The sequence below is a fragment of the Lycorma delicatula genome, chromosome 4 (genome assembly GCF_047948215.1).
Source record: "Lycorma delicatula isolate Av1 chromosome 4, ASM4794821v1, whole genome shotgun sequence".
Lineage (NCBI taxonomy): Eukaryota > Metazoa > Arthropoda > Insecta > Hemiptera > Fulgoridae > Lycorma > Lycorma delicatula.
Genome location: NC_134458.1, coordinates 189,975,944 through 190,100,397, shown reverse-complemented (window position 1 = coordinate 190,100,397; position 124,454 = coordinate 189,975,944). Strand labels below are relative to the sequence as shown.

The 124,454-nt window shown below is 29.8% G+C and overlaps 1 protein-coding gene and 1 long non-coding RNA gene across 4 annotated transcripts; one reads left to right on the top strand and one right to left on the bottom strand.

Moving 5' to 3' along the window:
• Positions 1-30,803: 30,803 nt before the first annotated feature.
• On the bottom strand, positions 30,804-101,511 carry LOC142324157 (uncharacterized). Of its 3 annotated transcripts, XM_075364870.1 has the most exons (6): positions 101,389-101,511; positions 96,555-96,756; positions 83,688-83,852; positions 70,824-70,961; positions 34,768-34,905; positions 30,804-30,986 (listed from the first exon to the last, which is right to left on the bottom strand). In XM_075364870.1, the coding sequence occupies exons 3-6, from the start codon at positions 83,724-83,726 to the stop codon at positions 30,957-30,959; spliced, it is 345 nt and encodes a 114-aa protein (XP_075220985.1). In that variant the 5' UTR covers positions 83,727-83,852; positions 96,555-96,756; positions 101,389-101,511; the 3' UTR covers positions 30,804-30,956. The 3 variants fall into 3 exon arrangements, with proteins under 3 accessions (XP_075220985.1, XP_075220984.1, XP_075220986.1); XM_075364869.1 differs by lacking the exon at positions 30,804-30,986 and having other exon boundaries at positions 34,221-34,905; XM_075364871.1 differs by lacking the exons at positions 30,804-30,986; positions 34,768-34,905 and adding an exon at positions 69,591-69,864.
• On the top strand, positions 50,156-51,744 carry LOC142322998 (uncharacterized). Its single transcript, XR_012755991.1, has 2 exons — positions 50,156-50,449; positions 51,662-51,744. It is a non-coding gene; the product is annotated as an uncharacterized LOC142322998 (long non-coding RNA).
• Positions 101,512-124,454: the final 22,943 nt, after the last annotated feature.

Sequence of the window (124,454 nt, the reverse complement as noted above, 5' to 3'; positions counted from 1 at the left end):
CATGCAAACAGCAAAGAAAAAACTTAAGAAAGAGATATGGAAAACTCAAAAAAATGACTATGGCTAAAAAAATTTACCAAAAAGACAGAATTCATAACCATCCAAGATTCCCTAAAGTTGCAAAATAACAAAATATGGGAAAATCAATAAATTCAACAAATTTAAATATATGGGAGAAATAACCCAAATTAATGGTTTAGATAAATAAAGCCAATCAAGCGCGAATGAGAATATTAAAATAAGCCTATCAACTAACAAAAGATATCTTCAACAAAAAGAATATTTCAGAAGATGCCTAAATCAGATATTAAAATAATCAAGTAGTAAAAAGTAGAGATGCACCTGTTTACATCAGATGCATAATCAGTTTAAAAACAGACAACTTAGTCCAACAGAATAAAAGAAGGTAAAGACTTGAGAAAAGTCCTAATCTCATTACACCACCGACAATGTGGTGAAGGAAGCTGTGACCACTTGGATTCGAGAAAGACCGCCATAATTTTTCACATGAATTTGTCACACGTTGGGATAAGTGTACCAGTATAAATGGGGATTATATTGAAAAATAAATACAGCATTTTGTAGGTAAGGTATTATACTTTTATCCATTTTTATTTCATCCCAATATCTATTTTCATTCCCATGCTATGTATATATGTACAAAATTTATCAGCCAAGCCTCATATATAGACCAGTAAAACAAGATAAGTTTTGTGGCTAGAGACATTGTTTTAACAAATTTGCTCCAGTCTAAAAAAAGTATTTTTGTCAGATAGATTTTTTTCTGCATATATACATACGCATACATGTTGTTCTGTTTTTTGTCTAATAACTCTGGAGATTCCATAAACCAATTTTCTTCAAACATGGTACTAGGTCCCTTCAAAGGAAAACAATGTATTAAAAAATTTGCAAAAATTTGAAAAAAGGGTGGGGATATTTTGTCCTTAACAAAATTTAAAATCTTTAATCAGGCACTTTAACAAACAATTTTTTTTATAAGCGTTGAAGTTTTTTAATCAAGATCACAAATTACCAAAACTTTTTAATTAATATTCAACTCCTCTTCAAAAAATTACTTAAATATATTTTCCTTTTTTAGCTATATATTGCTTCAGAACAATAGTTTGTAGGTGTTTTTTGAATCTATATTTTCTATATCAGTAAGCGCTCAAACCACTAAACATTTTTCCCCTCCCACTCTCTCCAATGGTCTGTGAAAACAAAAAATATTATTTTAATTAAAATGATTTTTTTTAAATTTAAATCCATCTTGTAAACTACCCCCATTCCATTAAAAATGTAGAATTCTTAATTTTTTGATAGTATTAATTCTTTAGTATTTTTTGAAAAAAAAATTAGCTAAATTTTAAACCCCCTTTCTAGAAAATTACAACTTTGTTTATTTAGAATAATGGCTGTATTATTGTACTTTTTAAACCACTTTTAAAGTTTCTTTTTTATATTTATCACCATTCAGAGAGGGACAATTTTATTAAAAATTAATTTTACCTGAATGCTTTCCCTTGAGTATGGGAGCCCCCAAAATGAAAAAAAAAATTTTTCATTTATCAAGAAACAAAAAAATAGTCCCACCGTAAAACTTTCATTAATTCCTCCACAAATATAGAAATAATCACACACTTTTTCAATTTTCTTATTACCTATGTATTATATAATTATAAATAAATATTTTTATGTAAAGATGTGAAAAAAAATGAATTCACAATTTCGGTTATTGTTTTTCAATAAAAAGTAATTATTCATCATTCATCAAATCATTTATCATAAAGATGCAAACTGAGCTTAAAATGATTGAATTGAAAAATGGATTACATAACTTGACCGACTAGGAAAGTTATGGAATTCACTGCTGGCTTTTTTAAACTGTTATAAATGCGTTAATTTCATTTAGGTGCGTTTCATAATTTTATACAGAGTAAGTCAAGAGAAATACTCCTACCATTCGTGCCATTTATTGATTATTTGCATAACTTAATTTTTTAAATACCACACAGCTGTCCTCCACCATGTTTTAGTCTGTCCCACAGATTTTGCATTGCTGCTTTCATCCTTTTTTCTGAGATCGCTCCTATTTCTTCTTGTATGGAGATATTGAGTTCATTAATTCTATTAGATCTGCTAATGAAACACTTTAGACTTCAGGTATCCCAGAGAAAATAGTCGCATACTGATTGCAGGCCTTTAGAACATGTTGGCCATACATCTCCTCTTCTGGAAATCACATGACCTGAAATATCTCACAAATCATCATCGTGGATGCTCTGGCAATACGATCAATTGCTTCACACTGCATTCATGTCGATCATACAACAAGGCAGTTCAAGAGCAAGAAGATCTTGCAACATCACTAGATATCCGTTAGAATAGACTATCACCACTTGTAGTTCCTCTTTACAGAAATAATTCTCTATGATTCCAAAAGCTTACCAGAGATCACCAGATGGTTACACATGGGCTGTTCAGAGGATGTATACGAAACTGTTAAGATTTTTATCAGACCGATAATGAAAATTTTGTTTGTTCACTCTGCCCGATAAATGAAAATGCACTTCATCACCCATCAGCAGGGCCATTTCACTGGTAAGCAAGTTAATAAATTTTGCACAATATGTCACCCAATTTTCTCATTTTTATCATACTCTATTAGATTTTGCACCATTATCATTTTATAAGGATAAAATTTCAAATCCTAGTGTAAAACAGTTTTATCAATGCTGTAGGATAAACGAAGGGCTACAGCATGCTTTCTGATTAGAAACATATTTGTTTATGAGTATGTATATATTCACAAACAACATACTAGCTTACAAAATAATACACAAACATCAATATGCTGACACAATCTTACTGTATGAAGTGAATGCAAAACATTAATAAAAATATAGCCAAAATATCCCGATAAAAAAACTCTTCGGTAACAAAAAATACAACATAAAATAAATAAAAATAAAAACAAACATAAACATTAAAAAATCACATTAACAAAGACTACGAGGAAATAGTTCATAAGTTTAAAAAAATTGGAATACAATATGGTTTTCAGAAGAAAAAGACAAATACAAACACCAATCACAGCATCCCTGCTATACATATACATATACATATACATATATATATATATATATTGAAAGTTCTGAAATGGTCAAATAGGACACAGTTTCAAACTAGGATACAATGAACAGTTAAAAGCCATCTATAGTAAACCCAGTCACTGTACTCACTACCTCAAACTCAACAATATTAATAAGAGCAGTAAGCTCTTATTAATGTGTATATAGCTATATTACACATACATAAAGATGAACAATATCTTAAATACATTGACACTGAATCACAAGGATCTCTATGGTAGCTATACTAGCCTCTGTACTAGATCATACAGATCCATATGATGGGCTAACATCAAACAGCGAGTTGGTGTTCTTTTTAAAACTTTAGGTTCTTAATAAGGCTGTATAGTGCATTGTACAATGATTAGTTTGTACTTTCTGCACTTAGTTTTTTCTACAATTTTTTTTTATTTTTTAAAGATTTCACATCATTTATGAGAAACTTAAATAAGGTTTTTTCTCCATATTTCATTTATTCTAGATATTTTAACATCGCATTAAAACAAAGTCATTTATTTTTCTATTTTCTGCACTGGTTTCTTATGAAATGTTGACATTTTTTTTAAAGTACATTTATTTATTAAATTTAATTTCCCTATTTCTCCCTCTTACACTTTCGCTGCCATCAGATCCTTTTATTATATTTACTTTTGCAATTACTTCTGGATTGTACATTCAATATAATATACTTTAAAATCATCATTGTAATTAACAATCTTTTGCAAAAATCTTCTACAGATTTATTTAACTACATTGATAATAATTCCATTTTTTCAATATAAATTCTTTATATAATTTTGTTTTTGATTCAGTTTCTATCTTATTGTCAAGTCTCCCCATTTTTTACGAACAGAAAAAAACAAAATTCCATAAGAAAAATATTTTCCAACAAACATAATGTAAATGTTACTAGATGTTAACGATTACTTGAACAAATGGTGGAAAAAAACACATTTCTTAAACATAAATGAAGGTATTTGAATATCATCAATGGCCACACAGATGAGGCAAGATCCAGACTTACAGAAAGGACAAACTACACAGGTTGTTATGAGAAAATGATCACACATTATTACATTTTTAATGAGTTCTGACCATTAAGAAATATAAAGATGTTTTGTATTAGACCCTCGTTAATGAGATCCTTGAAAAAATTATTCAGGTTAATGAGTTAAATAAATGGGAAAACCATTGCACCAAATATTTTAACACGCTTTAACATAATAAAATATTCCATAACAAAAAACAATGTTGTATTAAATAAATAGAAAATTTGAATCTAGCATACTTTCAAATTACAACTTAAAAATGTCTGTCTAATTAAAAACATCTACCCATAATACATAATAAATGCCAAGAGAAAGAACAGCAACACCAGTCACTGAAGATGGTTGCAAGAATAATTGAAAGCATTAAGTTTTACAAACTAAGTAATTATTAAATTTGGAGTGGTTTATCATTTAACAGTTGATAATTAACATAAATGTGTATACAAATCATATTCATCATGAGACTGATTGCAAAGTAAACAAATATAGATAATAATGCCAAAATATGATTTTCTAAACAAATAATACTACTTCTGAGTTAAGCAGTCCGGTGAATAGCGTACATTCATTTTACAAAAAAAAGGAGTAATTAATTAGTTTCTTTATTATCTATCCCAGTTTTTCTTTTAAGTGAGACATATATAAACGACCTGATGTAAAAGATGCACCATTAGCAATATTTTGTACTCTGAGAGTACAATATTCACTGTAGTAAGTTCCTTAATGAACAGAATGAAAGTGTCATTTGTATGGCTTAATACTGCCTGCATTTTAGTAGACCTGGCATGCCTTTAAGCAATCACACATTTGGTTCAGAAAAATCATTGGGAAACAACTACCCTCCTCACTTTCCCAAGTTATACCTGAAGATGGCAACATGAATTTAAAGAAAAAATTAAAATTCAAGTCAAGTCACCTACAACCATTATGGATATATCACTTAACATAACAGACATACAAATAACTTACATGATAAATCCCCTGCAACAATGTAATATATCCAACAATATCAATGTGATATCCAACAGATCACACATAACATATAATGTAAGTAGCACAATTCACCTGGCAACAAGTCTCAAAACTCTTTGCTGCAATACGATGTAATTAAATCTAAAGTAACAAAAAATTAGTAGTTTTTAATCCTCACTTACTTTTCCCCACAGAAACCATAAATCTTGGTAATTAGAATGTAAGTTCACTACGTTATTTTTATCTGTAATATGTTGTTTTATGTTAATTCTACAATCCCTGGAACCCTGATTTTGATTTTCTTTTCTAAATTCATGATTTCTGATTTTACATAGAACCTAACTTGAAGAAATATTATAAACTCTTTTTGATTATATAGAACAATATAAACTTTTCTTATATTGATTGATTCAAATTTTTTTTATATAAAATTTTTAGAAAACTCACAGAAAAAAACACAATCCACATCCTAGAAAAGATTATAATTCTATAGCAACCAGAAAAAAACAACCGATCCTTAATAACGAAGGGAATTCATTAAACTAGTTTTTTTAAGAAAAACATGAGTTACATTTCAATACTTCAAAAATAATTGTCATCGGTTTCAGCATCAGGAATTTATTTTGTACGTTAAATAGCACATTTTATCTTTTTTGTATGTTTGCTTAGTATGTTATTTTGATTTGTTTGTAAATTTCATCTCCTACAAGCGAATTGGGTTCACGATTTTCAATGCTATTTGTGTGTTACGGGAAATATCTGTATATCTGCTCAGTTTCAAAGGACTGATTATCAAAAACCGATTCTGTTGCATGATGTTTTCATTATCCGTTAATGATGTTTTCATTATCAATAAACTGAATAAAGGAATTGAATATGCCAAAAATACTGCTAAGACTATTAAATTTCTGTAAAGCTAAGCCTTGGTCAGTTAAAAACATAACCCTACTTCTTTTTTTAACTAAGAAAGTGAATTAAATTAAAAGATAAATTATCCAGATGTCAATGTTTAAATAAGTATTACAAAAGATAAAACAAACTTAATAGTTAAAATTTTTAGAACAGATTAAACAATAAACTGCGTATATAGAAAATATAAAATCAAAATGCTAAAGAATAAGGGTATGACAGATTAGCAGAGATAGTTATGAATCACCTAGTGAATTTTTTATTAGAGTTGGCAATAAAATAGATATACACTGAATGCAATATTGACATTGCTAATTAAGCGACAGAAATAATCCTTTATAGATAATTAGATAAAACAATAAACTGTGAGCACACAAGTAGGCGCAATATAAAAAGTATTATTTTTCCTTAAAAGATCATAGAGTTGGTTGTTGATGTGGGGAAAGCAATATAGCTTTGGTAAATATCTTTTATTTAAATAGCGATTTATCAATTTTAATACTATTCAATAACACAACAACTCACTTTAAAATGTAATTAGCGCTTATCGTACCAGGATAATGTGTTCTTAGCCAAATATTATAAAATGTATAGTTAAGAATAAAACATTAGTAACTTGTTATAACATCAGTACTATTTAATGAAGATGATTTGAGAACTGAAATACTTCCTGTGTTGTAGAGGGCTCTATTTGCTTTCTCATGGCTCCAATTTAACAGTCTTGTGTTAATTACCATCTGGTGGTTCATAAGGTTGTGGTTGTCACTACTATTATAGACCCATTCATGATATGCACAAGGCTGATACAGGAAGATGGACTACCCCACTGTTCAATTGCGCCTTGGAATTCGCAATGAGGAGTGGTATGAAATAAATACCAAGCAAGACAAAAGAAAACATAAAACTAAACTGCCTAGGCCTTACTGACGATCTAGTCCTCCTGGCAAATAGCATCCAAGAAGCCAAAACATAAATAAGTTCACCACTGGAGATACCACACAGAATAAGCTTAAAAATCTCTTTTTAAAAGAACAAAACTGATGTTAACTAACTTTCCACTTACAAACAAAATATCAGTAAATAATCAAGAGATTAAAAAAGTAGAAAAATTCATATACCTTGGAAAAATAGTCACATACAACTTAAACAAGAAAACCACATGCAGAAATAGAATCGACAAACTGTCAACAGCACAAAACCTCACTAACAACACACACAACAAAAAATGCCTCTCATAGCCACCAAACTCAAACATTACCGGTCGTCGTCCAACTGTAATAATATAAAGTAGTGAAACTATATTCCAAACAAGCCACACAGCATTCTAAAACTCGAAAGAATAGCAATGACCTGCATAAACAAAAACTACTACACAGAAGGGCACTGAAGGGTAATATAGAACAAGGCAGCTTATAAGGAAATGGAACCTGTAACGATCACAATATGAAAACCGAAAAAAGAATTCCATATGTTAAAAAAATAATTTTATCTCTAAGCCAATTTTTAAGTTAGATCTGGAGTAAGGCAAGCTACACATCTGTTCTCCACGTTTCCTAGTTTTTATAAATTACATTAGTTTAATTTAGTTATATGTTACATATACACGATTGAAGAGCTTAGTTAAAAACCACACCATATGGCAGAGTATTTCTTCACTAAAAGAGGATGAATATATTCTGGGCCCATCAAAGAATTAATTCGGCAAATGGCCTCTTCAACACCACTGTCAGTTAAAATAACATTTGCTACATACACAGCAGATGTATATTCACATATTTCAGTCAACATCACGTCCAGTTAGTTAATTATATAATTTTCGTCATTAAACTGAATAATAATAAAAGTACTTAAATTAGTTTTTGTGGAATTTCATAATTTCAAACCAAAATGTGAACTAAAAAATAAATGGGTGAAATAACAAAGGTTTAGTGAAAAATAAAGGGCATAATAACATGGTTTTGCACTAAAATAAAGAACAAAAAGGGATTAAAAACCATAATTAAAAAAATAAAATCAAAGAATTAAGACAGAAATATGCCAGGAAATGAAAAATCTTGTTCAATATTTTTTTATACGAATTTACTATCTATGGAATTTACAAAAACTATTACAAATATGAGTTTTATTTTCTTAATGAGTGCGTTGTAATAAAATTAACAACAAAGTAACGTCACCATGGTCCAATTGGATCAGCATGATACGTAAACAATGTGTAATTATGTACTCAGGCCTACCATTCCTGAGAAATAAGGTGCCACCAAAGCATATCAGTATGCATGGTTTAGTTTTTAAATCCGTATAAAAGCAACTAACGTTTAGTAGGTTTGAACCTGATCTCTCTAAGAGAGAGATAACCTCTCTGTCAGAGAGAGAGAGAGAGAGAGAAAGAGTGACACAAAAAAAAATCAAAATCTCCAGGAGCTTAAAGAAGTTAAGATAAAGATTTTTGGCCCTTCTATGATGGTCTTTCATTCAGTTATGCAGAAAAAGAGGAGCGCAATAGAACATGTTAAGGTAAAAAGAAATTTAAAAGAAATTTTAAAAAAATTTGAAGACAGGTGTCAACAAATTAATATTTTTAATAAAATAATATTATACTGTAAATTTATGTAAAACTATAATGTATAGAACTGTTACTTTAAACTTTTAAGAGCGTTTTTATATTTTCACAATATACTAATGAAGCAACAGTTATTCATTAGTTTTATTTTTAGTTAGCAAACCTTATTATAATAATTCAATACAAAGTTTAATTTTTTGTTTATAAAAGTCTGATTAGTTATAATACAAGTCAGTAGGATAAGAAACTAATTAAATATCTCTTGTAATGTTACTATATTTTTTTTTGTCATTAATTTTTAAGAATGTTTTTATATTTTCAGTGTACTAATGAAGCAATAGTTATTCATTAGTTTATTTTTAGTTTGTAAACCTAATGGTAATTAACCAATTAAATATCTCTTATAATGTATTTTTGTACTGTTATCTAAAAAAATGAAAGTGTTTTGTTGTAAGTAACGTCTTTACATTCTATCTCTACAATTATTTTGTTTCCTAGTAATTTCAATAATTCAGAAAAACATTTTATAATATAAACCTAATAATATCATGAACACTTGTATTAGGTTTCAGTTCAAGAAAAGAGCAGGCAAAATTAAGTTCCTAGGCAGACAGATGTTTTTCAAAGCATATTTTTCAACTATAACTAAAACATCCAAGTTCAAAAGGCCCTATGTAGCCGATCACCATTGTTTGACATAACCTACATGTTTTTTGAATTGTAAGAAATCTTCTAAGCAAGTAATAGATGAAAAAAATAATTTATCTTAAATACAGGTAATTAGAAATCTTAGATTAAATTTATGATATAACTGTTATATTACATTCTGTTAATTCAATTTCAAAGGTTTTTCTGCTCTCCTGAAAAAATTAGAATGAATGATGATATATATATATATATATAGTTATATAACTATACAATTAAATATCCATTTTAATTGCTCTCATTTAAAGTGTAACATTCAACTCAGAAATAGGATATGCCACGTTTAAAAACAATTGCAGTTGCTGTTTTTAAGAGAACTGCAATTATTATTTTTAACAGATGGTAAGTTTTAGGCTAGAAACGTTTTGATTCTCAATGTGGGTGGTGGGTGAAAAAGTTTAACAATCAATTGTTTAAAAGAATATTACATAAAAAAAAAAAACAAAAAACATGGTGAATATTTGGACTGTACAACTATGCTGGCCAGGAGTTTGACTGTGTGGTTTGTCAAGCTCTTCATCATTTGGCCATTAACATTTTACTTTACTTTATAATCCTCAATCTCAAACATATACAATAAAACAATAAATCTCAAACATTTTTAAGTGATCATAAAAACACAAGTATAAAACATAATTATGTATAAAATATAATTCTCAAGACTTATCTCTTCTATTAGAAGAGATACAATAATATGAATAATATCTGTATGACTAATAATTAAAATATAATAAAGCAGATCTTTAAATAATTACAGTTACGGCATTCGTGATTTGTACATTTTGACAATCTTAAAATCTTACACAGTATACAGAAAGTAAGGCAAATCAGTAAGAATTTCAAATTAAAGTTTTATAAATTCTTAAATTAACAGTTTCACTCCAGTAGCAGTTATTTTAAATAAATAATATTTAGTTTATATTAATTTTAACAATAGTTTCATAAAATAAATCAACAGCACTTATGTATTGAATAACGCTAATGTACTGTCTTTTTCTAATTAGTCTTTGGAATGTAACGTACTACTTCAGAGGATTATATGTATGAACGTAAATGAAATTTAGTCATGTACAATCTCAGGTCAACCATTCCTAAGTTGTCTGGTTATATTTGAAACTCAACCGCAAAAGGAAACAGTTATTAATGATCTAGTATTCAAATCTGTTTAAAAGAAAGTTCTAAGGTTCAAATTCTAGTAAAGGCAGTACAGATATGTACTTTTATACAGATTTGAATTTTACTAGATTAAGGATATTGGTATTGGGTTACAATTAACTGCCTATCTCAGGAATGGTCGACCTGAGACTGTACAAGACTAAACTCCATTTATATTCATATATATCATCATCTGAAGAAATATCTTGCAGCGATTCCAGAACCTAATCAGAAAAAGAGAGAATGGTAACGTACTAATTAATTTTTCAAAGTAATGCTTCTAAATAATTAAATTTTTTATAATGATTTAATAAATGTAATCTGATATTTTCATTGGCTTTTAATTATTGCTACTTAAAAATTATACCAAGAACATTCTAGTATCGAGTTAAATTTTAAAAGTGTTTATTTGGTTATTTGAAATACCAAATGAAGTTTTTCATTTGCCCAAGTAATTTCCTTTTCAGATAATGTGTATCTATGTCCAGAAACAGTTTACGGATTAACTTCTGTTAGTATTTCCTGTCGAGGTAATATTAGAATATCACTGTGTGCTGGAAAAACATAAAAAGGAGATGGACCTTGAAAGTGAGGAAAACTTACTTCCGCTTCTTCTGTTGATTCTTTTCTAGATAATACACAAACTAACCACAAAGCACCATTATAATGCACAAGACAAAACCTTTTATATCATAAATTTGAGGAAAACCAACTTCTCTTTCGTGCAAAACTTTAAGTTGTTCATATTCTTCATTTCTGGAAATAATTTTTGTTTTAAAATATCCTTTCCTGACTGGTAAAAAAGCACGCAACTTCTGAGTACCTTAGATTGCCATCGTTTTGCTAAATACTTTTCATTTGAAACAAATATGAAATTCATATTTTTAATATTTGACCAAGCCTAATAATAAAGCTGAGTGACTGTTGTTACTTGATCTTGCTATGGGCGTTGTAAACTTGCTTTTGATGTTAATCTTTTCTTTTAAGACTATCACCAAAACCAACAAATGCACTTTTTAATGTGATGTGGCAAACGAATGCCATTCTGCCCCTGGACCAAAGTCATCCTCATCATACATTAAATTCACAAAATTTTTACGATTTTTATATTGAGCTGCTGAGCCATCTGAGAAGTAAGTTTATTCACAATATTATACTATTCTTTTAAAAACTGAATTAGTTTTTACCTTTTTTAAGGTGACACTTTCATTTTCAACTTTAAAATTTTCTAATTTAACCAAGTTGGACTCTTCAATTGCTAAAGGATCTTTTTCAATATCACCATTAATAACATCTAGCGGTTCCTCTTTCAGTTGTACTAAATCCTGTAATACAAAACAAAATATGAATGCTACAAATTAAATATGTTTATGATTATTTGTATAATTTATAAAATAAAAATAAATTGCAACTCTAATTGACTTACAACACACATTAACAGATCAGCGACTGTTATATTATTATTATTATTATTATTATTAGACGACTTTAATGTGCAAGGTTTTACATGAGAAAATCACAAAAACCTTTCTTTTGTTAAATATTAACATCCAAATTTAAATGTTAAAAATGCTAAAGACAGCAACAAAATTCTAGCAAGAACTTTGAAAAACTATTAAACTACGACGAACCTAAGGTAGGATTTCAATTCCAAAATTCAGCAATATGAACTGACAAATCAAAAACACATAAGGAAATAAAAATAGACAAACTCATCAAGAAAATAAACAAGGTAACAGGTGATGGCTTGATTGCAGCAGAATTACAAAAGAATCATGCAAACAGCAAAGAAAAAACTTAAGAAAGAGATATGGAAAACTCAAAAAAATGACTATGGCTAAAAACATTTACAAAAAAGACAGAATTCATAACCATCCAAGATTCCCTAAAGTTGCAAAATAACAAAATATGGGAAAATCAATAAATTCAACAAATTTAAATATATGGGAGAAATAACCCAAATTAATGGTTTAGATAAATAAAGCCAATCAAGCGCGAATGAGAATATTAAAATAAGCCTATCAACTAACAAAAGATATCTTCAACAAAAAGAATATTTCAGAAGATGCCTAAATCAGATATTAAAATAATCAAGTAGTAAAAAGTAGAGATGCACCTGTTTACATCAGATGCATAATCAGTTTAAAAACAGACAACTTAGTCCAACAGAATAAAAGAAGGTAAAGACTTGAGAAAAGTCCTAATCTCATTACACCACCGACAATGTGGTGAAGGAAGCTGTGACCACTTGGATTCGAGAAAGACCGCCATAATTTTTCACATGAATTTGTCACACGTTGGGATAAGTGTACCAGTATAAATGGGGATTATATTGAAAAATAAATACAGCATTTTGTAGGTAAGGTATTACACTTTTATCCATTTTTATTTCATCCCAATATCTATTTTCATTCCCATGCTATGTATATATGTACAAAATTTATCAGCCAAGCCTCATATATAGACCAGTAAAACAAGATAAGTTTTGTGGCTTGAGACATTGTTTTAACAAATTTGCTCCAGTCTAAAAAAAGTATTTTTGTCAGATAGATTTTTTTCTGCATATATACATACGCATACATGTTGTTCTGTTTTTTGTCTAATAACTCTGGAGATTCCATAAACCAATTTTCTTCAAACATGGTACTAGGTCCCTTCAAAGGAAAACAATGTATTAAAAAATTTGCAAAAATTTGAAAAAAGGGTGGGGATATTTTGTCCTTAACAAAATTTAAAATCTTTAATCAGGCACTTTAACAAACAATTTTTTTTATAAGCGTTGAAGTTTTTTAATCAAGATCACAAATTACCAAAACTTTTTAATTAATATTCAACTCCTCTTCAAAAAATTACTTAAATATATTTTCCTTTTTTAGCTATATATTGCTTCAGAACAATAGTTTGTAGGTGTTTTTTGAATCTATATTTTCTATATCAGTAAGCGCTCAAACCACTAAACATTTTTCCCCTCCCACTCTCTCCAATGGTCTGTGAAAACAAAAAATATTATTTTAATTAAAATGATTTTTTTTAAATTTAAATCCATCTTGTAAACTACCCCCATTCCATTAAAAATGTAGAATTCTTAATTTTTTGATAGTATTAATTCTTTAGTATTTTTTGAAAAAAAAATTAGCTAAATTTTAAACCCCCTTTCTAGAAAATTACAACTTTGTTTATTTAGAATAATGGCTGTATTATTGTACTTTTTAAACCACTTTTAAAGTTTCTTTTTTATATTTATCACCATTCAGAGAGGGACAATTTTATTAAAAATTAATTTTACCTGAATGCTTTCCCTTGAGTATGGGAGCCCCCAAAATGAAAAAAAAAATTTTTCATTTATCAAGAAACAAAAAAATAGTCCCACCGTAAAACTTTCATTAATTCCTCCACAAATATAGAAATAATCACACACTTTTTCAATTTTCTTATTACCTATGTATTATATAATTATAAATAAATATTTTTATGTAAAGATGTGAAAAAAAATGAATTCACAATTTCGGTTATTGTTTTTCAATAAAAAGTAATTATTCATCATTCATCAAATCATTTATCATAAAGATGCAAACTGAGCTTAAAATGATTGAATTGAAAAATGGATTACATAACTTGACCGACTAGGAAAGTTATGGAATTCACTGCTGGCTTTTTTAAACTGTTATAAATGCGTTAATTTCATTTAGGTGCGTTTCATAATTTTATACAGAGTAAGTCAAGAGAAATACTCCTACCATTCGTGCCATTTATTGATTATTTGCATAACTTAATTTTTTAAATACCACACAGCTGTCCTCCACCATGTTTTAGTCTGTCCCACAGATTTTGCATTGCTGCTTTCATCCTTTTTTCTGAGATCGCTCCTATTTCTTCTTGTATGGAGATATTGAGTTCATTAATTCTATTAGATCTGCTAATGAAACACTTTAGACTTCAGGTATCCCAGAGAAAATAGTCGCATACTGATTGCAGGCCTTTAGAACATGTTGGCCATACATCTCCTCTTCTGGAAATCACATGACCTGAAATATCTCACAAATCATCATCGTGGATGCTCTGGCAATACGATCAATTGCTTCACACTGCATTCATGTCGATCATACAACAAGGCAGTTCAAGAGCAAGAAGATCTTGCAACATCACTAGATATCCGTTAGAATAGACTATCACCACTTGTAGTTCCTCTTTACAGAAATAATTCTCTATGATTCCAAAAGCTTACCAGAGATCACCAGATGGTTACACATGGGCTGTTCAGAGGATGTATACGAAACTGTTAAGATTTTTATCAGACCGATAATGAAAATTTTGTTTGTTCACTCTGCCCGATAAATGAAAATGCACTTCATCACCCATCAGTAGGGCCATTTCACTGGTAAGCAAGTTAATAAATTTTGCACAATATGTCACCCAATTTTCTCATTTTTATCATACTCTATTAGATTTTGCACCATTATCATTTTATAAGGATAAAATTTCAAATCCTAGTGTAAAACAGTTTTATCAATGCTGTAGGATAAACGAAGGGCTACAGCATGCTTTCTGATTAGAAACATATTTGTTTATGAGTATGTATATATTCACAAACAACATACTAGCTTACAAAATAATACACAAACATCAATATGCTGACACAATCTTACTGTATGAAGTGAATGCAAAACATTAATAAAAATATAGCCAAAATATCCCGATAAAAAAACTCTTCGGTAACAAAAAATACAACATAAAATAAATAAAAATAAAAACAAACATAAACATTAAAAAATCACATTAACAAAGACTACGAGGAAATAGTTCATAAGTTTAAAAAAATTGGAATACAATATGGTTTTCAGAAGAAAAAGACAAATACAAACACCAATCACAGCATCCCTGCTATACATATACATATACATATACATATATATATATATATATATTGAAAGTTCTGAAATGGTCAAATAGGACACAGTTTCAAACTAGGATACAATGAACAGTTAAAAGCCATCTATAGTAAACCCAGTCACTGTACTCACTACCTCAAACTCAACAATATTAATAAGAGCAGTAAGCTCTTATTAATGTGTATATAGCTATATTACACATACATAAAGATGAACAATATCTTAAATACATTGACACTGAATCACAAGGATCTCTATGGTAGCTATACTAGCCTCTGTACTAGATCATACAGATCCATATGATGGGCTAACATCAAACAGCGAGTTGGTGTTCTTTTTAAAACTTTAGGTTCTTAATAAGGCTGTATAGTGCATTGTACAATGATTAGTTTGTACTTTCTGCACTTAGTTTTTTCTACAATTTTTTTTTATTTTTTAAAGATTTCACATCATTTATGAGAAACTTAAATAAGGTTTTTTCTCCATATTTCATTTATTCTAGATATTTTAACATCGCATTAAAACAAAGTCATTTATTTTTCTATTTTCTGCACTGGTTTCTTATGAAATGTTGACATTTTTTTTAAAGTACATTTATTTATTAAATTTAATTTCCCTATTTCTCCCTCTTACACTTTCGCTGCCATCAGATCCTTTTATTATATTTACTTTTGCAATTACTTCTGGATTGTACATTCAATATAATATACTTTAAAATCATCATTGTAATTAACAATCTTTTGCAAAAATCTTCTACAGATTTATTTAACTACATTGATAATAATTCCATTTTTTCAATATAAATTCTTTATATAATTTTGTTTTTGATTCAGTTTCTATCTTATTGTCAAGTCTCCCCATTTTTTACGAACAGAAAAAAACAAAATTCCATAAGAAAAATATTTTCCAACAAACATAATGTAAATGTTACTAGATGTTAACGATTACTTGAACAAATGGTGGAAAAAAACACATTTCTTAAACATAAATGAAGGTATTTGAATATCATCAATGGCCACACAGATGAGGCAAGATCCAGACTTACAGAAAGGACAAACTACACAGGTTGTTATGAGAAAATGATCACACATTATTACATTTTTAATGAGTTCTGACCATTAAGAAATATAAAGATGTTTTGTATTAGACCCTCGTTAATGAGATCCTTGAAAAAATTATTCAGGTTAATGAGTTAAATAAATGGGAAAACCATTGCACCAAATATTTTAACACGCTTTAACATAATAAAATATTCCATAACAAAAAACAATGTTGTATTAAATAAATAGAAAATTTGAATCTAGCATACTTTCAAATTACAACTTAAAAATGTCTGTCTAATTAAAAACATCTACCCATAATACATAATAAATGCCAAGAGAAAGAACAGCAACACCAGTCACTGAAGATGGTTGCAAGAATAATTGAAAGCATTAAGTTTTACAAACTAAGTAATTATTAAATTTGGAGTGGTTTATCATTTAACAGTTGATAATTAACATAAATGTGTATACAAATCATATTCATCATGAGACTGATTGCAAAGTAAACAAATATAGATAATAATGCCAAAATATGATTTTCTAAACAAATAATACTACTTCTGAGTTAAGCAGTCCGGTGAATAGCGTACATTCATTTTACAAAAAAAAGGAGTAATTAATTAGTTTCTTTATTATCTATCCCAGTTTTTCTTTTAAGTGAGACATATATAAACGACCTGATGTAAAAGATGCACCATTAGCAATATTTTGTACTCTGAGAGTACAATATTCACTGTAGTAAGTTCCTTAATGAACAGAATGAAAGTGTCATTTGTATGGCTTAATACTGCCTGCATTTTAGTAGACCTGGCATGCCTTTAAGCAATCACACATTTGGTTCAGAAAAATCATTGGGAAACAACTACCCTCCTCACTTTCCCAAGTTATACCTGAAGATGGCAACATGAATTTAAAGAAAAAATTAAAATTCAAGTCAAGTCACCTACAACCATTATGGATATATCACTTAACATAACAGACATACAAATAACTTACATGATAAATCCCCTGCAACAATGTAATATATCCAACAATATCAATGTGATATCCAACAGATCACACATAACATATAATGTAAGTAGCACAATTCACCTGGCAACAAGTCTCAAAACTCTTTGCTGCAATACGATGTAATTAAATCTAAAGTAACAAAAAATTAGTAGTTTTTAATCCTCACTTACTTTTCCCCACAGAAACCATAAATCTTGGTAATTAGAATGTAAGTTCACTACGTTATTTTTATCTGTAATATGTTGTTTTATGTTAATTCTACAATCCCTGGAACCCTGATTTTGATTTTCTTTTCTAAATTCATGATTTCTGATTTTACACAGAACCTAACTTGAAGAAATATTATAAACTCTTTTTGATTATATAGAACAATATAAACTGTTCTTATATTGATTGATTCAAATTTTTTTTATATAAAATTTTTAGAAAACTCACAGAAAAAAACACAATCCACATCCTAGAAAAGATTATAATTCTATAGCAACCAGAAAAAAACAACCGATCCTTAATAACGAAGGGAATTCATTAAACTAGTTTTTTTAAGAAAAACATGAGTTACATTTCAATACTTCAAAAATAATTGTCATCGGTTTCAGCATCAGGAATTTATTTTGTACGTTAAATAGCACATTTTATCTTTTTTGTATGTTTGCTTAGTATGTTATTTTGATTTGTTTGTAAATTTCATCTCCTACAAGCGAATTGGGTTCACGATTTTCAATGCTATTTGTGTGTTACGGGAAATATCTGTATATCTGCTCAGTTTCAAAGGACTGATTATCAAAAACCGATTCTGTTGCATGATGTTTTCATTATCCGTTAATGATGTTTTCATTATCAATAAACTGAATAAAGGAATTGAATATGCCAAAAATACTGCTAAGACTATTAAATTTCTGTAAAGCTAAGCCTTGGTCAGTTAAAAACATAACCCTACTTCTTTTTTTAACTAAGAAAGTGAATTAAATTAAAAGATAAATTATCCAGATGTCAATGTTTAAATAAGTATTACAAAAGATAAAACAAACTTAATAGTTAAAATTTTTAGAACAGATTAAACAATAAACTGCGTATATAGAAAATATAAAATCAAAATGCTAAAGAATAAGGGTATGACAGATTAGCAGAGATAGTTATGAATCACCTAGTGAATTTTTTATTAGAGTTGGCAATAAAATAGATATACACTGAATGCAATATTGACATTGCTAATTAAGCGACAGAAATAATCCTTTATAGATAATTAGATAAAACAATAAACTGTGAGCACACAAGTAGGCGCAATATAAAAAGTATTATTTTTCCTTAAAAGATCATAGAGTTGGTTGTTGATGTGGGGAAAGCAATATAGCTTTGGTAAATATCTTTTATTTAAATAGCGATTTATCAATTTTAATACTATTCAATAACACAACAACTCACTTTAAAATGTAATTAGCGCTTATCGTACCAGGATAATGTGTTCTTAGCCAAATATTATAAAATGTATAGTTAAGAATAAAACATTAGTAACTTGTTATAACATCAGTACTATTTAATGAAGATGATTTGAGAACTGAAATACTTCCTGTGTTGTAGAGGGCTCTATTTGCTTTCTCATGGCTCCAATTTAACAGTCTTGTGTTAATTACCATCTGGTGGTTCATAAGGTTGTGGTTGTCACTACTATTATAGACCCATTCATGATATGCACAAGGCTGATACAGGAAGATGGACTACCCCACTGTTCAATTGCGCCTTGGAATTCGCAATGAGGAGTGGTATGAAATAAATACCAAGCAAGACAAAAGAAAACATAAAACTAAACTGCCTAGGCCTTACTGACGATCTAGTCCTCCTGGCAAATAGCATCCAAGAAGCCAAAACATAAATAAGTTCACCACTGGAGATACCACACAGAATAAGCTTAAAAATCTCTTTTTAAAAGAACAAAACTGATGTTAACTAACTTTCCACTTACAAACAAAATATCAGTAAATAATCAAGAGATTAAAAAAGTAGAAAAATTCATATACCTTGGAAAAATAGTCACATACAACTTAAACAAGAAAACCACATGCAGAAATAGAATCGACAAACTGTCAACAGCACAAAACCTCACTAACAACACACACAACAAAAAATGCCTCTCATAGCCACCAAACTCAAACATTACCGGTCGTCGTCCAACTGTAATAATATAAAGTAGTGAAACTATATTCCAAACAAGCCACACAGCATTCTAAAACTCGAAAGAATAGCAATGACCTGCATAAACAAAAACTACTACACAGAAGGGCACTGAAGGGTAATATAGAACAAGGCAGCTTATAAGGAAATGGAACCTGTAACGATCACAATATGAAAACCGAAAAAAGAATTCCATATGTTAAAAAAATAATTTTATCTCTAAGCCAATTTTTAAGTTAGATCTGGAGTAAGGCAAGCTACACATCTGTTCTCCACGTTTCCTAGTTTTTATAAATTACATTAGTTTAATTTAGTTATATGTTACATATACACGATTGAAGAGCTTAGTTAAAAACCACACCATATGGCAGAGTATTTCTTCACTAAAAGAGGATGAATATATTCTGGGCCCATCAAAGAATTAATTCGGCAAATGGCCTCTTCAACACCACTGTCAGTTAAAATAACATTTGCTACATACACAGCAGATGTATATTCACATATTTCAGTCAACATCACGTCCAGTTAGTTAATTATATAATTTTCGTCATTAAACTGAATAATAATAAAAGTACTTAAATTAGTTTTTGTGGAATTTCATAATTTCAAACCAAAATGTGAACTAAAAAATAAATGGGTGAAATAACAAAGGTTTAGTGAAAAATAAAGGGCATAATAACATGGTTTTGCACTAAAATAAAGAACAAAAAGGGATTAAAAACCATAATTAAAAAAATAAAATCAAAGAATTAAGACAGAAATATGCCAGGAAATGAAAAATCTTGTTCAATATTTTTTTATACGAATTTACTATCTATGGAATTTACAAAAACTATTACAAATATGAGTTTTATTTTCTTAATGAGTGCGTTGTAATAAAATTAACAACAAAGTAACGTCACCATGGTCCAATTGGATCAGCATGATACGTAAACAATGTGTAATTATGTACTCAGGCCTACCATTCCTGAGAAATAAGGTGCCACCAAAGCATATCAGTATGCATGGTTTAGTTTTTAAATCCGTATAAAAGCAACTAACGTTTAGTAGGTTTGAACCTGATCTCTCTAAGAGAGAGATAACCTCTCTGTCAGAGAGAGAGAGAGAGAGAGAAAGAGTGACACAAAAAAAAATCAAAATCTCCAGGAGCTTAAAGAAGTTAAGATAAAGATTTTTGGCCCTTCTATGATGGTCTTTCATTCAGTTATGCAGAAAAAGAGGAGCGCAATAGAACATGTTAAGGTAAAAAGAAATTTAAAAGAAATTTTAAAAAAATTTGAAGACAGGTGTCAACAAATTAATATTTTTAATAAAATAATATTATACTGTAAATTTATGTAAAACTATAATGTATAGAACTGTTACTTTAAACTTTTAAGAGCGTTTTTATATTTTCACAATATACTAATGAAGCAACAGTTATTCATTAGTTTTATTTTTAGTTAGCAAACCTTATTATAATAATTCAATACAAAGTTTAATTTTTTGTTTATAAAAGTCTGATTAGTTATAATACAAGTCAGTAGGATAAGAAACTAATTAAATATCTCTTGTAATGTTACTATATTTTTTTTTGTCATTAATTTTTAAGAATGTTTTTATATTTTCAGTGTACTAATGAAGCAATAGTTATTCATTAGTTTATTTTTAGTTTGTAAACCTAATGGTAATTAACCAATTAAATATCTCTTATAATGTATTTTTGTACTGTTATCTAAAAAAATGAAAGTGTTTTGTTGTAAGTAACGTCTTTACATTCTATCTCTACAATTATTTTGTTTCCTAGTAATTTCAATAATTCAGAAAAACATTTTATAATATAAACCTAATAATATCATGAACACTTGTATTAGGTTTCAGTTCAAGAAAAGAGCAGGCAAAATTAAGTTCCTAGGCAGACAGATGTTTTTCAAAGCATATTTTTCAACTATAACTAAAACATCCAAGTTCAAAAGGCCCTATGTAGCCGATCACCATTGTTTGACATAACCTACATGTTTTTTGAATTGTAAGAAATCTTCTAAGCAAGTAATAGATGAAAAAAATAATTTATCTTAAATACAGGTAATTAGAAATCTTAGATTAAATTTATGATATAACTGTTATATTACATTCTGTTAATTCAATTTCAAAGGTTTTTCTGCTCTCCTGAAAAAATTAGAATGAATGATGATATATATATATATATATATAGTTATATAACTATACAATTAAATATCCATTTTAATTGCTCTCATTTAAAGTGTAACATTCAACTCAGAAATAGGATATGCCACGTTTAAAAACAATTGCAGTTGCTGTTTTTAAGAGAACTGCAATTATTATTTTTAACAGATGGTAAGTTTTAGGCTAGAAACGTTTTGATTCTCAATGTGGGTGGTGGGTGAAAAAGTTTAACAATCAATTGTTTAAAAGAATATTACATAAAAAAAAAAAACAAAAAACATGGTGAATATTTGGACTGTACAACTATGCTGGCCAGGAGTTTGACTGTGTGGTTTGTCAAGCTCTTCATCATTTGGCCATTAACATTTTACTTTACTTTATAATCCTCAATCTCAAACATATACAATAAAACAATAAATCTCAAACATTTTTAAGTGATCATAAAAACACAAGTATAAAACATAATTATGTATAAAATATAATTCTCAAGACTTATCTCTTCTATTAGAAGAGATACAATAATATGAATAATATCTGTATGACTAATAATTAAAATATAATAAAGCAGATCTTTAAATAATTACAGTTACGGCATTCGTGATTTGTACATTTTGACAATCTTAAAATCTTACACAGTATACAGAAAGTAAGGCAAATCAGTAAGAATTTCAAATTAAAGTTTTATAAATTCTTAAATTAACAGTTTCACTCCAGTAGCAGTTATTTTAAATAAATAATATTTAGTTTATATTAATTTTAACAATAGTTTCATAAAATAAATCAACAGCACTTATGTATTGAATAACGCTAATGTACTGTCTTTTTCTAATTAGTCTTTGGAATGTAACGTACTACTTCAGAGGATTATATGTATGAACGTAAATGAAATTTAGTCATGTACAATCTCAGGTCAACCATTCCTAAGTTGTCTGGTTATATTTGAAACTCAACCGCAAAAGGAAACAGTTATTAATGATCTAGTATTCAAATCTGTTTAAAAGAAAGTTCTAAGGTTCAAATTCTAGTAAAGGCAGTACAGATATGTACTTTTATACAGATTTGAATTTTACTAGATTAAGGATATTGGTATTGGGTTACAATTAACTGCCTATCTCAGGAATGGTCGACCTGAGACTGTACAAGACTAAACTCCATTTATATTCATATATATCATCATCTGAAGAAATATCTTGCAGCGATTCCAGAACCTAATCAGAAAAAGAGAGAATGGTAACGTACTAATTAATTTTTCAAAGTAATGCTTCTAAATAATTAAATTTTTTATAATGATTTAATAAATGTAATCTGATATTTTCATTGGCTTTTAATTATTGCTACTTAAAAATTATACCAAGAACATTCTAGTATCGAGTTAAATTTTAAAAGTGTTTATTTGGTTATTTGAAATACCAAATGAAGTTTTTCATTTGCCCAAGTAATTTCCTTTTCAGATAATGTGTATCTATGTCCAGAAACAGTTTACGGATTAACTTCTGTTAGTATTTCCTGTCGAGGTAATATTAGAATATCACTGTGTGCTGGAAAAACATAAAAAGGAGATGGACCTTGAAAGTGAGGAAAACTTACTTCCGCTTCTTCTGTTGATTCTTTTCTAGATAATACACAAACTAACCACAAAGCACCATTATAATGCACAAGACAAAACCTTTTATATCATAAATTTGAGGAAAACCAACTTCTCTTTCGTGCAAAACTTTAAGTTGTTCATATTCTTCATTTCTGGAAATAATTTTTGTTTTAAAATATCCTTTCCTGACTGGTAAAAAAGCACGCAACTTCTGAGTACCTTAGATTGCCATCGTTTTGCTAAATACTTTTCATTTGAAACAAATATGAAATTCATATTTTTAATATTTGACCAAGCCTAATAATAAAGCTGAGTGACTGTTGTTACTTGATCTTGCTATGGGCGTTGTAAACTTGCTTTTGATGTTAATCTTTTCTTTTAAGACTATCACCAAAACCAACAAATGCACTTTTTAATGTGATGTGGCAAACGAATGCCATTCTGCCCCTGGACCAAAGTCATCCTCATCATACATTAAATTCACAAAATTTTTACGATTTTTATATTGAGCTGCTGAGCCATCTGAGAAGTAAGTTTATTCACAATATTATACTATTCTTTTAAAAACTGAATTAGTTTTTACCTTTTTTAAGGTGACACTTTCATTTTCAACTTTAAAATTTTCTAATTTAACCAAGTTGGACTCTTCAATTGCTAAAGGATCTTTTTCAATATCACCATTAATAACATCTAGCGGTTCCTCTTTCAGTTGTACTAAATCCTGTAATACAAAACAAAATATGAATGCTACAAATTAAATATGTTTATGATTATTTGTATAATTTATAAAATAAAAATAAATTGCAACTCTAATTGACTTACAACACACATTAACAGATCAGCGACTGTTATATTATTATTATTATTATTATTATTAGACGACTTTAATGTGCAAGGTTTTACATGAGAAAATCACAAAAACCTTTCTTTTGTTAAATATTAACATCCAAATTTAAATGTTAAAAATGCTAAAGACAGCAACAAAATTCTAGCAAGAACTTTGAAAAACTATTAAACTACGACGAACCTAAGGTAGGATTTCAATTCCAAAATTCAGCAATATGAACTGACAAATCAAAAACACATAAGGAAATAAAAATAGACAAACTCATCAAGAAAATAAACAAGGTAACAGGTGATGGCTTGATTGCAGCAGAATTACAAAAGAATCATGCAAACAGCAAAGAAAAAACTTAAGAAAGAGATATGGAAAACTCAAAAAAATGACTATGGCTAAAAACATTTACAAAAAAGACAGAATTCATAACCATCCAAGATTCCCTAAAGTTGCAAAATAACAAAATATGGGAAAATCAATAAATTCAACAAATTTAAATATATGGGAGAAATAACCCAAATTAATGGTTTAGATAAATAAAGCCAATCAAGCGCGAATGAGAATATTAAAATAAGCCTATCAACTAACAAAAGATATCTTCAACAAAAAGAATATTTCAGAAGATGCCTAAATCAGATATTAAAATAATCAAGTAGTAAAAAGTAGAGATGCACCTGTTTACATCAGATGCATAATCAGTTTAAAAACAGACAACTTAGTCCAACAGAATAAAAGAAGGTAAAGACTTGAGAAAAGTCCTAATCTCATTACACCACCGACAATGTGGTGAAGGAAGCTGTGACCACTTGGATTCGAGAAAGACCGCCATAATTTTTCACATGAATTTGTCACACGTTGGGATAAGTGTACCAGTATAAATGGGGATTATATTGAAAAATAAATACAGCATTTTGTAGGTAAGGTATTACACTTTTATCCATTTTTATTTCATCCCAATATCTATTTTCATTCCCATGCTATGTATATATGTACAAAATTTATCAGCCAAGCCTCATATATAGACCAGTAAAACAAGATAAGTTTTGTGGCTTGAGACATTGTTTTAACAAATTTGCTCCAGTCTAAAAAAAGTATTTTTGTCAGATAGATTTTTTTCTGCATATATACATACGCATACATGTTGTTCTGTTTTTTGTCTAATAACTCTGGAGATTCCATAAACCAATTTTCTTCAAACATGGTACTAGGTCCCTTCAAAGGAAAACAATGTATTAAAAAATTTGCAAAAATTTGAAAAAAGGGTGGGGATATTTTGTCCTTAACAAAATTTAAAATCTTTAATCAGGCACTTTAACAAACAATTTTTTTTATAAGCGTTGAAGTTTTTTAATCAAGATCACAAATTACCAAAACTTTTTAATTAATATTCAACTCCTCTTCAAAAAATTACTTAAATATATTTTCCTTTTTTAGCTATATATTGCTTCAGAACAATAGTTTGTAGGTGTTTTTTGAATCTATATTTTCTATATCAGTAAGCCATTTCACTGGTAAGCAAGTTAATAAATTTTGCACAATATGTCACCCAATTTTCTCATTTTTATCATACTCTATTAGATTTTGCACCATTATCATTTTATAAGGATAAAATTTCAAATCCTAGTGTAAAACAGTTTTATCAATGCTGTAGGATAAACGAAGGGCTACAGCATGCTTTCTGATTAGAAACATATTTGTTTATGAGTATGTATATATTCACAAACAACATACTAGCTTACAAAATAATACACAAACATCAATATGCTGACACAATCTTACTGTATGAAGTGAATGCAAAACATTAATAAAAATATAGCCAAAATATCCCGATAAAAAAACTCTTCGGTAACAAAAAATACAACATAAAATAAATAAAAATAAAAACAAACATAAACATTAAAAAATCACATTAACAAAGACTACGAGGAAATAGTTCATAAGTTTAAAAAAATTGGAATACAATATGGTTTTCAGAAGAAAAAGACAAATACAAACACCAATCACAGCATCCCTGCTATACATATACATATACATATACATATATATATATATATATTGAAAGTTCTGAAATGGTCAAATAGGACACAGTTTCAAACTAGGATACAATGAACAGTTAAAAGCCATCTATAGTAAACCCAGTCACTGTACTCACTACCTCAAACTCAACAATATTAATAAGAGCAGTAAGCTCTTATTAATGTGTATATAGCTATATTACACATACATAAAGATGAACAATATCTTAAATACATTGACACTGAATCACAAGGATCTCTATGGTAGCTATACTAGCCTCTGTACTAGATCATACAGATCCATATGATGGGCTAACATCAAACAGCGAGTTGGTGTTCTTTTTAAAACTTTAGGTTCTTAATAAGGCTGTATAGTGCATTGTACAATGATTAGTTTGTACTTTCTGCACTTAGTTTTTTCTACAATTTTTTTTTATTTTTTAAAGATTTCACATCATTTATGAGAAACTTAAATAAGGTTTTTTCTCCATATTTCATTTATTCTAGATATTTTAACATCGCATTAAAACAAAGTCATTTATTTTTCTATTTTCTGCACTGGTTTCTTATGAAATGTTGACATTTTTTTTAAAGTACATTTATTTATTAAATTTAATTTCCCTATTTCTCCCTCTTACACTTTCGCTGCCATCAGATCCTTTTATTATATTTACTTTTGCAATTACTTCTGGATTGTACATTCAATATAATATACTTTAAAATCATCATTGTAATTAACAATCTTTTGCAAAAATCTTCTACAGATTTATTTAACTACATTGATAATAATTCCATTTTTTCAATATAAATTCTTTATATAATTTTGTTTTTGATTCAGTTTCTATCTTATTGTCAAGTCTCCCCATTTTTTACGAACAGAAAAAAACAAAATTCCATAAGAAAAATATTTTCCAACAAACATAATGTAAATGTTACTAGATGTTAACGATTACTTGAACAAATGGTGGAAAAAAACACATTTCTTAAACATAAATGAAGGTATTTGAATATCATCAATGGCCACACAGATGAGGCAAGATCCAGACTTACAGAAAGGACAAACTACACAGGTTGTTATGAGAAAATGATCACACATTATTACATTTTTAATGAGTTCTGACCATTAAGAAATATAAAGATGTTTTGTATTAGACCCTCGTTAATGAGATCCTTGAAAAAATTATTCAGGTTAATGAGTTAAATAAATGGGAAAACCATTGCACCAAATATTTTAACACGCTTTAACATAATAAAATATTCCATAACAAAAAACAATGTTGTATTAAATAAATAGAAAATTTGAATCTAGCATACTTTCAAATTACAACTTAAAAATGTCTGTCTAATTAAAAACATCTACCCATAATACATAATAAATGCCAAGAGAAAGAACAGCAACACCAGTCACTGAAGATGGTTGCAAGAATAATTGAAAGCATTAAGTTTTACAAACTAAGTAATTATTAAATTTGGAGTGGTTTATCATTTAACAGTTGATAATTAACATAAATGTGTATACAAATCATATTCATCATGAGACTGATTGCAAAGTAAACAAATATAGATAATAATGCCAAAATATGATTTTCTAAACAAATAATACTACTTCTGAGTTAAGCAGTCCGGTGAATAGCGTACATTCATTTTACAAAAAAAAGGAGTAATTAATTAGTTTCTTTATTATCTATCCCAGTTTTTCTTTTAAGTGAGACATATATAAACGACCTGATGTAAAAGATGCACCATTAGCAATATTTTGTACTCTGAGAGTACAATATTCACTGTAGTAAGTTCCTTAATGAACAGAATGAAAGTGTCATTTGTATGGCTTAATACTGCCTGCATTTTAGTAGACCTGGCATGCCTTTAAGCAATCACACATTTGGTTCAGAAAAATCATTGGGAAACAACTACCCTCCTCACTTTCCCAAGTTATACCTGAAGATGGCAACATGAATTTAAAGAAAAAATTAAAATTCAAGTCAAGTCACCTACAACCATTATGGATATATCACTTAACATAACAGACATACAAATAACTTACATGATAAATCCCCTGCAACAATGTAATATATCCAACAATATCAATGTGATATCCAACAGATCACACATAACATATAATGTAAGTAGCACAATTCACCTGGCAACAAGTCTCAAAACTCTTTGCTGCAATACGATGTAATTAAATCTAAAGTAACAAAAAATTAGTAGTTTTTAATCCTCACTTACTTTTCCCCACAGAAACCATAAATCTTGGTAATTAGAATGTAAGTTCACTACGTTATTTTTATCTGTAATATGTTGTTTTATGTTAATTCTACAATCCCTGGAACCCTGATTTTGATTTTCTTTTCTAAATTCATGATTTCTGATTTTACATAGAACCTAACTTGAAGAAATATTATAAACTCTTTTTGATTATATAGAACAATATAAACTTTTCTTATATTGATTGATTCAAATTTTTTTTATATAAAATTTTTAGAAAACTCACAGAAAAAAACACAATCCACATCCTAGAAAATATTATAATTCTATAGCAACCAGAAAAAAACAACCGATCCTTAATAACGAAGGGAATTCATTAAACTAGTTTTTTTAAGAAAAACATGAGTTACATTTCAATACTTCAAAAATAATTGTCATCGGTTTCAGCATCAGGAATTTATTTTGTACGTTAAATAGCACATTTTATCTTTTTTGTATGTTTGCTTAGTATGTTATTTTGATTTGTTTGTAAATTTCATCTCCTACAAGCGAATTGGGTTCACGATTTTCAATGCTATTTGTGTGTTACGGGAAATATCTGTATATCTGCTCAGTTTCAAAGGACTGATTATCAAAAACCGATTCTGTTGCATGATGTTTTCATTATCCGTTAATGATGTTTTCATTATCAATAAACTGAATAAAGGAATTGAATATGCCAAAAATACTGCTAAGACTATTAAATTTCTGTAAAGCTAAGCCTTGGTCAGTTAAAAACATAACCCTACTTCTTTTTTTAACTAAGAAAGTGAATTAAATTAAAAGATAAATTATCCAGATGTCAATGTTTAAATAAGTATTACAAAAGATAAAACAAACTTAATAGTTAAAATTTTTAGAACAGATTAAACAATAAACTGCGTATATAGAAAATATAAAATCAAAATGCTAAAGAATAAGGGTATGACAGATTAGCAGAGATAGTTATGAATCACCTAGTGAATTTTTTATTAGAGTTGGCAATAAAATAGATATACACTGAATGCAATATTGACATTGCTAATTAAGCGACAGAAATAATCCTTTATAGATAATTAGATAAAACAATAAACTGTGAGCACACAAGTAGGCGCAATATAAAAAGTATTATTTTTCCTTAAAAGATCATAGAGTTGGTTGTTGATGTGGGGAAAGCAATATAGCTTTGGTAAATATCTTTTATTTAAATAGCGATTTATCAATTTTAATACTATTCAATAACACAACAACTCACTTTAAAATGTAATTAGCGCTTATCGTACCAGGATAATGTGTTCTTAGCCAAATATTATAAAATGTATAGTTAAGAATAAAACATTAGTAACTTGTTATAACATCAGTACTATTTAATGAAGATGATTTGAGAACTGAAATACTTCCTGTGTTGTAGAGGGCTCTATTTGCTTTCTCATGGCTCCAATTTAACAGTCTTGTGTTAATTACCATCTGGTGGTTCATAAGGTTGTGGTTGTCACTACTATTATAGACCCATTCATGATATGCACAAGGCTGATACAGGAAGATGGACTACCCCACTGTTCAATTGCGCCTTGGAATTCGCAATGAGGAGTGGTATGAAATAAATACCAAGCAAGACAAAAGAAAACATAAAACTAAACTGCCTAGGCCTTACTGACGATCTAGTCCTCCTGGCAAATAGCATCCAAGAAGCCAAAACATAAATAAGTTCACCACTGGAGATACCACACAGAATAAGCTTAAAAATCTCTTTTTAAAAGAACAAAACTGATGTTAACTAACTTTCCACTTACAAACAAAATATCAGTAAATAATCAAGAGATTAAAAAAGTAGAAAAATTCATATACCTTGGAAAAATAGTCACATACAACTTAAACAAGAAAACCACATGCAGAAATAGAATCGACAAACTGTCAACAGCACAAAACCTCACTAACAACACACACAACAAAAAATGCCTCTCATAGCCACCAAACTCAAACATTACCGGTCGTCGTCCAACTGTAATAATATACGGTAGTGAAACTATATTCCAAACAAGCCACACAGCATTCTAAAACTCGAAAGAATAGCAATGACCTGCATAAACAAAAACTACTACACAGAAGGGCACTGAAGGGTAATATAGAACAAGGCAGCTTATAAGGAAATGGAACCTGTAACGATCACAATATGAAAACCGAAAAAAGAATTCCATATGTTAAAAAAATAATTTTATCTCTAAGCCAATTTTTAAGTTAGATCTGGAGTAAGGCAAGCTACACATCTGTTCTCCACGTTTCCTAGTTTTTATAAATTACATTAGTTTAATTTAGTTATATGTTACATATACACGATTGAAGAGCTTAGTTAAAAACCACACCATATGGCAGAGTATTTCTTCACTAAAAGAGGATGAATATATTCTGGGCCCATCAAAGAATTAATTCGGCAAATGGCCTCTTCAACACCACTGTCAGTTAAAATAACATTTGCTACATACACAGCAGATGTATATTCACATATTTCAGTCAACATCACGTCCAGTTAGTTAATTATATAATTTTCGTCATTAAACTGAATAATAATAAAAGTACTTAAATTAGTTTTTGTGGAATTTCATAATTTCAAACCAAAATGTGAACTAAAAAATAAATGGGTGAAATAACAAAGGTTTAGTGAAAAATAAAGGGCATAATAACATGGTTTTGCACTAAAATAAAGAACAAAAGGGGATTAAAAACCATAATTAAAAAAATAAAATCAAAGAATTAAGACAGAAATATGCCAGGAAATGAAAAATCTTGTTCAATATTTTTTTATACGAATTTACTATCTATGGAATTTACAAAAACTATTACAAATATGAGTTTTATTTTCTTAATGAGTGCGTTGTAATAAAATTAACAACAAAGTAACGTCACCATGGTCCAATTGGATCAGCATGATACGTAAACAATGTGTAATTATGTACTCAGGCCTACCATTCCTGAGAAATAAGGTGCCACCAAAGCATATCAGTATGCATGGTTTAGTTTTTAAATCCGTATAAAAGCAACTAACGTTTAGTAGGTTTGAACCTGATCTCTCTAAGAGAGAGATAACCTCTCTGTCAGAGAGAGAGAGAGAGAGAGAAAGAGTGACACAAAAAAAAATCAAAATCTCCAGGAGCTTAAAGAAGTTAAGATAAAGATTTTTGGCCCTTCTATGATGGTCTTTCATTCAGTTATGCAGAAAAAGAGGAGCGCAATAGAACATGTTAAGGTAAAAAGAAATTTAAAAGAAATTTTAAAAAAATTTGAAGACAGGTGTCAACAAATTAATATTTTTAATAAAATAATATTATACTGTACATTTATGTAAAACTATAATGTATAGAACTGTTACTTTAAACTTTTAAGAGCGTTTTTATATTTTCACAATATACTAATGAAGCAACAGTTATTCATTAGTTTTATTTTTAGTTAGCAAACCTTATTATAATAATTCAATACAAAGTTTAATTTTTTGTTTATAAAAGTCTGATTAGTTATAATACAAGTCAGTAGGATAAGAAACTAATTAAATATCTCTTGTAATGTTACTATATTTTTTTTTGTCATTAATTTTTAAGAATGTTTTTATATTTTCAGTGTACTAATGAAGCAATAGTTATTCATTAGTTTATTTTTAGTTTGTAAACCTAATGGTAATTAACCAATTAAATATCTCTTATAATGTATTTTTGTACTGTTATCTAAAAAAATGAAAGTGTTTTGTTGTAAGTAACGTCTTTACATTCTATCTCTACAATTATTTTGTTTCCTAGTAATTTCAATAATTCAGAAAAAACATTTTATAATATAAACCTAATAATATCATGAACACTTGTATTAGGTTTCAGTTCAAGAAAAGAGCAGGCAAAATTAAGTTTCTAGGCAGACAGATGTTTTTCAAAGCATATTTTTCAACTATAACTAAAACATCCAAGTTCAAAAGGCCCTATGTAGCCGATCACCATTGTTTGACATAACCTACATGTTTTTTGAATTGTAAGAAATCTTCTAAGCAAATAATAGATGAAAAAAATAATTTATCTTAAATACAGGTAATTAGAAATCTTAGATTAAATTTATGATATAACTGTTATATTACATTCTGTTAATTCAATTTCAAAGGTTTTTCTGCTCTCCTGAAAAAATTAGAATGAATGATGATATATATATATATATATAGTTATATAACTATACAAGTAAATATCCATTTTAATTGCTCTCATTTAAAGTGTAACATTCAACTCAGAAATAGGATATGCCACGTTTAAAAACAATTGCAGTTGCTGTTTTTAAGAGAAATGCAATTATTATTTTTAACAGATGGTAAGTTTTAGGCTAGAAACGTTTTGATTCTCAATGTGGGTGGTGGGTGAAAAAGTTTAACAATCAATTGTTTAAAAGAATATTACATAAAAAAAAAAAACAAAAAACATGGTGAATATTTGGACTGTACAACTATGCTGGCCAGGAGTTTGACTGTGTGGTTTGTCAAGCTCTTCATCATTTGGCCATTAACATTTTACTTTACTTTATAATCCTCAATCTCAAACATATACAATAAAACAATAAATCTCAAACATTTTTAAGTGATCATAAAAACACAAGTATAAAACATAATTATGTATAAAATATAATTCTCAAGACTTATCTCTTCTATTAGAAGAGATACAATAATATGAATAATATCTGTATGACTAATAATTAAAATATAATAAAGCAGATCTTTAAATAATTACAGTTACGGCATTCGTGATTTGTACATTTTGACAATCTTAAAATCTTACACAGTATACAGAAAGTAAGGCAAATCAGTAAGAATTTCAAATTAAAGTTTTATAAATTCTTAAATTAACAGTTTCACTCCAGTAGCAGTTATTTTAAATAAATAATATTTAGTTTATATTAATTTTAACAATAGTTTCATAAAATAAATCAACAGCACTTATGTATTGAATAACGCTAATGTACTGTCTTTTTCTAATTAGTCTTTGGAATGTAACGTATTACTTCAGAGGATTATATGTATGAACGTAAATGAAATTTAGTCATGTACAATCTCAGGTCAACCATTCCTAAGATGTCTGGTTATATTTGAAACTCAACCGCAAAAGGAAACAGTTATTAATGATCTAGTATTCAAATCTGTTTAAAAGAAAGTTCTAAGGTTCAAATTCTAGTAAAGGCAGTACAGATATGTACTTTTATACAGATTTGAATTTTACTAGATTAAGGATATTGGTATTGGGTTACAATTAACTGCCTATCTCAGGAATGGTCGACCTGAGACTGTACAAGACTAAACTCCATTTATATTCATATATATCATCATCTGAAGAAATATCTTGCAGCGATTCCAGAACCTAATCAGAAAAAGAGAGAATGGTAACGTACTAATTAATTTTTCAAAGTAATGCTTCTAAATAATTAAATTTTTTATAATGATTTAATAAATGTAATCTGATATTTTCATTGGCTTTTAATTATTGCTACTTAAAAATTATACCAAGAACATTCTAGTATCGAGTTAAATTTTAAAAGTGTTTATTTGGTTATTTGAAATACCAAATGAAGTTTTTCATTTGCCCAAGTAATTTCCTTTTCAGATAATGTGTATCTATGTCCAGAAACAGTTTACGGATTAACTTCTGTTAGTATTTCCTGTCGAGGTAATATTAGAATATCACTGTGTGCTGGAAAAACATAAAAAGGAGATGGACCTTGAAAGTGAGGAAAACTTACTTCCGCTTCTTCTGTTGATTCTTTTCTAGGTAATACACAAACTAACCACAAAGCACCATTATAATGCACAAGACAAAACCTTTTATATCATAAATTTGAGGAAAACCAACTTCTCTTTCGTGCAAAACTTTAAGTTGTTCATATTCTTCATTTCTGGAAATAATTTTTGTTTTAAAATATCCTTTCCTGACTGCTAAAAAAGCACGCAACTTCTGAGTACCTTAGATTGCCATCGTTTTGCTAAATACTTTTCATTTGAAACAAATATGAAATTCATATTTTTAATATTTGACCAAGCCTAATAATAAAGCTGAGTGACTGTTGTTACTTGATCTTGCTATGGGCGTTGTAAACTTGCTTTTGATGTTAATCTTTTCTTTTAAGACTATCACCAAAACCAACAAATGCACTTTTTAATGTGATGTGGCAAACGAATGCCATTCTGCCCCTGGACCAAAGTCATCCTCATCATACATTAAATTCACAAAATTTTTACGATTTTTATATTGAGCTGCTGAGCCATCTGAGAAGTAAGTTTATTCACAATATTATACTATTCTTTTAAAAACTGAATTAGTTTTTACCTTTTTTAAGGTGACACTTTCATTTTCAACTTTAAAATTTTCTAATTTAACCAAGTTGGACTCTTCAATTGCTAAAGGATCTTTTTCAATATCACCATTAATAACATCTAGCGGTTCCTCTTTCAGTTGTACTAAATCCTGTAATACAAAACAAAATATGAATGCTACAAATTAAATATGTTTATGATTATTTGTATAATTTATAAAATAAAAATAAATTGCAACTCTAATTGACTTACAACACACATTAACAGATCAGCGACTGTTATATTATTATTATTATTATTATTATTATTAGACGACTTTAATGTGCAAGGTTTTACATGAGAAAATCACAAAAACCTTTCTTTTGTTAAATATTAACATCCAAATTTAAATGTTAAAAATGCTAAAGACAGCAACAAAATTCTAGCAAGAACTTTGAAAAACTATTAAACTACGACGAACCTAAGGTAAGATTTCAATTCCAAAATTCAGCAATATGAACTGACAAATCAAAAACACATAAGGAAATAAAAATAGACAAACTCATCAAGAAAATAAACAAGGTAACAGGTGATGGCTTGATTGCAGCAGAATTACAAAAGAATCATGCAAACAGCAAAGAAAAAACTTAAGAAAGAGATATGGAAAACTCAAAAAAATGACTATGGCTAAAAACATTTACCAAAAAGACAGAATTCATAACCATCCAAGATTCCCTAAAGTTGCAAAATAACAAAATATGGGAAAATCAATAAATTCAACAAATTTAAATATATGGGAGAAATAACCCAAATTAATGGTTTAGATAAATAAAGCCAATCAAGCGCGAATGAGAATATTAAAATAAGCCTATCAACTAACAAAAGATATGTTCAACAAAAAGAATATTTCAGAAGATGCCTAAATCAGATATTAAAATAATCAAGTAGTAAAAAGTAGAGATGCACCTGTTTACATCAGATGCATAATCAGTTTAAAAACAGACAACTTAGTCCAGCAGAATAAAAGAAGGTAAAGACTTGAGAAAAGTCCTAATCTCATTACACCACCGACAATGTGGTGAAGGAAGCTGTGACCACTTGGATTCGAGAAAGACCGCCATAATTTTTCACATGAATTTGTCACACGTTGGGATAAGTGTACCAGTATAAATGGGGATTATATTGAAAAATAAATACAGCATTTTGTAGGTAAGGTATTATACTTTTATCCATATTTATTTCATCCCAATATCTATTTTCATTCCCATGCTATGTATATATGTACAAAATTTATCAGCCAAGCCTCATATATAGACCAGTAAAACAAGATAAGTTTTGTGGCTTGAGACATTGTTTTAACAAATTTGCTCCAGTCTAAAAAAAGTATTTTTGTCAGATAGATTTTTGTCTGCATATATACATACGCATACATGTTGTTCTGTTTTTTGTCTAATAACTCTGGAGATTCCATAAACCAATTTTCTTCAAACATGGTACTAGGTCCCTTCAAAGGAAAACAATGTATTAAAAAATTTGCAAAAATTTGAAAAAAGGGTGGGGATATTTTGTCCTTAACAAAATTTAAAATCTTTAATCAGGCACTTTAACAAACAATTTTTTTTATAAGCGTTGAAGTTTTTTAATCAAGATCACAAATTACCAAAACTTTTTAATTAATATTCAACTCCTCTTCAAAAAATTACTTAAATATATTTTCCTTTTTTAGCTATATATTGCTTCAGAACAATAGTTTGTAGGTGTTTTTTGAATCTATATTTTCTATATCAGTAAGCCATTTCACTGGTAAGCAAGTTAATAAATTTTGCACAATATGTCACCCAATTTTCTCATTTTTATCATACTCTATTAGATTTTGCACCATTATCATTTTATAAGGATAAAATTTCAAATCCTAGTGTAAAACAGTTTTATCAATGCTGTAGGATAAACGAAGGGCTACAGCATGCTTTCTGATTAGAAACATATTTGTTTATGAGTATGTATATATTCACAAACAACATACTAGCTTACAAAATAATACACAAACATCAATATGCTGACACAATCTTACTGTACGAAGTGAATGCAAAACATTAATAAAAATATAGCCAAAATATCCCGATAAAAAAACTCTTCGGTAACAAAAAATACAACATAAAATAAATAAAAATAAAAACAAACATAAACATTAAAAAATCACATTAACAAAGACTACGAGGAAATAGTTCATAAGTTTAAAAAAATTGGAATACAATATGGTTTTCAGAAGAAAAAGACAAATACAAACACCAATCACAGCATCCCTGCTATACATATACATATACATATATATATATATATATTGAAAGTTCTGAAATGGTCAAATAGGACACAGTTTCAAACTAGGATACAATGAACAGTTAAAAGCCATCTATAGTAAACCCAGTCACTGTACTCACTACCTCAAACTCAACAATATTAATAAGAGCAGTAAGCTCTTATTAATGTGTATATAGCTATATTACACATACATAAAGATGAACAATATCTTAAATACATTGACACTGAATCACAAGGATCTCTATGGTAGCTATACTAGCCTCTGTACTAGATCATACAGATCCATATGATGGGCTAACATCAAACAGCGAGTTGGTGTTCTTTTTAAAACTTTAGGTTCTTAATAAGGCTGTATAGTGCATTGTACAATGATTAGTTTGTACTTTCTGCACTTAGTTTTTTCTACAATTTTTTTTTATTTTTTAAAGATTTCACATCATTTATGAGAAACTTAAATAAGGTTTTTTCTCCATATTTCATTTATTCTAGATATTTTAACATCGCATTAAAACAAAGTCATTTATTTTTCTATTTTCTGCACTGGTTTCTTATGAAATGTTGAAATTTTTTTTAAAGTACATTTATTTATTAAATTTAATTTCCCTATTTCTCCCACTTACACTTTCGCTGCCATCAGATCCTTTTATTATATTTACTTTTGCAATTACTTCTGGATTGTACATTCAATATAATATACTTTAAAATCATTGTAATTAACAATCTTTTGCAAAAATCTTCTACAGATTTATTTAACTACATTGATAATAATTCCATTTTTTCAATATAAATTCTTTATATAATTTTGTTTTTGATTCAGTTTCTATCTTATTGTCAAGTCTCCCCATTTTTTACGAACAGAAAAAAACAAAATTCCATAAGAAAAATATTTTCCAACAAACATAATGTAAATGTTACTAGATGTTAACGATTACTTGAACAAATGGTGGAAAAAAACACATTTCTTAAACATAAATGAAGGTATTTGAATATCATCAATGGCCACACAGATGAGGCAAGATCCAGACTTACAGAAAGGACAAACTACACAGGTTGTTATGAGAAAATGATCACACATTATTACATTTTTAATGAGTTCTGACCATTAAGAAATATAAAGATGTTTTGTATTAGACCCTCGTTAATGAGATCCTTGAAAAAATTATTCAGGTTAATGAGTTAAATAAATGGGAAAACCATTGCACCAAATATTTTAACACGCTTTAACATAATAAAATATTCCATAACAAAAAACAATGTTGTATTAAATAAATAGAAAATTTGAATCTATCATACTTTCCAATTACAACTTAAAAATGTCTGTCTAATTAAAAACATCTACCCATAATACAATATTATAAACTCTTTTTGATTATATAGAACAATATAAACTTTTCTTATATTGATTGATTCAAATTTTTTTTATATAAAATTTTTAGAAAACTCACAGAAAAAAACACAATCCACATCCTAGAAAAGATTATAATTCTATAGCAACCAGAAAAAAACAACCGATCCTTAATAATGAAGGGAATTCATTAAACTAGTTTTTTTAAGAAAAACATGAGTTACATTTCAATACTTCAAAAATAATTGTCATCGGTTTCAGCATCAGGAATTTATTTTGTACGTTAAATAGCACATTTTATCTTTTTTGTATGTATGAGCATTAAAAGATTTAAATGGCAGAAAGGCTCCTGGAATAGACGGAGTACTTGTAGAATTACTGCGCAGTGCAGGTGAGGAAGCGATTGATAGATTATACAAGCTGGTGTGTAATATTTATGAAAAAGTTCCGTCAGACCTCAAAAAAAGCGTTATAGTCATGATACCAAAGAAAGCAGGGGCAGATAAATGTGAAGAATACAGAATACAGTTTAACTAATTAGTTTACCTAGTCATGCATCAAAAATCTTAACTAGAATTCTATACAGAAGAATTGAGAGGAGAGTGGAAGAAGGGTTAGGAGAAGACCAATTTGGTTTAAGGAAAAGTATAGGGACATGGGAAGCAATTTTAGGCCTCAGATTAATAGTAGAAGAAAGATTAAAGAAAAACAAACCAACATACTTGGCGTTTATAGACCTAGAAAAAGCATGCGATAACGTAGACTGGAATAAAATGTTCAGCATTTAAAAAAAATTATGGTTCAAATACAGGGATAGAAGAACAATTGCTAGCATGTACAGGAACCAAACAGCAACAGTAACAATTGAAGAACATAAGAAGGAAGCCGTAATACGAAAGGGAGTCCGACAAGGATGTTCCCTGTCCCCGTTACTTTTTAATCTTTACATGGAACTAGCAGTTCATGATGTTAAAGAACAATTTAGATTCAGAGTAACAGTACATGGTGAAAAGATAAAGATGCTACGATTTGCTGATGATATAGTAATTCTAGCCGAGAGTAAAAAGGATCTAGAAGAAACAATGTACGGCATAGATGGAAGTCCTACGCAACAACTATTGCGTGAAAATAAACAAATACAAAACAAACGTAATGAAATGTATTAGAGATAACAAAGATGTACCAATGAATGTGAAAATAGGAGGAGAAAAGATTATGGAGGTAGAAGAATTTTGTTATTTGGGAAGGAGAATTACTAAAGATGGACGAAGCAGGAGCGATATAAAAGGCGAAATAGCACAAGCGAAACGAGCCTTCAGTCAGAAATATAATTTGTTAACATCAAAAATTACTTTAAATGTCAGGAAAAAATTTTTGAAAGTGTATGTTTGGAGTGTTGCTTTATATGGAAGTGAAGCTTGGACAATCGGAGTATCTGAGAAGAAAAGATTAGAAGCTTTTGAAATGCGGTGCTATAGGAGAATGTTAAAAATCAGATGGGTGGATAAAGTGACAAATGAAGAGGTATTGCGGCAAATAGATGAAGAAAGAAGCATTTGGAAAAAGATAGTTAAAAGAAGAGACAGACTTATAGGCCACATACTAAGGCATCCTGGAATAGTCGCTTTAATATTGGAAGGACAGGTAGAAGGAAAAAATTGTGTAGGCAGGCCACGTTTGGAATATGTAAAACAAATTGTTAGGGATGTAGGATGTAGGGGGTATACTGAAATGAAACGACTAGCACTAGATAGGGAATCTTGGAGAGCCGCATAAAAGCAGTCAAATGACTGAAGACAAAAAAAAAAATGGTATAAAACTACGTTTCTAAAAAAGTTAAGAAAAAAACTTGTCTAAGAAAAACGAATTACTTGTCTTCACTCCAAATAAAAGGCAATGTGAGAATCATAAAATTAAATTTTGAATAATTAAAAGCAATTAAGTTGAGAGAAATTAGAAATTTTGTATAAAATGAAAGTTGTTTAGAAAGAAAATAACATTTACACTTGTTGGTTATGCTTCCACCAATGAGATAATTCAATTACTTCCCGTTTAGCTCCACAATATAATATTTTAATACAATACAATATAATTTTAATATTTATTGAAAATATAAAAAAATTTGGCCAAACATGAATTGTAATTAAATTTTAACGCAAGAAAAATTCACACTATAAAAATTTATATAGGTAAAGTATATGGTGATAAGAATATAAATAAAATGTGAGAATTAATAAAACATATTCAATAAAGCTACACTGAAATTTATCAGACTGAAAAGAGATTGTTTTGAATGATCTTTTCTTGTATTAAAGAACTGAAGCAAAAAATCAACACTGAAATTTTGTAAGGGTTAGACAAATCATTACTGATGAAATATGAAGGTCATCTCATTCATTAGATTTCAAAATTTCACATATACATAATTTTTATTGAACATTATCGGTACAATAAGTTTTGTATGATGACTTTCCCTGATCAATGAATGAGGAAAACAAAGGGTGGATTAGCCTTGACATTTCTTGACTGATATAACCAAGAGGGAATAAATTTCTTAATCGTACTGTCGGTGGTAATCGACACAGATTTGTCATAAAACTTCTGAAAATAAACACTGGATATTGAATATGTATCATTCAGCTACTTCAAAACCAAACATTAAGGTAAATTTACACAAAAAAAAATTATAATGGATATTTTCTGAGGCCAGAAATGTAAGAAGTCTTTCCTGAAACTATCACAATAATTACAGTTACTAAAAATACTTAATAAAAACAAAACTTTATTTGAAAACAGAATGTGATGAAATAGAGAAAGATGGTAACAGGGGATGTTTTTTCATAGTTTGATCTGATTTACATAAAACTTGATCAAAATATTGCATATGAGAACAGAATCGACTCATCAGTATAAAATTCAGGTGACGATAATGCCGAAGCGTTTTTCACCCAGAAAAAAGTCAAATAAAAAAATAACCATTATAAAATGAAGTAGAGTCAGTTATAGTCTCTAAACATTAAGAAGCAATAGATTTGTGATCGTATCACCATATCAGTAATTAAAAATTACACAAATTCATAATGAACCCTTATATTTAATAAATATTTCCTTTAGTCTGGAGAAATATTTTATAACAGTATATTGAAATTTACTGAATTTCATGAAAATGTACTTAAAATAAAAATTGAATTCTTACATTAGTTAATGTAGGAAATCAAAGGTACTGGACTAAAACTTCAAATTAAGAAAAGACACCATCATTTTTACTGGACTGAATAAATTAACTGCAATTATTTACTCGGGTATAAGTTGGAATAAGATTATGTAAAAAAAAAAAACTAGCTGGTCAGGGCTCACTTTTCTTACCCAATCATCTAGCCAGGACCCCCAATGTGCTTCGATATCCTCATGCTTGCGAGAATAATACTGATAAATAAAACTTAAACCTCGTTCAGTTTACAAAAAAATATCATTATATGGTAGGTAAATTTCTTCAAAGCACAGTTTAGTCAGTACAGGACCCAAAACTCTGAGCGATTTGAAGAGTGTGGATTTCAAAATAGTCAGCCTTCATCTTAAAAATAGTAGTTATATCCATCCATATTTAGTCTGGTTCTTAGTATTACCCTACAAACACCACTAGGAGGTTATCATATTTTGTTTCTTATTTTTCTTAAGTGTTTTTTGGCCAAGTAACTGGAGGCAGGTGCAGCCAGCTGGGTCGCACTACAGTAACCGTGGCTATTGGTTGAGCTACCAATAGTACACGAACAAATCCCTTAAAAAATCGAAAATAAAAAAAACACCAAAAATGATCTTTAGAAATTATCTGAAGAATAATTGCAAGCCCAAATCTACTTAATATATTGTCTAATCAGAAATGGGAAAAATTTGGAATCATTTTTCAAAATTGTTTTAACTTTCTTCATCCCTTTGCAAAAAATCTAAAAATTGGTTTTTTAGATATTCACATGAAGATAATTACACACACACATAAGTTCACGTGCCAAAAATCAAGTTGATATCTTCATTTGTTACTGAGAAATTAAAAAAATAGTAAAAATTTCATTGTACTCCATTTTAACCCTTTAAACCCAGAATTTAAAAAAATCCTTTCTTAATGTGCACTTACACAGTATAAAAAAAACTTGAATACAATTTTTCATTAATTTATCTTCACTAGTTTTGTTGGGCATTGATAAATCAGTTATCAGTCAAGTCAGTCAATCACGACAAGCTGCTTTATAGGTACAGTTTTTCAAAATTTATAGCTGGCTTAGACATGAACCCCAAGCCTATGGCACATTAGGAGAGTTCAAATAGAAACATACACTGCCTAGAAATATCTCTTTTCCAAAGAAATTTAACAAGGCAGCAAAATACACCGGTTTAAAGTATAAATGATTTCATAAAAGGTTGAGATCCTAATTTATCCCCACCGGTAAACATTTTTATCGAGTACACAATCAATTATACAAAATGGTTAGCCAAAATCAGCAGAAATCATAAGTCAGTGCACGCATAGGAAGTTTTATAAATGTAAAATGATTTTACATTAGTAAAACGTAGAATGCATTTTACTAGTGTTAAACTGACTATCTCCTAAAATGGTCACAAACTGACCACCAAAAACCGAACTTTAATGTCCTTTGTGGATGACTTCTAGTAAGTATATGTTTTTTTTTATAAAGAATAATTTTAAAAATTATTTAAAAATCACAAATTATATCTTTTGAAAATAACTAAGTTTATAGCGATATATAATTCATTTGATTAACTTGATTTTTATTAAATGACTTCTTAATTTACAAGATTTTTTCTGTCTAAATATCTTTTAAATATGATTATTAATCTGTCTATTGTTTTTATATTTCAGATCGACAATCTGAATAATGTAACTTGCTTGGGAGGAAAATCTATATCAGAATTAACAGTAAATGAAATTTGTCCCACATCTACAGCAGGCGTAATAATTATTATTAGCATTCTTACGGCTATTCTTGGGCTCATAGTAGGTCTTCTTATAGCTCTCTACTATCGATATAATCAAGAAATAAAAGTTTGGCTTTATGCACATCAGATGTTTCTTTGGCTTGTTACTGAAGATGAACTAGATCGTGATAAGCTGTATGATGGTTTCATAAGTTATTCTCATCGAGATGAAGATTTTGCGATAAAACATTTGGTTCCAGGGCTAGAGAATGGCACCCCTAAATTTAAGTTACATTTACATTATAGAGATTGGATTATAGGTGATTATATACCAAGTCAAATAGCACGGTCAGTTGAATATTCACGTAGAACTATTGTTGTGTTGTCACCTAACTTTCTAGAAAGTGTTTGGGGGAAAATGGAATTCAAAACAGCACATTCCCAAGCGTTGAGTATGGGAAGAGCAAGAGTAATTGTCATACTTTACGGTGATGTTGGCCCGGCTGATAATTTAGATCCTGAACTTAAAGCATATGTATCAATGAGCACATACCTAAAATGGGGTGACCTTGGTTTTGGGATAAGCTTCGATTTACTTTACCTCATCCTACCGACTTATCAAAAGGAATATACCACCTCTTTTCCAAAGAAATTTAACAAGGCAGCAAAATATACCGGTACTAAGTATCGATAAAGATGATCTCATAAAAGATTCAGTTCCTAATTCGTCCCCACCAGCAAACAGTTTCATTGACCAAACACCATCGTTTAAACAAAATGGTCAGAAATCATAAGTCAGTGCGCATAGTATTTAGTGTTTAGGTACCATAATTCTCAAATAAATTAAAAATAAGTAACGTACATCATTTAGAGAATGTTGCTCATATAGAGTTTAAGATCTAAGATAGGAATTAGATTAAACAACTTTTTAAATTTTATTTAAGTATATTTATAGATGAACCTTAGGAATTTTAGATTTAATCATTTGTACAAATATAAACAAAAATAAAAGAAAGAAAAATTTTACTTAATGTTAGTTAGATCTAATTTATTACATATGTATAGTAATTTATTATTTAGTTCTGCAAGTCATAATTTTCAATATGATATATTTATGATAAGCCACGTTTTTAGTATAGGCATAAAGTATACTTTTTTAAATTTTATATTGTCAATCTGCTAATGGATAAATTAAACCTGACTATAAGTTAAAAATATGAGATATATTCTTGTAATTTACAACTAAAATTTATTTTAAGACTGATTTTAAAATAATAATTGTCTATGTAAGTAATACAATACGATAAGCTCATTTTAGAACTTAAATGAAACATAATTGTAAAATTTCTAATAAAATTGCTATCAATATTTCATTTTTTATTCTTTAATCAACTATTACAAGCCATAGAGAAAGGGTGACATAAAGCAGAAAAATTAACCTTGTAAAACTAATGCTGACTCCAAATATCTGGGATCATTTGCTTAGCAGAAATAAAATATTACAACCTTTACGTATCTGATTTATCAAACTATGAGTCCTGGGGCAGCACCCAGAAAAAATATTATTTTAGCCCAGAAATCTCATTTCTTAATACTTAGATATTTCTTCTATTTAGGTAAAGAAAACAACACATCTTTGGCAAAAAATTAATTACAATACTTTAGTAGTTGAAAAACTAAGCTTTTTTTCAAGTTTAATCCTGTCACAATTAACTAATTTCCATTGAACTGAATTCAAACATGTAATGCTTGAATATGTTTGTATAACAGGAAATTTAATTAAACATAATAATTAAATACTTTACTTACCAATCAAGTTAAACATTTATATGTTTATATGTGAAATGTTTAAATACTTAATTAACACTGATACTATTATTATTAGTAATAGTATTTTAATTAGTTGATTGATATTAATTATCAGTAATAACTGTTACTTCTAGAAACAAATATGTGGCGGCCATTTAAAACTATCATTATTTTATATCTAAGAGCCCCTATTAATTAAATAATGCAATTATTCCTCACCATCATGTCTAAAAATCACACATCATTGTACTTTAAAGTACTCTTGCTTTATTAATACATAAGGAAATATGAATCTTTCAGTATCCACAGTGTATTGAGTTGAGGATAATGTAGCGGTTTGTTACATGAAGGTCACTAAGTGTAAAATAACTCATATTCTCTGACATCTTACTTGGGAGTATTGTACTGCAAATACTGCAGAATTACATACATTAAATCATTTATTTTCTGGAGAGCAGGAAATTCCTAATTTGTTTCTAGGAAACATCCTGAGGTCAATACTGCCTCTATTCAGACGCAGGCATGGAGGTTTCTGAAACTGTGAAGATCTGAAAAAGCTTTTTCTCATTTTGAAGCCGGATAGGGTAGGAATGATTGATATGAATGAGAAAGCTCATTATCTTCACATTACTTACTACTATATGATAAATGTAATTCTAGAATATTACAATAATAAAGATTTAACCCTTTTTTTAACATTGCTTTATAAATAAAACAATTTCCAGCCTGCAAATCTTTAATTTATTACTAATTTACATTAAGATTGAAAGCAATATATTATTTCCATCACCAAAAGCGATGGTGTGAATCATTTCCAGTATCTGTGCAATAGATAGATCTATTCTAACTATATGCTATATGACTATAATCAATAGTAATTATTTCACATAATATGAGCTAAATAAATGAATCCTTATACTATATTAATATTAATGAAATATAAATTACTTAGCTCATGTAACTACAATTATATTTTTTTAAATTTAAGATTATTCAGCAACGTATTTTTTAGTTACAATAAAACAGTGATCACCTTGGTAGCCACCAATTTTCAGGTTGACATTTGTTATATAAATCAATTAATTAAATCGTGACCAGTTCAAGAACACTGGTAACATGAATATAGAAAAGTAATGATACATTAAACTGGATACAAACTGAATTTGGATGTGTCCTGCTACATCACTAATTAGTTATAACTTAATCCATGAAATAGACAAGTTGTTAGAATCGCTGCTAATTAATCATTATAAACATTTCATGTCGGAAGTCATTCAGAACTTTAACTACATAAGTAAATAAAGAATTTAATTATTAAGTTTACTTAGCAATTAGTTAAACTTCTTATCGTTCAAACATATGTGAACATACATACTTTTTCGATATTTAATTGTAATAGTAATATTATTATAATATACATCTGCTACACAAAATGGCAGTCCACTTCAACATTCCTTTAAAATAACACTTTCTATGTACGATCATGTAATCTTTTGTCTTAACTTTTCTATTTTTAAAAATTACAAATTACTTTTAGTAATACTACAATACATATTATTAGAATAAAAGAACTTAAGAAGCAGGCACGTGTAAACGTTATACTCTCAAAACCTTTTACTAGTCTTCAAATAAAAAATATATTTTCACTTTTTAATGTTACCAGAGATCTCAACTTAAATAATGAAGGAAATATTTTAACTTTGAACAAGTACTATTTATTGCAATTAAATCCCTGTCCGATGAAACTACGCTACAGTAGATGATTCTTTAAATGAAAATAACAAGGTATTACTACTACTAATTTATGTAAGGTAGTAGAACACTAATGATGAAAGGTAAAGAGGAAAATGTTCCATATTTTTATATGATCAGTTTATTGATGAAAATGTCATTTTATGGTTATAAATTACAAAACCAATATGTTGCAATTTAAAAACACTGATGGTAATACTCAAAACTGGTAAGGAATGTAGGAAAAGACAATTGAGAGGGCGTCTTTTGCAATCTTTTGTGTGTTTTACACACAGCTAAAATCAGTAACGTTAAAAAGTAGTCAAGAAAGATACCTTTTTTTTAGTTTTCCAGTTTTTGAAGACTAATCTCAGTAACAACTGTAGTTTTGTGAGTTTTAAAAAAAGAAAAAGCGATTAAGAAATAAAATATCTACAACAACTCTATTTTTTATTACTATATTGAACAAAGCTTGTACCATATTGCCAATGATATAACTAGTGCTATGTTTTACAAATTATTTCTTTCTTAGTTTCTACAAAAGAAGATCAAGGTGATTCTATATTGCCAAGCCTGATCAGGTACAAGAATTCTTTGCTCTTGCACAGATTTTTTTTTAAAAAGAACAGGCTGTAAATGCACAAGAACATGCAACAACAACCTAAATAAATTTAAGGAAATAAAATAAAAAAGTTTTAGCAATATTAATGATAAAGACTTTTTAAAGTTGATGGTTCTGAGGTTCAAATTCTGGTAAAAGATAGTTGATTTTATGTGAAGTTGAATATTAGACAGCGGATACAGGTGCACTTTAGTGGTTAGGGTTCAATTAACCACATGTCTCAGGAATTGTCTGTAACAAGACTGCACCTAATTTACATGTCATACATATCATCCTCATCTCATCTCATCTCATTGGGCCATTAAGGGGGTTGCTTATTGATCACTAGTTGAACAGATTGCAACATGCACATGAAGGGAAAAAATTAGATATTCAACAAAACAATTATTGATCTAGAAACTAAAGTAAAAAATGATAAATTTTATAATTTCTTTTGTATCATGATAAAAAAACAAATTAATTAATCAAAATATTGCACGATTTTATTACTAAATAGTAAATCAGAAAAATTATGTAATTTAATTTTACATTGAATAAAATTTCATAAATCTCCATTAAAACGTTTTTTTTTTTTTTTATTATATAAAGATTTTCTTTACTCATAGAAAGAAAAAAAAATTAAAGAATGCCAGTTATAACTAAAATTTCACTAATTAATTATATTAATGAAAAACTGAAACAACTTACTGTAGATAAAGGACATAAATACTGTTATTAATTTAATTTGAATTATTATAATTTATTAAAACCGACTAAAAATTATTTATAAATAAGTAATAGAAATTACATGATTCAGCAAAAACAAAACTTGCTGACAAAGAGGAATTATGAATAATGTCCAAATGAACTACTTCAATTTTAGAGAATGTGTTAACATACACTGATCACATCCCTAGCAATGTGCTGTTTTTTAGATGGTGCTAAGAAATCTAATCTATTAGAATAAGTTATTTCTCCAATAAATAAAATACTGGGATAAACAACAATGAGCAATATATATATATATATATATATATATGTAAAAAACCACTGAATTTAATCAGTAAGTTTTAATTTAATTTCCAAAATGAAAATTTCAGGTACTTACGTATTAACGCCACCGCAGCTACAGCTTTATTTAAAAGCAAAGTAGTCAATCGGATTTCGGTGGAAAATGAACAGTCTCTTTACTTATTTTATAAATATAATTTAACCAAACTTAACCTTCGCTCGCTAACCTTGAATAATTAACACCGTAATTTTTTGAGTATTTATTTAATAAATTCAGTAATTATTGCAATTATTTATTATTTAAAGAATCAAAACACTCCAGTTAATTAGTCAAGGTTAGCAAGCGAAGCGAGCGTAGGTTAAGTTTGGTTAAATTATATAAATAACCATTTATTAAAATTAATAAAGAGACTGTTTTGAATCTATGTTAAACTCTATATCGGCCCATTTTCCACCGAAATCCGATTGACTAGTTTGTTTTTAAATAAAGCTGTAGCTGTGGTGGCGTTAATACGTAAGTACCAAATTTCATAAATGTTAAAAATAAGATGGACTAGTAAAATACAAGATGATGGGTTTACGGCAAATTTGGGGCAGAATCCTGTAAAAAGAAAAGCAAGGGTGGTAGGCCATATATTTAAAGCACCCAGTCATTGAATTTAATTCACAAAGGAAGTTCAGAAGGTACAACAGCACAGAGATAGAGATTGAAATATATTAAACAGAAAATTGAGAATATACCACACGATAGGAATGCTTTGGCTAAGAGAGTCACAGATAGTAGAAAGTAAGTGTATCGACCAATCAAATGATTGAAAATCTTCAAAAAATCATAAGCCTGATGACTAACAAGTAATTTAACGAAATAAAAGTATTCAGAACTATCGCTATTAACATCCTCTCCTTAGGGAAACACGAGTTATTTTAATAACACACAATAGAATTACTTCAAAAACATACAACAAACAAATCAGGCATTTCAATTTCAGAGAATTCTAATTCCTTATAGGCTAGATTATTTAGAGAAAGATCGCTTACCTTCGGTAACTGTAACATAAACTACAACAGATGATTTTACGCTGTTTCCAGCTGGAAAAACAGTCCTAAAGCAGTTAAATTATATTTTTTCTGCAACTTTTTAGGATTTATTTTTTTATAATCCATTTACTGTCAACAAAGTTGAAACAAATCAAACATCCGAAGCTTCTGTCTATGAGGTAGTATTTTTCTAATGAAAACGATATATCGAAATAGCTTAAACTAAACCTCGTTGAAATATCGATAAGAGGGTTTTTTCACCTTTACATTTATATATTAACACTTAAGTCGTCGCAAATAACGACCATGACACTATATTTTAATATTAACTTTTTGAAATAATTAATTACTATAATATCAATTATATTAAAAGAATAACAAAGTCTCAATCGATATTTTACGGAGTATATTTTACAATCTCCTTGTATTTTCAATCTGCTATATCAACCAATTGCCTTGCCAATGCCAAGTATTTTACATCATCAATAATGAAATATAAAGAGATATATATTTCCTGTTTTCCAAATAATCGCATTGCTCTTACTGTTTAGTTATCATAATGTACTAATTTTAATTTTTATGAATCAGAAACTAAAGGAATGGATGAACTTTTTTTTCTTTTCCCTGTTTAGCCTCCGGTAACTACCGCTTAGATAATTCTTCAGAGGATGATATGTATGAGTGTAAATGAAGTGTAGTCGTGTACATTCTCAGTTCAACCGTTCCTGAGATGTGTGGTTGATTGAAACCCAACCACCAAAGAACACCGGTATCCACGATCTAGTATTCAAAGTCATGTAAAAATAACTGGCTTTACTAGGACTGAACGCTGTAACTCTCGACTTCCAAATCAGCTGATTTGGGGAGACGCGTTAACCACTAGACCAACCCGGTGGGTTAAGGAATGGATGAACTGACCTAAAATATTAGGTAATGTATTAGACGTACTGCGAAATAAACAACTCTTATTTTTTATTGCTATATTAAACAAAGCTTGAACCATATTGCCAATTATATAACTAGTGCTATGTTTTACAAATTATTTCTTTTTTAGTTTCTACAAAAGAAGATCAAGGTGATTCTATATTGCCAAGCCTGATCGGGTACAAGAATTCTTTTCTCTTGCACCGATTGTTTTTAAAAAGAACAGGCTGTAAATGCACAAGAACATGCAACAACAATGTCAGCAACAACCTCAATAAATTTAAGGAAATAAAATAAAAAATTTTTTAGCAATATTAATGTTTTTTTTTTTTTTTTTTTAAAGAAAATAGCTCTCTATTCTGAGTTACTGTTAATGAAATATTGATACATCACATAGCATCATAAAGTGTTATATAATTCATATTAATTTATTTTGAGTTATATACACATTAAATATTTAACCCTTCGGGCTAGTCTAGCGGTTAGCTTGTCGCAAATCAGTTATTTAACAGCTGACTTTTTAAAGTTGATGGTTCTGAGGTTCAAATTCTGGTAAAAGATAGTTGATTTTATGTGAAGTTGAATATTAGACAGCGGATTCTGGTGCACTTTAGTGGTTAGGGTTCAATTAACCACATGTCTCAGGAATTGTCTGTAACAAGACTGCACCTAATTTACATGTCATACATATCATCCTCATCTCATCTCATCTCATTGGGCCATTAAGGGGGTTGCTTATTGATCACTAGTTGAACAGATTGCAACATGGACATTAAGGGAAAAAATCAGATATTCAACAAAACAATTATTGATCTAGAAACTAAAGTAAAAAATGATAAATTTTATAATTTCTTTTGTATCATGATAAAAAAACAAATTAATTAATCAAAATATTGCACGATTTTATTACTAAATAGTAAATCAGAAAAATTATGTAATTTAATTTTACATTGAATAAAATTTCATAAATCCACTAAAACGCTTTTTTTTTTTTTTATTATATAAAGATTTTCTTTACTCATAGAAAGAAAAAAAATTAAATAATGCCAGTTATAACTAAAATTTCACTAATTAATTATATTAATGAAAAACTGAAACAACTTACTGTAGATAAAGGGCATAAATACTGTTATTAATTTAATTTGAATTATTATAATTTATTAAAATCGACTAAAAATTATTTATAAATAAGTAATAGAAATTACATGCTTCTTTCAGCAAAAACAAAACTTGCAGACAAGGAGGAAAGAAAACAAAGGTCAGTGGCTTAGCTAAGAATAAAATAACCTGTAAAAAGAAAATCTTTTAGTAATGGACGAAGTTAAAGTCTTTTAACAAGAAAATTTCAAAGTTTTGTTCATTTCAGATGAAAAGAACAAAATTGAGATTGTAGACAAGCAAGAAAAAGTCTTACCAAAAGCTCTCAGTAAATAATTAAAATTTTAATTACATTCTGTGTCCAACTCAACACAAAATGATGGAAGAGGGTGCAGGTGTTTCCACATTCATTCACAACACACAATTTAAATCTACTAAAAATATAAAATACAACTTATAAGCTACTCATATGTCTTTTTCATTTGAAAAGATTTTAAATATTTCTGTCCAGTCCCAGGGCATTACAGGCTGAGAACTTGCCACAGTTGTTTCTGATTTCAGGTATTTTATAACTGCTGGAGAAAACTTTAATACCAGACACTTTCAAAGAGCTTTTAGAAGGCATACTTAGTACACATAACAAGGATAAAACACCAACTTAATAAAGTACATCCTTAGTTCACTAAATTTAATCATTGTCTCACCTACCGCATATTGACTGTAGGTAAAGAGCTCTCAAGAAACCATTTTCTAGTACATTTAAGTTTCCTTCTACACATGAAACAAGGGAACACTTCTGTCATTTTAAAATGAAAGTAAACTTGGAAGTTTTTAAGAAAGAAATGAAAATTATATAAATTACAAATTGAAAAATGTAAACATTTGGAGAGCATTACAGACATATTATTGAAAAAGGGATTCCAACAATACCATGTGATAACTGAGTATGAACCAATCTATGTTAGAATCCTCACTTCAGCGTGTAGATAATTCCTGTTATCAGAACTATTTTTGAACAAGATGATTTTGAATGAATCCAAGCAATCGATTGGAAAAACAGTAAAATATTGCACCACTAAATGATGACAAAAGTGTCTTCATCAATGAAAGAACCATTGTCATAATTTTTTGCAAGTCCATAAAATAAAGGTAAAAATTAATATTACAATGCTCAACATTCAAGGAATGCTAAGTGGTATTTTAAATGATACTACTCTTTCACTCAAATCCTACTCTTTAATATCTTTGCACTTGAGTTAGCTTGTTTAACATTAGGAACATAAATTTCACTGATGATGTCAAATTTGGAAAAAGGCCCCACAAGTTATTTTAAAATTCACTTGGGCATTCCACAAAAAAAGTGAAATCAAATCTATCCCTTTAATTTCTCTAAAATTTCTTTTCAAGATAGACCGCTGAAGAATTCTTTTCCTAAATCAGGTAGGAGAGGAAGAAACCCCTGGAAGAATCTAAATCCCAAGATCTTTGGTGTTATGTTTGACAAAAAACTTGTACAGAGTGGTCACACTCTGTATATATATATATATATATATATAAATATGTGTGTGTGGGTAAAACTAATAGATTTTTAGAACAGATTAGAAATTAAAAAATGGCAAATTGGTTTTATCTAATGTTACTGACTACCTTATTAATAACAAACATTCTGTATCTGATCTTCAGACAAATTTGGAAATAGGTGGAAATCAAAAAATTGAATTTAATAATAATAGCAAAAATTTGGACATTTTGGACTTGGCTTTTATAAATATATAAATACAAAAAAATTTCCAACTTGATGAACTTTCAGACAGAATTATGAAGATGACACTCTTATAAAAGTGGCAACAGATGGCAGCACGTTTTTAAATAAAAATAGATATGATCAGAATGTAGATAAATAATTTCAAATCAATATCATCAAATACAATGTATATATATATAAAATTTTAATCTTAAAATGTTGGTCTGTACAAATACAATAATTAAACTACTGGTCCTAATTCTTTAAAGAATATACTTTTTAAAGCAGTTTATGTTTATATAAATACTATGTTTTATATATAAATAGTATGTTTTATGTTATAATTATGTTATTATGTGTAAATTCTATGTTTTCATAAACTACTATTTAAAACATTTTGATTCGAACTCACAGTAATTCATACTCAATACTCACACTCCATTAGTCCTGAATTAGTAAAGTTTCAGTGCACTGGCTGTTTTTGTTTTTGAACTATTCATAACTGTAACTATTTGTGGAGTCCAATTTTATAACAAGAATGTTATTTGTTTAGATAATATTTACATTCCCCTCTAATTCATGTAGATCCCATGGTGAGTGTAGAAAAAGTAATACAGCCGCATAAAAGGAAATTTATATTTTTACATTCATCTACTACTTGCATTATCTTTCTTTTTTTAACTTTTATAACCAGATTAACAGATGAAACCTCATAAGTTATACCAATGTATAACATAAATCAAAGTTACCTTTCTTTTTCTGAGATAGTGAAATGCATCACATTTACAAGATATCTATGACCATAATTGTTTGATTCCCCATAAAATCAGTAATGCCATCAATCAGCACTGTACAGTTTTCATTTCAGGTATCATTAATGAGCTTGTAATGTATTGCATTAAATGAAATGCAAGAACCTAGAGCTCTAGGATAGACAGCTGACAATTCAAATCCCAATAGGTTCAGATTTAAACCCAAATTCTCTCTTACTAGCACATGGAGATTACGATCCATGGCCAACTGAAAACATAATTAATTCCTCACTCTCACAAGACTACATATAGATTACTGAATACGTTACCTCTGGACAACCAATTTTTCTTATGTCATAGAACTTTTAATGTTTAATATAGAACTGCCGTTGAAACTAAATAAGTTTGTGGATTTTTTAAATCCATAACAAAAGTATAATTTCTAAGAACATGAGTAGTATAACAGATAAACTAATATTACAATTAACAAGACAAATTAATCCTGTAGGTCATATTACATTTTTAAGTAATTGTATAATATTTCATTGTTTTCAAGTGTACTGCTTTCTTTGAAAAAATTAAAAAATATACCGCTCAGAAATGCAACATCTCTTCAACATCTTCTTCTGCAACATCTCAAAGTAACATTAACTAATTCAGTAACTACAGCTTTCATAGATAGACCAAAAATTATTGAAGAAGCTGAATTTTTCTTTTGTGATATATGTGTGTGCACTCTTTTTGTATAATATGTGTTAAAAATGCAATTTTATCATTATAGTAACATAGTTAAACAGTTTAAATACAATATAAAGGTGGTACATAAAGTATGACATTTGTGTACATAATGGCAGTTATCAAACCTCCAAATCAATTTAAGCATTAGATGATTATAATTTAACAACTAATTCTTTTGGAAAATGATCAATCCATAAAATAAATTTAAGTTCATAAATAGATAACATGATTTATTTATGCTTTTAAAATTAATGTATACATTTTGAATATTCTTATCTTGAATATTATGTATTTTTTCTCTGTGAAAATTCAACTAAAAAATTAAATTATATATATATTTTATTTAAGCCAATGAAGTAAAATTAAAAATTTACAGTAGATGAAAACATTACCAGTTTGTTTTATATGTAACACTAATTCATTTTTATATTTATTATAAATTACAATTTTTTTTTTGTCTTCAGTCATTTGACTGGTTTGATGCAGTTCTCCAAGATTCCCTATCTAGTGCTAGTTGTTTCATTTCTGTATACCTCCTACATCCTACATCCCTAACAGTTTGTTTTACATATTCCAAATGTTGCCTGCCTGCACAATTTTTTCCTTCTATCTGACCCTCTAATATTAAAGCGACTATTCCAGTTTGACTTAATATGTGGCCTATAAGTCTGTTTCTTCTTTTAACTATATTTTTCCAAATGCTTCCTTCTTCATCGATAAAGTGTTTATTTCTAATTCTGATGTAAGAAAACATACTTACAGTATTTCAGAACTATTTAATGTTTTAATTCTAGTCAGCAAAAAGGTGATTAATGTATTATTTAATATTTACTGCTAACAAGCCCTGTTTTCTATATTTTAATTCCCATGATTTTTATCTCTAATCTTATACCACTGAAGTAAATGCAATCAGTATTTAGACGACCTAACATTAAATATCCAATTATAATAAAACTCCCATTTATTACACAATGAAAGACATAAATGTACTCGTCAAAATGTTTTGCGATAGTATTTCAGATAAATACTGATTGCAGTAATGGAATAAATTTTGCATTACTGCAATCAGTATTGTTGATTTCAGTACAGTAATCTTTACCTTACGTTGGTAAGGTATTTGACTATAATACCATATTTTTTTATCCCCCCTACATAGTAATGTCAAATCACACAATGTAAGTACAGTCCTTACACACAGGGCTTTGCAGCAGGTGCATGGAGCAACAAATCTTTACTCGGAGCAACATGGAAATTTGTAGTATTTTGCTGCTCCGATGTATATATTTTTGTAATATTTGAGCTGGTGAGAATAGAAGTGACATAAGTCATAAAATTTAAAAATTGAGTTAAGTTGATGTGTGAAATCCTCTGACATAGTTCTGTTTTATTTAGAATGAAAATGGCTTTAGTCATTAGTACAGAAATTCACCACTAGGAACAGCACTAATATTCATTTCTTACATTTGATTTTTCAATAAAAATTTTAACAAACCATTAAATGTTAAACTAAATTTCTTCAATTGGCCAAAAAGTGACTTACGCCACTTTCATTCTCACCGACTCATTTTTCTTTGTTAAGTTTACAACACTGGTATTATTAAAAATGTGACAAACTTGTCAAGCAATACATAACCTAACTATTTTTGCGCCTGCTTGTGAGTGTGAGAATCGTTCATTTCTGTTAGCAATCAGTTTGTTGTAATTGTAATTGTAATTTTTAATTTGTTTGCCGAGGTAAGATTATTATTATTTGGTTATTTTGTATGCACAATTGTTTATATGCATTATTTCTAAAATAAAAACACTTAAATGTTTGATTATTTAAGACATGGTGTCAAACCAAAATTTAAAACTATCACTGCTGATAGACAGTCGATTTACGAAAGAGCTTAAAGAGATTTTCGTATTTGAATATGATAACAGGAAGAAGACGTCAGTTATAAACAAGATGGAACGCATTATAAATGGCAAATCTATACAATGCAACTTCAAGGCAAGTGGAACTAGTGTGTTGAAAATGTTCAATCTTTGGCAGCATGTGAAGCGCAATCATCCTGAAATTTAGGAATGGTTACTTAAAAAGAAGGATCCACTGCAACAAAAAATGTAATCACAAAAATTTTACCATTGCATTTTCATGTCATAAGAAATGCAGAACTGATCGACCAAAAACTGATACGTATTTAGCATTGTTGAAGATTACAATCGCTATGGATAGTAATACTTTCCGCAAGGGACTTGTTGAGATGGTTTGTATGAGTATGACACCACTCACTACATTCACATTAAATAACAAAGGATTCCAAAAAATTACTGGTGAAATGGCTCAGAAGCTTAGTGTACCAACAGGACATGATGCTGTTCGTAACTTAGTAAAAAGCACAGCAGAGTCTACTCACATCAATTTAAGACAAACTTTAAAAGGACAATCACGCTGTTTAAAGCTAGATGCTTACAACCCATGGAAATAAAAATTTTCTTCCCATCAATGTAGAATTTTGGAATAAAAAAAGCAAGAAACTGAAATAAAAACAATGGATATTATTGATACTGAAGGAAGGCATAACTCATTATATGTGAAAAATCAGATTAAAGAAACTTTAAACAAATTTGAAATCAATGAACAGCAAGTACTAAGTATTTGAGTAAATAATGCAGAAAACATGACATGTGCTGTAAATAAACTTTGAGATCGTGGAAATATTTCCCAGGATAAAGAAGATGAAAAAACTGAAAACATTGAAGAAATGAAGGTAGACATTTTGCAACAATGGGTTAAAGATACAGGCAACGTGCTCCTCAGATAAATCCTTAGCTAATTCTCAACCTCATGAAGTACAAAACACAGAGGATCCCCCCATGCGATAGTTCAAACCCAAACAATTCTGCATAAAGTTTATCAAGTCATGTATTAGCTTGTAATCCTTTGCTACCTTTCGTTTCCTTGACTTGATGACACTGAAGCCATCACACCAAGTGTTTCCTCTCCCATTTTTGAATGGAGAGATGTCACAGCCAACCCGCATCAATTTTACAATCAATGTAATTTCCCACAACGGGTACAATCCCATAAGTAGAAAATTCCCGCAGCTTGTAATAGTTAGACCAAAACCTCCTCTTTAATTGGAAGATTGAAATCAGAACATCCCCCTTCTGATCAAAAACCTTCAAAATTCTAGTAGTCAATTTTAAAATGCACTCAGAAATAACAAAACTTAAAGGTTAATTTATATGATTAGCTACAAAAATGAAAACTAGAAAAAAAATTAAACCTTTATAAATGAAGAAGCTATAAAACATTAAAGCGCTTAAAACAAAACACACTAACTGAAAAACATTTATGTTTAAATAGAAATACTTAATAATAGAAAATAAAATAAATAAAATAAAACAAAGGACTTGAATTAATATTAAAATTAATCTTCAAGCTTTAAACTTCTAGATCCACTTAATCAAAGCGTTGTATAGAGTTCAAACACCAATTAAAATATTTATTCATTAAAAAAGCAATATTTTAAAATGTTTGTATAATATCAGTACTAACAGTTATTTATCAAGTTGTTATCTTTCACTTAAAATAATTTTACATCAGAAATGTTAATTTTACAGCAATGTATGGTAGCACCTATTTTGCTGTTAACTTAAACTTAACGACTGTAATTAAGCAAGTAATATCTTGATTCCATCCATATTTTGGTAGCAAGATAAATATAATATTGTTTTGTTAATGAATATTTACAAAGAGGCATTCAAGTTCTGTTTATTTTTACAGAACTTGAATGTTTCCTTCATTCTCTACTCTTTGAAGCTTTCCAATTTTGTCATCAAACTAAATGCGTCTCAACAAGAAACATACTTTTCTAAGTAGATGGTCAGTTATAAATATTAGAATGAAGAACAATTTATTTTACAGAGGATCTGATCAACTAAATAATTACTAAATTTTCATATGACAGAAAGAAAAACACTCCTCACAAATTTGTTAATATATTCAAATGTAATATCTCTTGTAAAATACGTTAAAAATTTGTTACTAATTTTTAAAATTAGAAGAAAATTGGCTTCCAGAACTAATTATGCAGCTGTTTCTTAATTTTTTACCAGTGCCACTATTGTTAATAACACTCACTTAAAAATGGTTTCATAATAGCTTTAAAGGGGCTTTTAACATATGTGCATTTGTATATGTGTGAAATAATATGAATGATCTCAGTCACGGCTGTTCTTTTTCTGTATATTTTTTCAACTTAAGGATTTATAAATTTCATTCTAGGCAGCTCTGCACTGATCATTAGATAAATAAATAAATATTCAAGTTTTAAAAAACTATAGCGAGTATGATTCTTTCAAAGAAAAATGTTCACACATTAATAAACACGGTTACGTTTTATGCATTATAATCACACTATACTAGCGAATGACTATTTTAAAGAAGAACAATATTTCATTTTCTTCCAGTGTTTCATCTAACTCTTGTTCTACCTGAATTTTTATCAAACTCCTAAAAAGTTCTATTGGAAATGGTTTTATTGGAAAGTGAAGGTCGACAGACCTTCCAATAAAACCTCAAAAATACTTTTGTTGATCCAGGTTACTGTACATATTTTTCTTTCGATATAAAAATTTTTTAAAATTCAGAATACTCTTACAATGAAAAAATTATAAAAAAATAATAAACCGGTAAATAAAAAAAATTCCTAGTGAATCATTTTTTAGAAAAATGGGCATTCATAATCATTAATTCAATTTGTACAGATTTCTGAAAGCCTCCATCCTACTACCCTGACTAAGTCCAAATTCTCAATTCCAACCTCCCAATATTATCACATTAATCATACTCCTAAATTCATAAAAGTCATCCAGTGATCGATTTATTTTTTGATCCCATGTTACTTTCTAATATTATTGCGATTTATATTTTTGTAAATAAAAATATATGAAATGCGTGTTAAAATATAATAACAGTCTAATGTCAAAAACATAACTGAGATGGATTGTTTGATAATCATTTTATTAAAATTGGGTAGCCATTCCTGAGTAAATTGTACAGTTGTAGGGAACCTAAGTGTGAAACTAAAATCAAACCTCAAAATAAGAATGGATGAAATAATTTAAATTATTAACCCTGTTAAATTTTAACAGTAAACAAAAGAAAATTCATTTCAAACCAATGTTTTAAGTTCCCTCTCTTTTCTTGATCTTGTTTATTGATCCAATATGCATTCAATAAATAAATTCATAATATAACATATACTAGCTGTAATCAAAATAGAGAGAATTCAAATAATTTAAATAATAATAATAATAATAATAATAAGAGGAATGCTGGCTTCTGATGTGAAAACTAGCAACATTCATTATTATTATTAAAGTACTCATTTACTGAGTTTTACAATCAGGCACTGTTTAATATTATTATCCTGTAATAATAGTGGCATTCTGTTGTAATTAATGAGTAAAATATTAACTGATACACAGCGAGCTTGTTTGCATTGGTTTTTTATTTTTTACACATATACATGTAAAGATTGCAAATAATGAGAAAACTCACACAATTGGTAATTTAAAAGCAAAGAAACAATTTATTTAACTTTCAATTCATCAAAAGATAGTGACAGAAGCAATCCGTAGTTTCTTTGACATCATCATTTAGAATTATTCAAATTCTTGAAAAATAGTGTGATCTGAAAAATAAACTTTGAATATTACATAATTTAATTTACGAGTATATTTTGAAGAGGACTAAGCAATATAGAGAACATAAATGGGCAACAGGGTTCAACATACTTACAAATTTTACTGGCATAAAGAATTATGACTATTTCTAAAAGGCAAAATTAAACATCTCAATATTATAAATTTACTTTTAAACTTTAATTTACTTTTATTTAAAGGGGGCTAAAGGCTTTAGGAAGGAGGCATGCGCTTTCTGGATAACATTGTCTATTTCAATTTTTCCAGATGGTTAAACACACTTTGTCAAAAGCTCACTTATTCTATTATTCCTATCTTTGTGAATTATGAGGGGTTAAAGGGCTATGACCACTTGGAGGGGGGGGGGGGAAAGACACTTTTGGTACATCTGTTTCTCAATTTAAATATTTAGAACGGTTTTGAAATAAAGGGGTTCAGATCTAGCAATATTTCAACTTTGTTTTTTAATTTAGTGCGATAGGAATATTGAATTTCTTGAAAGCAAGGGGTCTGAACCTTTTGAACAATACTATATTATTTTACTTTTTCTGAAGACAGAACACATATTGAAAAAGAGCTCGAGCACTATAATAATTTAATCTTTGTAAATTAGAAGGGAAGGGTTCTTTTGGGATTAAGGGAAGCCTCATGAATATCATTATGAATGTTAATTTTTTCATATGGTTAAACATATTTTGACAAAAAAACTATACAAAATAATTTTAATTTTTTTGAAAGGAGATAAGGGACTAGAACTCTTTATGAGCAAAGGGATATTTCCATCTTGGATGTAATTATTTTAATTTTTTCTTTAGTAGAAACACCGGAAAAGAATGCTTAAAAAATTGTAATATTTTAATTTTTATTATTTTAGGGGAATCAGGAGCTAGAGACCCTTGAGAGCTGAGGTAATCTAATCTTCCCAGCCATAATTATTCTTTTAATCTTTTCTTCAAATAAAATGAATTTGAAGAATACTCTCAATACCAGTATTTCCTAAGCGGCTAGGGTATGTAGCTTCAGGGAACAAGATTGACTGAACATGGGGTATTGTGGATTTGAAATTTTTTTGATTGGCAATACTTTTTAACAAAATCCATTTAAATAAACTGCATTATTTGAACTTTTGTGAGTTGAATGTGGCAAAGAGCTAGAGCTCCTAGAGTAATAATATGACCTAATGTATTTAACATCTTAATGTTTTTACTTTTTCAGCTAGAGCACTATTTATTGCAGTTTTAAAAACATAACGAAGGGAAAGTTGGTCTGTATTTTGATATCTCCAATCTGGGTTAATATACATTGTGAAAATGTTCAAACAATTTCTATACATGGAACATTAATGGAATTAAATTTTGAACAAAATTAAAAACGGACAGGGATAGCTTTCACATTTTTAATTCTTGACTTCTTGTATGGTGGTCATGGAAAGTTGATCTTTAGTACATTGAAGGTTCCTTCAAAAATACTAGAATTATTTAAAATTCCAAAGTTTCAAGTTAATCGAATTTAGTGGTGTGAGTTACTCAATATTATTTCTAAACAGCTTTTGGCTCCTACCTTCAAAACCTATTGCCCAAAAAGTTGAAATTTGGCACAAATATTTTGCTGTTAATAAACCTATTTCTAGCTTGATCTACAACCCCGTTAGACAAGAGGGCATTATGTACCTATAATTTCTTTTAGTTAACTGTAATTTTTTTTTACCTTTATTAAGTAACATTGCACTGAACTGGGCCAACTTATTAAGTGAATATTACTCCAGAAAATAAACTTTTAAGCACCCCTCCCAAAAAAGTATAATTCCATTCAGGGACCCATAAATAAAATATAACTTTTTTTAATTGTAATTTTCATGACTGAAAATCAAACTATATTTGTATTAAATGTAGACGATATGCAAATTTAAAAGAAAACTCAAGTTGGATCCCCAACTTAACAATTTAAAAATTTCTTTAATTTTTTTTATAATTTTTGATACTACATCTGTTTTTCAAATTGTAGGCTATTATTCAAAATATTTTATGAAGTAGATGTTGACTGATGGGGCTCAAATGGACCCAAATGTCCATTTGGGTCCTGACCCAACCCAGGACATAAATAAAAATTAAGTTAGATATTTTTAAATAACTAAAAATAAAAAATAGTAAGATAATGCTTTTGAGGGTATGTACCCTCAAGTATCTACTACACAAGTGAATAAAAGCGAAGCAAATTTCTTGTCATCTTCAATAAATTTGCATATTTTTACACCACCACCAGTAATATATAACAAAGAAATAATCTCAAGAAAAGCTTTTTCTTATCCTTTTTACATTTTTCAGCCCATTCAATAGGCGTCAATAGCATTTAGGCCCATTCAATAGCAATCGATACGTAGTATTCGATAGTAGTAATTATATTATGTTTATTAAAAAAAAATACATAAACTACTAAAATTATTATCTCTACCACAATAGCTAACATATAATATATAAAACTGATATGTAGCATACAAAATGCTTATCTATCCCCTCCTGTAAATATAAATAAGTTCAGAACGGTGAAGACTGCACCGTTCTGAAAGTAAAAATGGCAGAATCAAAAAGGGACTATCCATAATGGGGCTATACATTAAATCAATTACAGTTCATGAAAAGCAAAAAAACAATGATGTTTATGATGAGATCATTGAAGGAAAACCACAAAGATCTTATCGCTTCATCTGGCATAATTTTAGAGCTTGAAAAATACAGAGGATAAAATACAGACAAATTCTCTTCTTACACAATTAGAATGGTGTTCAAAACTAGGATTTTTACTTTCTGTTAACAACACCGCTTTCTTATTGGAGACAGCATGACAAGAAATTTGCAGAGAATATCAGATGTTGAATAAACACCAGATTACTAGGAAAGTATATCAGTTTCTTTACAGAACAAAAGTTGTTTTAAAGAATTCAAAAGCAGAATATAAACTGTGTACACCGGCGTGCAACTGTGAGGAAAGGATGGCATATGTAATGAAAATTTACATGTAATGTTAATGTGGTCTTTGGGGATATTAGTGTATATTTTGTTGAACAAGCTGAAATGAAAACTGTAAGTATTTTGGATAAGATGAGAGAGCAACAAATATTCAAGAGGTAAGAAGAGGAAAATATGTTGAAGAATGTGACACGTATTGAGGTCAATAACAAAAGGAGAAGGGACAAAACTGGCAAATAAAGGACTGTAAGGATATGGGCTCGACTGCAATTTACAAAAGCTGCCAGCTCTATGAGATTTATCCATTTAATTACATTATTATTAAGAATGTGTTCACTTATCAGAACTTCATCACAAACTATCAGAATCAATTCTCACTATCGGCATTGAAAGTTTTCATCACACCAAAATCATATAGCCAATGAATTATAAGTGTTAAAGACTTCAAAGAAAAAAGAATTCTCAATCTGACGTGCTTATAATTTGTTCCTACAATTTAAAAATTCCTTAACTGTTATCAGACATCAAGCTAAAATTTCATGCAAGGCTCTCAAAATGATATAAAGAGATATGTAAAAAGTCATTTGACCTTTATTTTCTTTTCTTGTTTAGCCTCCGGTAACTACCATTTAGATAATACTTAAGAGGATGAATGAGAATGATATGAATGAGTGTAAATGAAGTGTAGTCTTGTACATTCTCAGTTCGACTATTCCTGAGATGTGTGGTTAATTGAAATTCAACCAACAAAAAACACCGGTATCCATGATATAGTATTCAAACCTGAGTAAAAATAACTGGCCTTACTAGGACTTGAACGCTGGAACTCTTGGCTTCCAAATCAGCTGATTTGGGAAGACGCGTTCACCACTAGACCAACCCGGTGGGTTAAGGTTAGGATGCACTAAATTTAGCTATCACCTTCATTGATTATTTACGAAAACCATTAATGATACCGTACGAAATATGTAATAATTAATTTTTTCCCTAATTATGTTATGTGCTTAAGGTATTGACCTATAAGCAAAATTTGTTTCAAGATTCTTTAGAAAAAACTTTTAGTACTCTCATTAAAAATCTGTTATGGTTACATTTTTCCTTATAACTTAAAGTATCTTAAAATAGAAAGATGTAGGTGGCCAAGCGGTAACTGCTTGGCCATATCTCTCAGATATCACTTGTCTGAATGTTTTTGCTTGGGGTTTTATTATAAATTATACCAAAGAAAATATTGAGATTTTAATGATTTAACACAAAAAATTTAAAGGTGTTTGGTCTAATAATGCCGCAGATGCTCCAAACACCTAGCAGGAGTTAGATTATTGTCTAGGCATCTGACCAGCTAAAAAAAGTGCATACACTGAAGTTGACTAACCTACATTAGAACATGACGAGTTGCTAAGTTTAGTAAAAAAAAAAAAAGAAGAACGTTATTAACATGTACTTTTGGATACTTTTAGTCTGGACATCCTGTAGATTATGAAGTGTGTGTGTGTGTGTATATATATATATATATATATATATATATATATATATATAAAACAAAACAAAGAAAATATTATTTATAATATATAATTAATATAATATCTTATAAGATATAAATAATACAATGATAATAGATTTATAATAATTAAAATAAAAACACCTAATACTGCATGATATTTTTTTAATTCTTACAAATTAGCACTTCTGTGGTACACACCTTTTCATCAATGTATTTAATGTGTTTTAATACGTCTGATGAAATGCATACTGCAAAAGCGCTAATATGTATGTTTACACATATAGGGTGAGAAACATAAAACTGAACTGAGAGAGCTTGGAATTGCAGTTATTTGAACGTTACCTTTAACACTTCTATTAACATCATTATTGGTTGTGAATGTTACTACTCTAATCTACTGCTGTCAGTTGTAAACTATTCATGGTTTACTGCAATAAGTTTTGTTCCTTAAGTTGTGCTTTTCTGATGCCTTAATAGCTCAAGGAATGGATTACTATTTTGGAAGCTAATCACTGTTCTTAAATCCTTTCCAGGAACACATTAAATATTCGCTAAAAAATTTCTGACTAATAGAATCCCAGCTAAGAGCAGCATACACAATTCAGTTAGAAAAAGGCATAACAAAAGGTTGAATGAATAATCCAAGAATAAAAAGAAAAAATAGGCCAAAAAAGAAGAAAATTGTTTTAAACAATTTTCAATTGTTAAACATTGATTTCCAACGACTTAACTATTAAATCAGCTTGGTGGGTGAAAAAAAATATATACACACACACACACACACACACACAAACAAGTTGAGATACTGTATGTATCCAAAATTTACATAATGAAAAGTTAACACGTGGAACACCAATTTTCCAGATGTCCAACTAACTACACTGCCTAAATTCAGACTATGTAATTAAAAAAAAATTAATACATTATTTGAAAAATGTAAAGACTATTCAAATACATATTTTCTTCAAAAGGACTCTTTTTATCAATCTTTATTTTACTGGAATTTTTAACTGAATCTTTGCAATTCGTTTAGCAAAAATAATACGTATAAAACCAACAATAACAAACATAACATCTAAAGTACAATTTAGAGAACTTTCAGACCCATTCATGATATGCACAAGGTTGATACAGGAAGATGGACTACCCCACTGTTCAATTGCGCCTTGGAATTCGCAATGAGGAGTGGTATGAAATAAATACCAAGCAAGACAAAAGAAAACATAAAACTAAACTGCCTAGGCCTTACTGACGATCTAGTCCTCCTGGCAAATAGCATCCAAGAAGCCAAAACATAAATAAGTTCACCACTGGAGATACCACACAGAATAAGCTTAAAAATCTCTTTTTAAAAGAACAAAACTGATGTTAACTAACTTTCCACTTACAAACAAAATATCAGTAAATAATCAAGAGATTAAAAAAGTAGAAAAATTCATATACCTTGGAAAAATAGTCACATACAACTTAAACAAGAAAACCACATGCAGAAATAGAATCGACAAACTGTCAACAGCACAAAACCTCACTAACAACACACACAACAAAAAATGCCTCTCATAGCCACCAAACTCAAACATTACCGGTCGTCGTCCAACTGTAATAATATAAAGTAGTGAAACTATATTCCAAACAAGCCACACAGCATTCTAAAACTCGAAAGAATAGCAATGACCTGCATAAACAAAAACTACTACACAGAAGGGCACTGAAGGGTAATATAGAACAAGGCAGCTTATAAGGAAATGGAACCTGTAACGATCACAATATGAAAACCGAAAAAAGAATTCCATATGTTAAAAAAATAATTTTATCTCTAAGCCAATTTTTAAGTTAGATCTGGAGTAAGGCAAGCTACACATCTGTTCTCCACGTTTCCTAGTTTTTATAAATCACATTAGTTTAATTTAGTTATATGTTACATATACACGATTGAAGAGCTTAGTTAAAAACCACACCATATGGCAGAGTATTTCTTCACTAAAAGAGGATGAATATATTCTGAGCCCATCAAAGAATTAATTCGGCAAATGGCCTCTTCAACACCACTGTCAGTTAAAATAACATTTGCTACATACACAGCAGATGTATATTCACATATTTTAGTCAACATCACGTCCAGTTAGTTAATTATATAATTTTCGTCATTAAACTGAATAATAATAAAAGTACTTAAATTAGTTTTTGTGGAATTTCATTATTTCAAACCAAAATGTGAACTAAAAAATAAATGGGTGAAATAACAAAAAGGGATTAAAAACCATAATTAAAAAAATAAAATCAAAGAATTAAGACAGAAATATGCCAGGAAATGAAAAATCTTGTTGAACATTTTTTTATACCAATTTACTATCTATGGAATTTACAAAAACTATTACAAAGATGAGTTTTAACTATTACAAATATGAGTTTTATTTTCTTAAAGTGTGCGTTGTAATAAAATGAACAAAGTAACGTCACCATGGTCCAATTGGATTAGCATGATACGTAAACAATGTGTAATTATGTACTCAGGCCTACCATTCCTGAGAAATAAGGTGCCACCAAAGCATATCAGTATGCATGGTTTAGTTTTTAAATCCGTATAAAAGCAACTAACGTTTAGTAGGTTTGAACCTGATCTCTCTAAGAGAGAGATCAGGAGAGAGAGAGAGAGAGAGAGAGAGAGAGAGAGAGCGACACAAAAAAAAATCAAAATCTCCAGGAGCTTAAAGAAGATATAGATAAAGATTTTTGGCCCTTCTATGATGGTCTTCCATTCAGTTATGCAGAAAAAGAGGAGTGCAATAGAACATGTTAAGGTAAAAAGAAATTTTAAAAAAATTTAAAGACAGGTGTCAACAAATTAATATTTTTAATAAAATAATATTATACTGTACATTTATGTAAAACTATAATGTATAGAACTGTTACTTTAAACTTTTAAGAGCGTTTTTATATTTTCACAATATACTAATGAAGCAACAGTTATTCATTAGTTTTATTTTTAGTTAGCAAACCTTATTATAATAATTCAATACAAAGTTTAATTTTTTGTTTATAAAAGTCTGATTAGTTATAATACAAGTCAGTAGGATAAGAAACTAATTAAATATCTCTTGTAATGTTACTATATTTTTTTTGTCTTTAATTTTTAAGAATGTTTTTATATTTTCAGTGTACTAATGAAGCAATAGTTATTCATTAGTTTATTTTTAGTTTGTAAACCTAATGGTAATTAACCAATTAAATATCTCTTATAATGTATTTTTGTACTGTTATCTAAAAAATGAAAGTGTTTTGTTGTAAGTAACGTCTTTACATTCTATCTCTACAATTATTTTGTTTCCTAGTAATTTCAATAATTCAGAAAAACATTTTATAATATAAACCTAATAATATCATGAACACTTGTATTAGGTTTCAGTTCAAGAAAAGAGCAGGCAAAATTAAGTTTCTAGGCAGACAGATGTTTTTCAAAGCATATTTTTCAACTATAACTAAAACATCCAAGTTCAAAACGCCCTATGTAGCCGATCATTGTTTGACATAACCTACATGTTTTTTGAATTGTAAGAAATCTTCTAAGCAAGTAATAGATGAAAAAAAGAATTTATCTTAAATACAGGTAATTAGAAATCTTAGATTAAATTTATGATATAACTGTTATATTACATTCTGTTAATTCAATTTCAAAAGTTTTTCTGCTCTCCTGAAAAAATTAGAATGAATGACTATATAACTATTATATATATAGTTATATATATATATAACTATACAACTAAATATGCATTTTAATTGCTCTCATTTAAAGTGTAACATTCAACTCAGAAATAGGATATGCCACGTTTAAAAACAATTGCAGTTGCTGTTTTTAAGAGAACTGCAATTATTATTTTTAACAGATGGTAAGTTTTAAGCTAGAAACGTTTTGATTCTCAATGTGGGTGGTGGGTGAAAAAGTTTAACAATCAATTGTTTAAAAGAATATTACATAAAAAAAAAAAACAAAAAACATGGTGAATATTTGGACTGTACAACTATGCTGGCCAGGAGTTTGACTGTGTGGTTTGTCAAGCTCTTCATCATTTGGCCATTAACATTTTACTTTACTTTATAATCTTCAATCTCAAACATAAACAATAAAACAATAAATCTCAAACATTTTTAAGTGATCATAAAAACACAAGTATAAAACATAATTATGTATAAAATATAATTCTCAAGACTTATCTCTTCTAATAGAAGAGATACAATAATATGAATAATATCTGTATGACTAATAATTAAAATATAATAAAGCAGATCTTTAAATAATTACAGTTACGGCATTCGTGATTTGTACATTTTGACAATCTTAAAATCTTACACAGTATACAGAAAGTAAGGCAAATCAGTAAGAATTTCAAATTAAAGTTTTATAAATTCTTAAATTAACAGTTTCACTCCAGTAGCAGTTATTTTAAATAAATAATATTTAGTTTATATTAATTTTAACAATAGTTTCATAAAATAAATCAACAGCACTTATGTATTGAATAACGCTAATGTACTGTCTTTTTCTAATTAGTCTTTGGAATGTAACGTATTACTTCAGAGGATTATATGTATGAACGTAAATGAAATTTAGTCATGTACAATCTCAGGTCAACCATTCCTAAGATATCTGGTTATATTTGAAACTCAACCGCAAAAGGAAAACAGTTATTAATGATCTAGTATTCAAATCTGTTTAAAAGAAAGTTCTAAGGTTCAAATTCTAGTAAAGGCAGTACAGATATGTACTTTTATACAGATTTGAATTTTACTAGATTAAGGATATTGGTATTGGGTTACAATTAACTGCCTATCTCAGGAATGGTCGACCTGAGACTGTACAAGACTAAACTCCATTTATATTCATATATATCATCATCTGAAGAAATATCTTGCAGCGATTCCAGAACCTAATCAGAAAAAGAGAGAATGGTAACGTACTAATTAATTTTTCAAAGTAATGCTTCTAAATAATTAAATTTTTTATAATGATTTAATAAATGTAATCTGATATTTTCATTGGCTTTTAATTATTGCTACTTAAAAATTATACCAAGAACATTCTAGTATCGAGTTAAATTTTAAAAGTGTTTATTTGGTTATTTGAAATACCAAATGAAGTTTTTCATTTGCCCAAGTAATTTCCTTTTCAGATAATGTGTATCTATGTCCAGAAACAGTTTACGGATTAACTTCTGTTAGTATTTCCTGTCGAGGTAATATTAGAATATCACTGTGTGCTGGAAAAACATAAAAAGGAGATGGACCTTGAAAGTGAGGAAAACTTACTTCCGCTTCTTCTGTTGATTCTTTTCTAGATAATACACAAACTAACCACAAAGCACCATTATAATGCACAAGACAAAACCTTTTATATCATAAATTTGAGGAAAACCAACTTCTCTTTCGTGCAAAACTTTAAGTTGTTCATATTCTTCATTTCTGGAAATAATTTTTGTTTTAAAATATCCTTTCCTGACTGGTAAAAAAGCACGCAACTTCTGAGTACCTTAGATTGCCATTGTTTTGCTAAATACTTTTCATTTGAAACAAATATAAAATTCATATTTTTAATATTTGACCAAGCCTAATAATAAAGCTGAGTGACTGTTGTTACTTGATCTTGCTATGGGCGTTGTAAACTTGCTTTTGATGTTAATCTTTTCTTTTAAGACTATCACCAAAACCAACAAATGCACTTTTTAATGTGATGTGGCAAACGAATGCCATTCTGCCCCTGGACCAAAGTCATCCTCATCATACATTAAATTCACAAAATTTTTACGATTTTTATATTGAGCTGCTGAGCCATCTGAGAAGTTTATTCACAATATTATACTATTCTTTTAAAAACTGAATTAGTTTTTACCTTTTTTAAGGTGACACTTTCATTTTCAACTTTAAAATTTTCTAATTTAACCAAGTTGGTCTCTTCAATTGCTAAAGGATCTTTTTCAATATCACCATTAATAACATCTAGCGGTTCCTCTTTCAGTTGTACTAAATCCTGTAATACAAAACAAAATATGAATGCTACAAATTAAATATGTTTATGATTATTTGTATAATTTATAAAATAAAAATAAATTGCAACTCTAATTGACTTACAACACACATTAACAGATCAGCGACTGTTATATTATTATTATTATTATTAGACGACTTTAATGTGCAAGGTTTTACATGAGAAAATCACAAAAACCTTTCTTTTGTTAAATATTAACATCCAAATTTAAATGTTAAAAATGCTAAAGACAGCAACAAAATTCTAGCAAGTACTTTGAAAAACTATTAAACTACGAGGAACCTAAGGTAAGATTTCAATTCCAAAATTCAGCAATATGAACTGACAAATCAAAAACACATAAGGAAATAAAAATAGACAAACTCATCAAGAAAATAAACAAGGTAACAGGTGATGGCTTGATTGCAGCAGAATTACAAAAGAATCATGCAAACAGCAAAGAAAAAACTTAAGAAAGAGATATGGAAAACTCAAAAAAATTCCATTAATACATCCACTACACAAATATGAAAATGATACAGAAGTAAATAACTACAAAAGGATTAACCTCTTACCTATGACATACAAAATCCTTTCAAAAGGACTTCAAATTAGAATCTAATTAATCGCAGACTATGGCTAAAAACATTTACCAAAAAGACAGAATTCATAATCATCCAAGATTCCCTAAAGTTGCAAAATAAGCTCCAATGGTCTGTGAAAACAAAAAATATTATTTTAATTAAAATGATTTTTTTAAAATTTAAATCCATCTTGTAAACTACCCCCATTCCATTAAAAATGTAGAATTCTTAATTTTTTGATAGTATTAATTCTTTAGTATTTTTTTGAAAAAAAAAAAAAAAAGCTAAATTTTTCACCCCCTTTCTAGAAAATTACAACTTTGTTTATTTAGAATAATGGCTGTATTATTGTACTTTTTAAACCACTTTTAAAGTTTCTTTTTTATACTTATCACCATTCAGAGAGGGACAATTTTATTAAAAATTAATTTTACCTGAAACCTTTCCCTTGAGTATGGGAGCCCCCAAAATGAAAAAAAAAATTTTTCATTTATCAAGAAACAAAAAAATAGTCCACCGTAAAACTTTCATTAATTCCTCACAAATATAGAAATAATCACACTTTTTCAATTTTCTTATTACCTATTTATTATATAATTATAAATAAATATTTTTATGTAAAGATGTGAAAAAAAATGAATTCACAATTTCGGTTATTGTTTTTCAATAAAAAGTAATTATTTATCATTCATCAAATCATTTATCAAAAAGATGCAAACTGAGCTTAAAATGATTGAATTGAAAAATGGATTACATAACTTGACCGACTAGGAAAGTTATGGAATTCACTGCTGGCTTTTTTAAACTGTTATAAATGCGTTAATTTCATTTAGGTGCGTTTCATAATTTTATACAGAGTAAGTCAAGAGAAATACTCCTACCATTCGTGCCATTTATTGATTATTTGCATAACTTAATTTTTTAAATACCACACAGCTGTCCTCCACCATGTTTTAGTCTGTCCCACAGATTTTGCATTGCTGCTTTCATCCTTTTTTCTGAGATCGCTCCTATTTCTTCTTGTATGGAGATATTGAGTTCATTAATTCTATTAGATCTGCTAATGAAACACTTTAGACTTCAGGTATCCCAGAGAAAATAGTCGCATACTGATGGCAGGCCTTTAGAACATGTTGGCCATACATCTCCTCTTCTGGAAATCACATGACCTGAAATATCTCACAAATCATCATCGTGGATGCTCTGGCAATACGATCAATTGCTTCACACTGCATTCATGTCGATCATACAACAAGGCAGTTCAAGAGCAAGAAGATCTTGCAACATCACTAGATATCCGTTAGAATAGACTATCACCACTTGTAGTTCCTCTTTACAGAAATAATGCTCTATGATTCCAAAAGCTTGCCAGAGATCACCAGATGGTTACACATGGGCTGTTCAGAGGATGTATACGAAACTGTTAAGATTTTTATCAGACCGATAATGAAAATTTTGTTTGTTCACTCTGCCCGATAAATGAAAATGCACTTCATCACCCATCAGCAGGGCCATTTCACTGGTAAGCAAGTTTATAAATTTTGCACAATATGTCACCCAATTTTCTCATTTTTATCATACTCTATTAGATTTTGCACCATTATCATTTTATAAGGATAGAATTTCAAATCCTAGTGTAAAACAGTTTTATCAATGCTGTAGGATAAACGAAGGGCTACAGCATGCTTTCTGATTAGAAACATATTTGTTTATGAGTATGTATATATTCACAAACAACATACTAGCTTACAAAATAATACACAAACATCAATATGCTGACACAATCTTACTGTATGAAGTGAATGCAAAACATTAATAAAAATATAGCCAAAATATCCTGATAAAAAAACTCTTCGGTAACAAAAAATACAACATAAAATAAATAAAAATAAAAACAAACATAAACATTAAAAAATCACATTAACAAAGACTACAAGGAAATAGTTCATAAGTTTAAAAAAATTGGAATACAATATGGTTTTCAGAAGAAAAAGACAAATACAAACACCAATCACAGCATCCCTGCTATACATATATATATATATATATATATATATATATATATTGAAAGTTCTGAAATGGTCAAATAGGACACAGTTTCAAACTAGGATACAATGAACAGTTAAAAGCCATCTATAGTAAACCCAGTCACTGTACTCAAACTACCTCAAACTCAACAATATTAATAAGAGCAGTAAGCTCTTATTAATGTGTATATAGCTATATTACACATACATAAAGATGAACAATATCTTAAATACATTGACACTGAATCACAAGGATCTCTATGGTAGCTATACTAGCCTCTGTACTAGATCATACAGATCCATATGATGGGCTAATATCAAACAGCGAGTTGGTGTTCTTTTTAAAACTTTAGGTTCTTAATAAGGCTGTATAGTGCATTGTACAATGATTTAGTTTGTACTTTCTGCACTTAGTTTTTTCTACAATTTTTTTTTATTTTTTAAAGATTTCACATCATTTATGAGAAACTTAAATAAGGTTTTTTCTCCATATTTCATTTATTCTAGATATTTTAACATCGCATTAAAACAAAGTCATTTATTTTTCTATTTTCTGCACTGGTTTCTTATGAAATGTTGACATTTTTTTTAAAGTACATTTATTTATTAAATTTAATTTCCCTATTTCTCCCTCTTACACTTTCGCTGCCATCAGATCCTTTTATTATATTTACTTTTGCAATTACTTCTGGATTGTACATTCAATATAATATACTTTAAAATCATCATTGTAATTAACAATCTTTTGCAAAAATCTTCTACAGATTTATTTAACTACATTGATAATAATTCCATTTTTTCAATATAAATTCTTTATATAATTTTGTTTTTGATTCAGTTTCTATCTTATTGTCAAGTCTCCCCATTTTTTACGAACAGAAAAAAACAAAATTCCATAAGAAAAATATTTTCCAACAAACATAATGTAAATGTTACTAGATGTTAACGATTACTTGAACAAATGGTGGAAAAAAACACATTTCTTAAACATAAATGAAGGTATTTGAATATCATCAATGGCCACACAGATGAGGCAAGATCCAGACTTACAGAAAGGACAAACTACACAGGTTGTTATGAGAAAATGATCACACATTATTACATTTTTAATGAGTTCTGACCATTAAGAAATATAAAGATGTTTTGTATTAGACCCTCGTTAATGAGATCCTTGAAAAAATTATTCAGGTTAATGAGTTAAATAAATGGGAAAACCATTGCACCAAATATTTTAACACGCTTTAACATAATAAAATATTCCATAACAAAAAACAATGTTGTATTAAATAAATAGAAAATTTGAATCTAGCATACTTTCAAATTACAACTTAAAAATGTCTGTCTAATTAAAAACATCTACCCATAATACATAATAAATGCCAAGAGAAAGAACAGCAACACCAGTCACTGAAGATGGTTGCAAGAATAATTGAAAGCATTAAGTTTTACAAACTAAGTAATTATTAAATTTGGAGTGGTTTATCATTTAACAGTTGATAATTAACATAAATGTGTATACAAATCATATTCATCATGAGACTGATTGCAAAGTAAACAAATATAGATAATAATGCCAAAATATGATTTTCTAAACAAATAATACTACTTCTGAGTTAAGCAGTCCGGTGAATAGCGTACATTCATTTTACAAAAAAAAGGAGTAATTAATTAGTTTCTTTATTATCTATCCCAGTTTTTCTTTTAAGTGAGACATATATAAACGACCTGATGTAAAAGATGCACCATTAGCAATAGTTTGTACTCTGAGAGTACAATATTCACTGTAGTAAGTTCCTTAATGAACAGAATGAAAGTGTCATTTGTATGGCTTAATACTGCCTGCATTTTAGTAGACCTGGCATGCCTTTAAGCAATCACACATTTGGTTCAGAAAAATCATTGGGAAACAACTACCCTCCTCACTTTCCCAAGTTATACCTGAATATGGCAACATGAATTTAAAGAAAAAATTAAAATTCAAGTCAAGTCACCTACAACCATTATGGATATATCACTTAACATAACAGACATACAAATAACTTACATGATAAATCCCCTGCAACAATGTAATATATCCAACAATATCAATGTGATATCCAACAGATCACACATAACATATAATGTAAGTAGCACAATTCACCTGGCAACAAGTCTCAAAACTCTTTGCTGCAATACGATGTAATTGAATCTAAAGTAACAAAAAATTAGTAGTTTTTAATCATCACTTACTTTTCCCCACAGAAACCATAAATCTTGGTAATTAGAATGTAAGTTCACTACGTTATTTTTATCTGTAATATGTTGTTTTATGTTAATTCTACAATCCCTGGAACCCAGAATTTTGTCATAATTCTTGAACATTGTAAAAATGTAGATTATCCAGTTTGGTTGAGATGACTGATATCTATATAGGCTGAAGGTATGATCAGGACAAAATGGCCTGATTCCTATCATTGTTAAGTTTGTAGATCAGATTAAAAAGAAGAAATCTTTCATAGATGCAACAAGATAAACTTCTCACCATTTGGCTTTAGAAACCCATACTCCAGTGTGCACAAACAACTATTTGAGCAGTGAGAAGGTTGCAAGGAGTTTAAGATAAAAAATTAATACAAATATTAACGGATATAGAGAAGTAAGGTTTTAATGAGAAACAGAACACAAAGGTGTCCAAAAATAACAATGTCATTAAATAACTTTGAACTATTACAAACTTTTAAAATGCTTTGTGCTTTACTTAAATAAAATTTATTAATTAATATAGTCATTACATTTTTATTTTTATTTTAATGTTTTTCATTAAAAAAAAAGTTACAAATGTACATACATATTAATATAGAACAAAGCCTTATTAAGGAATCAAAATCAATAAAACTTAAGGAAAATTCCAAATTCAATTTGTTTGATTCAAAAAATCTAAGAAAAACGTTTGATTTTTCATTTTTTATTCTAACAAAAGATCATCAAAAAATTGTTTTATTGGAAATATGAATATTTGAATGAAGCTCACCATCCAGATAAAAAATTATATTCATTAAGTACAGAAACTGAATATAACAGTTTTATGAGGAGAACCTTAGTTTAGATCGAAGAAAATTTAAATCTTCTGAGTTAGGTAATAAGATTAAAAAACTGCAGTTTATTTTTCATATTTTTTCTGACTCAACCGCTTTACAGATTGAATCGATTGTCAAAATAATTCTTGTTTTTTAATTGTAATCATTATTACTCAGCCTTAAAAAAAATTTATCTTATCCGGTGACAGGAATATAAATTTACCAAATAACAATAATAAAATAAATAAGTATAAAATCCTACAGAATAGTCAGGGATAAAAATCACAAGTTAATATTACTTTGAGGCCAACATAAGTTTAAGATCATTTGCAGACTATTTGTTTAAAAGAGATAAGATAACCTTGTTTTAAATTACAACCAGAGCATTTAGACCATACGATAGTTCTAAACAGTAAACAGAAAAATAAGTTACAATGTAAAGATAGATTTTAGTTGTTTTAATGATTTAATTAACGAAAAAGATTCTAGTTCTATAAATAAATAAAGGCCTATATCCATAAAAAAAATAACATTAATGATGTTTTCATTATCAATAAACTGAATAAAGGAATTGAATATGCCAAAAATACTGCTAAGACTATTAAATTTCTGTAAAGCTAAGCCTTGGTCAGTTAAAAACATAACCCTACTTCTTTTTTTAACTAAGAAAGTGAATTAAATTAAAAGATAAATTATCCAGATGTCAATGTTTAAATAAGTATTACAAAAGATAAAACAAACTTAATACTTAAAATTTTTAGAACAGATTAAACAATAAACTGCGTATACAGAAAATATAAAATCAAAATGCTAAAGAATAAGGGTATGACAGATGAGCAGAGATAGTTATGAATCACCTAGTGAATTTTTTATTAGAGTTGGCAATAAAATAGATATAGACTGAATGCAATATTGACATTGCTAATTAAGCGACAGAAATAATCCTTTATAGATAATTAGATAAAACAATAAACTGTGAGCACACAAGTAGGCGCAATATAAAAAGTATTATTTTTCCTTAAAAGATCATAGAGTTGGTTGTTGATGTGGGGAAAGCAATATAGCTTTGGTAAATATCTTTTATTTAAATAGCGATTTATCAATTTTAATACTATTCAATAAAACAACAACTCACTTTAAAATGTAATTAGCGCTTATCGTACCAGGATAATGTGTTCTTAGCCAAATATTATAAAATGTATAGTTAAGAATAAAACATTAGTAACTTGTTATAACATCAGTACTATTTAATGAAGATGATTTGAGAACTGAAATACTTCCTGTGTTGTAGAGGGCATTATTTGCTTTCTCATGGCTCCAATTTAACAGTCTTGTGTTAATTACCATCTGGTGGTTCATAAGGTTGTGGTTGTCACTACTATTGTAAATATATTTCTCTGACTGAACGTGTTTCTATGTCATATTTTAATATTAATAAACTATTTTGTTATAAATTAACATATTTACGTTAAATTATAATTTTTTTTAGGCTAATCTTCATTTTCGCTCAATGAATTATGTAACAGTTGATTTATCATACAACAATATTTCAGTGATTGATCTTCAGCCGATGGAATTACTGGCACTTGCACAATATGAATCGAATTCATCAACTTCACACCATTACAAAACATTAGAAAATCATAGTGCTAGAATTAATCTGATTGGAAATCCATTATTATGTGACAGTAGAAATTATCACCTTAAAAAGTTTTTTGAGGGAACTCTAACACCAGAAGCTTATTATTTGATTGATATCATTTCAAATAATCAAATAACATGTTCTGGGCCAAAGCAATTAGAAAGTTTGTACTGGAATATGGTGCCATCAAAACTTCTAACATGTAAATTAAGTCAAAATAATAAACGAATCTAGTACTAAATGTCCAAAAGAATGGAAATGTTTCTACCGCCCGCAAGAGGAAGGATTGATTATCGATTGCACTGAACTAAGGATAAAAATTTTCCCCTCGAAACTTTCTTCTTGGAATATTACAATTCTACACTAAATCATATAAAAATGTTAATCATACTGAGCTATATTCAGCAAAAAATTATTTATCATCACTGCCACTAGAATTAGATGAAGGTTTCAAGTATATCACGACTTTACCACTTCCCTCAAATAACATTTCACAAATAACTTTGACCGGCTTATCGCCTAATATAACAGTAAGTATCAGAATAAATTATTTTAAGTATAGCCATAATGATTGGACATTTAATAATAAATATTTTATTTAATGATTTTCACACTTGTAGACTATAAAATACAGTAATTAGACAAATTGTACTAAAATTGGTGTTATAAAGGAAGAAGAGGAAGTTGAGGAGGATGAAATGGGAGAAACAATACTGAGATCTGAATTTAAGAGAGCATTAAAAGATTTAAATGGCAGAAAGGCTCCTGGAATAGACGGAATACCTGTAGAATTACTGCGCAGTGCAGGTGAGGAAGCGATTGATAGATTATACAAGCTGGTGTGTAATATTTATGAAAAAGTTCCGTCAGACCTCATAAAAAGCGTTATAGTCATGATACCAAAGAAAGCAGGGGCAGATAAATGTGAAGAATACAGAATACAGTTTAACTAATTAGTTTAACTAGTCATGCATCAAAAATCTTAACTAGAATTCTATACAGAGGAATTGAGAGGAGAGTGGAAGAAGGGTTAGGAGAAGACCAATTTGGTTTAAGGAAAAGTATAGGGACAAGGGAAGCAATTTTAGGCCTCAGATTAATAGTAGAAGAAAGATTAAAGAAAAACAAACCAACATACTTTGCGTTTATAGACCTAGAAAAAGCATGCGATAACGTAGACTGGAATAAAATGTTCAGCATTTTAAAAAAATTATGGTTCAAATACAGGGATAGAAGAACAATTGCTAGCATGTACAGGAACCAAACAGCAACAGTAACAATTGAAGAACATAAGAAGGAAGCCGTAATAAGAAAGGGAGTCCGACAAGGATGTTCCCTGTCCCCGTTACTTTTTAATCTTTACATGGAACTAGCAGTTCATGATGTTAAAGAACAATTTAGATTCAGAGTAACAGTACAAGGTGAAAAGATAAAGATGCTGCGATTTGCTGATGATATAGTAATTCTAGCCGAGAGTAAAAAGGATCTAGAAGAAACAATGTACGGCATAGATGAAGTCCTACGCAACAACTATTGCGTGAAAATAAACAAATACAAAACAAACGTAATGAAATGTATTAGAAATAACAAAGATGTACCAATGAATGTGAAAATAGGAGGAGAAAAGATTATGGAGGTAGAAGAATTTTGTTATTTGGGAAGGAGAATTACTAAAGATGGACGAAGCAGGAGCGATATAAAAGGCGAAATAGCACAAGCGAAACGAGCCTTCAGTCAGAAATATAATTTGTTAACATCAAAAATTAATTTAAATGTCAGGAAAAAATTTTTGAAAGTGTATGTTTGGAGTGTCGCTTTATATGGAAGTGAAGCTTGGACAATCGGAATATCTGAGAAGAAAAGATTAGAAGCTTTTGAAATGCGGTGCTATAGGAGAATGTTAAAAATCAGATGGGTGGATAAAGTGACAAATGAAGAGGTATTGCGGCAAATAGATGAAGAAAGAAGCATTTGGAAAAATATAGTTAAAAGAAGAGACAGACTTATAGGTCACATACTAACGCATCCTGGAATAGTCGCTTTAATATTGGAAGGACAGGTAGAAGGAAAAAATTGTGTAGGCAGGCCACGTTTGGAATATGTAAAACAAATTGTTAGGGATGTAGGATGTAGGGGGTATACTGAAATGAAACGACTAGCACTAGATGGGGAATCTTGGAGAGCCGCATAAAACCAGTCAAATGACTGAAGACAAAAAAAAAATGGTATAAAACTACGTTTCTAAAAAAGTTAAGAAAAAAACTTGTCTAAGAAAAACGAATTACTTGTCTTCACTCCAAATAAAAGGCAATGTGAGAATCATAAAATTAAATTTTGAATAATTAAAAGCAATTAATACAAACGACACGCATAAAGGTAAGCGATTTGACGAGACTTTGAGATGTCTCTTAATCGGCACGACGTTATAAGATTTACAAACAACTTTCTTACTTTTCTGTGTGTCTGATCGGTCGGTGATATTAGAGGAGTTTACTCGCTCAGACTCGAGCGACTCGTTTGAGGGATTTGGTACGAGTTTAAAAGAATTCAAAAAGAACTTAATTACTTTTCGGTGTTTCTGAGTGAGTGTTACAATTGTTTACTCGCACTAACAACCCCCTCGTGACTAAACCCCCTGTTTAAAATATAAATTTGAATTTTAAATATATACTTTAAAATAAAAATTAGAATCTATTTTCAATATGATTTTATTTACTTTTTACCTGCATTAAAATATTATTTAATAAAAACATTCGTTATCAGAATTGCTAATCTAGTTGAAAATTAACAAATGTGTTTTTTGAATAGTAATTTACAGAACTGAACTTTCGTTTTATACACCGATAATTACATTTTCAATTAGGAAAAGTAAGAAAGAAAATTTAATAAAGAGAATATTTTATGTTCTCTAAGACTGAAAACGGTATTATTTGATCAATTAAAATTGGTAAATATAAAATGTATTTGGTTATAAATTATTTTCTAGACATATATCCGTGCGTAAATATTTATTTGATTTACTGATAACCTTTTTTTTATTGTAATGGTACAGTTTTGAATTTATTTAATAATACATGTACTCGTGTACGCTAACTTTTAAAATAATATAAAACGAGATTGATTTATTTCTTCCTTACAAAGCTGAACATTTGCTACTGTAAAACAGTTAAAAAGATAAAACGCGTGTCTGTCTATTGAGTCACGTCTGTCTATCTCCCACTTATTCGTTTCTCATTTTACCCTCTCCACTCTTTCTATATGTTTTTTATTGTAAGCTATAGTGGTATGTATTTTATTTGTAATAGCACGTACTCATTTTTGTCCTTGAACGTTAACTAAACGGCATTTTTTGTTTTAAATATTACCATCAAAACAACACAGATTTTATTCTATACTCTTGACCATAGGGGATAAGACATGTTTTTTCTGTACTTATAAAAGTAAAATTAACAACTATACTGCAGCTGCCTTTCTTTTTTTGTTTTTATCCCTCTCAGATACAAACACATACACACACACAGAGAGAGAGAGAGAGAGCAACAGATCAAAAGACTTTGCTTTGAAGGAAGCACAGCAGCGACTAATGGTTGTAAAAATTGATTTTTATAAAAATGCTACCGTATTTGTATAAAAAAACTGTTCTCCTGGAAACAAATTGTAGCGTGTATACGTATCCTTGAATATATTGTTAATTTAATACGTGCATTAATCTGCACATATCAAAAAAGTAGCTTGGAATTAATTTTTTTTTTTTTTTTAATTACAATTTAATGTTTTCGGTTATGTGTTTTTATACTAATTAGTACATTTATTAATTTTTGCTTTACCACTAACGATTGTATAATAATGGAAAAACGCATCCCGCATCTACTATTACAAACCCTAATATGGAGAACTTGAAAGTAGCGGATTTACCAAGAATTTATAGAAATCGCTTTTGCTACTGGTCAGATTTTCTAAGAGCATGTCGCTGGGAGAAGGAGGGAAACAACCTTTTCTGTACGATTTGGTGTCTCCTGAAAACGATTCTGCAACGTTTATATATATATATACATTTAAAAGATTTTTTCACCCGCTCTACCGGACGCAAATTTTAACCGATTTTGAAGAATCGATGGGGGAGATGTAAACCTGTTGAAAATACATCCCTAATGAATTTCAAATGAATCGGTTATCAGAAACCGGAGTTAGAGGAAACAAAATTGGTTTTTGGATACGTTTTCAAAGATTTTCAAGGTTTTCACGTAGTAATTTGAAAGGTAACTTGTTATATAGAAAGCCAGAATTAGATTTCTGTGAGCAATACGTAGCGCGAAATAATTTTGTACGATTCATATTCAAAATATATATTTGAACCAAAAACTGTTTGTTTAAAGAAAAACAAACCAACATACTTGGCATTTATAGACCTAGAAAAGGCTTTCGATAACGTAGACTGGAATAAAATGTTCATCATTTTAAAAAAAATTAGGGTTCAAATACAGAGATAGAAGAACGATTGCTAACCTTTACAGGAACCAAACAGCAACAGTAATAATTGAAGAACATAAGAAAGAAGCCGTAATAAAAAAGGGAGTCCGACAATCCTTGTCGGACTCCCTTTTTTATTAGGATAGGTAACATCCAGTTACCTATCCTAGTTACTTTTTAATATTTACATGGAACTAGCTGTTAATGAAAGGGCAATTTAGATTTGGAGTAACAGTACAAGGTGAAAAGATAAAGATGATACGATTTGCTGATGATATAGTAATTCTAGCCGAGAGTAAAAAGGATTTAGAAGAAACAATGAACGGCATGGATGAAGTCCTACGCAAGAACTACCGCATGAAAATAAACAAGAACAAAACGAAAGTAACAAAATGTAACGAAGATGAAAAAATAACGAAGAAATACGAAGAAAAAAAAATGTAACGAAGATAGACCACTGTATGTGAAAATAGGAACAGAAAAGATTATGGAGGTAGAAGAATTTTGTTATTTGGGAAGTAGAATTACTAAAAACGGACGAAGAAGGAGTGATATAAAATGCAGTACATCACAGGCGAAACGAGCCTTCAGTCAGAAATATAATACGTTTACATCAAAAATTAATTTAAACATCAGGAACAGATTTTTGAAAGTATATGTTTGAAGCGTAGCTTTACATGGAAGTGAAACTTGGACGATCGGAGTATCTGAGAAGATATTATTAGAAACTTTTGAAATGCGGTGCTTAGGAGAATGTTAAAAATCAAATGGATGGATAAAGTGACAAATGATGAGGTGTTGTGGCAAATTGATGAAGAAAGAAGCATTTGGAAAAATATAGCTAAAAGAAGAGACTGAATATAGGCCACATATTAAGGCATCCTGGAATAGTCGCTTTAATATTGGAATAGTCGCTAAAAATATAATAATGATAATTATAATAACAATACCTGGTTGAAACAACTGTTGTAGAGTTGTATATATTTCATGGCAATCACGTTCTCTAGGAAAAACAAATGTAATGGATAAAAATGTTTTACATCGTAACTGTAATGGCGATCCTGATGTAGTCAATGGCAACTTTTCTTTTCACTTGCGATATGCATATGTAAAACCTGAAAAATAAAAAAATGTATTACATAATTATAACAATACTAGTAAAATAAATTCCGGTATTTCCAATAAAGTCCGGTATAACAGACCTGAGTAAAGATTCCTGCCAATTAACAAGAAAGTAGTAGAAAATATAATGGAAGGAATCCAGAAGGGGACTAAAAGGGATCCTTTTTCTAAAGCTAACAGGTCCATTTACAACAAACAAACAACAAAGAACAATAGTTCTTTTTAATACCGCCCAACAACACACCTACCACAGATGTTGTTCCACGAGAAGAAATACCAGACCAGGGTGGGAATGTATGGGAAGATGTCTCTGAAAATCACTATCATGCTTCAACTTGGGTCTGGTTCTGTAAGTAAAGAGGATAAGTGTATAAATACTCCAGGGAAGGCAAGGTGAGTTCAGTTTTGAAAAAGGGAGGAGTTATTACACAAGTCAGTGAAGAAGTGAGATTGTGCATATTTGACCATGTGAAGTGACATCTCAAGCATTCCGTGAGGACAGAAGGAGGCCGCAGGAGGTTGTTCGGTGAGTGACTATAGAAAATTAGTGAAAGAGATAAAGTATTGAACTCATTTATAAATTATTAGGGTAATTTTATTTGTGAACAGGAAAGGTATTTGAATGAAAGAACTTTGGGCTAATATTATCTTCATAGTAATACAAAACCAGTTGTTAGAGGTGTAAATATTAGTGGTCATGATAATGTCTTTTGTCAATGGGCTGAATTCTGGTTTTTAATATTTAACTACCTGCAAATAAATCCTGATCTTACTTTAAATTCTATTTTGTATGTAATCATTGTTTATTACAATTACTGACAGTTGTCATTATTTTTATTATAAATGTTTGTTATTGTTGATTGGTCTTATTTTATTTATGTTCTATACTGTTAAACTAATAAATTGTAATTATATAAACATTCTCAAACATTTCTCAATATCCTGATCGAGCCATGAACATGCGACAGTATAATGTTAAAAGATACAGGAAACAGAAAACAGGTAAGATGATAAACAGCAGTTTATCTATCTGCTGTTTATAGCAATAGTAACTGAATGTAGATGGTGAAATACTAGTAACCAAGTTATGTTTACGAAACTAGTGTGTGTAGATAATCAAAGTTAAACACAATGCTAGGTGCAGTTCCACTGCACGTTGTTGGAATTAATTAGTCAGTGACTAATGACCTTATCAATCAATGCCAGTTAAATAAAGAGTAGTATTTTAAAGGGTAAAGCCTTAATAGCCAAACCTATGCTTAAGCTGGTTTTTATACATCACCACCAAGAACACTAGTTCGGTTTCATAAAACGTTGATATTTTTGAGTGACAATTAAAAATTGATCTAACTGATCTCTTAGCAATAGATCCAAATAAAATAAAATTAATATAATATGAACATTAAGAAGCTCATCTAATTAACAGAGGTTTTGTTAATATCAAATGAAGTTCCATACAGTGTTCTGAAAAAATACCCTTCTCGGCATTTCATGAGGAGGTCCTGGATTTGAATCCCGGTCAGGAACAGGGTCTTTTCATACGCTACCAACTTTCCATCAGGCTAATGAACATAATTTTTGATTCCCACTCTTTCATAACAAAAAAATACATATAAATTGTCATTAGTTTTCTTGTTTTTAAAGTAATTACTTTATTTGAAATCACTAAAGCTTCTTTTCCATATTTAAATTAAGAGGGACATCCTGAACTAGTACAGACCAACACCCTCCATGTGACAGTTACAGTCGCCACACCACCTCCTCCGTACCTAGCCCTTATGGGCTTTTATTGGGGGTCATTTTTAATACCTCGGTTATGACAGCTTCCAGTCTTAACCTAGGCCAGGATGCCACCAATATGAATGCCAACAGCAACATTCACATCGATGTACTACTAACTAAGAACTCTAATGAACAAAACACATCTCAAGTCTTAAACAAGACTTTTTTGTATCTGACCCCGCATAATCCGAGATGGCCGGTCACACATTCTTAAGACATGACGGATTAGAACCACCTTTGGTAGTATTCTTCAAAAATGAACTTTCCATTTTTATTGTTTCTTAACTGCACAGCCTCCTCTATGAATCATGAGACCTTGCCGTTGGTGAGGGGGCTTGAGTGCTCAGGGATACAGAGTAGCTGGACCGAAGGTGCAACCATATCGGAGAGGTATCTGTTGAGAGCCAGACTAAGGAATGATTCCTGAAAGAGGGCAGCAGCTCTTTCAGTAGTTGTTAGGGGCGTGAGTCACAATGACTTAAACGGCCGTATCAACATCACTCAGTCCTCTGAGTACTGCGCAGCTGAAAGCAATGGAAAACTACAGCTGCTTTTTTTCCAAGAAAATGTGGCTCTCTGCATTTTCACATAGCAACAATGGAGGCGCCTTCCTTGGTAAAATATTCCGGAGGTAAAATAGTCCCCCGTTCGGATCTCCGGGTGGGGACTACTAAGGAAGGGGTCACCAGCAAATTAAAAAATAACATTCTACGAGTCGGAGCATGGAATGTTAGAAGCTTAAAAAAGGTTGGTAGGCTAGAAAATTTAAAAAGGGAAATGGATAGGGTGAATGTGGATATAGTAGGAATTAGTGAGGTTCGGTGGGAAGAGGAAGGCGACTTTTGGTCAGGTGATTTTAGAGTAATTAACTCAGCGTCAAATAATGGGCAGGCAGGAGTAGGTTTCGTGATGAACAAGAAGATAGGGAGGAGAGTGGAGTATTTCAAAACGCATAGCGATAGAATCATTGTAATAAGGATAAAATCAAAACCTAAACCGACAACGATTGTTAACGTTTATATGCCTACAAGCGCCCATGATGATGATGAGGTAGAGTGTGTATACGAAGAGATTGATGAAGCAATTAAACACGTAAAGGGAGATGAAAATTTAATAATAGTTGGAGATTGGAATGCAAGCATTGGAAAAGGCAAGGAAGGAAATATAGTGGGTGAATACGGGCTGGGCAAAAGGAATGAAAGAGGGGACCGACTTATAGAGTTTTGCACGAAGTATAATTTAGTAATTGCCAACACCCAATTTAAAAATCATAATAGAAGAATATACACTTGGAAAAAGCCAGGCGATACTGGAAGGTATCAGATAGATTATATCATGGTTAAGCAAAGATTTAGAAATCAACTCGTTGACTGCAAAACTTACCCTGGAGCAGACATTGATAGCGACCATAATTTGGTGATAATGAAATGTAGATTGGGGTTTAAAAACCTGAAGAAAAGTTGTCAGATGAATCGGTGGAATTTAGAGAAGCTTGAGGAAGAGGAGGTAAAGAAGATTTTTGAGGAGGACATCGCAAGAGGTCTGAGTAAAAAAGATATGGTAGAAAATGTAGAAGAAGAATGGGAGAATGTTAAAAAGGAAATTCTTAAATCAGCAGAAGCAAACTTAGGCGGAATAAAGAGAACTGGTAGAAAACCTTGGGTTTCAGACGATATATTGCAGCTGATGGATGAACGTAGAAAATATAAGAATGCTAATGATGAAGAAAGTAAAAGGAACTATCGGCAATTAAGAAATGCTATAAATAGGAAATGCAAACTGGCGAAAGAAGAGTGGATTAAAGAAAAGTGTTCAGAAGTGGAAAGAGAAATGAACATTGGTAAAATTGACGGAGCATACAGGAAAGTTAAGGAAAATTTTGGGGTACATAAATTAAAATCTAATAATGTGTTAAACAAAGATGGTACACCAATATATAATACGAAAGGTAAAGTCGATAGATGGGTGGAATATATTGAAGAGTTATATGGAGGAAATGAATTAGAAAATGGTGTTATAGAGGAAGAAGAGGAAGTTGAGGAGGATGAAATGGGAGAAACAATACTGAGATCTGAATTTAAGAGAGCATTAAAAGATTTAAATGGCAGAAAAGCTCCTGGAATAGACGGAATACCTGTAGAATTACTGCGCAGTGCAGGTGAGGAAGCGATTGATAGATTATACAAACTGGTGTGTAATATTTATGAAAAAGGGGAATTTCCGTCAGACTTCAAAAAAAGTGTTATAGTTATGATACCAAAGAAAGCAGGGGCAGATAAATGTGAAGAATACAGAACAATTAGTTTAACTAGTCATGCATCAAAAATCGTAACTAGAATTTTATACAGAAGAATTGAGAGGAGAGTGGAAGAAGTGTTAGGAGAAGACCAATTTGGTTTCAGGAAAAGTATAGGGACAAGGGAAGCAATTTTAGGCCTCAGATTAATAGTAGAAGGAAGATTAAAGAAAAACAAACCGACATACTTGGCGTTTATAGACCTAGAAAAGGCTTTCGATAACGTAGATTGGAATAAAATGTTCAGCATTTTAAAAAAATTAGGGTTCAAATACAGAGATAGAAGAACAATTGCTAACATGTACAGGAACCAAACAGCAACAATAACAATTGAAGAACATAAGAAAGAAGCCCTAATAAGAAAGGGAGTCCGACAAGGATGTTCCTTATCTCCGTTACTTTTTAATCTTTACATGGAACTAGCAGTTAATGATGTTAAAGAACAATTTAGATTCGGAGTAACAGTACAAGGTGAAAAGATAAAGATGCTACGATTTGCTGATGATATAGTAATTCTAGCCGAGAGTAAAAAGGATTTAGAAGAAACAATGAACGGCATAGATGAAGTCCTACGCAAGAACTATCGCATGAAAATAAACAAGAACAAAACAAAAGTAATGAAATGTAGTAGAAATAACAATGATGGACCACTGAATGTGAAAATAGGAGGAGAAAAGATTATGGAGGTAGAAGAATTTTGTTATTTGGGAAGTAAAATTACTAAAGATGGACGAAGCAGGAGCGATATAAAATGCCGAATAGCACAAGCTAAACGAGCCTTCAGTAAGAAATATAATTTGTTTACATCAAAAATTAATTTAAATCTCAGGAAAAGATTTTTGAAAGTGTATGTTTGGAGTGTCGCTTTATATGGAAGTGAAACTTGGACAATCGGAGTATCTGAGAAGAAAAGATTAGAAGCTTTTGAAATGTGGTGCTATAGGAGAATGTTAAAAATCAGATGGGTGGATAAAGTGACAAATGAAGAGGTATTGCGGCAAATAGATGAAGAAAGAAGCATTTGGAAGAATATAGTTAAAAGAAGAGACAGACTTATAGGCCACATACTAAGGCATCCTGGAATAGTCGCTTTAATATTGGAAGGACAGGTAGAAGGGAAAAATTGTGTAGGCAGGCCACGTTTGGAGTATGTAAAACAAATTGTTGGGGATGTAGGATGTAGAGGGTATACTGAAATGAAACGACTAGCACTAGATAGGGAATCTTGGAGAGCTGCATCAAACCAGTCAAATGACTGAAGACAAAAAAAAAAAAAAAACTGCACAGAAGTTTAGAACTCCTGAAAAAGGACGACAGTTAAAAGTTGTACAATTCTGGCATCAGCTATACAACCGGCACTACCAGTTACCGGAGGAATTCCATTTTAGTTCACTCTCTTGGCCTTTTTTTCTCTACAAAAAGAACTATCCAGCCAAACCACATGGGGGCACGCACCAAATTCGAAGTATTAAAGATGTTAATATGTATTATATCACCATCGTATTAAAATGTAATATGCTTTAACAAATGTAGAGTACTGGTGATATAAATATGTTGATGTTTTTAAAGATGTTGAGGCAAATAATGAATTTAAAAAATTCTTGAACGGGATATATGGAAAGAGAAGTAAAGAGGTAAGAGAAGATAAGGAAACACCGATAAAGAGGGAAGAGAATAGTTGATGCCTCCTCCCTACCAAGAATGGAGCAGAAACTTGTGTTAAAGACAACTAATTAATAAGAACAGAGCTCCAATATCTAAGAATTGATTGAAAGACATTACAAGATCGCATCAACATGATTGTTAGCATGAGAAGATAACTAAAGCAGAACCTGGTGGTGGACTTCTTAGAAAACAGACAACTTAGATTATATGATCGTATGAAAAGAATGAATGATACGAGTATGTCAAAATGAATACTGAAGAAGAGACTGGATGAATAGTGAACAAAGAGAGGCAAAGAATGGATTTAAAAAAAACCTGAATAGAATATGTGGAAAGAGAAGTAAAGAGATAAGAGAAGATAAGGAGATGCCAACGAAGAGGGGAGAGAATAAAATTTGGCTGAATATTCTGCAACTCCAAGGAATGTAATGAGATATTATGACAAAAAATGGTGAAGAAAAGAGACAAAAAGGTGGCATTAACAGAGGTTGAAAGTATATAAGAAAGATAAGAATAACTAACATAAAAGTTATAATATTGTAATAAAAAGGAACGATAAACAAGTTAACTTAAGACTAAAATCTAATTAACAGTTCAAAACAAAAGCTATAAAATGTAAACTTTTCCTGCATTTAAAAAGTTTTAAATTACAAGTACATTAAAAAAAGAAGGATTTGTTGCTAATAAAGCTAAACTTTTTAGAAACTTTGTTTAGAAATAGCAAAAAATATCTATTTATTAATTAACAAATTTAACACATTGTGACAAGACTGACATAAAGCTCACACAACTGTTAGAATGGAAATAACTGTTTTCAGTTGTTAACATCAATTTGATTAAGGACTATAATAATAAAATGAATTTCCTTTAAATCAATCGCACTAATTTTCAATAGATTACTGCTGAAATATTAATTTACCTTAAACCAATAAAACGATTGATCGCTACTAAATAAAAATAATTCACTGGAAGGGGTTATTCACAAAATAATTTTTTTACCAAAAAGGAGGTTTCCAATATGTAGTTAAAATTGATCACTGGGAGATGGGGCAGTATCAATTAACAGGATATCCTTTGTCTATTTTGGTTTAGGGTACAATTAAATTTTCTTGTTTTTTAACAAAAGCTTTTCTAGGGTTAGGTGAATGAGACTCAGTAAAATTTCCGAGATGCTCTACATAAAGTAGAGCATCTCATAGATAACAAATAACAAACAATAAAATTAAACAATAGATAATAATAATAATAATAATAATAATAAATAAATAACAATAAAAAAAGATAATAATAATAATAATAATAATAAATAAATAACAATAAAAAATAATAATAGATAACAAATAACAGATATAAATGGATAAAAAAATAGAAAATTAAATTTCATCTGACTGTTATTCAACAGTCTATTAACTTCAACAATAGCATAGTAGTTCGTATAACAATACTGTTGTCATGTCATGTCAGGTCTGCAAACTGGTAATTTGTAATGTTTTTTTTTAAGATTTTAATTTACATTTTCAGTGACAAAGAGCAAAGTTTTGGCTTTTACAAGAGCAATGACCCCTAGATCAAAGATTGTAATTGATGATTATTCTATTGAGTACGTCAAGTGTTTTAACTTTCTTGGATGTAACAAATCTTATCACAGTAAGGTTAAAATAAACAATAAGACCGAACGAGTCAACAGAATGAATAGCGCAGTGAAACATGCTTAAAAATAAAATAAGATGAGAAATCCTCCTGAAATTTATCAGGTAATGTCAGTTCCAGGTTGTTTATTGTCCAAGACATGGACAATAAGATCGGCTCACAGGCAAACACTGTAAAACAGAGAGATGAGGTTCTTGAAAGCGGTTGTAGAATATCCAAAGTTGAACAGAAGGTGTAATGAGTATACAAGCAAGTACTGAACATTTTTAATTTAAATGCTAAAATTAATGATTATACATAACAACAGCTCTATACATAAGAAGAATGGATGCAGACTGAATTCTAAAAATTATTAAGGAATATGAACCAATAGGGAAGATAGGTTTCGGGTGATTGAAGAAGAGATGAAGGAATTGGTTTTAGATGAGAGATCAATGGATGACGAAAATATCCAACAAGGCATATACTTAAATAAAACAAGTATAATTTAAAATTATTTACTCTGATGAACCCTTTTCCAAAAAAACTTCAGTTTATTTTAAAATATCACATTATTATAACTTTTAGTAAACTATGTAGAATGTCGAGTAGCGTAGAAATTCTTCCCGTGCTCGTTTTGGAACTAAACTGTACTACTTGAAGAATTTTTTCTTTTCATCGGCTTGTAACGGTCGGGGTTCAGATGAAATACGAGTGCTGCAAAGTGTACTACTCTCACGAAGATTATTAAATTCTACAAATCAATTTGTTGTTTGCGATCTAAATTTATCACATTAAAAATGTGTTCTTAATTTTCATAAATTCATTCGTTGTTTTCTGTTAAAATTTGTTCCGTTTTGTTTTTAATAATAAAAGTTGATATTTTTTTTTGTTTTTCGTAGACTTCATTTCATCTATTTTCTCAAAATTAAATTCTCTACACGTTTTCTTAAAATTTACGCATTTTTCAGTCGTTTAACAAAATTATTGTACTTCAAACCTAAAAAAAACGTGTTTTTCGTCACTGAATTTTTCTGTTTTACGGTGGTTATCGTAAAATCTATGGGAGATACAATATTGGGACCTGCTTTATTCGAGTTTTCAGGTGAAAATCATAAGAACCCGTCAAGTTTACTCATTTTATGACCCCCCTTAAAAATTAAGACGTTTCGGTTAGTCTGTTTTGCTTAGTTTTTACACGATAAGGTTTCGATTTAAGTCGTGAAGAATCTTACGACAAGATGTGTATTTTACACGATCTTGGTGCGATAATTTACCCTATAGATTTTTTTTCGGACCGGCAGATATTCTTTTTTGAATACGGGCTGTGGCCTACGGAGTCCTGACGAAAGGTCGCCTATTTGGTTTTGAGTTTGAAACGGACTCCGTTGTGCGCCGTTTTTTAACCGAATCGTGCACTACTCTTTATCGAGGGATACTGACGTTCGAAAACTTAGCGAAAATATTTTACGTTTCTCTTGAAAGGATCCAACGCTTCCTCGATAGCAGCCCTTTCCTCGAAGGAATACTGTATTTTAGGATAAACATGATCGTAAAGAACGAAACTATATCGCACTGTAGCAGGAACAGTTTACAACCGACAAAAATAGACTATTAGTAATAGCAGTGTTAAACGCGACGCTAAAATAACTGCAGTTCGAGCTGATTAGATTTGATTTTAAGTCGCTCGCCCGGTATTACAATATTGAAAAAGCTGCTTCAGAAGACCTTGTATTTTTCTCAAAAGTCTGCATAGGTGTATATTTATTTATACATATATTCAAATATTAATCCTTTTAGGCCTTTTTTTGAAAAAACGTGCTTAAATCAAAATATGAATTTATATAGCAATATGTGAATTTTTCTTTTGTACCGGTAAATGATTCGTGTGATTTAGTAAATTAAAAATTCTGATGTTTCCCCGCATTTAGATTATGAACGGTAACATTTGTTAAGAAGTAAAGAAGAAGTAAACGTATTTAATATTTTAATAAAAATTAAAAATTGTAATTATGTAGTAACGGATTTCTTAACGGACGTTCGCACGCACGCGCGGGTGTGCGTGCGTGCGAACTCTTGCATTACTGATAAAGACATATACACATATAGTTTTATCAAGCTGTAACATTAGATTTTATTAAATAATAGAAAGCTTCAACAACCCCTTGTAAATAAATTTGTACCTTCAAAACTAGATTGTATGTTAGTTAAATCTAGTTTTGAAGGTACAAATTTATTTACTGTAATACATAATTTGTGCTAGATTTAAAAAAATTCAGATTATAATAAAAGCGAAATGTTTAATAAAAAAATTAAATATAAATAAAATAAATGTAATAAGTAAATTCTTTATAGTAATAAATGCTTTAATAGAAAAACAATAGTTCGATAGGCAATGATAAAATAAAACAATAATTTATAAAATTGTATGGTTCATACGCTCTCAGAGGTAATTATTTTTTTGTTTAATTTTATTGGGATGACGCATAGTAAAAACAACTTGTCAGTCTGACTACTGTGACGATGGTGCTGGGAGAGGGGGGAGATGAAACAAATCCAGCAGGTGGCTAACTTCACTCTGATTGGCTACTCTCGGACAGTACTGGTCACGCGATGGTACAACAATTCAAATACAACCGTAAATGTGCGTACATGTGTACGTACGTGTGTGTGTATTACTGTCGAATAACAAAGTTAATATCCCTATTATATTTCTTATATAGACGTTCGATATAATTAAATTAAATAAAGATTTGTTGATTATTTTATATCTATTATTACATTTTATTTAAAATAATAATTAATCTCCCTTAATTTTAATAATTTTTTTAAAAATATTACGATTAAATTTATCAGTTTTGTAAAGTAATTTACAAAAAAAAAAATTCTAATATTACATAATAACAGATAAAATTTTTCCAGTTTTATTTACAATTCGACCTAGTAATCTTTATTAATGCTATTTCCTAACACGTATTAATACCTAATACATTTTTCTATTTATTTATTTGTACGGGCAATAGACCGACATTCAGTTCGTCACTTACTTTTATTTCAAATTTTAATACAGCGTATAAAAAAGCCAATTCTGACCGAAATTTGAACACAGAACTTTCTGTCTACCTGTAATTCTGGTATCTTTTGCCAATGTATTACATTAGTATTATTTTTGTTTTTACTCTTTATTTTCGTAAATACAAGTTTAAAATTATAATTTATCACCGATAAATTTCAAGCATTTTAAAATACGAAATTTAATATTCCAGAAACGAATAAAAGTGAAATACAAAATACCGTAAGAATTTGGTACGAAATTATATACTTATTTAGAGAATACGATTATCAAAATAAGAGTCGCTCTTGGAAAGTAATAAAACATCACAATCACTATCATCACCCCGTCTCTTAAACCTCACTCTGTCCCAGACAGCGCGAAAATTCTCTAACACTCACACTCTCTCTCTCTCTCTCTCTCACTGTGGGTGCGTGTGCGCGCGTAAATTTTGAAGGGTATAAAGATCATTTAATTTCTTACCGCACTATAGTGGATAATAATTTCGTTATCGGATCTAACTTCTCAAGGGCGCTTTCAATTTCCAACCTCCACGATATTTATTTTATTTATTAGTTATGTTAAATATTATACGGAATAAATATAGTCAAATCAAATTTAATTCGAATCTCTGACATATTTTTTTATGTATGTGTATAGATTCTATGAAATTATTTCATAATTACAAAAATTATATTTCTCATTGAAAGAGGAGAGTAATCCCGTCTAAATTTTTTAAACGTTCAAGTTGATCGTCGCATCGAATTTACAAACTTCATTAAGACTTTTAGTGAAGAAATTATTTTATCATAAATCATGTTTTTAAAAAGATAATTTTATAAAATGTAAACTATACATTTTATATTTGCGTATTTTTACTTTATATTTTAATTTTTGTAATTAAATATATATATATATATATATATATATATATACACACACACACAAGATGATTTAGGAGGAAAGAGAAATAATTTGGGAACCGATTTTAGAGCTTGAAATTAAAAAGAAGGGTTTGTACAAACATACGTCCGAAAACAGTTTGTAATCGAGTTACGGCTAGCAAATTCTTTAAGAAGAATTAGGAAGAAGCCGTTTCCCGTTAAATACTTTACTTAGCTAATATATGTTGTCGCGTAACAAGGTACTAACCTACTGAAACTGAAATGATGTTCAGTCGTACAAATGACACCTTCACTTCTTTCACCTCAACGAAGGCTGTATATACCGAACATCATTACTATCAGAGAAAGCAATTCTTATTGGTACCTCCTATACCAGAGACGGTTTATAAATATCACAATCGCAAAAAAGAATGCGACAAATGAATGGATTCTTTCTTCAGGAAACGATACAATATACACAAACTCCAATCCGTATGGAATGTAGTAATTAAGTCTACATCAGATAGTTATTCTACCGATATAATTATTTGTTTCACTTTTACAAAATTAATAACAAAAGTTATCGTAATCAATTTTTTTTTCATAAAATGATCAACAGTTTTGTATAAATAAAATCGAACTAGCGAGTTACAAATTAAACATTTTAATTGCAGCTAATTACTTAAAAAATTTATTTTTATGAGTAAATCCAGTATAAACTTTTCTTTATACTTTTGTTAATGATTTTTTCTTTATAAATTTAAAAATTATAGTTTTTATGAATGAAAAAAGTCAAGGAAAAGGGCAATAGTAGTAGATTAAAAAAATACCGCTGCCTCTCTACTTTTCAAGTATCGTGTCGGGTTACATGAAATCAGTCTTTTTTTCCTGTTTAGCCTCCGGTAACTACCGTTTAGATAATTCTTCAGAGGATGAATGAGGATGATATGTATGAGTGTAAATGAAGTGTAGTCTTGTATATTCTCAGTTCGACCGTTCCTGAGATGTGTGGTTAATTGAAACCCAACCACCAAAGAACACCGGTATCCACGATCTAGTATTCAAATCCGTGTAAAACATGAAAACAGTCTGGTTTGATTAAAGTGGATTTGTTCTTCTTTTTTTTTTTAGTATCTTTGTAAATAAAAAAATTAAAATTAATTACAATATCTTAAAAAATAATAATCTTTATAATTGTACAATTTAATTAAAACGTTGTAGTGGCATCAACTTGATCGATATTATTTTTGAAAAAATTATTCTTCTAGGTTAAAAACGCAATATTATTTTATAAACTGCAAATATTACAGTACGTGATAAGAAAACAAAAATAATAACACTTATTTTAAGCTATATTAAAACAATATTAATATTAAAAAAAACTTACCTCGATCAATAATGAAGGTCATTAACCAAAACAAAATAAACAACGTATAAGAAATAGTTAAACAAGAATGACCGCAGACACGAGGATCCAAATTGAACTGCATATGACACGCCATCTGTAATGTCGCTAGATTCCATAAGCTTTCGTTCTCTGCCACGCACGTTATTTCTCTGTCGCTTCAAACTACGTCCGAACAACAAACCTGCAAAATAAATTATGAAAATTAGCGCGCCAACTAAAATGTATTACCTACACTGTACTGTTTCTCCTCTCATAATAACAACCGACAGTATAGCATTAATGTTTTACAGATTTGAAAACTTTTAATTTTACAAAATAATAATTGAAACCAAATTTTCGCTTAAACCTATGTATACAAAGTTAACAAAGGAACGTAACCAACGTTAAACTGTAATGTTAAGGTTTTCAGTTATTTCGTTTTACCTAATATTCAATTTACGGATATAATTTACACTCACGCATATTTTATTTTAATTTAAAAAAAAAAACTAGAGAGCGCCCGTTCATCTTTTTTTACTAAATATTGCTATTTTCTTTTAATATAAAAAAAGTTTATAAAAAAACGTAATAGCGTAAATAAAAATAAAAATGTTACGTCACCACTTTAGTGTCGCAAAGTAGCATGCTTGCCTGCTACACCAATGGTGTCGGGTTCGATTCCCTGTCAGGATCTGAACACAATATTACAATAACTTAGACCATATCGTCTTTAGTCACAGAGAAAAAAAACAGGATCATTTATTTTAATATAGATAAGAAATATTAATGAGTACATAAGGGGGTTATGATATAAAAGGATTATTTCTAAATTTATCTCAGCAAGCCGACTACCGTATTTCACAGTAGAGCCCAGCCCGTCTATAATACAAAAAAGCGCGCGAACACAAACGTGCAAACACACATTTAGTATGGATTTATCTCAAAAATTATACTTAGATATTACAAAGTAACTTATAATTTTTCGCGTCTCACTGCGTTTTTGTAATCGATTTGTCACCTCGGTAACGCAATAGTGAAACTGACTATACTGAAAGTCACAGGTAATTAATACTTCAGCACGTATCAACTAATCACCTCGCCAGTCGCCGACGTGGAGTAGTAATGTCTTCCCTTTTTATCCGAAAGGTCCCGGGTTCATATCCCTGTCAGGCTTTAAATTTTAATTCGCTTTAGAATTGAAATACCGTACTTCTACACACAACCACCAACCTAATATTATGGTGAATATTTAATAACAATAAATTATTGAATTAAAATAGTATTATCGTTTCCGCGAGCAGAAAAAGTCAGGTTTTTGTACTCGTCGAGTTAAAGCCTCATATAATTTCCAGTTCGTTTCGTTATAATTTCTTAAACGTCCTTTATTCAAAAAAAATTTGGAATTTTTTTTAAAAAAGATTAAATTTTTGTATTAAATTTATATTTAATTTTTAGGGTTCGGTTACAGCTCGGGAATCACTCCATATATGTAATACTTGTAGGGAGTTTTATGCGTTAAAAAAAATTAAATTGAAGATTCGATTATAGAGTTGTTATCAATTGCACGCATAATCGTTATTAAAAAAAAATTTTAACTCAATTTGATTACCACAGAGTTCAATTTTTCTGATGTAAGTTTTTTTAAAAATAAGTTCGTAAAAAGATTAAAAACTAAAGAAAAAGGATTTAAATAATGAAAATCTGGAGGTTCGATTCTCAGTTTAAAAAAAAAGACTGACAAATTGAAAGTCGCGATTTCGATTCTTCGTTTCCGCACAAAATCACATACTTAACGTTAAAATAAATATTACATAACGTTACAGAATAGACTTGATCTTCCACCAAAAACGGAGTTTTCCTTTATTTAACACAGTTTCATTCAAAAATACTGTTTATTAACGATAAAAAAACAATATTTAAAAAATCGAGAGATATGCTGAATGGTCTCGGGTTCAATTCCCGGTTTGGATAGTAAGTAGTTCAATTCGTAATGTATATCCGAGTATCAATATTAAAAAAAATCTAAGTTGAAGATCCTGGGTTCGACTCTCACAACATAATCGCATTCATAATATTTATAAAATATTTCGCCTAGAATCAATTTAGTCTCCATACAGTTAAATTTATTTATTTAGAGCTAATTAAAAAAAACAAAAAAGGATATTGAAGAACTAAGTTTCGATATTATTGACTTACATCCGTGCTGCTTATACGTGTATTTAAAATACAAAATAAATAAATAAAAATGATAAAAAAAATAAAAATGCCGGGTGGTGTGAGAAAAAAAAATGAAAGACTCTATTTTAGTCAGTATTATAAATTCGTTAATTATTATACTGTTAAAATTGCTTTATGCAGTTTAACCTTCAACACAGCTGTTATGAAGGGTGGGGGTACCACTCGTAGCAACGGGATTGTAGACAGCCGTCGCCGAGCAGTTCCGCAGATGATGCAGTATGATTTATATAAGTTATGTTACACTAAATAACCAGCTTTTTTTTATTAATTTATTTTACTCGTATTGACAACATACACAGTATCTACAATTTTTTTCATTTCCACAGCGCCAACCGTTATGTATTGCATCACAGGATGAGATGAGATGGCAATTTTGTAGCGTGTGAAAATGCCATGCCTCATCGGAATTCGAACCCGGGACCTCCGGATAAAAGGCCCCGCAATTAGTCGAAAAATGTTTGAGATATGGAGGTCCGAATAATCGACGTTTTAATAAACATTAATCTCAGATTATATTTAATTTGAATCACAATTTTGTAACAAGAAAATCTCTGATAATTCGAGTACTTAAACAAGCAATAGTTTATGTAAATTTTACGGATAAATAAAATATGTAAGTCCGGTTAAACGAGTCGGATGTATAAAATCAGTGATTATTTTACTAATTGTATTATAACAACACAAAAAAAAATTAAAATAAACAAAAAAGTTATCAAGTATGATTTTTAAGTTTTTAACACTAATACATAAACGATAAATATCAAAGTTCATTGACCTTATTGTCAAACAAAGAATTTAACACGATTTTTTTTTTTTAATATATAAATATAAATAATAGTAAAATAATAATATGATTCATTATTAAATTAAAAAAATAAATAAATAATAAAAATTTTACAAAAATATAAAAAATTATTTTTTTCATTCATCTTCCTTACTGGTTAGCTTGGATGATGTATTCTATGTGTTGAATAACTCAAACTAAGTGTTGAATAACTCAAACGCAACGCAGTAAATTACCTAATGCCGATCTTGGCTGCCAAAGGGCCAGGGGGGAAGGAAAACTCAGGTTAATTGGCAACATGGCACCTGTTGTAGTCACAATGTTAGAGCTGCGATTATATACCACTCCGTATTAAGAATAGTATTAGAAGAGAAGAGAAGAGAAGTAAGAGAGAGAGAGAGAGACCCTCTGTCTCGCTTTCTCTCCATCATTGATCCCCCTACCAAACCCTCTCTCAATTTCTCTCCATCACCCTCGCTCTCTCACTCGACCCCTCTCTCTCCCAGTCACTCTCTCACTCTCCCCCTCCGCAAATCTCTCTCGCTGTATGCGGTGGGCTACTTAAACATGTTTGTATTTTTTCAATTTTCTCACTCAAAGTGCATTTTTACAAAAACATTGTAATAAAAAAATTGACCGTTAAGGTTTTCGACACTTTTTAAATTTATTAATGCCATTCCGTTCGTGAAAAAGCTTTAAAAAATTTCTCGTTGGAATTATAACAAAAAAACGGTAACTGTAAATGAAAAATTTACGTAAAATTTAACCTCTGATCCAAAGATTTTTTCCGACGAGAAGAAAAGTTACAACGTCGTTTGTAGTAATAAAAAATTACGCGTATAGAATTTTATTTCGAAAATACGAGTACATCGTTAAATTATGTTACTTCATAAATTGTTAGCTTAAAAAATATAAAGTAAACACGGGAAATGTTAAATATAAAAATTTGTAATGACTGTTTGTTGTATATATGTCGTACACTTTTTACGAATAATTTCTGCTTTAAATACTATGTACGCATAATTATTAAGATATATGACAATTACCCGGGGTCGAACTCAGAACCTCACATAAATTATAAATATCGGTCGCCTTCTACAAACTCGCTACCGATGTTTTTTTCTTTTCTTACGATTAATTATTGTTAAATATATATGTTAAATAAAAAATACGCCGATAGATTTCTAAAAATATTTTTACGAATTTATTAAAATGATTATTTGTAGCTTTCTTTCCTATCAAAAATTATTTTTTTCAAATTTTTGTGTTATTCCCGAGAATACACTCATTTATGAATATTTAACGACATTAACTCAGATCGGTGAAGAAACGGTAAGCTATTTTGGATGTCGAACCCAGGAGCTCCAGAGTAAATCAGTATATTCTTTATAACGATACAGACGCGAATTATTTTCTCGCTTAGCACGATTCATTCTCGTTATCAGACTTAAAACTTAATATATCTAATATATCACTCACGAAATACCCTTTGCTTATATCAGTTTAGTTAAATATATACACCGTTAATGACCAAATAACCTAAAATACAACCATATAACTTGTTTCTCTTTATTTATTTTTTTCGATAGTGTTTACCCGCCATTTAGTACTTGGATAAATTATTAATTGATAAATACAACAAATTTATTGATTTATTATTATTAAATTTAGTTTGTAAAAATCAATCGGCGTTAACTGGAATCTAACATTTTTAATCTAATAAATAATTTGAATAATACATACACAGAATAAAACAACTGCCAATTATTGTCTAAAAAATGTAATAATATTAACAAAATAAATAAAACTCACCTTAAATCAGTAATAAGGAATATCTCAATAAAAAGATGAAATTTGGATAACGTTACATGTGGATTAGGTTAAACTAAACAACACTGTTATATGAAGACAATTTCACTGCGTATTCAGTCGCCTATCTACCGATAATTCCCGCCAATAACTAACTACAAGACAAAACATCTCGGTGAATTTCTTTAGTTACACAACACATAATTCTTCTCATCGTCTCCCCACTCCGGAATGACGTCATCGATAGACTAATTTGGTTCGCAAACTGTTTCATTCATCATCAAATTTTTTTAACATAAGATCATCCATCATTACACTTCGTCTAATATTAAATTGTTTTTAAAATTTACTATCAATGTTGCCGAACTTATAATTAGATAAAATATTAAAGAGAATAAATTTTCACTTAAAACTATAAATGGAGAACAGCCAACCGTACACAAAGGGGTAATAACGAGATTCTTACTTATTATTTAATTACATGTAATAATCATTTTATATACGTAATCAAGTTCAATATATAAAAAAATTGTAGTACAATACAATTTTGTTATTAAGTATTACTATATTTTTTAAATATCAAATCAGGAATTTAAAAAACCGTATTAATCTTTTTTAGATGTAACATGACTCCGTTCTATTAAAGAGGTAGCTACTTTACCTGCTAGACTAAAAGTTCCAGATTCGATACCCGGTTACATCTAGGAAATAGGACCTCAGAAATGGGTCAGAAAAAAAAGAAAAAGATTAACCGGATTAAAAAAAAACTGAAGGTACTGGGTTCGGCTCTTTGAATTAACGTTTTTTTGTTTTTTTTTTTAATATTCATCTTAATTTGCACATAAAAATAATTCTTAACCCGACAAGAAATTCAAAAACAAATAAATAAAAACCATCAAACAAAGCTTAAAGTTGCTTTAAGTTGTTTTATTTTATATTTTTGCCACTGGGTAAAGGGATATATAAAAGCGATAAGACTCTGTTAAACTTGAACGTACGTGACTGGAGTGAGGAACGGTTACATAACTGTGTACAGCAACAAAACGTTGACGAGACAGGGCGGCAAGGAACTTTTATCTTCATCACGCATTATAAAAATAAATATTCATAATCTATTTTATCTTAAATAATTTATTAATATCAATTGACAACATTAACATCCAGTTATTTTTTCTTTTTAATTATGAAATAAGAATGGCAGTTAACGGTTTGGAAAGAAACATAGTTATTATTACTTTTTTTTTAACCTCCGGGATCACCGTTAGGTATTACTTTCAGAGGATAGGATGAATGATTTGTAGCGTGTGTGAAAATGCCATGCCTGACCGGGATTTGAACCCGGGATCTCCGGATGAAAGGCCGAGACGCTACCATTCGCGTCACAGAGGCCGATTATACTTAGTATACTTGATTACTTTTTTTATAATCGTCATTTATTTTTCTCGGAAAACCACAAAAAAAATTCATTTAAAATAATGTAATTCTAAAATAAAATAAAAGTTTAAAGCAATTTTTTTTTTTTAAATTATTGATTACAATTAAAAAATACGTTTATAATAAATTATATTGAAAGTAGTTTAAAAGTGTTATAATATAAAAAAACCTTTCGGCAAGCCGGAAGGCGAATGTAGATTTCACCGGTGCTAAATAGGGGATAAAAAAGATTTCCACCTTAATGTTAAGAAAAACTTCATATTTACTCGATACAAAAATAATTTGCACGTGAAAAAAAGTTTCACATGTTTAGCGTACGAGAATTTTAGCCCATCTTACAATTGCCGTAAGTAAGGGTTGGTCATATCAAAACTTGTTTCAGACAAAAGTTTTAGGTAATGTTTAGAGGAATAACGATCACTTTAAACCGATTCGATAATTGTGCCTATTAAGGGAGGTATGATTTTTTTTTTGTCTTCAAAACCCCATTTTTTCCACCCCATGGGCCGGCCAATCGTTGGTGATATCATAAAACTTTACTTACATATATTTTAGGCCCTTATATGAACTTGAACAGAAGTTCAATATTTTACTTAATAAGAAAGTTATAGCGATGTTTTGTTTTTTTCGAAAAACCCACCCCATTTCCACTCCCATAGTCCGATTTTTCCCATTAACGAACTCGATCGAGATTTTGGGCAGTTATATTTTATGTATCAATTTGAAAGTGATTGGCGCAAAATTACGGCAGTTATCGTCCATAATATAAAATAAGTGAAATATATATATACTTATGATATATCGTTGAAAACCTCTCAGTGAGGGCTTATTACTCCCAATTTTTTTTTTTTCGGCACTTTTTGTTCAGTCGATTGCAATCAAAAGGGATAGTGTACAACTAGATGTTACAACAGTCCTAAATAAAAAATTACAATCATCTAAAGCTAATCGTTTTTGAGTTATGCGAGATACATACAAACAGACGTCACGCCAAAACTAGTAAAAATGGATTCAGGGATGGTCAAAACGGATATTTCCATTGAAATCTGAAAATTTTTCACGATCATAATATACTTTCTTTACTTCGTACAAGGAATTAAAAACTATTAACTCGAAAATTAAAACTAATGAATTCAGTAATCTGTATTATTAATATAAGGAAGTAATAATAAATAAAAAACTAACATTAGTAAAATAAAAAGATGGCTCTGAACAAAATTTACTTCCTGTGATAACTTTGTACGTAGTGATGATTGTGAGGGAGTGTGCACGTGAATGGGACCAGATAGAAAAATTTCTAGAATGTTCCGAATCTCGTCCTTCCATCTGCTTCGCGCCATAATTCGTCAACAAAAAAAGAACTGCGTGTGTCAAAATGTGTTAAGTTGATGAAAAATTATATTTGTTTATAATATTATTACCTGTTCCATTACATAAAGCAATGTAGAAAAAATAAACCAAACTTATATATATATCTTTTCTAATCTTTTCTTTCTGATAATTTGTTAAATTAGTATTACTGTTATTAACGATTAAAGTTGTCAAATACACCAAATAATATTTCTTTACGATTTGTAGCGTCGTTATCAAAGCCGTATCAAATTTTGTTTACTTGATTATTTGTATTTGGCGAACATTATTAATATTTAGGAATATTTTAAACGAATCTAAACGACCGTTCAGAAAAGAATTCAACATGTAAACCAGGTAAGTTCTTTTAAAATTCTTATAAAATTTATATATAGATTACTTTATACATAATAAAAATAATTTGCTTTCAAGTAAGTTATACATTTCTCTTTTAGTATACACTAAAAGAGAGGTTTCCGATTCTTTTGTAGACTAAATTTTTTGTATTTAATTTCTATTTAAATGTCCTCTAATAATTGCTACTTATTAATTATTTCGGGTGTCAATATTTTATTTAAATTCTGTTTTTGTTTTTAAAAAAAATTTAGATTTCTGTTAATAACAAAATCTTTTATCTGTGTCTGCATTTGATGATTAATAAATGAGCTATATATTTTAAAAAGGTAAAATGGCCTTTATTGTTACATGAAATACTTTAAAAATATTTTCTCGCTTTTTTTAAACTTACATTGATGTGTTTTGCAGATCAAAACGGTCGGTTTTTATGTTAGGTGGTCATATTTATTATTAATTTTTTTTGCAACAAAAATTTATTTTGATTTTTTTAAATATTTTTTATTAAGCGTGATAACTTACAATTGTACAATGAATCCAACTTTTAAAATTCACCCGCATGATTAGCTAAATAACATAGCCAACAGTACATAAACGGTTAATGATGAGGCCTTCAATTATTTAATTTTATGTAATATTCAGTATGTATATATATAATTACAACCGCGCACGTAAACATGATGATTGCACATATACATAAAAGCACATTCGGGTGCGCGCTTCAGTTATTTTTTTTTGCCAAAAATTACAATTTTTTATTTTAATTTAAAGCAGAAATTTAAAAAAATCGAGTAGTGTAATTAACAATAGACATGTAACGTCTTCAATAATCATCTTAAAAGAAAAATAACTGAACCATAAATTATTATAGATTATAAAAAATATTACCGGTGATATGTAACGGGGTAATGATATGATTACACAATTTCTAAATTTATCAACTTAGCTGATTATTACGTATACAGTAAATACATCTACAATACAAATGCGCGCGCACCACCCACACACCGAAAGAGAGAGAGAGAGAGATCTATTTTTTATTAATACTAACATAAAGTAATGTGTGAAGTTTAATCTGTGTTTGTTTAGACATTTATATACTTTGTTCTTATTTATATATTTACTAGCTGCAGGATTTAATTTCCGGATAAACAAGATCCGGTCGATCAATAGCGTATTCGATGCGTTAAACAGTTAGTGCTCGATTTGCTGATACATACGCCGTTTGAATCGTGAAAATCGGACGAGCGGCAAAATTAATATTAAATATGTAATTTAACATTACATATTATAATTACATTAATTTAAAATTTAACATACAATAAATGGAATACTCGAGCGAATGCATAGTTGGTAGTTACAGTGTTAGATAACTTTTTTATATAGAAATTTTAGATTATTTAGAAATTTATATACTTCGTTCTTATATATTTATAGCTGCAGGGCTAAACGATTAAATTATTTATAATTATTTAATGGGAAATCGTCGAGGGGGTCGAAAAATGTTTCCAGAGGGTTAGGACTGACCGTTTTCGAGATATTTGCAATTTTCATCCAAAAATTCGGATCCGGTTAAAAAGTACTAAATTTTCCCAGAACGTCGATATATATTTCGCTTATATATCGTTATGTTTACGGTATAATAATAAAACAAGTATAGACCTGACCATGAGACATGTACTAACGAATCGAGATTTTCCGCTAGTGATCGGTACATTCCAATGCTAAGCTAAGGGGGACGCACACACAGACACAAATACAAATGCCGTTTAATAGGATAGGAATATAGTGCAAAACACTTAATTTTTTTCCCTCCGAGACAAACGTTTAGGTATTGCTTCACAGGCTGGAATAAAATGATACGATTGTGAATCTTGTAGCGTGTGAAAATGCCATATCTGACCGGGATTCGAACCAGAGACCTCCGAATGAAAGGCCAAGACGCTACAACTCACACCATAGATGCCCGCTAAAAAGTTATATTATAAATTTTATCGTCTCATTTTCATTTTTATAACAGATTGTTACCTTAACACAGTTTGTAGAGAAACAGTAGAACAAATGACTGATGTACTAAAGGTCTCGGCATCGATTTTTAACTTGGACACCTCTCAGATTACAAGGTATTCCCATATGAGTATCACTCTCCTCTCAAAAAAAAAAAAAAAATCAGAAAATTCTAGATTCGATTCTTGGCTTGAATTATCATTAAAAACCGACGATTAACGTATTGAAGATTTCGAGTTGATTTTCGTTTTGGACACAAATTTGCGTTCGTAATCCTTACCCGCATGTCGTTCATAAAAAAAAAGAAATATTACAAACATTAGAATCACAATCTATTGGTATCTTATAAAAATAAATATATTTTTACATCGACATCTATATATAAATTCATAATAAAAGATTTTAAAAACCTACCGATATACTGAAGGTCTCAGATTCGAGTCCCATGTTAGAACACCACCATCGACAATTGTTTAGCTAGGTTTCATACACAAAAAAAAACGTAACATGTCTCAATTCAATTCCTGACTTAAAGCATTTTTTTCAATAATTTCAATCGAAACAATGGCCACAACGAATATAAAAAAAAATAAATAAATCACTGATAAAGGCGTTGGTGATAAATTATAGTATATGGAACACATTAGAAGTGGTAACTGTTTAACCTTGAACGGTTGAATGTACATGAAGTGAGGAAGGGGGACCGAATCCCCTTCCGGTGGTACAGCAACCGTTGCTAAGACGTTGCCAGATAGACAGCGTGTCAAAAAAAATTGTTATGTCTTCCGCGTACTAAAGAAATACTCAATTGACGCGTCAAATTCCATCTATTAACAAATTTGAATCGACAGCGAATCAACATTAAATTATTTTTAATTTTTTTGGCATGTTAAAAATACAAAGGTTGATTGGGGATTCGGCACCTTTCAGCAGCGCTTTATTTTAAAACCGATTAGTTTTGTAAATAAAAGACTCAAAATTGTATTAATCTTTCATATTCTCGTATTTTAAAATTTATGTAATTTAACATTACATATTATAATTACATTAATTTAAAATTTAACATACAATAAATGGAATACTCGAGCGAATACAAAATTGGTAGTTACAGTGATAGATAACTTTTTTTTTTAACCAACATAGCATGGAGGACCGAGTCGTATTAAAATGTACAACAAAAAAAATTATCGTGCAAAGATTGTTGCAAACTTCAGGCTTTATTTTTGTCTTAATGTACATAGTTTAGGCTTCAGAATTTTCTTTTTTTGTATGAAACGACAAAACCTAATGAGAAAATAATAAAAAAAACATGAAATAATTGTTGACATTGATCTAAAGCCACGCGCGCGCGCGCACACACACACACACACACACACTTCATGGCGGGTAGTAGCGCCTTTCTCTGCAATCCCGAAAAGTTTTGAATTCAAATTAAAAAATATATATATATATATATATTTTTTATCTTCAAAGATATGAACCACCCACCCTTATGCTGAGAGGAAAAAAAGGAAATATGGCCCACACCAATAAAGAAAATGCTGAAATTTTGGCAGAAACCTTCAATAGACTCCTCAACTGTGACGACCCCCCAGAGCTTTTTGAGATTGACACTGAAACTCCAGTTAAAACTTCACCAGTAAATATCAACCCGCCAACAATTCAAGAAGTTCTCGCAGCCTTAAATGAAATAAAAAACTACAAAGCAAGCGGAGAAGACCAGCTTTTCGCAGAACTCTGGAAACACTCATCAGTTTATTCAGTCAAAACTTCCCTACATCTATGCCTCGTGAAAATATGGAACGAAGAAAAACTTCCAGAACACTGGACCACAGCCCTCATCCATCCATTACATAAAAAAGGGGATAAAACTAATCCTGAAAACTACAGAGGCATATCTCTCCTGGATTGCACATACAAAATCCTGTCGAGAATCATATACAACCGATGCAAAGACCAACTTGAACTGGAACTTGGGGAATACCAAGGGGGATTTAGGCCATGGAGAGGTTGCCCGGAGCAAATAATATCCCTAAAACTTATGATGGACTTATATAAAAGACAGAAAAAACAACTAATAATCACCTTCGTCGACTTTAAAAGGGCCTATGATTGTATACACCGACCATCCATGCTGAATATTCTGAGAAACCTGGGCCTTCACCCTAAACTCGTAAACATGATAAAATTAACTTTAACCAATACCCAGTCCAGAGTGAAATTCAGACTTATGTTTCAAACTATACCAATCTTGTCTATCTAAGATATTTATTTCCTTATTTTAGTAGAATCGCTATTGTGTATAAAATTGATGTTTTAAAAAGTTAACTTAAAAAGTAATAGAATTTTAAATACATCGTTACATATATTTTTTCTTTAAATTGAGATTATACCAACCGGGTTGGTAGTTGTGAACGCGTTCTTTGCAAATCAGCTGATTTCGTAGTCGCGAGTACAAGTTCAAATCGTAGCAATATGATTTGTAATACTCATTATTTCAGAAATAATACCCTCGGTGATTCACGGATACTACAGAAAAAAATTAGAAATTGAGATCACGTTATATAGATTGTGTATATCAAAGCTTTTCCCGTGATTTTCATAACCTATTCTGCTTGTGAAATTAAAAAAATAAAATATTTTATCAAACAAGGCTAAAATGCTTCGTTTGTAAGTAACGGTTAATGAATGATTTCGCTCGGATTTCAGCAAACCCGGTGCAAGAGGTCGTACTGAAAATTTATAGGACAATAATTAAGGTGCAGAATTAGTGATTTCTATTGGTTTTTTACCTTAAAAATTTAATAAAATAGCCATCAAAACATCTGCAATAGGTTTTAAGAAATCTGGGATGAAAATCAATAATTTAGAGTAAAAAACCCGTTATTATGTTTGATCTACAATAACTTTGTTAAATGGGTAATAAACATGTAAAACTTGTAGAGAATGTAATTCTGAACATAAAGGTGCAAGATAAGTAGAATAAAACAAACAAAGTTTAGAAAAATTAGAATTCAGTTTAGAAACGATACAGTAAATCGTACCTACCAGTTTATAACAAATATTCAAAACCCTTCTGTAGTGCTTTTGTAGCTCTTTATAGTACTTCAGGGCTATCCTAAGTTTCTCAGCAGCATCCATAATGCAAACAATAATTCATGAGAATGTATTTTTGTTTTATATATGACATTTCTCATCTGTCTCTAGATGCAAAAATCTAAATGTGTTCTATCAAGTGTTTTTGGTAATTATCCATTAGGTTTATTTATTTTATAAATTTTTTTGATATGCAAGGAATGGATGAAAATCTCTCATTTTCTTAGCAATTTTCACCATGACTTGGGTCCGTGCTTTGTCATTCATAGAACACCCTTAATGAGAATCCTTCATTGTTTATTTTTAATATAGCTTCGTACCTTCTTCAGCATTTTAATATAAACTTCTGATATTATTAATGATTCTAGGTTCTACAAATTCTGTCTAAATTCCCAAATTTGCTGTCCCAAATCACTAGTTAGTAACATCCTGACTCCATAGGAGAAGACACTTGCCATGTGATGATTTCAGTTGCAACCCCTCTGTATCTAACCCTGATGGGCTTTACCTCATGTCACATTTAAAACCTCAGCCTTGCTCTTGTCTCAGTCAGGATGCCACCAATTTACATTGGTGTACTACTAATCATTTGATGTTATCCATACAAAGAAAAAACGTATCAAACAGTCTTTAACAAGACTGGACTAATTGAGCTGATAATTAACTACACCCTGGGATGCATTTGTTTATGTCAAGATTGAGTTCAATACACGATACACAACACCAGTATGAATAAAATAAGAGCTACAAAAACAATTATACCATTACAAGAATATAAAACAGGAACACTTAATACTACAACAAGGACATAACAAAACAACAAGCAGTACCCTACCTTTGCACACATTCAGCAATCCTTTCTTTTACAAGAAATACCATATATTCTTCAATGATGGTATTCTTTGCCCTGGTTTTTCCAATTTTCACAGAGTCCAATGTCGACCCGATATCAAACTGACAAATCATCTCTGTATTCTTCATATTACACAGCAAACATTTGTATAAAACATGAAAGACATCATCCAGCATGCAACATTGTGGCCGTAACGTGGAATCAACTAAGCCGAATTGAGCCAATCTGCCCCTAAAGAAACTGCATCACATATTTGTTTGGTCGTACCCAAGAAGCATCCTGTAATAAACCAGCAACATCAGAAAACAGATCAAGTGTAAAACACCCATTAAATGTCTCATCCCATCTTGCCTGCCATAAAGCATAGCCCTATTACTCAATATCTCAAACCTTTTCTGAAGGTTTGGGATATTGAGTTGCTAACCTTCTTAGCAACATATCATTGCTCTCTGATGCAAATAGATCAATCAGCTTCACTCCGGCAATCACCAAGATTGCCTCACCTGAAATCGTACAATAGCCACACATCATTGTTAACAACAAGAGGCGTTGGGCCCTAAGTAACATATCCCAATAAATACATCGCCTCACAATTATACTCTTATACAGGATACTTATGATCTTAAAACTAACCCCCCCACAATCAGTATTGACCACACATCGAATACCAGAAAAGGCACTACAGGCCTTTGCGATGCATTGTAAGTACTACTTGAATCATCTCGTCAAAAAACACCTCAAGATACTCCTTTTGAACTTGAACATTTTTTTGATGGGCTTGCCGCCTTGCAGCCAAGTGGCCCAAAGGAACATCATTATGGTTTTCTCCAGGCTGAATGTCATCTTATGTTGACAACCCCACAGCTTAAGTATCCTACAAGTCCGAGTGGCTCTGAAGTCAATTTCCCTCTGTGAGCGTCCTTCGACCAGCAGGATCTCATTGTCAGAATAAGACACCATACAACACCCACTAGACAACCTCAGCTGCAGAATCGAGTCAAACTGTACAATCTACAATAGAGCACCCAACACACTGCCCTGGGGGCAACTCTTAGACTGGGTCTTACTAACCTCACGATGCACCTGGAAATGATATATAATGCAGATTCACCATCTGCATTATAATCAGGCAGTAAATCATCAAGCAGTTATTGTAGTATTTCAGTTTTGTCTGAAATAATTCCATGCCAAGTTGAGAGAGCGTACAAAAGAACATCCCTTCTACATTTGTGTCCCAAATAAAGTTCCCGTGGAACTTTATTTCCCTGTACTTACTGTTTTCGGCAGTAAGTACCTTGTGAAAGTCCTACATTCTCTGCAATTAGCAACAAGTACCGCCTACAATTCAGGATCATAATCTTGTTGAGATGCCCTCTAAACAGCAAACAAGATTGTTTCAAATTAGTCAATAACCAATTACCCTACTCCACTGGTGCTTGCCTCTTGACTGGAGCTACAGGGTGTAGAGCACTCAGCAATGTCAATAAATGACGCTGGAAATCTTTCTGCCAGATTCTCCAATTCCAAATCATTGACACTCCTGCCCAAAACTACAGAACTGCGAGAGAATCCACAAATTTCTTCCAGTCCATTTTTTCCAGCCTGTGCCGAAAACGACCCTGCTGAACTGGAATATTACATTGGTAGCGATCACTCAAGCCACCAACAACCTCAAACACAATCAAGATGATCACTGGATGGTCAACCGATGACCATCCAATCGCACAAATTGGCAGGAATAAACCTGCCAACTGTAACATCGATGTTTGTTCCTCCAAACAACAGATGACCCTCCAAACCATACTGGGCACTAAACCGCTCCTTTACTTCACTTTCGTCCGTGTGACAACTATGCCACAATAAGAACTTGACATTCACGTCCATACCAATAATTATACCACTGGGACAGAGAATTGTAGAATTTTATCACACACATCAAGACGAAAATATGAACTTACACCATAAAGATGCAAACTCTGAACATCCACATGAACAACATCATGATTATACAAGAGCTGTCACAAAAAGACACAATCAAGCACCCTTCTGCACATAACAGCGGACATGTTATCTGAACCATTATAGAAGCATTTCCATCTAGCAAAACCTGGCAGACACCCAGAGACAACATAAGAATGCTGCAACAAAACAACATCCAAATGCCTGTAAAGCTACCTCACCAAATTCCACCTGAGCTATAATAAACAGTGAAATTTTGGGGTAACCTGTTTGCTTACAGATAGTAATGGCATTGTAAATAAATAATTTTGACTTGCTCTGTACAAATACATACACTATTATATATGGAATGTGTCTTTACTTGATTTATTTAGCACAATTTCAATACAGAAATTTAATCATTATAGAGACAAATAGATTTATTGTTGCACTTTTATAATTTAGTTTGATGAAAAACAGCAAAGAAAATACTTTTAATCAAATAATTTTGGCTGTATACAAAATTTTTATTTTCTGAAAGAATATAACATTACAATAGACCACAAACATTGCTATATAAAAATATTAAATAATTGTAAAAACATTTATATTTTGTTACATGAGATGTCTCATGAGAATTAACATCAACATTAACAAAAGCAAATTGCCATGTAATAAACAGCTGTCAGTAAATTTAACTTTTGTTAATACTATTACTTGATAACTACCTAATTTGCTGTAGACAGTTGAGGGTTTCATATAATTAATTCAATCACAGAACACACCCATTTCCTCAAACAAATAGAATTCCAAATTTTAATGTATATTAACTAGATTTTTGTAGAATAGCATCTCTTTATTTGTAATTTTTGCATTTCTTTATCATCTGTCATTTCTGAGGGTATGTACCCTGAAGTTCTTATTACACAAGTGAATAAAATCAAAGTGGATTTTAGTCAGTCAGTAAACTTGCATATTTTCACACCAACAGTCAAGTAATGCTTTTTTCATCTTTTTAAACGTTTCAGCCTGTTCAATAACAAGTGTCTAAAATAACCAATACACAATGGTAAGCTACTAAAATTGTTATCACCATCATAACTAATAAGTAATATGTAAAACTTACAATCATACAGAATATGCTTACTTGGTCTCTCGCCAGCAAATAAAAATAAGTTAATTCAAAATGGTTAAGACGGCAAACAATTGACAAAATCATCAAGGTTCATGAAAAGCAGAAAAACAATCATTTATGAAATCATTGCAGGAAAACTTTAAAGATCTTCATTTCATTTAGCATAATTTTAGAACTTGAGAAAATACAGAGGAAATAATACAGACTATTTACATACAGTTACTATTTAACAAAAATAATGGTGCCCAAAACAAGTATTTTTACTTTGTGTAAATAACACTGCTCTCTTATTGGAGAGTGAATAACAAGACATTTACAAAGGATATCAGATGTTGAATAAACACCAAATTACTAGTAAAACAACATTTCTTTGAAGAACAAGAATTTGTTGCAAAGAATTCAAAAGCAGTATATAAAATGTGTGTACCAGAGTGCAAGGGTGAGGAAAGAATGGCACATGTAATGGAGATTTGGATGTAATGTAAAGGCAGTCTTTGAGGGTACTGCTGTTATTTTGTTGAGTTAAGCTAAAATGAAGACAAAATATTTTGGATAAGATGAGAGAGCACTATATGGGAGGGCAGGTTGAAGAGGCAAGGAGAGAAAAATATGTTGAAGAGTGTGAAAGGAATTGAGGTCAATGTTTAAAGGAAACAGGACAAAACTGAAGTAGGGAATGTAATTATACAAGCCCCAACTGCAATTTACAAATGCTGGCATCATATCTGAGATTTATCCATTTAATTACAATATTATTAAGAATGTGTTCACACATCAGAACATCACAGGCAATCAGAATCAATTCTCATTTGTTCTCATTAAAATATTTTAAGACTTTCAAAGAATAAAAAATTCACAATTTGATGTATTTATACATTTGTTGTATAATACATTTGTCATTTGAAAATATTTTCTAAACTGTTAGGAAATATCAAGCTAAAAAACTTGAAATGAATAGAGATATGTATTTGTAACAGTCATTTCATCTAACTCCATCTAAATTTACTCTGACCAAATTTACGATAACATTACCTGTGCAGTATCTTGCAAATGCTTTAAAATCAAATAATTTTCTATATATTGTTTAAAATTTGACTGAAAGGCATACTCCCAGTTTGTAAACTGGATATCTATAAACACCTTTGTAGTCAACTGGTAACCTGAGCATAAAGTAACATTAAAATTAAGTAACTAAAAATAACACAACTGCTAGGTTAACTTTTGTAAAGGTACCTATAATTTTGGTAACTAATTAATCTTACTTTCTAAAAAAAAACTGATAATCTACCAGTCTTCAAACAATAATGACATTTCAAAGTACTTCATTCAACCAAAAGAATAATTTTAAAAAATATGAACAAGCTTTTTCAAGTGTGTGTCAATTTCATACACACATGAAATTTGACACAGCATTGTTCAAATTTATAAGTCCTCATGACTAGTACCAAACTAACAAAATTATAAAATCATTCGATACTGACTGAACACAGCATTCAATGTAACAGTATTTGGCAAACTGACCACCAAACAGGCTGTGGGAGTGGGGGTGGGACCTTGAGTGCAATCAATGGAAGTATAGTCCGAAATGTTATGATAACTAAAAACTACATTATTCATAACAGAGTCAATTCTGTACGAAGTGATCCAACCGAAATATTTTTGGTTGCTTCATTTTTATTTGTTTATATATTATTTATTTATATTTATTTGTTTCCATGTACAATGGCAGCTCAAAACAGGTCTTTTATACAAAAAGACCTATAATTAATAAATTATATACATAATTTAATTATATCAGAGGGCTGTATGTCGCAGGAAAAAGTAATACATCCACACTGTATGACTACAACACTGACTATTTCTGTGACCCAAAGCCCCAACCAGTAGCCTACTGTTTCTACACAAACCATATGAACTTAACCCTTTATTAGCTGCTGTACTTTTCTAAAAATAGTTTTCAAGCTGTCCTTTTATTTAACTTTTAATTTTTATTTGGTCAATTATATTTTAATTTAAAAATTAACTTGATACTAAACACAAAATATCACATTACAGAACAAAGTGTTCTTTCATAAAATATGCACATTTTGTAAGATATTAAACAATGTGGTAAGAAAAAAGATTCATTTTCATCGTTTAATAATAATTGTTTTTAATAATAAGAACACATTTATACTAGTTTATAGCTTATATAATAATGGTTATAATAGTTTACAATTGTTTAAATTGAGTTTAGCAATGGTTTGTTTTTTAGAATGATTTTTGTTTACTTAACTAATAGTTTAAAGCACTTATTTGTAATGAAAGGTAAAAAGGGAAAGGGAATTCACACTAAATCGAATGCTTAATACATTTCTTAAATTTTACAGCGGTTAATAATGGCATAAATTCACATGATTTGTGCGTATTTTGAAAATTCATAACTTTACTCAGAATCAAATATTGAAATGTTTACTGTAGTTTATTCTTATGTAGATGTATATTATGTGGATAAATTAGATTTGATATAAAATTTTAGCGGTCACTTTTTAAACTTTTGTAGTAAAAATGTCTAATAAGCAAGGTTCAATATAAAGGACCCAAATTTAAACAGGAGAACTTGAAAAAGAAATGTTTATGCTGCAAAGTTTTGGCATAATCTGGTCCAAAAACATGAGCTCAAGATGAGGTCTGCAGTGAAGGCAAAAGCTGAGTTTTTGAGTAAGTAGTGACCAGAATCATCACAAGGCAGGTGGTCTCTGTATCCTAACCCACCAGGTTGGTCTAAAGGTTAAAATCATTGCAAATCAGCTGATTTCAAAGTCGAGTGTTCTAAGGTTCAAATCCTAGATTGTGGATACTGGTGTTCTTTGGTGGTTGGGTTTCAATTAACCACACATCTCAGGAACGGTTAATCTGAGACTGTACAAGACTACATTTACAGTGGTTCCAGAGGCTAAATATAAAATGAAACATCCCTGTATCATGGGCATTTTTGATCGTTTAAAAAAAATCCTGTTTAAATTTTGTACTTGTGAAAGGTGAATGTTATTGAACATAATTAAAAAACAAAATTTTAATATATTATATTTTTTTTTTTGTCTTCAGTCATTTGACTGGTTTGATGCAGCTCTCCAAGATTCCCTATCTTGTGCTAGTCGTTTCATTTCAGTATACCCTCTACATCCTACATCCCTAACAATTTGTTTTACATATTCCAAACGTGGCCTGCCTACACAATTTTTTCCTTCTACCTGTCCTTCCAATATTAAAGCAACTATTCGAGGATGCCTTAGTATGTGGCCTATAAGTGTCTTCTTTTAACTATATTTTTCCAAATGCTTCTTTCTTTATCTATTTGCCGCAATACCTCTTCATTTGTCACTTTATCCACCCATCTAATCAGATGGGTGGATAAAGGTTAACATTCTCCTATAGCACTGCATTTCAAAAGCTTCTAATCTTTTCTTCTCAGATACTTCGATTGTCCAAGTTTCACTTCCATATAAAGCGACACTCCAAACATACTTTCAAAAATCTTTTCTTGACATTTAAATTAATTTTAAGGCTCATTTCGCTTGTGCTATTCGGCATTTTATATCTCGCTCCTGCTTCATCCATCTTTAGTAATTCTACTTCCCAAATAACAAAATTATTCTACCTCCATAATCTTTTCTCCTCCTATTTTCACATTCAGTGGTCCATCTTTGTTATTTCTACTACTTTCATTACTTGATTTCTTCTTGTTTATTTTCATGCGATAGTTCTTGCGTAGGACTTCATCTATGCCGTTCATTGTTTCTCCTAAATCCTTTTTACTCTCGGCTAGAATTACTATATCATCAGCAAATCGTAGCATCTTTATCTTTTCACCTTGTACTGTTACTCCGAATCTAAATTGTTCTTTAACATCATTAACTGCTAGTTCCATGTAAAGATTAAAAAGTAACAGAGATAGGGAACATCCTTGTCGGACTCCCTTTCTTATTACGGCTTCTTTCTTATGTTCTTCAATTGTTACTGTTGCTGTTTGGTTCCTGTGCATGTTAGCAATTGTTCTTTCTCTGTATTTGAACCCTAATTTTTTTAAAATGCTGAACATCTAGGTCTATAAACACCAAGTATGTTGGTTTGTTTTTCTTTAATCTTCCTTCTAGCCTTGGCGTCCTGTACTACATTATTATCTACAAAAATGATCAATGTTATGGAGTGAAGTGTAATAAGCATTATTTACATCTTCAGTTATCTCTAGGCAACAAGTTCACTGAACTTGGTTTAATGTTTCGCTTTCCATCTTAATGAATTTGATTTCAAGAGACGTTCAAGGCATTGCAGAACTACAGGATTGTAAGAGTGCAGTTTACCATCTTATTTACTATATATTAAGTTATATGGTTTGACTGGCAGAAGCTATTAAATTTGAAAATTAGAAATTAAAGGATCAGAACCCTATTTACCGTTGTTAAAATAAAAAAATAAAAATAAAATAACATACATTGTAAAAAAATGTCTTTTAACACATAATCATAAAAAATTTTAAAAAGTGATAATAAGTAAGGATTTCAGCTTCTCTACTCTTTATTAAATCAGAAATACAAATATAATTGAACACTGTTCCTTTTATTTTTTTTTTTGTCTTCAGTCATTTGACTGGTCTGATGCAGCTCTTCAAGATTCCCTATCTAGTGCTAGTCTTTTCATTTCAGTATACCCTCTACATCCTACATCCCTAACAATTTGTTTTACATATTCCAAACGTGGCCTGCCTACACAATTTTCCCCTTCTACCTGTCCTTCCAATATTAAAGCGACTATTCCAGGATGCCTTAGTATGTGGCCTATAAGTCTGTCTCTTCTTTTAACTATATTTTTCCTAATGCTTCTTTCTTCATCTATTTGCCGCAATACCTCTTCATTTGTCACTTTATCCACCCGTCTGATTTTTAACATTCTCCTATAGCACCGCATTTGAAAAGCTTCTAATCTTTTCTTCTCAGATACTCCGATCGTCCAAGTTTCACTTCCATATAAAGTGACACTCCAAACATACACTTTCAAAAATCTTTTCCTGACATTTAATATAATTTTTGATGTAAACAAATTATATTTCTTACTGAAGGTTCGTTTAGCTTGTGCTATTCAGCAATTTATATCGCTCCTGCTTCGTCCATCTTTAGTAATTCTACTTCTCAAATAACAAAATTCTACTACCTCCATAATCTTTTCTCCTCCTATTTTCACATTCAGTGGTCCATCTTTGTTATTTTTCGTACATTTCATTACTTTTGTTTTGTTCTTGTTTATTATCATGCGATAGTTCTTGCGTAGGACTTCATCTATGCCGTTCATTGTTTCTTCTAAATCCTTTTTACTCTCGGCTAGAATTACTATATCATCAGCAAATCGTAGCATCTTTATCTTTTCACCCCTTGTACTGTTACTCCGAATCTAAATTGTTCTTTAACATCATTAACTGCTAGTTCCATGTAAAGATTAAAAAGTAACGGAGATAGGGAACATCCTTGTCGGACTCACTTTCTTCTTACGGCTTCTTTCTTATGTTCTTCAATTGTTACTGTTGCTGTTTGGTTCCTGTACATGTTAGCAATTGTTCTTCTATCACTGTATTTGAACCCTAATTTTTTTAAACTGCTGAACATTTTATTCCAGTCTACGTTATCGAATGCCTTTTCTAGGTCTATAATCGCCAAGTATGTCGGTTTGTTTTTCTTTAATCTTCCTTCTACTATTAATCTGAGTCCTAAAATTGCTTCCCTTGTCCCTATACTTTTCCTGAAACCAAATTGGTCTTCTCCTAACACTTCCTCCACTCTCCTCTCAATTCTTCTGTATAGAATTCTAGTTAAGATTTTTGATGCATGACTAGTTAAACTAATTGTTCTGTATTCTTCACATTTATCTGTCCCTGCTTTCTTTGGTATCATGACTATAACACTTTTTTTGAAGTCTGACGGAAATTCTCCTTTTTCATAAATATTACACACCAGTTTGTATAATCTATCAATCGCTTCCTCAACTGCACTGCGCAGTAATTCTACAGGTATTCCGTCTATTCCAGGAGCCTTTCTGCCATTTAAATCTTTTAATGCTCTCTTAAATTCAGATCTCAGTATTGTTTCTCCCATTTCATCCTCCTCAACTTCCTCTTCTTCCTCTATAACACCATTTTCTAATTCATTTCCTCCGTATAACTCTTCAATATATTCCACCCATCTATCGACTTTACCTTTTGTATTATATATTGGTGTACCATCTTTGTTTAACACATTATTAGATTTTAATTTATGTACCCCAAAATTTTCCTTAACTTTCCTGTATGCTCCGTCTATTTTACCAATGTTCATTTCTCTTTCCACTTCTGAACACTTTTCTTTAATCCACTCTTCTTTCGCCAGTTTGTACTTCCTGTTTATAGCATTTCTTAATTGCCGATAGTTCCTTTTACTTTTTTCATCACTAGCATTTGTATATTTTCTACGTTCATCCATCAGCTGCAATATATCGTCTGAAACCCAAGGTTTTCTACTAGTTCTCTTTATTCTGCCTAAGTTTGCTTCTGCTGATTTAAGAATTTCCTTTTTAACACTCTCCTATTCTTCTTCTACATTTTCTACCTTACCTTTTTTACTCAGATCTCTTGCGATGTCCTCCTCAAAAATCTTCTTTACTTCCTCTTCCTCAAGCTTCTCTAAATTCCACCGATTCATCTGACACCTTTTCTTCAGGTTTTTAAACCCCAATCTACATTTCATTATCACCAAATTATGGTCGCTATCAATGTCTGCTCCAGGGTAAGTTTTGCAGTCAACGAGTTGATTTCTAAATCTTTGCTTAACCATGATATAATCTATCTGATGCCTTGCAGTATCGCCTGGCTTTTTCCAAGTGTATATTCTTCTATTATGATTTTTAAATCGGGTGTTGGCAATTACCAAATTATACTTCGTGCAAAACTCTATAAGTCGGTCCCCTTTTTCATTCCTTTTGCCCGGCCCGTATTCACCCACTATATTTCCTTCCTTGCCTTTTCCAATGCTTGCATTCCAATCTCCAACTATTATTAAATTTTCATCTACTTTTACGTGTTTAATTGCTTCATCAATCTCTTCGTATACACACTCTACCTCCTCATCATCATCATGGGCGCTTGTAGGCATATAGACGTTAACAATCGTTGTCGGTTTAGGTTTTGATTTTATCCTTATTACAATGATTCTATCGCTATGCGTCTTGAAATACTCCACTCTCCTCCCTATCTTCTTGTTCATTCCGAAACCTACTCCTGCCTGCCCATTATTTGACCATGAGTTAATTACTCACTGTTCCTTTTTATTAATATTTAACCTGTTAATCCAAAATGGAGGTAGTGAAAAATACTGTTTTTATTTATTTATTTTAATTATTAGGTTATTTTTGATATTTTAGCCACAAAATTTTTATTATGAATTATATACTTAGTACCTGTTGTATTTTTAAAATACACATATATCTGAATTGAGATTTTTACATTTGTTGTTTTATATCAACTGGAAAACTAATAAAAATATATATATATATATATTTAATTATAAATACCTCAACAAACTGAAAATATCCCTTATAACCTGATCCGTTCATGTATACATAAAATTATCAGAAATAGCACCCTAAAAAATGAACAATATTGGAAATAAGAATAAAAGTTTTAAAAATGTTTTACAAAGATAACATAAGTAGCGTAAAAGTGCAGTTCTGCTCCACGCTATTAGCATTTTATTTCAAGTTTATGCTATTTAAATTTTAATAATAATAAATAAGAAAGAAAGAAATAGAGAAAAAAGTATAATAAATGTAGTAGAACGGAAATAATAAAAACTGAATTAAGATGTAATATACAAAACAAAATTTGGCATTGTGATTAGCTATGAATTTATTTTTGTGATTATCTATGTATTTATTATATAATAAATACAGCAACATTAGAAAGAACTAATTAAAAATATTTGCACATGTTTTGTAAAGTAATAAGAGTTAAAAAAAAAAGACAAACATAAAAATTATTTAAAATAAAAACAATAATAAATCTCATACTTTCAAAATATATCGGAATTCTTTTGAACAATCTTTTTGTAAAATTAGTTTGTAAAGAAATCTTTTGAAGGAAAGATTTTTCAGATAGTTTGGCAAATTATTAAAGATTACAACGGAAGCATTATAAGCTTCTCTTTTTTGTAAATCAATCTGGTTTAGTAAAGATGGATATTGTTATTTTTTTACGAATAAGCAATTATTTTTATTAGAAAAGATTGCATATTCATAAATATAAACACAAGGATAAGTTAACAAATTTAATTTTCTAAATATAAAATCCACGATTCATTTTGTATCCGAATCATTTTGTATCAATTTTGTATCCGAGTTTTACTAAAGCTTTTAGCGTTATCATATTTCTTCACCACCGATCGACGGAATTTTGATTTAACCGTAAAAGAAAGCTTTATACTGTTCGGTCTTCTATTTTTTTTTATAACTATAACGCGTGTAAATCATTTGATCTAAATAAAAAAATGACAGCGACTTTCTTAAACGGTAACGATGTGCGTTATAAAAGATTACTTGCGGCCAATTACGTATCGTAACTCTCGGTGTATTGGGGTTTGATTCTGTATTCGGCAAACGAGTAGGGAACTAGAAAATCACGTGTTACTCTTCTGGAAACCGCGGTATTAAATATTATTTTAGAGAATACTTAAGTTTTTCTTCAAGTAAAATTTTTTAAATCGTGTCACCTTCTACCGTTTGATTATAGAACATAACAGACTAAACTTTCTTGGATTTTAAGATACCCTGGCAAAAATGCCCAAAATATTATTGAAACTTTTCAAGCGAGTCTTTCAAAAAGTAACATTTTATTAATAAATAAAGATTTGACGGCACAAAAACACTGAACGGTTGTTCTCGAGAAAAAATAAAAACCAGAAAGCCATCACGGTAAAATTAGCCTAATTTGATAGTCGACGGTACACAAGGGACTATTTTCATTAGCAACATGCCCGATTTCCTTAAACTATTACCATCGATGTACCCCCGTTATGAGTCGGTCGGATAGGTATCGATCGGCTTACAAATTTTAACCTCTCGCAGCAGGTAGAATTTGAACTGGCAACTCTCATATTACAAAACTAATTATAAATAAACCTTCATTCCGATCGGGGCACAATAATTCATTATATATATCGTCTACAAAATGTAACTCCCGGTAACGAAAGGATTCCAACGCGGGGTCATACATCTAAATCGGTTCGGTCGTTGAGCCGCAACAGTGGAACATACATTCATACAAACATACACCCTAAATACATTACACTCTTTCTTGTGTATTATAATAATCGAGAACGAGATAAACCTGAAATTTAAAAAGCGTATAATGCAGTTTGTTAAATATAACAAAATCTTGATGCGTTAAATTTAGAAGGGGAAGGGGATAAAAAAATGAGAATCGTATCTTTCCGATAATAATTAGCAATAATGTAGTTGAACTAACGAAATCCACGAATTGTTTCTGGGATAGTAGATGTTTAGCAGAAAATGTACTTATTTCGCCAAACGGTTTTGTAAAAGTACACAGAAGGTAAACTTTTACTTGGAAGACGAGAATTTAGAAGGTTTGTATGACAATACGATGTAAATATTTAAGGGTTTTACCACGAGCGAAATAAATTAAAAACGCATAAACATCTTTAAAGTAAATAAAAATTAATGCAAAAATAAATAACTTGAATAAATAAAACGGTTAATAATTGCATTTATCGACACAAAAAGAAGCAAAAGGTAAATTCATTTAAGATAGAACATTTTTCAATTATTTGTTTGTAAACTCGTAAATAATGTTACACAAGGTCTTCACGTGACTGCTGATAACACCGCACTAATATTTTACAGTAATCACAATTACAAACCGATACCGATTGAAACGTTGTCTCCTGTCTGTTTTCAAATCGACATTCAAGCCGCTAATAATTTACATGATGTATGATGTCCATATAATATGTCGACTATGCAACTTCAAACTTTATCACGATTACAACCCCTCGGCATTTAAACGTCTGCTTGTTCATTGTGAATTAAATCCGTTTGGAAGTAAAGTAATCGCATCTTAACTTTGAAAGCCACAAAAAAATTTGGAAAAATATCAATACTGTTTATTAAACTAGTTTAAATTTTATTACGCTGTCATTTTAAATTACTCCTCACAACTGCAAATCGCTAAGAATTTTTACATTATTCGCTTTCATATTTATCTATATTATCGATTGAAAATTACATATACAACTTTATTCAACATATTTATCTTTGACGCAGGTAGCGAAAGAAACCTTGAGCGCTAATTTTTTTTTTTTTTTGCTTTGTGTTTCTGAAACATAGTTTGCCGATTTTAAAAATAATACTTCAAGCAAATCCGTTGGAAATTGGGCAAAATATGATGAGAAACTCGTGTCATAAATCACAGATTAGTAATATATCTTAGTATAAATGAAAGAAGATTCAGAAAACTACGTTTTATAAATATTCCCGCCACCCAAAAGGCTATTCATATTCACAAAAAAAACATGCGTTACATGTTTACCGATATCGTTTGTCGGAAAATATATTTATAGACATCAAGTAAAAATGACGTATTTATGATCACAAATTCCTTCTTTTTTGTTGTGTGTGCAGGGTATGTTTTTCGGTATGTTGCTAGTAAGAGCTATTTAATAAATCCCTAACCCTCATAGTAATTATAATGCACAAGTCACACACACACACACACACACACACACACACACACACACACACACACACACACACACACACACACACACACACACACACACACACACACACACACACACACACACACACACACACACACACACACAC

Coding starts and splice junctions, on each gene's coding strand:
- LOC142324157 (XM_075364869.1), bottom strand. CDS start 83,726: ATGAAATATATACAACTCTACAACAGTTGTTTCAACCAG. Junction 70,962..83,687: donor ACAACAGTTGTTTCAACCAG/GTATTGTTATTA, acceptor TTTGTATTACAG/GATTTAGTACAACTGAAAGA. Junction 34,906..70,823: donor AAAGTGTCACCTTAAAAAAG/GTAAAAACTAAT, acceptor TTTGTATTACAG/GATTTAGTACAACTGAAAGA.